Raw genomic sequence first — 144,179 nt, forward strand, 5'->3', positions numbered from 1 at the left:
ATAGGCTGTTTATTACACCCATACATCACACATTTGGAGTTAAGAGTCAAGATGACAAAAATGATTTTGTGCTCTGTTTTCCTCAAATTGTGAAGTGGGGTTATTGCCAAAAGCTTCAGGTAATGCCTGTCCATTTGTTGCTGGACAAAGCCTGTAAAAATTAAATGCAAATTAAACAAAACTGAAACATAAATGTAGACTGTTTCATCTCAAAATCAGACTCAATCACCATTTTGCATGTGGAACATCATTACATGTAACTGAAAGTAATAAAAAAACAGCAGATGTTATACAAGTAGACAACTGAAGTTAGAACTTCAAATTATTAAAGTTTAATATCACCTCAGGAAGCACAAATGACAGCTCAACGTTCTGCACTCATGCCTTCATCGGAAAGTTTAGCAACAACATTGAGTAATGTTCAGCAAGATGCATTTTGGCAATGCTGTAGTATCTGAGGCCTCAGAGCTTACATCGGGGAGAAGCAGGGGTGAAATAACTGGCACATTCTAATTATGTAGATGAATGGATATAATAATGATAATAACTTGAAACCATGGTGATTTTAATTTTGTGCCAGCTTGACTGGAAAAAAAAGAGGTTAAATATGTACTGTTGGGTTGATCGTGTGGAGAAATAACGACTCAAATGAGTCAATATTCTTTGTGTCGTTGAAATTGTTTACTTCAGTGTGCTCAGATGAAGTCGCCTACTGTTTGCAGCCAGAATCTATGTAACAAAACAAAAACAAAACAAAAAACACAAACAAAAAAATTGAATTTATAAATATATGAAATGAATTTTAAATGTGTGCACATGAAATGTGTGTACATGAAATATCATCTATCTATCTATCCATCTATCTACAGTAGGCATACATATAGGCTATTATTGACTATGAATAGAAATATGAATGAAATGAATAAGAGCTTTTCTCAAACTGAAGGTGCTGTATGCTTATGAGCCTGGATTCCTGACAAAGACCCTAAACAGTGTGAGCGTTGTGATCCCAATCACTCTACAGCAGGGCAAAGTTCATTAGGAGGCTGATGCCGTAACCGCCATATAAAATGACCTGTGTTTTCTCTGCCCTTACTGTAGTGTGAAGAAGAGCACAATAATGAGCTATTGATTGGGGGCCGGTTCCGCAGGACTGGGAGAAATCCTCAGGAGTGATTGAAAAGATTGACCTTACCCTTAACCCGAGCCCAGCGCTGCGATCGATAGACATTACACCTTCCACAAACCCTGACACCCCAATCGATGGTGGTGAATATCATCAGCCACGTTTGGGAACACTGATGAGCAGTGTGCTGCATGTGGAGTGGGAAGGGGCCAAATCACTTAGTGTCTTTGTCAGGTGGTAATGAGGTGACTGCAGTGTGTGTGTGTGTGTGTGTGTGTGTGTGTGTGTGTGTGTGTGTGTGTGTGTGTGTGTGGTTGGAAGGAGGGGTTCAGATGTCATCTTATGTTGAGTTACTTTGCTGAAACTTGAAATCCCCTACGACTTCCAAGAAAATGATAAAGTTACCAAGCAGCATCATGCTGCACTTGCCATGACATCTGCATTAACTGTAGATCAGATGTTTTTGGGGGGTGGGTGGGGAACGTGGGGTCAAGTGTGTGTGTGTGTGTGTGTGTGTGTGTGTGTGTGTGTGTGTGAGTGTTAATGACAGCCAGACACTTCTCACAATGACTGAAACGCGTTAATCTGCAGGCAGTTTGGTGCGGAGTCGTGGTCTGTCTTACAGTTTAGGAAGTGGAACCCCTAAGGTGACAAGATGACGGATGAATCCCCCCGTGGTGCGGGCTCACCGACAGCTGGATAGAAACAGAGAAGGCACAATTACAGGGTTATCGCACACGTAACCTCCCTGTTGCCTTATCGCTATAGAAAATAGAGGAAGGCTCACAGACATGATTTCACCCTCCTTTAAATAAAGCGGAAATAATGCTCATTAGTGTGTTTTGCAGGTGGCTTTGTTTACTATAGGTTTACGAATGATAAATTTATGTACCTTATGTATTCTTTTCCTGTGTGTGTGTGTGTGTGTGTGTGTGTGTGTGCGTGCATGCATGTAGAGTAATGTAGAATTGCAATATTCAGTTTATTGTGAAAGTGTGCTGCAGCGCTGGGTGTTCATAATGACCTTTATCATGCAAATGATGATTCGTTTCTGGAATGATGAAGTAAATTTGAATTTGCTTACTTATTCTCCATTTGAGCAGTGTTGAATTATGTAAAACAGTGACTTTTTTTTTTTTTTTTACCTATTATGATGCTGGGTACTCCTGTAAATATTGTTAAAGGTGAATAATTAGTTCCCCCAGCTTTACAGCTTTAAATTTTCATCAAATGCAGACAGAACATCTTCTGCATGTGAGTAAATCAAGGGTGCAAAAAGAAGATCAAATAAATTAAGCAACACCATAACCACATTATAAACTACATAGGATACAGTCGCAAATATGGAAGTGTAATAATTCTCCAACTTAAATTTAGGCTACTCAGTCAATATTATCATTTCAAAGGAGCTGCATTAAAGAAACTTTAACCTCAGGTGTATAATTCCATAGTCTATTGGTATTGCAAAATAAGGCAGGTGTGTAATGTCACAGTATATTAACCCACATAGTCAACCGCAGCTGAATAATAGGCTGCCGTGTGTTTGCACTCCTGCTCCTCCATGCCCTCCAGCTGATGTGTTGTAGCTCTTGTCCACTGTTCAGACACCCCAGCTCTTAAATGGGGGGAGATTTATGGTGATGTCAGCCATGCTCTTGCAGCTTTAGCCTCAGTGAAAAACAGCAGTAAACATTTTTTAAGGAATGCTCTGCTTACTGGATATGTTTAACACGAGATATATGATGTGTCACAGGCAGTTTTTCCACAAGTCCAATGGACAAAAAAATGATGTAGAATATGAATAAACAATTTGGTGGTTTGTTTTCTCCAGGTAGTATTTGTTTCTTGTACCATCGTCTTAGTCAATAACGAGCAATGCTTTCTCCTCACCCTTTCAATCCCATGTTTGTTGCATGCAGTGATGCCTCCTTTATGTTGCCATTGTTGATGTTCTCCGCAGAGCATGCGCGAATGTAACTCCCTGAGTGTTTGCTTGTGTGTCCTACAGCAATATCTCTCTCCCCCGCGGGCGCTGCCTCTGTCCTCAGTGACAAGGCAGTGTGTTTGACTGATGGTGCATTGAGGCGGGACAGACGGACATGAGGTGACAGATTGCTTGTGCCAGGGCCCCGACGCCAACCTATTCAGCCGGTAGGAAATGATAGATGCCCAGGCTAATTTTAAACACTGTGAACTAAATTCCCGTTACCAGAGGCAGCGTTGGGTAACTGGGGCACAGCTGGAGGGTCTAGATAAGACCTGCACTCACCTGTATCTCCACACCTTCCTTGCCCTTTCAGCTGCCACACACACTGCAAACTGTTTAATAATGACGGAATATTAATGATTGATTGGACCGAGTGAAGAGGTAGGCGGAGTTGTTGGTGGTAGGTGCTTGTGATGGGTCAATTTCGGTGGTGTTACAGAAATCACTAGAGTTTGATGTGAAGATACAACAGGAGCAACAGGACACATTGGCAGCGAGAAGCAACTGTCTGAAAAACTTGAACTTCATTTCCCAGAAATCATGTAAGGTGATGTCAGTAAAGTGCACACTGCCCTCTCATGTTTACCAACCTGGCTGGTCTGTGATCGCTTTATACCAAGGATACCAAAGGGCAAAAGAGCTTTCTCTAGACGGACCGCTCACTCACTGCTGTTTAGGTATGTGTATTTCACTCTTAGGTTTTGATTCATCACTTTGTGTTGGCGGAGAAGTGTCCATACCTGACACCAGAATTATATTTGGGCAAATAGGGCGAATCTAGGGGGTCTCAGTTAGAGGAGATGGTACATTCTTCGATATTGCAGCCCTACTTGTTGAATTAGGCTAAGACTGGTGTATTTTTACATAAAAACATCTTGCCTATAGTGAGAGTGGATCTTGAGCGGAATGAGTCCTGGTTCTAGAGTCTGGTTTCTGCCCTACTCACCGCACCACTCGGACCGGACCGCTGGGTGCAGGAATACTCAAGGACCCTGTCACATTTGTCTAATTGGATCAGACACAAACAGAGATCTTTGGGATGGAGAAAGATCTGCCTCACTGCTGCCACCATTGTAGTGGGAATCAGCCAAATGCAGTTTATAGTGCTGACATCGTACTTTGCTCTCGCTTGCACCTTATCTTTTTAGTACTGGTACCACAGAATATCACGCATCCTGAGAGCTGACTTGTGGAATTTAAGGCAATTAACGTTTTTATGTACTGTAATGTAAACTGATCTAATCTCTGTTATGGATGTACACACTATTCTCTGCAGAAAGCTAAAGCTACAGATAGGAGATTGTTAGGATTGTTCACAGCAACTGTTCACAGCAAAACCCTCAGCTTGACTCTCTTTCATCTGTTAGGAAGGAAGGGGGGAATTTTGATTGAGGCGTACAACTGTGATTGTTTATTTAATCACAGCTAGTTTCATTATCTCACAGCATGTACCCCTGCAAAGCAGCGCTAGTCTTAATCATGAAGTATTACAGTTTACACAAAAGGATTTTCTAACTACTGACTGGCATCCCAACAACTTCAGCAAGGCTTCCATTGAGGATGTAACAAATGGACAAAGATATTTGTAAACATGCTTGTTAGCTATAGGTCGAATCAGTAATGCCATATCATTCTGTCAGCATGCATACAATAAAGCTTTTTTTAATTAGGCAGAATTAACTTGTACACTTTTATCCTTTTAAAGCCCCTGTGTGTAGAATATGAACCTCAATATATCATTCTCAAATTAATTTTAATAGCTTAGTATAATGGCTGTAGAAAAATGAGACCATCATAGTGAAAATTGGTTTATGCTGTGTTGCTTTCTATGCGTTTACTCTGTGTGTCCCCAGGTGATTTCCTGTGAATTGTGCAGGACTGACTTACTGCTCAAAGGAGAGGAGGCCTCAACAACAACAGGAAGAGAACAGCCTTGCTTTTTCGTAGGTGAGCAAATACGTAAACAAGTCCAGATGCTGTCCAGTGCCACAGCGCCTAGCTAGGTGTGCAGCATCAACCGTTGCTGTAGTTGAAGTCACTACAGTCCTGGAATAATCAGGAGTGGTGAATGATGTGGTTCATTCACCAATATATTGTTAAGAAGAAGAGATCCACTGTACTATTTTGTACTGTACTATGCTCCGGTAGGTTAGCTGTCATTCAGTATATCATAGTATATCATATCAATATCATAGTAGCCTGTTAGACAAAATGTTTCGTTAGCATTGCCCAAACTTAATAAATTCCTAAGATATACCTAACACTGGTTTAGCAAACATCACTTAAAATGAGGAAAGGTCACACAACTGGCAAGTCATCTTTGACGTAAAATACTCAAGGGGTGGTCAAAGCCATCAAGTTTCAAATTCTACTGGTAGTAGCTCTAAGAAATTATAAAGTTGCAGTTCTTCATCCCAGCTGAGTCTTTAAAGATTGTGCATTGTTACCAGCGTATGAGGTTTTGACTACCATTGATTCCCTTAATACAAGTTTGTGTAATAAAGTTTTTAAGTGCACTGGGTATTGATGCGTTCTGCCTTGGGACCCAGTGGAAACTGGCTATCTGGACTCATTATCAGACAAATCAATGGGCTTGCTGATGTTGATTGGTGTCTTTGACTTTGTAATCTATTGCATGAAAACCCCTATCGACAGCTGGAGCAACAGCGGTAACAGACCATGCATAAGAATCAAAGCTAGAAGAGTAGAATAGTAGAGGGAAGTCCAAATTGTTAACTTTTAACGAGATCTCACTTTACTTTTGCTTTGGTTACGGTGACAGTTACAGATCAGACTCAGGGACACTGACTGTCATACAAAAACTCTCATAAGGAATCAAATCCCTTTATTAGTGTTCTGTGAAAAGAAAAGCATGAAAAGGGATTTGTTATTGTCAAGGCTGTTAGCTACAGAAATTATGGGTTTTGAGGTGACAATGTAGCGTATGTGGAATGATGTTCTTTGCATCTAGTCAATCCCTGCTGTTCAGGAACATAACAGCCTGATGTTGACCTGGAGGAGTAGCTACATGCAACCTTGAGGTGAGGTCAGGCTTGGGGCGATGTTTATTAATTTGGTTCGTTTAGCCCTGGTGACGAAGGGACGGCCCTGCACTACTTTAAACAGATGACCGCAGCTGGGCTGTATGACAAATGCCAAACACAGAATGGAGGCCAGGATTGTTATTATTTTTTGTCTGCTGATTGAGGATGAGTAATATGGATCACAGTCATAACACAGGGACTGAATTGCATTTGAATTGAGAAGACAGAAATAGGTTGTGACCTTGTAAACATTTATTTTACTTTGTGGATGGTCGCACAAAAATGATAATGAGAAATGGAGTTGAGATTTCAATAGCTTCATAGCTTCAATAATATCATACCATTACATTTTTTTTTTCTTACTACATATTTCTACAGTCCTTTTATAGAGTGGGCTCTATAAAAAGCAATCAATATTCTTTTGCAAAATATTGGGATTGAACTGTGTGTGAAGCCAGAGGGACTATAAAGTTATTGATGAATGAATGTGATGTTTCATTCCCATACATTTCATGATCGATGTCACAGGAGTATAGAAAGGGTCTTGCCCTGAGTACGGACATTTTTATTTTGTTATTTTTATATTTGTCCACTCCATTGTATCTAATCTAATCTAACAGAACAGAATAGATAAGAAGCCTCTTACTAAAACTACTGAAACCTAACATCCACTGTCCACTAAAAACCCTCCAGAGAATTGAGCAATCTGCTTTTGCATCCTCTTATTGGGACACAAATCTGTCAGTGGAGGTGAATTACACAGCCCCGACCTAAACTCAAAGAATAAATGCCCTTTCCAGATATAATGAACCAAGAATAACTATCAAACAACAAAACTTAAAGGATCTCTTGAGTATATTTGCTAGCAGTGACAGAAGAAACCGTTTCAAATCAAGCCCCAGGTGTGTCCAATCTGTCATGGTGATGGAGGATTTCTCCCGGCATGTGCTGATAAAAACAGTCCCCCCGTTCATTATGGCACCCCGGTGATCCCCTTCTGTCGAGTTCCTCCCTGTGTCTGATCATCACACCACAACCTCCCTGCTCGCTCGCTCGCCAACAACTGACGGGGTATTTAAGGGAGACGAATGAACACCGACCTTATCAGGTAATAGATATCCCATGGAGGAAGAATGGGTAATTGTGCTGGGTTTTCATTTTGCCCTCTTTCCTGTAGAGCTTTTTTTTTTATGGCAGCAGAGGGGAAAAATCTCCCCCGGCCATCACTTCATACCTGCCCACACCATTGATAAACACAGAGGGAATTTCACAAGGCTTCTCTTCATTTGAGGGAGATAGGGTTGTGTTTATGGTATCAGTGCTCACCGGTTCACAGCATGGTGGTTGCAGTTATGCCATTGCCATCAACCTAAGGTAGGTTTTTGGTGATTGTGATATCTCTGTCAGAAATTCTCATGGAAGCCTATGAATAGTGCATAAGGAATTCTAATTTCAAAACAGAAAGAGTCTTCAGATATAAATCAGTTTTGGCCCATGTCACCTCAGTGAAGAAGGATATACTTTCTTTCATGTGAAGGCTGATTAACTACAAGTTATTTCCGACACTTCAGTAGAAAAAGCGTGAATACCAGGTTTCTGCTTAGAATGCACAAGCATGATTTGGCATTAAATTAAATCAGTCAAACTACAGAGGAGAAATCTCCATGTTGTATTTCTGAGTGTGAGAAATGCATTTTGGCTCAGTACCATGCAACCTTGTGTGTGTCGTAAAAATCATCAAAAACTAGTTGAAGCCAATTTCGAAGACATACAAATAATTAGAATTTACCATAGCAACACCTATAAACGGGTTGTGGGTGGGGAGGCTGCAAGGAGGGATCTGCATCCCACCCATCAGGGTGTAGGAGGCGGCTGCTGGGAGGAAGTTGGGAGGAGGTGGTCATATGTGCCAAAGCAATTTCTCAAGCCAACAGGGAAAGTATAGAGAAAAAGTTAAGGTGGGGGAGAATTGTGTTTTATGGACGCATCCAGAATAAAACTGATTACTGGATTAACACATTATGTGCTGCTGTCACCCCAAAATCTCAGTCAGTGGCTTGGTGAAGGCCCCGCACTGTCTGTTTTGAGACACAGAAATGCTTAGACCTATCATTCTGTAAAGTCAATACACTTGGCGGCATAACCAAGTATTGAAGTGCCTGGCAAATGAGAGTAAACAAACAAATCAAATCTTTACCTGTTAGCAGCAAAAACCCTATGCATCAAATTGTCTCTGTGCATGGAGAACAAATCAGGATTTTGTTACTGGGTAAGAATACCTTAGGGCTGCTAGGGGAGGCTAGAGATTGGTAAATGTCGCCAGACTTGCAGTTCCACTCTGCGTAATCCTGCCTTACCTCGTATTGTGGCTCAACTTCGCAGGCTGTTTACTGGGCAGATCTCATTGTGCCATAGGGAAACACAGTAGATGAGGCATATGAGAGCATGAGGCTTAGATAGACCAAACTCGCAGTTGAGGCTGAGGTGCGAGGCAGGAAAGCCAGGATACATCCACTACTAGATTACCAAGGGAGTCAGTGGCTTTGGCTGATTGGGCCCAAAATATGGAAGTCCATCTCAGATCTTAGACAGGTGTCTTAACATGTCATCTGATTGTACAGCTATGGTAGCAGAACTGGATCGTCATACACCATACACAGCTCTTGACATTCACTTTTTCAGCCACTTGTCTGTCCTATGGATGAGTGCAACTGCAATTGAATGTAGATTACAGACTAGACAACAGACTAAACACAGGCTGACAGAACAGGATACATAAATTAGGGTGATCAGTCCTTGTGCTCTGCATCCTCTTCACTCTCCACTAGAACTTAGCATTAAAATTCAATAAATGTTAATTTGGAACTGTAGTCCATATGTGGAAAACATCAGCAACCCAATACAAAAAAACATAATTATGGAAAAATAAAGAACAAACAGAATAAATAGATCATTTGAGAGAAAAGAAAGCTAAGTTTTCCTAAACATTTAAGAAGGCTATATTACATGCTGCTAATATCAGCAGCATGTAATATAGCCTATTGTGTTTTGCTTTCTTATGTGCTTATTTGTGCTCATTGAGCTTTATTAAAAGTACTTTTTGCTTTTGCTTTTTTTTTGTAATGAAGTAATGCAGGCTAACCTCTAGTAGAATGAAAACTATTTTCTATATCCATTAGCTCAGTATATAAACTTTGCAATGTTGCAAAACATACACCTAGGCCTATTTAACATTATTCATAAACATTTTTAAAAATTTTAGCTTAATAATGCTGTTTAGACAAAAACGCAAACAAAGAGTCAGTTACAAATTGATTAACTGACAGAAGAGAGCAACGTCTGACGTCGTCAGGGCAACACGTGATGCCACAAAGTGTTGTCCCATTCCTCATATACCATTTGGAGCCCCCACAACTTCTCGCACTCACGCACTACAGCTGCACACTCAGGTGACGTCAATTAAGTCTGTGAGGGCTCAGTGCTCTGTCCATAGGGTGGATATTGGGATTGGGCCTGAGTCTGGTGTATTTTGTAGCTTCCTCAAAATCAGGAAGTGACCTTTACAGCAGCAGATAGCTGGGACACGACAACATTGCCTTGAGTCAAAGCTTAGCAGCTAGCTAGATAGCTAACTTTCACTAGCTGTCAGCTGACTGTGTTGTGTGACGATCATATTGGCACACATGCGGATTGCTCATACATATAATGGGAAGTCTTTCCACTTGGTTAGCTACAAGTAATTAACTTACAAGTACAACACTTGCATGTCAACAACCTGAGGGAAATCCTGACACACTGATCAGTACCTTGTTTCTTCACAATCTGCAATGTCACCCCCTGACCCCCTTCCCACACATGCACGCACGCACGCACGCACGCACACACACACACACACACACACACACACACACACACACACACACACACTTCTATGATTAATAATTTGCTCCTTGTCTTATAAATTTCTTTGGTTTTCTATCACTTTTTCTCTTTCTCTCTCGCTCATCTCCTCAGTTGACAAGTTCAAGTTTATTTCTATAGCCCTTCATCACATGCCTGTCTCAAAGGACTTTAGAGAGAATGAGCCTAATTAGGTCTAACTGATCAACAATCAACCATAGAACAGAATGATATTGGACAAACATCAGGAAAAGCACAAGCACGCAAAAGAAGATTTTAGCAAGAGACAACAGCCTACCGACATAGCCTAACCTACCCGGCACCACCACCCTTAGACCCTCGAAGCATACAAGGAAAAACTTCCAAGAAGACCTTATTAGGAAAAAAATCGAAGAAACCTTGGGCGGGCCGAGTCAAAGAGGGATCCCCCGCTGGGCGACTGAGTGTACAATAGGTGCCGGGACAAACAGTTACAATAACATGGACAATGGACACTCTTCAACCATCTTACACAGTGTGATAGCGGTTTCACCCATGCAGTTGTGATGTTTTTACTTGTCCATTCATGCAAATGACAAATACTTGCCATTTGTCTGAATAATTTTTCCACTTGTCCTGGACAATCAGGCAAATGTTAATGCCTTCTGCATGCTGCGATAGGCTCCAGTCCCCTGCGACCCTAAACAGGAATAAGCACGTAAAGAAAATGAATTAATTACTAAATTCAGGAAAAATGTTTTTGTTGGATGTGCAAGCCTTTCAGCATGACCGCTGGCTACTGTGATATTTGAAATTTGTGATCACAATTTTACTTACATCGTAGATGGGCCCATTTGATATTCCCATCCCCATCCACACAAACAAAAGGCCAAGTGTTTGCTCGGGTTATTGGTGGACGGCAGAGATCAACTGCTTGCCCCAACACAGAGGTCTTTCCACCTTATTCGCTGCCATTTCCTACTCATAAAAGTGGCCTTTCCTTCTAAGGTTCCTGGTGATTATCATCCAACCTCTGTGATGCTCTTGTCACTCGGCCCTTTCACTCACATGTGAAAAGGTAATGAAATTGTCCTTTAAAAGGACAGTAAATACAAGTCAAAGCAGACCTCAGATGAGAGCCTCACAGACCTGGAGGTTATGCAACGCACAGTTCTTTATTTCTCAAGCCCTTCTGGAAATGTTAACTGCAAACTAAATGTCTAGCATTTCATGACATACTGTATTGGTAGCACTGGCACTGGAAAATGGCTAAATCCTAATTTGGATTGCAGATTATTCCACTTTAATTATTCTTGTTCAGCAAGGAATTTCAACAAGGTTTCTTTTAATCCATTGTCAATAACAATGTGCTGTATTCCCCTACAATAAGTGCAGTACATACAACTCTGTAATGCTGTTTCTCTTTTGTGAATACAAAGCATCAAAGCATCTAAATTATTATTGATCTATTAACTGTCAACAAACTATCAAGGACCTTGTGACATTTATGCATAAATTCTGCTGTTTATCTTTGCAAAGACTTGAGGTTGTGCACTTTTCTCTGCAGAAGTGAATATCAGTATTTTGGGTGATAACTGAGGTTTCCTCCTATTCCCTGCCTCTAAGATATGATATACTTTGATATACTGTTGTGTCCATTGGCAGTTCATTCAGTTCAGTTACTGTTGCAGTTCATTTGAGCTCAGCTAGGTTCCCACAGGCAGCGCCTTGGTGAATCAGAGGTGTTTGTTCTGTAAATGGCCACTTGAGATGAAATTAGAAAATGACAGTAACCTAAAATAGAGGCTGGTCAAATGGCTTTCTCTTTGTCCCAATTTTCAATTATCTCACCTCAGTATAGGATATGGGTAATCATATTTTTGTGATACACATTGGTGTGTGTGTGTGTGTTGTGTGCTCTTACAGATCCAGCTGTTATTTAGCCCCAAACTGATCCAGCTGTTCACCAATGTGAATCCATAAATAAACCAGCACAAAATCTGCCATGTAAACCCTCATCCAGTTAAAGTGAATGATAAACACTGGGCATGTTGCACAAACCTTTTGCTTCCTTGTCTTCGTTGTCCTTGTCTTTTCTATGTAATCAAAAAGTGACTACGACCTCTTCATCTTCTTTGCAAAGACTGAAATGCATCCATTCAGAGAGGATGTGGGATGATCCAGAGATCCGTGGTATAACCCTTTTCTTTTGTCTTAAAATCAAATACAAGAGGAGAGAGTCCATGCAGCTTTGCACTGTTTTGTTTGAAAAGGCTTATTTTATAGCCAAGGAGAAGCCTAACAAGGGAAAACTAAACATCTATTAAAATTCTCTGGTATTAGAGAGGCTTATATGCTAATGGATGTCAACTTGTATCAAATCAGCCTCGTGGCTCATGACCCTGGGTCAAACTGAAAAGCTTGACAGGAAACACTGTCACTGTGCTTTCACAGCAGCTCTTAAGATTTACTTCCCCACCCCCTAAAAAGAACACACCAGTTTTAACAATCTAAATTGAAAACTGCTGGAGGGGAAAATGATAGTGTGGCGCAGGCAGGGAGGTGTCAGCGGCAGAGGGGGGCGTAAAGAGGGACAGCGACAGGCCGATGTGTTGGCACCCATCAGGGAGAAATGATTACTGCAATTGAATGAGAACACTGAGGAGAGGGGAGGGGAGATTAACACTTACAAACACACACACGCACACGCACACAGCCAAGCACAACACCCAGCCACTCCACCTAATCTGCATGCATACAGGCAGACAGACAGGCATCACACACACACACACACACACACACACCACAACACTACACATATTCATGTTGATCCACTTGTTTTAAATACAGGCACAGTATAGACGACTGCTATCAAGTGTTTTTCTCATAAGTACTCCTATGATCTGTGTTATTGTTCAATGGATGAAAAAATTGATTTTTACCTTCGCCAGCGGAGTTGGACGGGGGTTATGTTTTTCTGTCTGTCTGTCTGTTTGTCTGTTAGCAGGATAACTCCAAAAGTTATGACCCAATTTGCATGAAACTTTGTGGAAAGTTTGGTCATGGGGCAAGGAAGAACTGATTAACTTTTCACACTGATTGGGGGGCATGGCAGTGAGTGTGGCTTCGCATAAAAAGCCACGTAACGTGCGTTAGGAAATTGAAAACAGAAATTGATCTTCAGCTACAAAATTAACCTGAGCTGATTCATGTAACACCATCAAACTTTGTGGCCTATCAGCAGACATAAGAAGAGGCAAACCATCTATTATTGGCCCAATCAAACAACATGGGGGCAGTAGAGAGCATTTCCGGTTTAGACATAACCGTCCTGCCTTTCTACCACTTGGCAGCAGTAGAAGGTAGAAGGCCCTAATGGCCACTGAACAGATATAGAGCTGATTGGCCATGTGGTGCTGTGATAATCGGCTAAAATGCTTAAAAGTGACTAGAATTTGCAGAGGCATATCTCATGTCCCATTACAGGTCCAGTCATGAAAATGTGTGCATCTGCTGATGTGAAACAAGTTGGTAATGCGGCATGGAAGAAATTATTACATTTTGGTGAAAATCTCACATGTGGAACTGGCATATATAGACATTTGCATAGCATTGGAGGTATGAGTGCCATCTAGTTTCTGTTTGCATTCTTACAGTTTTATTGTATAATGAATTTTGTATTGAATTTTGTTGTTTGTACTGTATATTTCAACTTTAAAAATTGTATTTATCTGGGCAGCTGCATCCGTGAACAGCAGAATACACAAGACATTTTTTAAGCAATCTCATCTCATTTAAGGGGAGGATCATTCTGTCAACATTAATCAGCATATCCATCATGGATATATAGACATCTTAACAGTGTCAATTTCAGGCACCATTCGTCAAATGCATTCATCTTGAATATGAAGCAGGGCAGTGCTTAGGAAGAGCATGCCTGCTCAGAATAAAGGTTAAAAGTATAAACAATTCTGAAAGAGCTCTGAACCAAAATACCCCATGGAGTGTTTTCATAGTTACCATTTTTTAATTATTCACAGTGGCGCTCTACATCAAGGTACCATAACAAATTAATGTGTGATACAAAGCTTACAGAAATGAAAGTTCAATAATACACAGGGCACAAGGAAAACATTGAACACTGAAATTTAGTGGTGTCCCCCTTTAATGATTTTTGATAAGGCCTTTGGGTCTAATTGAAGCCATGTCTGTGAAACTGGCTCTTAGTGTTTAACAAGCCCATAGAGTAAGTGGTTACATACTGTCCTCTCATAATTGCTGTATTAAAAGCTTAACTTCTGCTATTCATGGAGCAGAAGCATATAGAAGAGTGGACAGACTTAGGGGTCATTTAGATGAACGGCCTCTCTGTCAGTGCCATGGAGCTCATTGTTCTTCACACAGTGTACTCAGATCCACCGGGCCGCACTCCTGCAGTCAAGTGCTATATCTAGGGGGCTGAGAGCTGGTTTGTGATCAGCTATAAATACAGAAAATTCATTTGTTCTTCTCCAACCACAGAACATCAGTCATACAGGCGGTCCCAGTCCACCAGGAGTGCACCAGCCTCTGGCCAACTTTCATGGTGGTCTCTACTCCATGAAAGGTATAAAAATAATTGCACTCTCCTCCACTTTCCTGTGCTCTGTATGTGTGTGTGTGTGTGTGTGTGTGTGTGCACGTGCGCCTGCATGAATTGCGTTAGGAAATTGAAAACAGAAATTGATCTTCAGCTACAAAATTAACCTGAGTTGAAAGGTAGCAGGTGGGTGTATTCTAGCCTACCCAATACAATATTGGCAATGAAATTGCACTTGATTGTACTTCACAGTATAGCATAACTTCCCAGTTGTTTTTTAATAAAACTTGCCTCAGGTCCAAGTGATTATGACTGCTCTACACTTAAATTCACTCACAGTGTTTATCAAACTGTCATACCTATCTCATGCCTTTATAACAGGCTATTCATACTTTAAGTATTGATGTCAATTGGCTATAACACATTGCTGACATTTATTGACAAATTAACCAGATGAATTGATTCCCAATATGTAACCTTGTCAATAGGGCCATCTCTTCATCCCATTCTCCACACAATCTTTCTTTCTTGCATGTTTCCACAGAGTGATGAAGGACACGTCCATTTCATGGGTCAGTTCATTTTAATTAGCCCTCATGTCAATATCACGGGGGAGAGAAGTTGCATCTGACAGGTTCGGAGAACCCTAATTGAACTCAAAGCTCTTTGACACCCACTCAGGCTAAACCGAAGTCAAGTTTGACAAGACTCATCAAATGAGGTTTGAGCTGACTGAGCATTAAGTGGCGGTGATGGAAGGCACTGTATCTGCCCATGGTGTTGTATTTGTAACTGTATCACTGCCTTTTTTCTGCTATTTGGAATGTTGATAACTATATTACTATCAAGAAGTTATGTTGTTATATCCATTACATTATTATAGTACATTGATGAAAGATGCCATTTACAGCATTTGAATGTTTGCCCTAAAGGAAAACATAACTATCTCTCTTTGAATTTCAAAGCCATAACCTTTCGGCTCCATATTAATTGTGGTGGTGTCTGTTCTGATGCATTCTATAAAAACCCTATTGGATATGGTTATTGAGAAAGGCATTGTGTGTGGATAGTTTCAATATCATGCTGCTCCTTGTGCCAGGAGAAAATTTTAATAATCAAATAATCAAAGATATCTGCAGAAAAATCTCCCTCTGCTAATTTGGTGAATGAAGAAGGAGGAACATCACGGCCAAAAGCCCAACAGAGGCAGGCTTCACTGCACACCTTGTGTTCCAGATCACTGTCCCCTGTCTAACCTCATTATCCCAGCACGCCAGGGTAAAGGTAATTTGGCACTGACTGATTTAGATTAATACCGCGCTCTCTGCACAACAGCTGCACGCAGTGGACCACCGCTTTAGTGGTTCCACTCCCTGCTACCTTGCATTTCAATGAAGGCCACAGAGCTCACTCAATATTCAACAAATGACAGTGTGATTGTTACAGCTGATGGGGACTCATCTCGGTGGCTTATTAATAGGGGCAACAGTGAGCGCCCGAAGCATACGTCTTATGAATAGCTTTTAATTGAAAAGACCAATGTTTTAGTTACTGCTTGCTGGGGGAGGGGTGACCTTACTGCCGAGGTCTTTTCTGCAACACATATATGATCATGCAATGGTTTTGTAAACTAGGAAATTTCAGGGTGAATTATATTTCCAGGACAGTCACTTCACTGTGACAACAATAGCCTTAGACCTTATCTGCCTTCAGACATTGTATCCATCCCTGGCCTTCAGTTTTGTTATTTTTTGTTTAAATGAGAATAAATTGAAAAAGAACATGCAACAAGAATAAGAATAGAACATAGAAGAGAAAAACACATCATGATCACCTCACTTGACTTTATATATTTGTTAGAGGTTAACATTTTTAGACTAAAAAAAGCAAAACAAAAGCATGTGAGTGGAATCACTATGGGTGACTGAGACTGCCAATACTTGTGAATAACTGATTTATGAATCTATGCGCCGATGTTTACCCAAATCTACAAAATGTTTTTCAGATATGAAATAGCTCTTAAATATAAATTCAGTCATAATCATTTCATCATTTCAGTATCTGCAATCAATACAGAAATCCCATAATAGTATAAGGCAGACATATCCAAAATTATTTCTCGATGAACACAGTCCAAATTGATAATCCTTTCTCTCTCTCTCTCTCTCTCTCTCAGATCAGCCTCTCCAGTATAAGTTGCTCTGTGTACAATTTCATTCTCTCCATACTCTCGCTTCCTCCAAACATCGAGGATACCTGATTTAAATTCCTCCTGACTGTACCATTCCATACCCCATGATCCCCAGTTCCACTGGTAATGGCAGCCCAGCCTCCATTAGTGACACTGATTAACCCCGCGGTGTCTGGCCGTTCACCGCTTGATGGGGCCGGACAGGCGCTGGTCTGGGAACAGGCCAGTTGAGGAGAGAGGTAGCCAGAGTGAGCTTGTTAAAATGTATGAGTTTTATCACATCTTATTGAGGCTACTTCATTTGCTGATTGAAACGGAGATGTACAAGAGTGCTGCTGAATGAGATTTGGTATTGGATTTTCACAGAGGTATTGACCGGCCTGCCAATTAACTGTAATTTGAATGGTGCACCTCAAATTTGTTCCCTCTTCAATTGGTAGCCGGCTCAAGTTCTGGATCTGGAAAACACCTGGGAAAGTGAAATGGTTCCTTTGAGGGCTCGTTTCTTGTACTCTCTTTAGATTGTTGAACTACACCTGTGATTGAAAATGAACAATTCCTGCTCATCCCACTACTGACATAGAATGATACAATTCCATGTCTGGTGCTTCAATTTTTGAAGCAAACATTTACAATACACATTCTGGCCATAATACCAATGGATGTAGGTAAAAAAAGGTCAGTTGTAGACCAAAAACATTAGTTCCAAATAGTCACTTTTAATGGGCTGCATTTTGTTACCAGAACATGAACATGAACTTTTAAATGCTTCCCCTGCACAAAAGGAAGAGAGATGAGTATGATGGTTTTCATTTCATTTCCACAGATGGAGTAGACCAGCGGGGCGATGGACCTGTACTTTTCAATCACAAGATAGAATGCTGTGGAGACCCTGGGACAAGGTAGAGTCTGTAATTGAGATGATTTCAGTGGAGAGAGTGGTGGTTTGAGGAGCAGACTCATTCCCCCCATCTTTCACTCTGCCATGCTATTCTGGGTTCTGCCTTTAACTCCCTACAATCTCCGTCCAGTCATTTGTAGTCATTTTCTGTGATTTTAATCCTGTGCAAATCTACCATGTCTGTTATTTGTTAAGTAAAAATTCTGGAGCAAATTACCTACCATATTTTGGTGAAGACAGAGCTCCCTTTATATTACTAATCCATGTGCAAATCGAACTTAATTTCAGACATAATTTGTTTTTGGCGCTCGATTTCTTCTTCTAAACATGTGATTTCTATCTTTCTCCTGCCTTGAATAATGGAGGCAAGAGTGGAATCTATAAGAGAATCTATAGAGGTTTTTAATGCTTTTTCAGCACAAACTTGCAGTTTTGCTTAATTGTAAAATGTTGACCTCATACAATTGCATGAGGTCATGTTCTTTGGTACACCGGTGATTTCAGCAAAGGTTTGGGGGTTATTCATTAATTACATGAGGTCCCCACATCCTGTTAGCCCTGTGCATAGGGCTTTGACTGGAAGAAAAGCATTGGGAGTAGGAAAGACTGGATGATTGAAATGTTTGCATTGTCAGTATGTTGACATTTAGTAATATGGAATGAAAGTGTAGTGGTTTGTGTAGAGCGTGTAATAGATATGAGGAAATCAGATAATCTTCCTCCTGTCACAGATGAACACTCTTCATCTGCTAGAAATACAATCAGTTTAATGTAATTGTATAAATATATATATAATAATTCAGTTCACTTTTGAATTAGTTCAATTTGTGCATTTTTAAGTCAGTATGGTTGTCTATCATTCTGACAACCGTTTAGGGTTGCAGTGGCATTGTGTGGAGAAAGTTTGGAAACCTGAGTGTCAAGGAGCAGAAAAGGTGTAAGGAAAAGCTCACTCATTTGGTAAGAAAATACTACGCCTCACTCAAGATTGCACTTTTGAATTAGTTTGATTGATAGTGCTGCGGGCTATCACCCTATCAGACAAACGACTCAAGGGTTTGTGATTAATGATTGCTAGAATGAATTACACCTGTAATATGTGCAGTAACTCATCCATTAGCAAATAAAGAAATGGATATTTATGACAGTCATCGAACCATCTGTCTTGTTACATCTGTTTGACTTCTAAAGATTCAAAGTTTGAATCTAAAATTTCCCTGCATCCCATTTACACTTCTATCATCGCTCCTACTCCCCCCCCCCCCTCTCTTTGTGAGTGCTCTTTCAAGGTTAAGTGCTCCACGAATCTTCCCGTTTGCATGTTGCGGTTATGGCCTTGCATGACTGATGGCCAGTGACAACCAAAGCAGGTACTGCCAGCCCGTACTCATAAACCTTAGACACGCTTGGAAAAAAAGGATTATCTGCCTGTCTGACAGAACTCGTTGCCTACAACTGCAAATGAGAAAGAGCATTGTCACCATGTTGCCAGGCCAAGTTGAAATAAGACGTAGGTAGGGACGCAATAAAAAAATGTTATTCAGGAGACTGAAAGAGAGGACAAGCAATTTACTCCACAAGACAAAAAGATTTAGTACGCAATATTCAATAACAATATGTATTTTTCTCTTAGTCCGAAAGGCAGCATGTTTCAGTATTGATGTTTAGGTATTTGGAAGTCTAGACACACTTGTTAGGTTATAAATGGCAATTAGAATGAAAGTATTTCAATCTGAACAGCCACAGGCATCAGCAGGTCATAACAAAAAAGAATCACAGTATAATTTTTTGTGACTCCAAAACAAAACTTAAGTGATAAGTGAAACTGAATTAAAATTTTATTCCAAAGCTTTGCATGACCTTCATCCAGTTGATGCTGGCTTTGAATAGACTTAATGTTAAAAGAATAAAAGTTATTTGACATTCATTATTCACTCTGAGGAACACCCGACTCATATCAAATAGGCGGTTTATATGCATTGTGTGACTCTTCATATATTCATCATTATGCAAGACTGATGGTTTAATAATAGCTTAATCATGGTTTTCCAGTCTGTTGGCTCACATAATCAGGCTTTTCAGGAAATAGGATGAGAAATAACTTACGATATGAAGCTAAATTTCATTATTAATATTTAGTAAACAACTTAACCCAATCCACAAATGTTATCTCTACCCTCCAGCCTTCAGATCGGGAAAACTTGGAATCGAACTTTGTTATTGCGTCACATTTGACACTTAGTCTTACAATTGTATATACAATTGCATTTCAAATGAGCCAGAAGGCTAATGACTTTCTCCTGTTGAATAATTTCTGAACTGCATGTCCACTCAGTCGCATGCTAAATCTGTCTGTTACATCTTCAGAAAGAATTTGGGCTGTTTCATGCCAAAACGAATTGCTCATTGCTATTTTGAATTCTGTCAGGGAGTTTTCGGAAAGTGCTCTAATGTGTTTTCAAATGGTTATGATTATGAAAGCCAGATTATGAAATTTGTATCTTTAGTAAAGGTTCTCATGTCTACGGTTCCTCTCTAGTTTCCTTTTTATATTCTTCTCAATTTTTTTTTTAAAACCCAGATTTGTTCTTTTGGAATTTGTTGGATCAAAAGCTTTGATAGAGCTCCAGCTATGATTTGTGGATATGCTGATCATTTTATATTCCCTTGCAGAAGTCTTGCATTATTCAAAAAAGGGCAGCAGAGGTTATGTTCATTTGGGTTTTCTTTAATACACTTGGCCCTTTGCTGCTGTATTTTCTGTGATGCACTAACAGGAATTACATGGTGGGGAATTGAGAGGTGGAAGGTGTTAGCGCTTCCTAATGCCCCGGAGAGCTGGCCTGACTTCTTTTATCTCAAATGAGCAGATCAGAGGGCTGCTGATGGATTGCTGACTGGCTGTGAGAGATTTTCAGCACTGCTGGATTTGCTCTAAGTCATGTTGCAGAGTTGAACTTGCATACAAATAACCCAGTTTCCTTTTTTTGTACGAGGTGCATGCTTGAATGTTCCAAAACTATTCATTCATTGAGTGAATATTTTGAGTAGTATGAGTAGTGTGTCTGATTTCATTATTGTTATGTATTGATGAGAACCTAATTGCTGTATGATGTGTGAAAGCTTTCATACTCAGTATGTATGGGAGACACTGTAGTGGGACATGAATTTTAGACTGTTGGCAAGACCAAGCTCTTTTTAGAGGAGGCTTCGGCTCCTGTTTGAATTTTTTAGGCCCCCTAAAAAATTGTGTCATTATATATTATATTTAATAATAATTCCCAGAATATAGACTGAAGACAACATCACACATTTGACAAAAATCAATAAGACCCAAGCATGATTTTAGAAAGAAAGAAAGAAAGAAAGAAAGAAAGAAAGAAAGAATTACCAAAGGGAGGGAGACAGCTAGAAAGCAGGCGAGAGAGAGAGTGAGAAATAGACAGAGACGTAGGGGATCATCTTCTTTCATTCAGCCCTATTTTCACACTGAACCTGCACTACACTCAGGGATCATTGTCAGCTCTGCTCCACTTTTCTATATTTGAAAAACAAGTCTAAAAGTAATGATTCTAACAAATAAAATGAACACAACTGAGATATATCTTATTTGTGCACAATCTATTTATAGAACGATGTAGTCGATTTGCACATCACTTGCATACGGTCAGCCACATATTGATCAAACTGCATTTGCATTGCCACAGTCTGCTCAGACAACAAGGCTGATATGTAAATCAGAGTACTATTTATAGTTGCCTGAGGAAATCATCCATTAATGCATCACTTCTACAATGTCTACATATACAGTATATATTATAACATCACAGACCAAAATATGACTGTCATGCCATATTGATTATTGATTAGTAACCATTAATCATCATGCCTGCCACAAATTATACATTTTTGACTTTTTTGTGGATTTACGTACAACAACACTGTGCTGTGAAACCGGCCTGTGTTTAGCTACAAGTTAAAACCTAGCCAGTGAAGATGAGTCAGAGTTGACAACTGTAATAATAATTGTTCATAATGTGTACTAAGTATAATATCTGAGACACTCCTACCTGAGGTTAACTGAGCTGATGCTGTTCCAGCTACACCTTGTAGTGCACTGGAGTGGTGACAAGGACCAAAGGGTCTGCAGGGCTGAAGACAAGACAGTTGTGTCACAGTAACCTGAATTTGGAAACAAATCTACTTCATCAGGCCAGTCACTTTTACTTATAATGTTACTGAATTGTCCTGCACCCAAAACAGTCTTTTTCTGTCTGCTTTTCGCCTGGTTGTTATGTATTTACCCCTTAATTGTGCACAGCCAATTTTCCACTTGACCTCCATGATTGATGGTTGCTAGGAGATTTGTGATGCAGCTGCAAAGACCATGTCCACATGACATCAGTTAAAGTTTTGTTGTGTGGGAGTTCTGATCTCTTCATCAACATCAGCAACAACAACCAGAGGGTGAAAGACAGCAGCAGAGGGCTCGAGAGGTAATGCTTGAAGGAGGTTATTTACAGATGTTTTGTTCGCAAAACCGCGGATCTACTGTTACCCTTTCCAGCACCCAACACTGAAAAGACTCACACACAGACACACATTCAGCTGGGCCACTAGATGTGACTACTCAGACAGGTGCGGTTTGCACCACTTTACACCAGCGTTAGTAATTGAAAATAATGAACATCCGCTTTGCTGTCTACCGCTGAACATCTCTGAATGCAGCATAAAGCCAAATGAAAAGCTCTGCCATCAAATACAATATGCCCAACAGGAAAAAACTAAATCTAGTTAACATCGATGGATATCCAAACTGCCAGCAGTAGGCAATTGGAACAGGAGAGTAAAATAATGAAGATATTTTACTGACGAGAATCAATAATGCAAAATAAAATATGGCTTCTTATGAAAATCGTTAGGCAAGAGAGAAGGCCTTGTTTCACCATTGGTTGGTTCACATAAATATATATTATCTATATATAAAATATATATTGTTTGCACTTCAGTCCTTGCAAAACATGAAGCCCTGTTGGCTACCATTGTTTTCACTCACTTCACCTCTGACATTTAAAGCTGCCATTCAACAAAGACCACAGGTCGACCTGTGATTGAAGTCTTTATGTGAGAGAATTTACTGAAGCCCAAGGCACTGAATTAGCTGCTTGGTATGCAGACAGACACACGGTATTCCAATTGAGGCATCACACTGTGATCCACAATCCCTAATCCATGTTGTTCATGGTCACGACTGCACAAGAATGTGCTCTTCATAGCAAACAAGTGATTAGGGATTTTGAAACATCTCGAAATTGTATTCTGTGTCACGGAGAGACAAACTCTCCATTTTAATTACGCTCTCTGACTCACTCCTTTTGTTCCAGTTGTCAAATGCAGGTATGTTATCACTGTGTTGACACTGCTACCATGATTGTGACTATGTCTCCATTCCATTCACTGCTTATCTATCCATTTCTTTTCTGCTAAGTCTACGTCTGCGGGCTGTTGTTCGTTTGATGACAACAGGGCTTTGTGCAAATCCATTTTCTAAAGGGATTACAAAGAGATGCTCTACTTCCTCATAGGAGACAACGTGTATTTCTCTGTAAACCTTGTGTCTACTGTCTGAAAAACTTGGAAGATGATTCCCTGCTCTCAGTGAGAAGAGTGGGAAGTTAAATTTGAGCTCTTGGGATTGGCAAAACGGGACTGACCCAACCATTATATAATATTATAAATAAGCTATTGTCCTAACACTGTGTCAAAAGTAAGCGCACAAAAGAGACTCGGACAGTTTATTGTCGGTACAAAAATTAAAACATCACATATTTCAATTCCATGATGCAGGATATTACATGTAGATGACCATCATTTGCTCTAAAACAAAGAGTGTCAGCAGTTGATCCTATTATAGGAAAGGTTGCTAAGCGCTCTCATTGACGCAGTTCAGCTGAGTGATAAAGTCACTCTCTCTCAGTCAGTCCCTCTCCACTGGCTCTGCTTGCATCCTCTCTCCTTTTCTCTTTCACTTTTCTATTCAACCCTTTTTTATGTTTGCATATTCCAGGTTTTTCTTTAAAAGCTATAAAACATGATTGTGGCAAACAATCCAAATCCCCTATGTGCGATGCAGTGTGAATATACGTATATCAAGCAGACTAAAGCTTTTGCACTGTGGGCGCAGGTGGGAAAGGCACAAAGAGAATGAGTTATGTGATACAGGTGGAAATTTAGAGCCCCTACACTTTTATGAGCAAACCTGTGAAGTGTCACAGCGGATGAAGGCTGGTGGAGCTCCACCCTGCCTGACCTCGCTATAACGTCGCCCACTGGGATTTATGAAACTTTACTTTGTTTAATAGGCCCAGGGCTTTGTCTCATATATCCCTTGACCGATGACACGAAGAAAGGGGGAGACCATTCTGTGAATAGCAGAAAGGTTGGTGGTTATGTAAGGGAATCTATCTATCTATCTATCTATCTATCTATCTGAGTTTTTTTCTGTTGGTATTTTCGTCAGGTCTGCGCGGATCAGTTGAGACAAATCCCTCAGTCAAGTTGCAGCCATCAACAACAAGACTTCAGGTTGGAGTCTATACTTTTTATTTTGCACTGCAGCTTGTGGCTATACTTGTACAAACTCACCCTAAGCCTTGTTCTGCCTGTAATTGCGTATAAGACGAGATTTTCCCTTGCTCGAATCTGGGCTACATTGACATTCTGTCAGCATCGCACCGCATGCCAGTTACTCTGCGGCTTGTCTACACCCTTCAAAAGAACAGTTTCCCCAGTTTGGTATGCATCCTTCATTGAGCCCCACAGTTTGATCGATTTCCTCTCTATTTCTTGTGTTTGTCAATGTTTGCACTCCAGCGCCATTTGTTACCATTGTCTCTCCATCTGCTTTTGTCTCTCAACCCTTTTCTCTTTCTCCACCACCTCATCAATCTCTATTCTGTAGCACTATCTCTATATCTGCTACAGCGCTCTCCCCCTCTTCCTCTGGCCTCTCTCTTCACTTTCACCACAGCTCTCTGGTGTTCCCTGGTGCTCCCTTGAGGAAACCACTTAGATTGATGTTTTATTGCATCTTTCAGCAGACAAGCTTTTACTGCAGTCCCACGGCTGCTGTACACCCTCCTTCCTAACTACAGCTCTGCTTTTAATTGTTTATTTGTTGTTCTATTGATTTGGTTGTGTTTCTGCATCCACACATTTAGAAACATTTAATTTTACAAATAGCAAATTTCTATCGACCAATTTACATTGTATATCTGACATTACAAAACAAATAAGATGTGACATCTCAAGGGGCTTTTTCTACTACTAAATAAAAAAATCAGATAATCATAGATCAAAAATGTACAGGCATGTTCTTATAGAAAAGTAACCACTATATGAATATAATCTTTGAAAGTCACACAAAGTGATATACAGGGTAATTCTGTATTTCAAGGATATTTGCATAATCATTCTGTAATTTATCACAGGCAATCATGTCAAATGATCCAAAGCAAAGTATGTGGTTTCTTACTTTATTGCCCATTGTATTTAATTTATTATAGGTCAGAGGATGAGAATAAGCGCCAGACAGACAGACTGACAAGGTGACAGCCTTACTGACACTGTGAGGTTTCTTTGTATCTGTCATTAAGAAACATCCCATTCATGACCATCACCTAGATCATCAGATGAAGTCTGTATCTTTATAGTATTTCATGAACCGAGAAAGACCAGGATCATCTGATGACAAATGATAAGAGGAAGAATATTGAATTTGGGCAAAATAAATGAAAGTGGCTCAGATCCAGAAAGCACATTGTGCTGACTGGATGGACTGAAGGATTTACATATTTGCATTTGCAACACCATTCAACCACGAACCCGTTAAATCACCTTTGACAGTTGTACTATATTTTCATCCATACGTCTGTAGGTGACTTTTTACCCATGAAGTTGCCTCTGACCTCAGGTCACATGCTGTGCTTGTAAACACAAACTGCCTGGTTCTTTAGCATTCCTGTTGAACTTGAAAGGGCCGTGATCTTGTGTTTAATCTGAACAGAGACATGTTCAGCCTAAACAGAGGTCATCTCTGGGTCGGCGTCTCCACCCTCCTCCCCCGTGGAGATGGTATCAGAGGCAGGGTGAGAGCAATACACTGTAGGATGGATTAGTAGCGGTGGCAGGTCATTACATGCGTGGAAGCTAAAGCTAATCAGAATGTCTGCAGGGCAGCAGGCCCTTGGAATGGATCGCCACTGTTTTACCTCACAACACTCATCTGTACTAATGGTGTTGTCACAGCGCTGGCATTTTTATGGCCACCTATGCCCATTTTCAATGCAAACACTATGAGAGGGTGTCCATAATTCAGGGGTTTTTACGATTCTTGCATAAAAAGGGCATCATTTAACTAGAAGAGGACAGGAAAAGATGGAGCAAATCTTTCAAGAAAAGAGGATTTTGCTTCAGTAGGAGAACTGAGAGGTATATTGCTGAGCCACATAGAAAATTAACTGCTTGAGAATTATTTCTGTATGGACACATGATAGATAATAACATGACAATATAATTCACAGAATTTCCATGTTCCTTGACATAATACCTATAAACCTGTACTCTGAATACACGTCTACATGCCTAGATACATCTGTACATACATATGTAGACTGTTAACATGAATATGAGAACATTTTTGCATGTTTTTGCACATGCTTTCAGGGTTGCCAACCTTGTTCAGCTGGTTGGAGTGAGATTTTCATGTTATGGGCTGTAACTTTTGCGCTTGCATGTCTTCACCATAAATCATTATGGGTTACAAGCATTTCTCAATACCGAGTTCCAGTGTTGTAGTGATATTATTTAGCCAACCCCTCCCCACCCACCCACCCACCCAAAATATAAATAAATTACAGACAGTTATATATTAACAGATGCTACACCTTGGGTACAGTAGGCTACAACAAATATTATGTTGCTGTCTTTCACATTCAAAAAGAAATATCTGGACAATTTGCATCAATGCACAACCGACCAAAACTGTGTAATTAACAAGGCAACACTTGAAAAGCATTAGTGAAGTGTTATAAAGTAATGCGTTTCTGTAATCACATTACGTTTTCCTGTAACAGAGTTGTTCCAGTTTCAGTAATCATATTGCAGTTACTCATCGAACAGATAGGTTGTTACTTGCGTTACATTCTTTGGCCTCTTTGAACTCTTTATTGGTGTAATATCTATGGAAAATTTCCCTCGCCTTAACCTGCCTTCAAGTCATGTCAGAATTATCGGAATTACAGTAGAGCGACATGAACAAGCCAACACAGTGGTCGGAAATAATTTTTGGTTCTTCTGACTCTGACCATTAATGGCCTGGAGGTAGAGAGAGTGGACAACTTTACAACAATCACCTCCTCTCTGAAATGGGACGGCAACTCAGCCTCCATCATCAAAAAAGGCCACCAAAGGCTTTTTTTCCACGCCATCTCAGAACGTTCGATGTGTCCAGGAAGGGGATGCTGCAGTTCTACAGAGCGGTGATAGCAAGTGTGCTAACCTTCTCAATCACCGTGTGGTTTGGCAACTCCACACCTCAGCAGAGGAAGCAACTTGACAGGATTGCGCGTTTAGCCTCAAAAATCATCTAGCGTAAATGACTGAAAACACTCCAAGACTCTGAGCACCCCGCCAACCCCCTCCAATCAAAACCAAAACCACCCGTTTCCTCAACAACCCTTACTGAAAGACTATCCAGCTACTGAATGGCTCCCCAATCATACATCAGCACCTTATGTCAACTGACAATGCACTTAGACAATTGTCTTTTCAGTGCACCCGTCACTTTACCCTATCATTGCACTAGATCTCTTATTATACCTATAAGGTGATCTGCTACTTGGACTTTATTCATGTACTGTGTGGGTTTTCAAGTCTTACATCCAAGGATTTCTGCACTTTTTTATGAGGTGGGGTGGGAGGGGGTGTTATGTAATGCATGATGTCCTTGTTCTGTTTTGACAAATTCCTAGCAATCAAGTTGGTATGACAATAAAGTACTGAATCATGAATCTTGAATTCAAATTCAAATGGGCTTTATTGGAATGAAATACAAAGGTACTTATTGCCAATGCAACATAATATTACTACTGCTACTCTACTGGCTGATAGAACTTGAGTGACATAATTTCACAGATAAGTAACAACAGAATGATGTCCCAATGACTGTATGGAACTCTCTCTCAGTTTCTTCGTGAACACTTGAGCAGTGAACTACAGCTTTCAAAACACACAAACGATTAGAGATTATCAAAATGGAGGCTCAACTCAGAGCCAAAGAGCAAGAGAATATAACATTCAAGAACACCATCAGGAAGATGGAACAGAGAAGAAAAAGTGATTCGGTTTGGTGGGCATCACAGGTGAAGATGAAGGAGGAGAAGCTGGCTGTCCTCAGGAAAGCGCTGACCGAATCAGAGAGCAGAGAAAAAACATCCAATGGAGATGAGGAGAAATTGAGAAGAGTGCAGGAGAGCATAGAGGAGAAGTTGCAGAAGGCCTTGGAGGACAGGGAGGAGATGGTACGAGAGATGATGGAGAGGGACCGCAAGATCCAGGCCCTCAATGAAATCATCAAAACTGTCACTGTGGAGAGACAGAAGATGTCCTCCGCCATCGCTTCTCTTGAGGACCAGTCCTTCTCTTTCTCCTTCTCCCAGCTCTGGGAGAAAGAGAAGGAAGAGATGGAGAGAGAGAAATACGCCATGCAGCAAAGAATGACGCCGATTGAGGAAACCAGCATGGCAAAGGTGACAGAGAAGGACACAGAGATAAAATGTCTCAAAATCACGAGTCTGTCATGAGGAAGAAGGCAGAGATGGCAGCCACCATCGCTAGTCTGCAAGCAGCGCTGCTGGAGAGTTGCAGCAAAGACAGACAGGAGACGGAGATGAGGGTGAGAGAGACTGAGACAAGACTGATGTTGGAGCAGAGAGAGAAAGGGAGAACTTTTAACTCCCTTCTCCTTGCCTTGGACATGCTGACACAAAAACAAGCCATGGAGAGAAACACTGGGATAAGCATGGACCTGGAGGGAGAAAAGACTCTGCTGAGCCAGAGCCAAGCAGCTGAGGAGAAAGAGACACCAGCTGCTCAGGAGACAAACGTCGTGGACCAAGCCACCCAGACTGAACCAGTGAGCAAGGTAGCCCTACTCAATTTTTTCAAGGTTGACTAGTCAGTGTGTTGTCCGAACGTTTAGTCAACTAGCTGGTCTCAAGAATGGACTATATTTAAATTCAGCTGTACTGTGGATAGACTTAAGAATAAGTTTCTTGGCTGTCTTAATGAAAAAGCATGAACTGTGTGTTTTTTTAGTTAGAATGCTTATCAATTTATTAAAAAGGGCAAGGAGAAATGTAAAAGTTCTTTCAGGTAGGACAGATTTAAGACAGCTTTACACAACCTTTATAAAATTGGTGGGATTTGGCAACTTTGGTATCGTCAAAAAAAGCTGAATAGGCTATAGCATGCAGTACGGGTTCAAAATATACTGTAGATCTAGGCCTTTTTGGCTTATATCAAATGAGTAGGCATGAAAACACTAGTGACATAGTGTAAAAAATACTTCATGCTTTGGTCACCAAAATAAACCAACAGTCCATGTCAAGCATGAAAAAAAAAAAATATATATATATATATTCCTAGTCGACTCTTCTGGATCATCACTAGTACTGAAGCATATATTTATGTATATTATGTTTATATTATATTTTTCTTAGCTAAGAGTTTCTGGTAAGCAAAGACAAATTGCTGCACTATATTCTTACTAAATGAATTATTTCTTTCTGTTTCAGAAGCGCAAAGGACTGAAAAGATTTTTCAGCATTTTTAGGAGGAAGAAGAAGAATGACGTTTAATTCTGCAGGGAACTGGGGCTGGTCAGTTTCCCAACAAGCCCAGAGCTGCGTCCAGAATGGTTCACTCACTCACTATCCCCTATGCAGTGTTTGACATACAGTGAACTATATGGGCAACGGCCGAACAAAGTTTCGGGCACTGCATTAAACATCATTGCTTCAAAAAAATGCGCCGGATATACACGCCCAGCATCTCATAAACAAGCCAAGCACTTATTACAGTGGGTTGAAATGTACCCAAGTATCGTTTTTTTTTTGTTTTGAACATTAAATTACAAATAATTTGTTGAAATTTTAATCTTGTGCAAGTGTGGTTTTGTCAACTAAGATGCTGTCTACTAATGCGTTAGCAAGCTTTTAGTTTGGTAAACAATAAGCTGGTGAGCTAATGTTAGCTAGCTCACAAGCGACTAGCTAGCTACTTCTTCTGTAAGATGATTGCATTGCACTGTGGTATACAGGAGAAATTGTAGGGTACATCGTCTGCTCACTACAATTTGTAGTGCATTGTGGGTATTTTGTAGTGAACTAGTGAATCAAATTAACTGTTGAGAATTCGGACACTAATACAAAATGGCGGACACACTATGTAGTGTAGTGGGTTTCAAACAGAGCATAAGACAAACCATCGATAAGTCCGGCAGCCCTCTGCTCCAAAGAGAACTTTGTTGTTCCCTCTTTCAGAAATGTTTGTAGGCTACTGACTGCTCTCATTTACCATGACCAATGTGAGATGTTAAAATGCAGGAGAGAAATGACATTGAGTTGTTTTTCAAAATGAAGACTCTGGGGAAAGTGGTTGTAGCAAGTAATGCGTTACTGTAATCACATTACTTTTTCCTGTAACAGAGTAAAGTAAGGCATTACTGTTACAGTTTCAGTAATCACATTATAGTGACTTATCTAACAGATTAGGCTACATGTCCCAAAATTCAACCAAAACAGCATTTACTGTCATGAGTAGAGCATTTGGTCAGGTGTTACACACTGACCCAGAAAACACTAACTGCAGTGAGCCTTTGTGTTATGTGAATCTTTGGTTGATAGTATAAAATATTTATAGGCCTACTATAGGATAATTTACTTATTTAACTTTTGCTTGTAAAACAGCATGGAACTCAGTATTGACTTGTGATGAAAGGCTTGTAGTAACCAATTGTGATGCCAGATTGTGAGTCCAGCCTGCGTTTCATATTGACTCATTAAGTTGACTCAACATCTTGCTCTTCATTAAGTGATGATTCCATATTATACGGTACGGGTGACAGCCTTAGCACCGTCTAACAGTTGAAATTATTATACCGTATATGCCGGGTAACAGGCTAACTGTGGATGCAGGTTCTTACCTCTAACCACCATCTGGTGAATGCCGTCTGTATTTCAACACATAGCAGTGCTGCGGGAGAGAAGGAGCCAATCCACAGCTATGAGCCAATCTGATTCCATCATATATATTTGAAATGCTTGCTATAGTATAAACTGGCGTGAGATATGACCTGAAAGCGCGAGTGAGATTTGGCAACCCTGTGCTTTAATCCTTCACATATTCTTCACAGTAGGCTATATTGCATATAGCGGGGCTAGTTGTCACATGGGTAAGTTGTCTTAATAATTTGTCTAAATAGTAATTTCTGAAACAAAATATTTTAGAGCCAAAAGTCCAATTACATAATGTTTACTTTCTTAATAAGAGGTTATAATTAGAAATAGCTTTAAATTCATTCTTTTCTGAAAAAATATTATTTTGGTAGTTGAACCCACAAATGTTTGGCTTATTTGACTTGCTACACTGTTGCGTCCACCCTCACATACAACCACAGAGCCACAGAGGCAGATTACTATTATTACTGTTTTACTATTATTACTGATTTCTTTGTTTGACTAAGAAGCCATTTTACATCATAAAACATCAAATTAAATGTGTATATATTATATGTAGTTATTTTATATTATGTGGGTTATTTTACCTGGTGTGTGGTGGTCGATTTCTGAGATGAAGTATGTTGTTTTCAATGCAACAGCCTATTTTTGATGTTATTATAGTATATATACTTCAGACAAAATTGAATTGAGTGCACAAACACACTTGTCTATGTGACAACATACAGTGACATGGTAAGTTGTTACAAGTTGTCAAGTGGTATTTCATCAGTAGTAACGTTTGCCTCCACTAAATTATTCAAAATGTAAAAATTCTGATTTTTTAAAGAAGACCTTAATCTAGCTAGAAAAATAAATATTGTATCTCACTAGAAAGGCACTGCTGAGAAATAAAGTGAGTAATGAGTGTGACAACATGCCCTGGTCTCCCTCTATTGATATTTTGTACAATTTTATAATTACAGTCTTATAATTGTAAATCTCCACTTATTCACAGCTCTCATATCTCACCTTGTCTTATGTCTCAGTGGGTTCTGCTGCTCTGGATAAACAGTTTGAGTATGTTTATATACGGTAATCTAATTTTGCTGCTTGATGATGATAATAATAAAATATGATGATACCCATCATATTTACCAGGACTTACTGATCTTCTGATGACCAGTATATTACCAGTGGACATAGATGATCATTTTTCTAATTCATCCAAACCTCATCTAGACTTCTGGCTCAATGTTTATCTCAGCCTCTCATATGGGAATAGCTTTATTTAATTACTGGGTAAATAGTGAGACTTTGTATCTCTGTATTTCTCCTGGCTGGAACTCCTGCAAGGGTCCTTTGTGTTAAGTAGCTTTGAGGTCTAATTAGCGTGTGCCTGTTGTTCAGGCCTCTGTTAGGCCGTCTCTATACTCGAGGGTTAGCTCTGTGTGTGCTCAAGGATCATGGCGTGTGTGGAGGAGGTGGGGGGGGACTCATATCACCAACCTTCACTGTCTCACACAGAACTGGGAAATGTATCCTTGCCATTGTGTAAGATTCAAGTAAGAGTTGTCTGCTTAGGTAAACACTTTGTTATTCCAGTGTATTAACCTATGGACAAGTATTGTAAGTACACAATATTACTGTGTAGGTAAAAAAAAGGTTGTTTTAAGGCCCTGAAGAAGACCTACAGTGGTTGAAACATGTTGGCTTTTTTAATGATTTAGCCACTACAATAAAGGCTTTTTAAGAATTTTTTCTTCCTTGTGATTATATTTCTATATTTGGAGTGCCTGGATTGTCCTTCGGTTTGTATTACTGTGTAGGTACTTGATGAAAATCTCCCTAATACATAATGTACCTAAGACGGTGTAATAACACAATGTAACTTCAAAGTATAAATGTAATGTAGGCTACTAAACAAAATATTGCAGCACCTACTTTACTGAATTAATGTTATGTTGTGCCTATACCTTAGTGCTCAGCATGGCACGACTCATTAATTCATTAACAATAATTCAGTGAAGAAAAGAGTGGGAAATGGAACAAATCTCAGCACCACTTAGGCAGCTGCAAGTGCTTAGTTTAAAATATTATTCACTCTAAAGTTACATTGTGTTATTAGGTACATTGTGTATTATGGAGATTTTAATCAAGTTCCCACACAGTGATATTGTGTACTTACAATACTTTTTCATAGGTTAATACACAGGTATTGCTGAATGACAACAATAAGACGTTCCTATGTAATCAATGGATATGCCTAATAAGTACCCATGGGCAAAGTTTACTGTTAGACCTCTGGATAAAGAAAGTCTTTTCAAAGTTTTCTAAATGAATTGAATATTTCAAGTCCTAATGGCAAACTATTTTATCCATTCATTTCCTTTTGAGGTCACTCCATAGGTCAGAAATTCAATTTAAATTGCACAAATCCCTGCAAATGAAAATATGAAGGGAAAGGGATTAGACATTATAAAGCAGTATGTTTTTCCCTGTGATTAAATTATGGCAATCCCACAGAAATACCAACAAAAGATTTTCATTGTATGCAACTGTTGAATTTTTACTGCCTGAAATCCTTCTTGCTCACTGGTCTCATTCTGTCTAGTCCCAGTGGTTCTACTTAACACACACTGTGCCATTTATTTCCATCAGACTAGTCTGAGACAGTGGGTAATATTGTACAACCAGCAGCATTTTATTTGTTTTGGCTAAGGTAGACAAAACTTTGGTAATTTCATTCCATTCTCCACACACAATAGCCTTTAGTTTATGAGGCTTTCATCTTCAGATTCACAACATGGCATTTTATTTCAAATTATATACCACCAAACAAATAACAGCTTGAAAAGCTCAATTAGCTTAATTAGCTATAAGCTGCATTTTTTATCATTGCCAACAGCAGAAGTAAACAATGAACAAGATCAGCTTTTTCTTTTGCAAAAATGTTTTTATTCAAAATACAATTTCAAAGTTTATGGACTTTTATTATCAAACATATGCATGAAATGAGCTGAGTGTCCAACAAATCCTGCATCTGACAATGCATAATTCATATCTCCCTAAGGTGTATGTAATCCTGCATGTGTATGATTTCCTGCCCAGTATGAATGAAGCTTAAGCTTTTCCATAAATGCTCTCAGCAGCCTGCTACTTTCATCCTGGAGAGGAGAAGCGTACCCCACAGTACCTCTGAAGGAGCAATTACAGGACCTCAGAAAAGCCAACTGTCATGCTCCTGTTAGGGACAGCAGCCAGATGTGGACAAACTGCCCTATGTGGGCTTACTTACTGCCAACCTGACAACAGAGCACGTATGTGAGCATGGATTTAATAAGAATAGCACACGTGCACACACACACAAACACATGCACACCAACACAAACCCCAAACACAATACAAATTGTATAAAAGGCTGCTGTCCAACTGCATAAATCCCCCTCTCTCCTTCTGATGTCTGCTGCCGTCCAGCTGCTACAATGTGCAGGATGATTTGAAGTCTATGTTAGGCTTAGGATCACAGAGAATATGATGTGAAGGAGAAGGAGGGACATGGGAGTGGGAGGACAGCAGCACAAACAACTAATCTCTCATGTCTCTCTTGAGGACTCTCTTCTGCCCTGGTCACAGTTGCTGTTCATGAGCGCTGGCCACACCCAGCTGACAACACAGACTACTGGGAAATTACTCAGCTATGAATGTGTGTTATCACTGTCCCCAAAATAATAAAAAGCACCACTATATCAGGTATTGTGGCAAAATAGAGAGCAATAATTTCACTTTACCCAGAGTTTATCTAAAAATCCAGGTCTACGAGATAAGAGATTTAGACAAAACTGTCTGTGATAGAAACTTTTTTATAGCCATATTAATATGGTGATGAATGGCAAAATACAGATAAGCATTGTTATTCATGCACAAGCAGCTCAGTCATTATAGTTTCTCATAGAAATTACCAATCCATCAACTTGCAGCCTTGGAACAAAACAGCTTGGCTATCTACAACCCCTGTGCCTATCCTGCTTTTTATCATCACTATAAAGTTGGAACCATACCGATCGCTACTCTGCCCCGCCGTTAAGCTGATTTTTTTTTACAGCTTGGCACACTGCACCAGGGCCCTTGTTGTTCAAAAGACACATGAATCCTCCAGGGGGTTGGTTTGGAGCACATGCCAGTTTATTGGGTGAGCTTGGCACCACTGCACATGAAACTGTAATAAAAACCCATCTGTTAGAAGACTGAAGCTGAGCCAGTCCAATAGAACTGGAGCTTGTGTTTGTGTTTGTGTGTGTGTGTGTGTGTGTGTGCGTGTGTGTGTGTGTGTGTGTGTGTGTGTGTGTGTACACTTGACAATTTGGCTGACAATATCACAGTCCTCTTCTTTTTGAGGCCTTTCTCCTGTTGAAGGGTTGTGATTTTCAGTTATGTTTTTCTGATATCGTTAAGTATGCTGTTTGTGTTTATATAAAGATGTCGATATATAGATAGAAATGCATTTTGGCACTGGCAAAAATAAGAAAGAGAGATCGCAGATTTCATGCAAGACAAAAAAATCCGAGCTACTGAACACATACAAAATTTGATAATAAGCAAAGACATTAGCCGCATTGTCCTGAAACAGCGTAGATCGCTGTATCAGTGTATTTCAGCAACTGTAAATGCTGAATGTCGTGCCTCTCTTATTTCCTTTTGAAGGCAATGGCAATGTATAATACTGTTGTCATGACAACAGGGTATAGCGATGGAAATAAGTAGCTGCACAGACAAGCAAATGCAAAATTGATTGACTCTGCATTCATGCTCTCTGAATCATGGGATCTGCCTTTGGGAATACTAATGAACACGAGACCAGTTTCACCAGCGGAACAACATATGAGTCTACACAATCTACAAATCTCATCACCTTACAAATGAAGTAATGCATTTTTCAGGTGGCCATGGGCAGATGGAGCTCCATCTTTCTTCATCTTTTCCTCATTTTCCTTCTCATTATTACATGCCACGTTTTTCTTTTTTGAGCAGGTAAGATCTCTTGAAATCAGAGCTTTTGAAATATCTTTAACCATTCAAATATATATTTGTTTGATATGTGAACGCAGCAAAATGTGTTACGACTGCAGTATCTGGGCCGATTTTCCCATAATATTCTTAGGGCCTGTTGGGGATAAAAGTGAGGAGGGAGATTGAATGTGGGTGACCTGCAAGAGGCTTTATTGTTAAGTATACTGTACATTCACATGGTTTAAACTGTAAGATTGTGAGATGTGGAGTGGGTAGTAATGAACTCCATATAAATGCATGAGAGAGTCAGGCAGTTCAACAAGCTTGTGTGGCAAAAATGCTATCAAAAGTCTTACATGTCAGTGCGCTCCAGAAGAGTGTAGAGTAGGCAGCTGAGTGGGCCAGCTGAGTAGTAGTACAAGCTCAATTTTACCAGTCTGTTGCACAGTTTTAGTCTTCTTGCAATTTGAAGGAACATTAATGAGTACAAGTGACAGCAGAGCTTTCAGCGCTGTTTCAAATGGGAATAAACTTCATCAAACAAAAATGTATACAGACAATTCTATCGCTAGCAGCCTACTGTAGCAAAACACATAATATATCTCACAACAAGTACTTGTCTTCCAGACAGGTTGCTTTATCAGGTTTTCTCCTAACACGTTTTCCTGAAAGACAGGCCTATGAGGAAATAGCTTGAGAGATATAGTTAGTGCTTGAAGCACATTGTCTATGCTAGGCTGCCATCATAAACATTCATTCATTTACTCTACCTGCTTAAGCCATTTCAGGGTCACGAGGGGTTGGAGCCATAGACAGCAAAAACCGTAAAAAAATAAAATAAAATTAGCTGGAGTCTATGCTACCATTAGCTGTAAGGCAGGGAGACACCCTGGATAGGTCACCAGTCCATCCATTACAGGGCAGATAGACAAACTCATCCTCACTTTCATACTATTGTTAACTTAGAGTCTCCAATCCACCTGACCTGTCTTTGGACTGTGGGAGGAAACTGAAGCACCCGGAGGAAACCCACACCATACCTCACAGAAATCATCGAATTAAGGTTTTATTTCAAAATTCTATATAGATATATACTGTCCTTATCCATTTTGGGGGGAAAATGCAAAATCCACAACTAATTTCAACCTCCAAAATTTTATACATTGTAAGTAAATGCCTCAAGATGACTAATATTATCACCAATACTAAATACTCAGTTTTATTTTCATGCCAGAAGTAATTTTGTCACAGCAGGTGTCACATTTTTAAATGTGGACATCATATTTTAGAATTGTGCTTTTCATATGCCTTGTTAAAGTAGAATCAAAGTATGAAAGATTTGCAGTTCTTCAGTCTTTTGTTATTTCTACTCTTAGCTACATTGGCTAAAACATGTTGTGTTTGAAAAGAAGTAAGTTAAGCATGGCTCCGCACCTGACGCACCTTGACGGCTTAAAATGTCCCACATAGCTACATGGTTTGCCTGGTCAAAATTGCTGTAATTTGGCTGATCAGAAGGCTGGTCACTTCAAATAACCGGCCAGTGGGAGGTTGAAGGGTAGAGAAGTGGACTCAAGAGAACGGGAGCCTGAGGTACTGATGAAAATTGGTAGAAGATTAAAAAGCAGTTTGCTGCAATCTGCACCCACTGGGTTGAAATGCCAAGGGCTGCACAGAGTGGGAGGATAGAAGATTGCATCACCTCCTGTGTAAAAAGCTTGCTCTAATGATGCTGTATTAACTCTGCACTGTTAATAGCCAGAGTAGATCTTTAAGTGCTTGTCCAGCTTGACATAAACTAGCAAGCACTGTAATTCCATAGAGATGGCATTTAAAGTAAGTGATTGCAAAGCTCCATTGATTGCTGAGTCTTTTGGTTATTAAGTGCAATAATCAAGTAAAGGGACAAGGAAACTTCAACACATAATGTTCAACTTCATAAGTAAAGACCACAGTAATGTCCTCACAGTATGAATCGTATTTATCTTTTATTTGTCAATACTTTGTCTCCTTCTTGTCAAGCCTCACTCCATTACTGCAACATCCCATCTTTATGTTGTGTAATAGCAATAGCCAAACTTAAGAGTAATGCAGCAGAATTGTTTATCTTAATTTGACCAAACAAGACCCTAAATGTCTCCAAATTGTACTTGACACAGAATCGAACGTGCTGAAAAATGATCTCTGAATATTCGGCACCATGAGGCCTATACATGTAACGCCCAATCCAATCATCATCACCGCTCCCCGGTCTATCTTTATTCATTGCGTGTTTCTGTCAAGCCACATTAGCCCCAGGAGGAAGGCGCTAAACGGCAGAGAGGGTTAATGTGCCGAACCCGCAGCTGCTGGGTTGCGAGTTGACATCTCCGCTTCTCAGCGGCAGCCAGTTAAAATTGCAGCAGAAATGAACAGCAAAGATTTAGTGGAGCGGGAAGCTGAATCCAGTGAACCAGGAAATGGTGGCGAGGTTTTACCATCATATAATTTTTCCTGAATGGTCAGCGAGATGACAGGTAGAGACAGAGGAGAGAGGCTGGCCGGTGATCTGCCTGACTGGAAATTGATGGGTTTGCTGGAGTGTGAAAAAAACGTTCCTCCTGTTCTGAACTTGTGTGCCATGGTGTAATGTTCATGAGGGGTCATGTGCAGGCAAATGTCATCATATCAGTCAGTGCTACCAAAGATTGGTCGACAGTTTGCAGTCTGGTGTCTCGACAGTTGTAAAGCCGGGATACATTTTCAACCACACTGCAAATTTGATCTCTTATTCCATTTTTAAAATCATCATAAACTTCTTCCAATGTTAGACAGCCTGCACTTTTGAAGCAGACGCGGTGGCGTTGTGTATAAAGTAGTGTGACAGGAGAAGGCTTAGCAGGAGAATGCTTTTATTTAACTGTCAAAATGAAAGCGTATAGCTCCTTTCCTGTGTGGTACTTGCGATGCACTTCTGATGCACTGAGATTGCTGAGGCTCCAGACCCCGAAGAGTTCTGGTCCCGGCCTTACCGAGAAGCTGTATTCTTGCTCCACCACTCTGCTCAAATCAGCTTTCTCCTCCACTTGACCCCCAAGGGGGACACTTTTCTCAGAGTGTAAGCCCTGCACGTCTTCACCTGGGTATAGCAACATTTTCCAACATTTGACTCACAAAATAGCCTTGCTTTTAGAGGTGATACCCACATCATTTACATGCTAAAAAGCTTGGCCATTGCAAAGAGAGAGGGAGAGAGCAGAGGAAGAGAAGCCTTAGGACTTACATGCCGTTGCAGCTAAATCCCTGTGGATCGTGTAAAGGATCCAAAACACTCGCAACGATTGAGCATGCATGCGCCCACATTCTAAGCCCTCACCTTGTGCATTAAAGCAGCGGTTATTTGGTTTCTCTAAAGCTTGGAGCTTGGTTTAATATTCATGAAGCGCTGTACAGCCTGAGATCTCTGCGCACTAAGGAGCCAAAAGGTATTCTGTTATTTGAGCATTAAAATGGTAGATGTGGTAAACAGAGCGCTGGAAAAAAGTAACTACACGACAGAGAGGCCATTTCCAAGACACACTGCCGTTTCCCCGGCCTTTTTAGAATATCAACACATGTATCATAAGCTGAGGCTCACTGGGTACATTACACTTACATAGGGACTATCCACAAAGATTTTGACTGTAAGAAGACTGAAAATTAATCAGAAGGCAAAAGTGTATTTCATTTACCGATGACAGCACAAAAAAGCATCTGTCTAACCCTAATAAATAAGTAATATTTTGACATGATTTGATTTTATTGTTATTTTGAGAACAACTATTGTGTTCTACAGTCCCTGCTGATTGCGTCGATTTGCTCAGAGAGAGAAGTGTGCTCTTGTGCTCTGGTATCTAAAGCAGCAGGTGAAAAAAAATGGCTGAATGTGTCAAAGTGAGCTCGATAAATAATGGATGTCATGAAGCTTCTGTGGAAGCTGTCGGCTTTGAAATCCACTCCCCGGTTGAGTCACACTCCCAGTTCGCTTCCTTCATTTTACATTTAACGGGCCCTGTGCTGTATAACCGTCATCTCCGACACACACACACACACACACACACACGTACACATACCTCATCTCTGGATGGGGCTGTCTGAAGCAGTTAGCATTGGGGAGGTGCTGAGCTCAGAGCTACCAGGCAGGTGTTGTGTCCTTCTCAGGGCCTCGCGTCTGCATACATCAGCTTCAATTTCACCCTCAGTTCCCCCGGCTTGAGCCCGGGGCTGACACCTCTAGGAAGAGAACAGACAGCAACACCAGCCAAGAGGAAAAATAAACGGCTATATGAGCCCCTTTTGGACCTGGCGCACAGTCAGGCTGGTGGAGTTTCTCAAAGACCTCTAAGGTTAACCGGTTTTCTAGCCATGAATTGATTTCTGAACTCATCAAATGCTGCTATGTGTTTCTTGTTTCTATGAGTTGACGGAGCAGGCATTTAGCTTCCGATATCCCAAATGTTTAAGCCTCAAACAGATCATATTCCAGTCTTGCTGACACCAACAGAAAAAAAAAGCAGGTGCCTTGAATTTCAATAACTAATTCAAGCTCTAGCAAACAAACTGATTTTATAGCCCCCGCTTGCGATCTCCATATGACTGTAATACATCTCATATGAACCTGGATAATCATAATAACAGTCTTAATCTACTCATATATTTAAACAAATGTTGACCTTTTTTTTCCGGCAAATCTAAAATGCACGCAGTCAGCTCCACACGTGAGGCTCTTGCACAGATGGATCAAAGTCACCAGGATAAATGGTTCTCTTGCCTTTGATAATAATTAATTACACACTCAAGCAAAAACAAATGAGTATGCAGACTGCATATTAAATGTGGGTGGATTACACCTCTCTTGAAAAACCAGAGATACACACTGGCCTTTTTGCGTCATCATTTGCTTATCACACATTTTAACTTGTTTACCTATTAGCGAAAGAGGAGAGCAGAATGGTCTTGTTAGGTCAGCACAGATGGCCTGTCAGGATCTTGGACTGCATCTTGGCATAAGGTATTATTTTAATATAAAACAGATATATAAAGATATATATTTCCCTGTAACCAACAGCAATTATATGAAAGAGAGAGAATATATGTCAGGGATATTCGATCTCTTGTGCATCAGCTTCTAGTTCATGCTGTACAGTGAGGGATACAGAGAGAGGTATCATATGCTGTGCATTGTGAAGTTATGCTGATTTATGTATTTCTCTGCAGAATACCCACAGATACAACAGAGAATAGTCCTTTTAACCATGTATCTTCAATGCAAGATTTCTACAAACATCTAGTGAATCTTTGGGCTATTGTACTGTGGGAGAAAGAGCATGGGCTAAGGCCACATGTCTTTTCACTGAGCCCAAACATGTTTGTGCAGTGTCAATCTTTGGATGGCTCAACCTTTACTGTGTGACTAACCATAGGCTCACATCAGAAGCAGCTTTGTAGCATGTGAAGGCAAATCTACACAATATATGCAGTGATAGAGGACCTGCAGCTGTGGGCTACTCTTCAGAAATCTTCGCAGCACTTCGCAGCACTGTGGCAATCGACGCCCTGATGAATAACGCGTGTGCTGTTTTATTAATGCTCTACTCAGTTATTCAACCACACCACAAATAAGTAGCCAGCCTTCACAAGGATGACCATTAAAATTCAAGGGCATCATTTCCATCTCGATGCCCATTAGGAGTCTGCAAACTGTCTGCATGCCAATGGGAGGCCCCATAGGAGGCAATGCAACACGTGAGCAAACATCTGGGACAGCCAGACCTAGGTTAATCATTCTGTTATGGTCTTGCTTAATTATGGTGGTAGACAGCAGTTTGGAACTGGTACTGTGGATTTTTCCTGAAGTAACATGCGAGTCTCCCAGCATCCTGCAGGATAAGACTGATGTTTAGTGGATCTAACTGCAGTAGCAAACCTACATGTAGAGCTGGATAGCTCCAGTTTACATCCTCTATGGAAAACATGAGCCAATCGAGTAATCATATCATTCTTAAAATAAATATTACAGTGAATTATGTGGGAGATGTAACAAGTGTGAAAACGATTAAGTTATGGCAATGAAAACGTCGGAAAGCTTTTTCTAATTCACAGCAAACGTTAACTTATCTCCAGAGAGCCATTCATTTCCATTGAATCGAGAATATATTAGAACCAGCTTCATATCACAGACTTTAATAACGGGTCTAAATATTAAAGTTGAAAACACACGAACATCATTATGAGATCCCTCCGCCTAATTGACTCTCCATACAAGCCGCTGCACCTGTCTCCATGCTCGCTCTCCATCCGCCGCCGCTGGCGCATCTCCCGTGCAGAGCCGAGCAGAGGAGCCAGTGGCGCTGAAAGCAGCAAGCCGTCTGTCTCCAGCACCCACTTTATGTCTGTGAGGGCTTGCTCTATTTCTCGGAGACCAACAGACAGCCAGCACGGGTGGGGATATTTATCGATGCTCTCCGCCTAATGTGACATTTTCACACAGCACTCGAAATACCAGCTGAAGCAATGGGAGCGTTTGGAGTGGTGATAGGGATTTTACATTACGCGGGACTTTATATTCAACTTAACGCCGCTTTCAAGACGGTCGGACACGACGAGGTAGACAATCACATCTCTGGAAATGGTAAGTTGTTTTTTTTTTTTTTTAGGCTATTTCTCTGTTTGTTGGCGGTATGCTGGGAAGAAGTAGCCCATATGCTGTGATATTTACTCCAGAATAGGAGTGACTGGGTGGGGTTGACTGGAGCCTTGATGATTCTGGTGGTGCTTTTTATTTTTTTTATTTATCTATTTATTTCTTATGTTACAAACAAGCATTACCCGATAGATACCTGTCGACTCTATCTTGTAGTCCCAGAAGAGCCTATGTGGTCACTTGAGGTTGAGGAATCAACTAACCAGTACGACTGGTCAAAACTTCAGAATATCGCGCTTTTATAATGTTTTTGTTAAACTAATGACTCTGCCTGAAGGTGGTGGGATAGCACGGGGTTGTGTAGCATTTGAATCCCCCAGAGTATGACCGATCAGTTTTAATAACTTATTAATAGCGTGTAATAGCCTATTTTAGACTTTGTGGGCTATAGGCTACACCACAAATTCATAATCGCTTTAGTATATCCTACGCTGAAATTAATTATGAATTGGCTTCAGAATGACCCATTTTTTAATAAAATAAGCTACAGCGAATGGGGCTTTTTTTTTTATTTTATTTTTTTGTTAAAGCTGTTTGTGTTTCAGCATAAAACACGGGCACTGCAATATTTCAAGCGGCTGGTTGAACCAGATGAAATAGCCTGATCAAGATGTCTTCAAGGCTGCTAGGCTGAATTGTTTTCAGAGGACTGCAAAGGGAACTGTAGTGATACTATGATACATTTTAAAAGGACAGGAATAACAGTAAAATAAAAAAGGGTCCTAGTGATACCATATGAGACAGATCGTCTGGTCACTCTAAACTCACTATAGGCATCACAAACACGCTATAACTCTCCCTATGCATTAGGCCTATTGGTGATTTTTCGTTAGGGTTAGGACCGACCCGCTGCATCACAACGCTCAAAATAGGAAGAGATTTGAAAATGTACTGGCCTACCTGTATGAGTTTAATGATGCCATTCTGCAGGCTGTATGCTTTGTGAAGGCTCTGGCCAGTCTGTCCTGGCCTGCTTGGCGCCCACCCAAGACAATTTAAAAGTGAATCTTTTTTTGTTCTAACCTTAATTTATCCAGGGAATATCAACTGAGCACTCATGAGTGAGCACTCTTTTTCAGTAGCGCACTGCTTCACATACTGTATAGTTATGCAAATTCACACCTGCAGGCTGCCCAGTCTTCTGCTGTTGGCCACTGTCACGTGCTTTGCTGACAGATTCCCCAGCCGGTCCGTCCGGGGATTCAAACCCGCGACCTTCCGGTCACAAATCCACTTCAGCGACCTCAAGGCTACCGCCCCCAGTAACTAACCTAGTTAACATTGAAGATAAAGGCTTATCGCCCTTAAACCCAGCATAGCCGGAGTAAATACTTACTATCTTGTCTACTAAGACGGACATTTATTTTTTGGAGTCACTTTTTAAATGGAGAGCACAAACATTATCTTTGAACACTGTAGGATACTTTAAATGATCCATCCATAAGCATATAGCCTACGCAAAACAATGTCTTGGATATTGACAAAACGCAAATTATGTTAAGCCTACTCACAAGTGAGTAGGCTTAATATGAATGTAGAATCCTATGCAAACTCATACCAATTCAGCTCAAGTTAGGCCATAACGGTTAGGAAGCACACAGCCTATAGTCTTGGCTGAAGTTAGCTATGTGGACATTAAAGTCATTATTACTAATTGAAAAGGGGATAATTAGGCTCATTAACTCATAAAATAGCTGACAACCAAGGTGAAAAAAAAAGTGCTTATGTGCCTGTAATGTTTCTTGAGACAAATTATAGCTGGGCTGTGAGTGGCAGGTAGACAAGTAACAAAATGTGGATACTGATGGAGTCTGTTTAGGTTCTAAAACAGAGTTTAGGTTCTAAACAAAAATTGAAATGGTAAAAAAAGTTAAAAAACAAACAAACAAACAAACAAATAATAATTAAAAAAAAAAAAAAAACACTTGCCCTGCTGTTACATCATCAGACCACACAAAGGCCATATAGATTGAACCCCCCACCCCTCCATCCCTACAGAGAGCTCTTGAGAGCACCCAGAGGAGAGAGGGGATCTGTGCTGCCCTAGGTGCCTTTATTTGGGGGTGGGTGAAGGCTCTGGATGCCCTGTTCGCACCTTTACCTTCACCCTGCTGTGAAAATATATTCACACCCAGGTGCCACTTGAGAGAGAGCGAGAGGGTGAATTCTTCGGTGCCCTTTGCCAGTTGGTACCGCTAATTTTGTTCTGTTGACCGCCACTTTCTCTGACTAGTTGGCTGTGGCAAAATAGAGGGTTAAACCGATATTGGCCTTTTATTAAATCGGCCAGTCAGTGTTGTCCATTGATATGATGGAGATTCATCCCTCACTGCAGCTACATAAAATCATTTAATTGTTCAATTATGATTTTTTGTGAATTAATTCTTGATTGAATAGGTGCAGTGGGTCACCCTGCTTTAAGGAGCTGCTAACCCACCTAAAATAGTTTCATTAGTACTGGATTCAGTGGAGAGTTTAGTGTCCCATGATGGCCTAAATGCTGTCAGAGGCTTTTCCACCCTATTCCTCCCCTTTTGGGAAACTCTGTATACTTAATAATTTTTGGCATGAAAATGGTCCAATTGAAAGATACTGAATAACAGCACAAAATATCTGCTGTTGGCGACTTCACTCCAAAAATATTGGTATAGTAAAATGATATATAAAGCAAAATTCCCAATGTATCGCTGTCTAATTTTAAGACAAGAAGAAAAAGAAAAATCAATATTCATATTTTTGAGCCATAAATTACTACTACTGTCATGGTTTAAGTTAGTTTGAATGAATACACCGTCACGGTCTAGAGACACAAACAGCCAACCTTTCTGATAAATCTGTCTGGCATCTGCATTACTTATTCCATAACACGGAGAGCTGGTAGCAGCTGTGGGGGATGAAGCTTAGAGAGGAAGATCTCGGTGTTTGTGGATGGAGACAGTCTGTGCAGCCTCAACAAGTAGAATAGCGATAGGGGGTAATATCCTGATAAGATAAGTGAAGGGGTGTGTAATGGAAACAGCAGGAGGATTCAGACCCAGTTACACAATGGTAAAGATTAGTTTGTTGTTCTGATACTTTGATCTAATGGAAATGTCAATCCTGGACTTTGGCTTGGCAGCTATGAATATGTAATTATGGTTCTCAGACTTGGAACTGAATTACTTGAACAGTCACCCTTATTATGGTACAAATTGGTCTTCTCTTTTTTGCTGTAACCAATTTTTAAATATCCTAAACAATGGCATCCAGTAATCTGTTTTGGAATATATTGATACCTGATATTGATTTAAAAGGCACAGATGACTGCGACCTCAAATATGTTACCGTTTTGTAAGTAAAGGTTTTAAGACAGCTGCTGAAATAACTTCATTACTATTCCATGAAGAGTCTTATTTTCAGCCGGGATTAATTTTAACACAGTGTCAGCTTTTTCAAATGTTGGATACCTCGTTTTGGAATGAAACTCTTTCATATATCCCAGCATCAAGCCAGTATTTCAGTTTGGCATAGGCTTTCTAATGGGTTTTGTGGTGTAGCTTTTTTCAGATAATTGCCGTTTCACATAACACAGCCCAGCAATTTCACCTTTCTACAGTAGGTCCAAACATAGATTTACTGTTATTTAATTGTGTGTGATAACCACTTCATCATTGTGTCTCACCAGCCGTCCCTTGAGCCTTCTCTGCTTAGCAAGTTAGCTTTAGCTCAATCACTATAAATGAGTGTGGTATATAGCGGTTGCAAATGGATTAACTATCTTGGACAGGTTAGAAAATCAATTAGCATGCATTACTCCCAAAGGGAGTTAATTAAAATCGGCTTTAAAAGCTGTGTTCCCTTTCCCAGTCCATGTCTCATACTAGCCATGAAGAAGAATGCCTCGGGGCATGGAGTCTAACAAGAATGAAAACTCATCTGGAAATGGGACTGTAGAGATTTTTAAATCCAGATCCAAAAGACAATCTTCATCTAAAAAAAGCCCTTTGTTTTCACTTTTGGAAGACAGTGGCTCTAGCACCAGAAATGAGAGCAGCGGTATCCTTTGAGGTTAAGTAATCCCCCAGGGAGTTTTTTTTTTTATTTTTTTTTTTTTTTTTTATCAGGCCAGACACTGGTGGGTTGATAAATTTCCCAGGCAGAGGGGAGCTGAGCCTTCATGTAGAACAGACAGGCTAGATGCGGCGTTCCGGAGAGCGCCTGTTAGATTCAGCCCTGACTCATTTGTTTCAGATAAGTGCATTTGGCTGCGGCCCGGTTGGCCCCCTGCACCCCTGCACCCCTGCTCCCCCCCGGCTGATGTGTAGATCGAACGCCTGGGAGGTTAGACGTCAAAATATATGTTCCTGCGTGATGACAAAGTGCCCGGGTTAGGTAGAACAGCACCTTCGCCTCGCTGCGTGCCACATGTGTCCGAGTGTGCCTCTCACCTGTCAGGCTCGCGCGGGTCAGGTCTCACAAGGTTACATTCATACAGCCGGTGAAGACGGGAGGAAGACCTAGCTATGACTGAGTATTGTGTGTGGATGTGTGGGCTTGTGAGCTTGTGTCCTTGGCGGCAGAATAAGACAAAATGATGATGCCTCACAGTGTTTTATCATCAATTCTGAGCCCTTTATTTCCAGTACAAGCCAACGCAATGTTCCTGCTCTTTGGCAGTGTTCATCCTGTTATCCGTGTGTATACCACTTTCACAGTGTGGGGGCGTGTACCAATTCATTAGGCTTCCAAAGTGTCTGGGATCCTCTGCCAGTCCTCTGCTTGGTGTCCCCTTAATGAGGACGGCCAGCCCAGGCAGTTTGCATTGGCTTTCAATTTAATGGAGCTCTGACTGTGCGGGCGGGGGCAACAGATTGTACACTCATGCTGTCACAGTGGAGGCCACTGGCGGAGGCTCGACAGGAGCGAGCAGGAGAATGACAGGATGGTTGAGACGACGCACAGCGGTGCGCTCCCACAACGAGAGGATACAGGAGGAACGGGTGGATTTTAACATGTCGAAACTTGAGGGGACAACTGCTTCCTCTGTGGAAGCAGTATGTAGGCTAATGTCTGGTGTGAAGTAGTTACACTTGTCATGACCTACAGCTGAATAAATATTACTGAGTCAGTCTGGCATCAATATTATGTTGACAACACTGACGTTTTAAAGATTGAATTAATTCTAGAGATTTTGGAGAGCAAGTGATGCTCTTTCAATTCTGGGTATCTCAAAATCTGGGCCAAATTGTGTATTTAAAGTTGTTTATTGTTGATTAAGTCCAGTCTTTGAAACAGCTGCTTTCATTTGAGGTGTATCCAATTGTAAATAGAAACAAAACGCTCATTTGAAAGAGCCAGATGCTTACCCTGGACTCACTGCTAAATGAAAGCAGCATAACAACAAAAAGATCAGCACTTGAAAATTGCACTGAAGTACTAGAGAGGGAAAAAAAAATCAAAAGAGACACATCATGGCTTTGATCACAGGAGAAAGGTCTTAGGGAATTGAAATCACAGGCACTGGAAAAGGCAGTGAGGGATAGGTCCACAGGATGTGACACTTAGCGGTGAGCCTGGGGAGTTTAGCTTTGTGTGGGTCCTTATCTCTTCACATGCAGTACGCCATGGACAGAGAGCTTCAGCAGGATAACCTGTGGCTGAGACGGTCAGGACTGCGCAAAATTGGGTATTTCGATGTCCAGACGTGGTGAATTACTTACTCTGACACTGATTTTATAATCCAGAGGATGGAGAATATGTAAGTTTGTACCTTTGATGTATGATGAGGTGCTGGTTGTATACACTCACTGGGGATGTCAGCATGTGTAATCACTGGACCAACCCTAGCTTGAAATTAGCATTAGGCTGACTGACCTGAATTGAAATACATTACATATTTACATTTCTGAATGGCAGATTTCATCCTAATTCAACTTCAATTCAACTTCAAATTTAGTTTGACACGGATCACTGCATGTTGATCTAAATTTGCAGAATGCTCTAAGTGCCGTGGTCCATCAGTGAAGCAAAGCCGTTCTTGCACTCCACTGTCCCGGCTCATGAAAGCGTGCACACCATCACAAAAAGGCTCTCAAGGGCAACATGCTTGGAAGGAACCTAATTTTAGCTTTCATCCCTGGGGAGTCCAGATGGAGTACAGTGAGGAGTCTCGCCGATGGCTCCAAGCTCCATGTGGTGTCAACACCAACTTGTTACATTGTGTTGCGACACACTGGGAGGAAAGGCGGAAATAGCCTGTGAGTCTTCTGTCCCAAGGGCTATGAAAAATTCACTCCGGAGGCCTGGAGTATCAGCTGCAACAGGCAGACAGCTGCTCGCTTGATTACCGGCTCCATTCTTATTTCATTATTTTACCTTCCACCTTGAATGGAGGCTGAAGGTCTCGCAGCAAGCGATTATTTCCCCAAGGAGACTCCTGTCGGCTCGCCCCACCGCTGACTCTGAACTAAATAGAGCATTACTGACTTTGTGGCAAATTCCCAGACTACATATTTTTGTTTATCAGCATTATGTGTTTTTCACATTTGGTTATAAGCTGTCGACAACATTAACTGTGCTGTACAGAAATCCCTTGGCACAGTAAGACGGGATGATAGTAGGATTCACACAACTGTTCAGGCATAACATATTGGTCTTTGTCTGTAAATGGAGTTGTAGCAACATTATGTGAACATGTTACTATTAATGAGGAAATTGCAGTTAAAAAGTAAACCGACTGGATTTGGTTGCTAAATAATGACATGTTGTTACAGCACTGGCATTGGGTGATAACAGTTTTCTCCTGAAGAGCATGAAACATGTTTTTCTTTCAGTAACAATACAAAGCGCTGTAACAAAGCACTGTAACCCCCAAAGGTGTTTGCCGTATTCGGTACCCAGATGTAACTTCCACTAGTTAGTTATCTACATTAAAGCTTTTTAGGATCAAGATAAATATCTGCAGTGGGTCTCTTCATTACAGGAGCTTCTTGTTGTTTCATCCACTGTTCCCTTGGGGCTTCCCTGATTATTAAAGCCATTCATCAAATTAGTGAAATACCTCCTCCCACAGGGATTCTGTTCACAGGCTATTTACATTCACCTTGGTGGAAGTATCTACAGTATACAGTATACAGTATCTACTTGTTTTTGTTCTCAGTGAAATCATTTGCTTTGTTTAACACCCTCTGGATGTGACTCAAATGGAAGCAATGAGTTAATGACCCTTTGCTTTTACTAGCTCTCCCCTTAGGGTGGCACCTTTTCAGTTGAAAAATGTTTGTACTTAACCTAGAGACGGATTTCCATGATGCTTCCAGCTACCTTACACTTGTGCATCGCTTCAACGCCTCTGTGTATCTTAGATAATGCTGTTCTTACACCACTTTTTACATGACTGCAAGGTATTTGTTAAGATTCATTGATTTCATGCATAGTAATACATGCGTGTGTTGTCTGCATTCTTCCATTATCTGTATTCTCTTTTAGACAGTCAGCAGCATCCAGCTGGACACAAAAAGGCAAAAAGATTATTACAAATTAGTTACCACAATGCCCATTCTCAGTGAGAAGAGAGCACGAGCTTAATGGTCTGACAAAGAGAACGGGAAGCTTGCAGTGTAAGCGATAAGCTGACGATTCTCCAAGGAGGAAAGGAACAGCGAAGAGTTAAAGAGAATAACTTGTCTTTATGCTTTTCAGTCTGATTTGTCGGGGTAGTCCCATCAGGCCTCAGACTCTTGTCTTGAAGTCATGTACCTGCATGCGTGCACACACACACAAAACACACTCTCTTTGTCTCACATACATGCACAAGCAAAGATATGGGTGTCACACTTGCTTCAAGCCCATGCTAATTATCCCTCAGTAATTTAGTCACTCACACAGCAGCACAGGCTCCCTCTTGTAGGAGAAAGAGAGAGAGAGAGCGACAGATCGATGGATTGACCCCACACTGGCACTCAGCCTGGATTTATCCATCTCATTTTGCCCGGGACTCACCTGAAGTGAGAAAACGTAGAAGAGTGGTCTCCTCTGAGATTGAGCTGTATATATTCATTTGTTTATATATTTATGTCCTTCACAGCCTTGCTTTATTTCATTATTTTCCCCCCTTTTAATTTTTAATGAGTCTTGGGTGGATAGCGAGCAGCCGCTCCTGTGTTGTCATGGCCACACTTCTATCATTGCTCTCTGAGCAATACAGTGAAAAATGCCAAGGAGGACCATTTTAAAAATGCATGTACTTGCATCTTCAAACAAGCATCCCCTGCCATTGCCAGAAGATGATTATGACAGTACTGCCTTTATGAAAATCTATACTTAGAAAAGGCCAAGCCAAGCAAACTCATCCTGTTCCAGCTAAATAGCATTATATATGAGACAAGCCAGCGTTGCTGCAGATTTCTCTGTGGAAGTCAATACTCACTCCAAGAGTGCATGTTTTCACTCTTTCCCATGCCAGTTTTCAGCCATAAAAATATACCAGTGGCGCCAGCTATTGTGTTGATTTAGCATTCGGCCAAGGTTATGGGATTGATTTCTGGTGACTCTAATTTGATTAAAGTCAGGAAACAGTTGGTTGTCTGCTGAGCAGGCTTGTCAGGGCCTGGCGTCGGCACAGTGCTCACTGGGAGACAGCCTGTTTGTCAACAAGTCGTGTTTCACTGGCGGGTTGAAGAGGGCGCCTGCATTGCCAGCTGAAAGGCAATTTGACAACTGTCAGATCGATAAAGCAAAGGGGAGAAGAGGGAGGGAGGGCAAGAGAGGCAGGGAGGCGGAGCGCTTGTCCAGCCATAGCATGATTTGATGGTAATAACTTGGGATGTATTCATACAGCTATAGGTATAGGCTATAGGTATGTCATGGAGGAGAGAGAGAGAGAGAGAGAGAGAGAGAGAGAGTGAGTGTGTGTGTGTGTGTGTGTGTGTGTGTGTGTTCGCTTGTGGGCACATTTTTGATTTGTGACTTTTGTGATTTTGTTGGATTATGATATGTTTGTGAGTTTATTATAAAAAAAACCTTTCTGCATACAGCATAGAATATTGTATTTCAAGGAAAACAACATTTAATTACAAACCATCTGTCCTTTTCCTTACCATGTTTATCACAATAATTGATCAAATCAACTAATGGGACAGTTATTACAGTATGTTGATTTGAAGTAAAAAAATACAGAGATTCCACAACAGCTAATGTATAAAATGTTTGTGTACTGTATGGGTGAGATAGATTGTTTCTGCCACTTCTAAAAATCCAGACCAGACCTAAATAACTTGTATTAGAAAGGAAGCAGTACCCACTTCAAGGATAATATCAGAACTGCAGAGCGTTATCCTTCCTTATCTTATCCTTCCAATTTCAAATAAAGGATTCCAAGCCCAGAAACAAGCAGAGACCCAATAAACAGGGAGATGAAATCCTAGGCAGAGACCATTGTTTTAATTCAGCCCCATGCTGACCAGCACACTAATTATTAATCTTCATAAATTAAATATGGAATAAACTTGAGATGGAAAAGAAGATGGTAGATGCTATACATGCAGCTAAGTTATATGCTAATATCTAATATGACTAATCATTTATTCACAAATTTTATGGGAAATGTTTGGGACATCGATTTCACTCCAGATATAATATTTATTGATAATGTATGGATTTTCAGATTGGAGGTGTGGAGGAGTTGATTTGATGACAGCCGTCCAATGGAACCTTTTCAATAAAGATTGCTGAACAAATAATATTTTTCTTTTATTCCTGCCACTTAATATTAACCATAATAGGCTGTATCATGTTTTCAGGGCAAAAAAAACTATATCACACAAAAAAAACAACTTGTAAATATATAACATTATCATTGTCTTTGATGGATGAAAAGCTTTTTCCTCTTCATCAAAACAAAATTTCAGTGGTAAAATAGTTTGGTTTCTTCTACACTAGCCGTTCGTTGTGCGTGGTGATGACAACTCAACTCACTTACTGCCTGCTTAGTCGTGTGCAATATGGTTTATTGGCCTGTATGATATGACTCATGCGTAATGTGATCTGCCTGCCTTGGAGGAGCGAGTGTCCCTTCACTCAACTGCGCTCAAGTCGTGCATTGTTTGAAATGTGTCCTTGTCTTGTTATTACCTCTGTCATTGCTGTTAGGTTTATTCAGGCCTTTATCTTCTGGTTGAAGCCTGTACATTTATCCTCATGCTTTTCTTCTTCTAACTTGGTTGCTGAAATTATCTCAGCTTGTGAGTTTTGTGCTGCATCTATGATTCTCTGTTAGACCCAGGGCTGTGGCTTGCGAGACAATACGCTTTCAGACGGTGATGTGGGCATGTAAGTGTATTTGCATATGTCGCAGTATGATATGATCTAATAATAGGCTACATTTTATGTAATTATTGAGCCATTTTTAGTATTGCTTACATAACCTATCTGGCAGGGCGGGCACTTGACAGGATGGGTTGACGGAGCAGCATAGGTGGGATAATCCGGGCATGCTAATGAAACCATCATACATTATTTCTGCTTTTTATTCATTTCATTTGCATGCTCTCAAGTCAGAAACCAAACTGACTGCAAGGTTTGATATGGTTCTTTGTTCAGTGACAATTGATAAAACATTTACATGCAGCATTTATCAAAAGTAAAGTCAAAATTTGTAAAAATTTAAAAAATAAAAAGGCCGTCAATTAAACAATCCATGGTCTACTAACGAGCAAGACTTTAATCGTGGCATTGAGTTTGACATTAAATCATGAAAAGCAGACTGTGATCCTCTTCTACTCAGTGACAGTGTATTTCATAACTACTCAAGAGGATAATGCTTCGTTTCAAAGAATATCTTGTGCTGATAGCACTGAAGAAAATCAAGCCGTTATAATCTTTATTCCGGTGTATCTCAAGGCCTGCTGCATGGGCGAGTTAGTGAAAAGTTCTTTTCCCAAGTTGCGGAAAGTGACAATAGCTCTGATGCACATTATTAGAGATAGAAACTCTGACAGAAAGTTTCACAGTCGATACGCCAAAGTTCCATGAAAGTGCTCTAATGGGGCTCTTGACAGACAAGTGTAGAAACCATTTGCATTAGTGAAGAGCCAAATTTAAGGAGTGGAAAGAAGTATATTGTAACTCAGCTACAAATGCAGAAACTGACAGGCTATAGGCTTACTGTATATAGCGTATAACATAGGGGAGGATATAGGGGATTTTTCTTGGTAGCCTAAGTACGATTGCACATGCTGTCTCATGTATTTTTCCCATGGCACAGTCACCAGGGTGCCATGAGCATCAAAAGGCAAATTCAGGTCAGTCAGTCGGGTGTCAGACACTTCTCCATACCTGTGTGCTATCAAAGCTTATCGTGCACATAGGCTGCTACAGCACTAGAGGAAGTCAGTTTCTACACATTTTGTCTATTCATTACTTTTATTGATTATTGAGTAACGTTATACTATTGGGATGAATCTTCACACTTCAGCTGTTATTTTTCACACAACTCCCACAATCCTCCTCTTGTATTCAGAAAGAACAACTTCATCTGCTCTATCTTTGACTTCATGTGAACATCTGAGGAAAAATCTCCTTTGGTTTTTTTGAATGTATACTATTGGAAATACATTTCTTATCTACAAAAAGTAGGACTTCTGGTCACAATTTACAATCCCTCCTGACATGGATTATGGCTGATATTTGCACGTTTACAGTGTGTTTTGAAGTTGTTTTCAGCACTTGCAAAATGCAGATGCATGTGTGAACACACACAAGCAAATCATCAACATACAAAACACCAAACAACAAACAACAACAAATTAAGTCATTTTAGATCAACGCTTACAATTTGGTAGTTTGGGTTGTCAGTTATATATTTAAATATATATATATATATGTATTACAAATATATAAGTCTCCAGCCTGTATGCATGTATAATGTGTGTTGTTGTATACAGTATCTCCAATATGTCTTTTGCCATTTCTGTTTTTGTGTCTCTACATTTTACCTTTTATTCCCTGTCCTGATAATGAGGCTGCTTGCAAACAACAAATAAATAAACAAACTTAATGGTGTAATGGATTCAAACAGTATAGTAACAATTACATTTTGTCTTTTGTTCACTGAAAAGAAACAAAACACAATTAACTGAGAGGCAGAGTTTGTAAAACGGCAAATTTATTATTTTTTAACGCTGCCAACACATGATGTTGGCAATCTCCCTTCAATTTATTTTTCTTGCTTATTGTTCATTCTGTCCTTCTCCATCTGTTGGGGATCAGAAGAAGAGTTCTTATTTTCTCCTTTGATCTTTTGAATTGCTATGATTCCCTGCACTTGGAGAAATGTTGCTATCCCCCTTGGTTGTGTGTTTGGAGGAGATCGCTGTGTGTGTGTGTTTGTGTGTGTGTGTGTGTGTGTGTAGGCATTACATTGGTGTGCATGTGTATGAAAGCAGAGGTGTTTTGAAGAAAGCATGTTGCAGGATTATTGGAGAAGCAGTCAGTGGGGTCAGGGAGACGATCCTCTGCTTGTAAACTGGCTGGGCCAAGGCTGTGCAATATTAAAGGAAATATTAAAATTGCAACTGCACAATCATACAGAAACAAATTCTTAAAGAGGCATTCAGTCATCTATGACTTTCAGCAACCTCTATCACATTTTCTCAATAGAGAAGTTAGCGAAGTCATCGCTGAGTCATTGATATTGATCAACAACCCTATTATTATTTAACTTTTATTTAACCAGGGAAGTCAATTAAGGACAAATTCTTGTTTGCAATGACGGCCTTTTAATGGGGAATTTGGGGAAAGGGGACAAAATAAAACAGGGAGACAAGACCAGAAGAAAACAATCAAAACAGTAATGTTACAAGAGCAAAGAGACAGTAAAGCAGCACAGGCATAAGCTGGACGGACACACATAAGGACTTGCAGACAGCAAACAGCATAACAAATAACAGCAACAACAATTATAAAACATGCAACATAAACATACAGCAGCACCGCTATGGTCATTTTCTAACAGCAAAATGCACCTTTGACATGTATTATACACACACAGCTACATTATTTACATCACATCTACATGAATTACTTTACATGCACACACAAACACAAGCTACAATGCAGCACACGCACACACATGCACAGGATAAGTCTCCCAGGATGTTGAACACCTGCCAGAGCCAGTGGGAAAGGCTCCAGGAGATGTAGTGAGCTACTTGGAGAGTGTTGGAAGCATCTCTTTATGCCAGACACCAGAGACCCAACGGGCACAGACTGCCCACTCAGCGAGGGGGGGGGGGGGGGGGGGCTGGGGGGGGGGGGGGGGTGAAGAGAGGTAAGTGAAGAAAGAAGTGGAAGGAAGCTCTAATAGGTAGAGAGTAACAATGAAAAGGCAATAGAAAAAAAGGAGAGAGAGAAGAGAGAGAAAATAGAGTAAGAGGGTAGGAAGAGAGGTAAGTGAAGAAAGAAGTGGAAGGAAGCTCTAATAGGTAGAGAGTAACAATGAAAAGGCAATAGAAAAAAAGGAGAGAGAGAAGAGAGAGAAAATAGAGTAAATTTTCAACATGAGTGGGAGATTTGTGGGAGATGTTACTTGGGCTGAGAGGGAGAGAGAGAGAGAAATAGAGAGAGAGAGAGAGGATAGGACCAAGAAAGGATTCAAGACAGAGAGAGAGAGAGAGAAAGCGGTGGAAAATTGAGAAAAAGCTTGAGTTTGCAGAATCTGGGTCTTATTGGCTGGCTAGGGAAATGGAAAAGCACAGGAATTACCTTGCAGCTGTAAGGCTGTCCTGCTGTAGCCCCGGACTCCCAGAGTCTTTGAGGACTCCCCATGCAGCTCTGTCCTTGGCTTGACTTTCACTTCACACACACTGTAGTTTCATGGCTGCTCAGTCTGAGCTAGGTTCATTAATTCTCCACTGTTGTCTTCCTTTATATAATGGTTGTAGGTAGCAGATAAGGACCGCTTTGCATATTTGAAAAGGCAGTATGCGTTGATTGCAGCGGAGGAATCTTGCAAGCAGCCAAAAAAAACTCAGTACCCCATTATACTATAGTTACGCTCCAAACCTTTAAGATTGTGTTTTTCCAGACATCTCTTCATTTGTGCTCAGTCTTTTTCGTGTCCTCGACAGTCTGTTCCATACACTTCTTTTTTTGGCTGTGGGCAGAACACAGCCTGTTCAAAGTGACAGATGTTGCTGTCAGTACTCTGCCACTAGCGCTGTTGATACTGTATCTTGAGGACAAATGCATTTCATGAAGTGTTTCATTAAACAACTTTTTGAAAAAAAAGTGCCAGCACCTACATCGAAGAGCGAGAAGACTCTAATGATAGAAGTGCCATCCCCTGTTGTTTTGCTCATATATTTTATGCACAGTGAAGTTCTGTTCTATTCCGGCTCGTCTTGCGATGTGCTCTGTGGGTGAATTGACGGCGCTGACACCATATGCTCAAAACACATTGTACAAGACATTCTGATCAGTTTTGTCAAACCCTGTGTGCTGCTGTTTATCAGACATCTCAGAGTAGGAATGTCAGTCTTGGGTAATAATAACATTAAGACTTATAAAAAGAAGAAGAAGAAGAAGAAGTGGAAGAAGGACCTTATTCATACAGCACCTTTCAAAACATTCTTGCAAAGTGTTTTTTTTTTTCAAACTGTGAATCCTTACTAAATAATAAAGAAAAAGATGAATGCCAGACACGAAACCAGTATGAAAAGGTAAAAACATTATATAACAGCCTTTCTGCAAAAATGTGCTTCCAGACTCAAAGGCACAAATTCCACATTTTACCTCGTGCTTGCTGACCCGTGTTTCTCCGTCCCTGAAACCACTCTAATTGTCGTTAAAAGTCTAATTATTCCCTCTTTGCTCCATTAGAAGGTATAAGGAATGGTATGGCAATCGGTTGCTTGAGAGACATTTGTGTTTTGTGTTACCAAATATTGATTTTGTTTTACTGTGTAACATTCAAGCAAGACTAGTCTGAAGTGGCTGCTGCAGTGGTGATGCAGCAGTAGATACTTCTAAAATGCCGAACCGCTCCCTCAGATGCCATTTCTGAATCCGCTGTACTTGCTCAGTTGAGGTTGTTATATGACTAAGACCATTATTGTACTGTTGAAGCCTCTGTGTAGGCACTTGTGCATTGAAGATATCCTGAAACATTTTATGACAATCAGGAAAGAAATGCATCATCGGCTGAAAGTGTCTCTTTGTGTCATAGTGTCATAGTTTACCTCGCCATCTGAGGGAGAGTTAGAGCTACAGTAAGTTGTCCCAGGAAATGCATCCCGCACTGGTACAGAATCACCAGAAATCACAGTGGAAGCACTTATTGATTGTTTCCTTTTGATCTGCACGGAAAAAAATGTTCCGAAAATAATTTGCCCATCTAAAAATCGTACACAGAAAAAGACATTTATCTGTCTGTCTGTCTGTCTGTCTGTCTGTTTATCTATCTATCTGTCTATCTATCTAATGAAATTATCCTGACAATTGAAAATGAGGACATTTAATATTTAACATGCCCAGTTTCCATTAGTTTCCATTTGTTTCACTTGGTTACATTTTGTTTCACATTAGGTGAATCAAAGAGTGCGCAGGCAATCCTAGTCTCCATTGTTTTTTCTACCCAGACAATTTAATTCACGTATAATAACTGACTGTATAATTAGGTCTGCATTTCTCCTCCCGCATTATTTGTTACATGATGAAACTAGGTGGGCTTCCATCACTCTCGCCCTCCATTTTTCCCTGTGCGGTACATAGATCTGCAAGAAAAATCCCATATATCCTTCCTCCTCCTGTCTGTCCTTAGGGAATCAACTTTCTGACAGAACTGCCGGGGTTAAAATAACACCTGTTGTTACACCAAAAGAGCTTTCAGCTCGATCACAGTGATTCCCCAAGGCGGACAGAGAGGAAACATCATACATGGCATTCTTACATAGCTCCAAGACACGTACTGTATGGCACATCTCTCACGACCTGTTTGTAGCTGATAGGTCTGTGAAAACAGCATGCTGTCTGTATTCTACACAGGAGAGAAGCCTCTTGATGTGAGCCTCAGAAATCACACGAGGAAAGTGTTCTTTGCCCTTGTATCTGCCAATCGCTTAATAAGAATCCATACTGTAGATGAAGAAGGAGCCGGAGCGGAGAGGTAGATTGAGTTTGCTGAAATGTATCCTTATCTAGCTGGTTATATTTCAACCTCTTCAGGAGAATTTGCATAATGGAGGAGAGATAGAGAGAGATGACTTACTGTCGAGTAGCTACAGTGTATTTTTAACAAGCCCTTCTGTCTTTTATTGTTAAGTACAGTACTGTACGCTGGACTCGCATGCTCTCAGGACAAAGACACGCACAAAGATTTAGTACCTTACGTAGTCAGGAAAAAGATTCCTAGGCGTTTAATGCTAAACATGGAGACAGCTTGTATTGCCTGTATAATGGAGACAGCTTGTTTGGAACGTGGCACTCAGCTGAGGAATTTGAACGTTTCTGGTACAAACACACTTCTGTGAAAACTGCGGTTATGGCTGACAATAAGTGACTCAGCAGCTTGTCAGGAATGTAAAGGGAATGGTGTGTTGATTTGTACTTTGTGTTGGTCTTAACTGTGATCTCTGAATATAGCTGCATCCATCAGAGGAGCCAACACTTAAGTATTGGTATTGGTTTGAACATTATCAGTGTTGAGTTATTGTGCATACCTTTCTATCTCTAATTCCTTTTCCAAGCCTTACTTCTTTCTTGTCATTGATCTCATGGATTTAGTTTCTCTCTGCTCAGCTCTTTGTTCTCCCTCACTTGCTTCACTTCACCTCTGCCCTTGTCCTCCTTTCCTCTCCCATATCCTTTCCCTCTCTTCCCTCTTCCACTCCCTTCTTGGCCTCTGTACCTCCTCATCCCTGCGTCTCCCTCTCACAAATGAGGCCACTGCCTGGCCGCGAGCGGTGGTGCATCAAGGGCTCGACTCCCGGGGACCCAGTCAGTCAAACGACACCAAAGCCCTCTCCACTCTTCCTCCCTTCTCACCCACCGTCCTTGCATCTTTCCAATCTGCCCCATGATCAGTTTTTGCTCTCTGTGTCACAGATGCGCAAGGCCGAGTGAACGTCAATTACAGATACTTACTTCTCTCCTCTTTGCTCACCTGGCCTAAAGATTCTCATCGGCAGGGTCTGTCTGAAAGAGAGACTATCCTGTGGATGGGATGTGGAATACAGCCTACCTTAGAGCAGCCACAGTTTATTCTCTAATCACTTGTAATGTACCAAGGTGGGCTGTTAAAGCGCCCTTTTCGCTATTTCACACCAACGTTTATCTGACATTTTACATCTCTAGGTTGAGGTAGGTAATGTGTTGAGTCATTATTCCTGTAGAGATGTTCTTCCATATTCCTTTGTGATGTTGAGTCTATCATCATATCATGTAATGAATTTCTTTGTGCTGTATAATATGTTGGATGCTTAACTTTCAGTGTGAATGCATTAGACAAGATACTTTGTGGGCTTTTTAGAAGTTGCAGATATGTTTCAGGGCTTTTTCAAGGCTGCAGAAAGCAATACAATGATTTAATGGGTTAATACAAATTCACAATGAAAACATTTATGTTTTATGCAATACTGAACCACAGACTATTTAGATATTAAGCTGAGTATACAGTAGGTTGTCAACAATATTATTGGTGAAGCTTGAAAATGTATTTTGTTATCAGAGAAGGGTCATGGATTTTGCTCCTTGCTAAATGAGCAAATGTAATAGTTTGAGGCTGTATTACTGTATATACAATATACAGTAATTACTGTTTCAAGTAGTTGACATTTTCCTTGAAAATTGATTTATACATCCATAATGACAATACAAAAGTTTAATTGCAGGTTAAAGGCATAATGATTCTATGCATTAGCCTGTGCCGGCTTTGATAGAGCATTCCGGTGAAATCTGGGCGATTTTTGACATGTACTGAGCCATTTGTAGCCCCTTGTGCTACCCAGTGTTAGCTAAGGGTCAGCACACTAACTACTCAGCAGTAAGAAAAATCCAATCTGTCAGCGAGAGGTCAAAGTTTCCTTATTTGGTTGAGGTGTTTAATGTGTTTGTTTATTGAGGGCTCTCAGCTAATTGTAATTGGTTTAATGAAGCAACTCTTTGACCACTGCAAATGCACAGAAGATGACATCCAAACAGTGACATGTAGTTTTGGAGCTCTTGTTAGGAATGCCTTATAAAACAAGAATGAAATAAATGTTCCAAAAATCTAATTTAAAAGGTAAGTGCTGCAAGATCGCTGTTCTTATCTCTCCTTTTTAGCTATAGGCCAGATGCCCACAGCAGCACTTCGTCTTGAGGCAATAAAACAAACGGAAACCCATTTGTTCAGCAGTCCACTTACTCCAATAATATTTCATTAACATGCTCATATAAAATCAATACAGTCCGTGAGTAGCAGAGAGGGAGAGGAAACGCAACTGTACGGGGGGGGGGGGGGGGGGGGGGGGGATGGTGTAAATGCAAGGCTCAATGGTGTGTGATGCATTTACAACCAATCATGACTTGGAGCGGAGCTGTTACACCGTGTGGACCAGCTCAGATAGCCTGAACATGCATACACTTTCACTATACATTAACCACATTAATTAGCATGCTGCAGTGAATTGAGGTGGTATGAAATAAGCAGCAGAGTGCTGCCTGCATGACACTGAACTGACCGTAATGATATTACATTTCATGCAAATGAACAAAGGTTGCGTGTGGTTGTGTGTGAAGTGTTTTTTTATTCAATTTTATACGTGGTTTCCAAAGGTGAATGCAATGCTGGATTTTTAAGGCCAGTGGGTTTCAAATTATGTATCTTTTTTACGTTTCTACTCTTGCTTTATATAGCAGTATCTAAAGGTTATCATAATGTAAATCTATCATATTAATTTATTGCATATTCATTTGCTGCAATCCTCAGAGTAAAGTCACAGTTGTCACATCTCATACATTCATCCACCAGAACACCTGAACAATGTTTTATGCAGAGATTCTTTTCTCGGCAGTAAACTCCAAGTTGTAAGTGTCCTTCAACTTAATTATAGTATCATCCATAACAACTTGATCCGTTTTAATTTTTATTTTGTCACGATCACCAGATGGTGCATCATAGACAGCCACAGTATTATCTCTCTCAGAGTTGCTCACAGAGCCAAGCTCCAGTCTCTGTGGTGGGGAGTAGAAGTGGATTAACAATGAATTTCTGTGTGTTTTAAGAGAGCCAGTTAAGAGGATTGAGCTGTGGGTTTTAATGGCTGGATGTGTGGTTACAGATAGGGGAGCATTTGGGGAGTTGATGTCTCCATTTTGTCCGGACTTCTATAAACTAGAGGGATTAGAAAGTGTCCCCCCACACACACTCGATGCTGAGTCAGAGAATATGCACAGTGGCCTGGAGGAAGAAAGAGAATGGGAAAGTGGGAGAGTTTGTCAGTTTGCCTGCCAATGCACTGTTATGATGAATTATTGACCATTACAGAAAGCCAATCCAGAGGAAATTATGTTCAGTGTGTAGGTGGTTGGTCTTGGGTGCAGGATTGAAGTGCAATGACAGTTCCAAATTAGTATCCCTAAAATTTTCAGCAAGGGCTGCTATACTGTTGACAGCAGGATTGCATAATGTCCTTGCACTTTTTGAAAGTTTGCATTGCAAGTTTAGACTACTCTTGAGACCAAGAAAAAGATTATGTCAACTGTAACAGGCCTACTTTTTGGACAAAATGAGATGAGGAGAAAAGGCCAAGAGAATGAATAGTGCAGAGCTCAAATGCATCTGATTTCACTCATTGCAGGATTGTATACCCATCCAGGCAGGTCAAATTCTTGAGAGTCTGACTGATTGGACCATGTGACATTTGGACTTTTTTTCTGAAATCATCCATGTAAATGTATGCATATATGTGTAATGGCGATAATTCACCAATTGTTGATGGATCATATGAGCCTGTTAAAAATGTGAAATGCAAACCCCATACCCAAAAATGCTTACCAAGTAGCATGGGCAACAATTCTATCTGACAAGTACCAAGGCAGTGGTTTGACTGGCAAGTCAATACCTTCTCTCTGAATTTCTCATTGCTACATTCACTTGGCTACCAACACGTTTTACTTCTGTGATTCACACTGTTTTTCTCTTGCTGAAAAGAAAGTGTGTTGCAGCAAAGTCACCAGTGAAATGTTTAAGTTTATGTTTATCAGGATCCCCATTAGCTGTTCCAATTGCAACAGCTGTTGTCATTTAGCTGTCTGGTGGATGTACAGTATATTTCTGCCATCTTAGGCACATCTTTCCTTCAGACCATCAGTCTCTTCAGCTTTCTTCTGTCGTTCTCTCTTCCAGCTCTCTTTACCGAGGTGCCACACGACATCACGACGCGGAGCGGCGAGGACGTAGAGATGGCCTGTTCCTTCCGTGGGGCGGGCTCTCCCTCCTACTCCCTGGAGATCCAGTGGTGGTACATTAAGAACCACAGAAACTGGCAAGAGAAGACTTCCTGGATCAACAATCAGGTAAGCCACCAGGGAGAACATGTTGGAGAGGGGGGTGGGGGTCTGAATATATCATCACCACTAGTCAGGTGCTTCACACGTACAGTAATTGATCAAGATTACATGGGCTTAATCCTATCTTGACATAAAGCCTTATGACAGAGCTGTTTTGTCAAACATGGTATAGGCAATAGCTCTTATTTCATATTGGTGATACTTTTACTACTCAAACTTTTACTTTTCTTCCAAGGTGAAACGTTTCTTTTTTTATCTGTAGAATTACAAAGTCCATTTTCAGTTTCAGTTTTTCAGTTTTTCCAGTTTCATATTGTGGACAGAATTGCTTGGACTGAACCTAAAGCTTACTGTACATCAGGCAGATGGAAATACAATATTAGCCACGGCAGAAACCCTCTGGCACGGAAACGAATGGATAATTGCTGATTAGCATTTGCCAGCATTGGGGGAACAGGTTGACTCTCTCCCATCGTTGGGGAACTCAGGCTCCCCTGTTGTGCCTCTAGACACTATAATTGGCACTGAGGAAGAAATAGATTTTCAAAATCTCTGTCTGCTCCATGCATAATTCATACCTATGCCCAAAAGAATACCTCGCTGCCTTCACATACACACACTCTCCTTCTCAGAGGCCTGCGTGCTTGGTAGAGTGTATGTACGTACACACACATACATACACTAATATAAGCATGCACACAGTCATGCACGCGTGTATACACACACAAACACACACACACATAAACACACACACACAACGCACGTAGCTCAGCCGCCAGGATGTTACCAGCTGTACAGAGAAAACAGGAACTACAACAGATCAGCAATCCAAGGCATTACAACTAAGCTTTGTTATAGAAACGATGTTGAAAACATGAAACATGTCTGTCCGCCATAATGCTTTGCTGCTGTAAGCCAATGAGATGAGACGTTCCTATAGCGATGAGATGTGTTTGGAAAGCGCAGCCCAGATCAACCTTGTGTTACTAATGCATCATCCTTATCTCCGTGCAGGTGGTGCCTCTGGAGGAGACGTCCAAAGATGCCACCAAAATTAGTGTGAGTTTGATCTGGCATCAGCTGTCAACTACCACCAAAGAAAGCCAATATGAAAGAAAACTAGCCAACTTTCATGTTACAGTGACTATGAAAGCAAATGAACCCAAGCAGCTTCTGCAAGATTCATTTCCATTAATGGATAGATGCTTAGTTAACTCTGAATACATTTCTCATGAATTTTCTTGCTGGTGAGAGTGATGCAGACTTTTAAATAATTAATATGTTTTTCAATTTATAGTATAGTATGCACAACTCACACGGGTATGGCTTGGAATAAGAATGCATCATCTTTTTCCCGTTAGGTGGTGAAAGTGGCCGGCAGCAACATCTCCCACAAGCTCCGCCTGTCCAGCGTCAAGCCGTCGGACGAGGGCACGTACGAGTGCCGCGTCATCGACTTCAGCGGCAGCGTGGCGCAGCACCACCGCGTCCGCGCCTACCTCCAGGTGGAGGCCGAGAGGCTGGAAGGCGCCCAGCCGCAGCAACCCGGGCGCCGGGCGCAGGGGAGCCCGGCCCAGCCCCACCCCCACCCCCACCCCCACCACCAGACAGAGGGCAGGGAGCTGAAGAGGAGATCGGCCGATAGCGCCACTGACTGCAATGAGAGCTGTGCGCTGTAGAGCGGGCGGTCCGTCCGTCTGCAGACACGGCGGCGTGCGTGTGCAGAAATGGGGGGGGAAGAGGAGTGCATGTTCCTGATTTATCTCTTAAGAGGCAAGGTCATTAAGTTACACGTCATCACAGAGGGGAGGCGTGGACCATAACTGGACCCTTTGTGTTCCAGCTACATGTTTATTGATCAACTCAGTTTGTTTGTCTATCTTTAATATGGTTGTTTGGATGCCAATGCTGTTGAATGCCAATGAAGGGCATGATTATATTGTCAATACACATGGTTATGTTCACTTTGTTGCTATGTTATTTGTCTCTGTATTTTTTCCCGTTGCATTGAGTTGATGTTTATGTGACCATGAGGCTGTAATGAGAAGAACAGGATTTTGTCTGAGCAGGTCTCCTTCAGTGGCGTAGAAATAACTAGCACCCAGATTTTTTCCCCTGGTTACGTGTTAGCAGAAAGTCATAATTGTCATGGAGAACATAACAAATAAGAGGTGCACAGTCATGGTTCACTGATACAGCTACAGCTATATCAAAATTGCTCTGAAAACAGACACTATGCTTTCAAATGCCTCAGTTATCTGCTGTCTTTTACGAAAACATATGCCAAAAGCTGCAGTATTTCAATGTAAATGCTTTCTAAGGAATGAAGAATGAATGACACTTTTTCATTTATCTAAACAACTTTTTCACAAGTGATTTTATCGTTTATGTAAACTTTGTTTGAACATTTTGAAAGAAAACTATCTGTATTTTAAAGGTGTAGCTTTCTAAACCACGACTAGAATGTTTGTCGGAATACAAATGTATGCCTTCATCATGTCAAGATGATTTGTATATTCCTGTGTATATTCACTGACGCTGTACACTTTTATTGTTATCACTAAAATACAGTTTATTCTGTGCTACTTAACCAAATGATTCAAGAAACACAAGTATGTTAATCTCTCCAAACTTTTGTCATCGTTTTCTCAACTACAGTATAACTTTTTGTCTACATTTTTACATGGAAGACTGTCAAGTTTTTCATCTCTGTATCACGTTTCTCTTCTTGACTGTGTTTGTTCTAAGTGCTGCTGTTTGATATTTATTCTGTTAAATACATTCATTTTAACAGAGAGAAATAATGTCTTTGGTCTTTTTTGCTGTGATTTTGCTATTTTGTCCTGGTCTGTAATGCGTTTATGATTAAATGAAGTTACAGACATGTAAAGGGTTGCAAGCTGATTGTTGTTGACAGCTGAAGAAAGATATGAAACAAAGAGAAATGCACAAAGGAGCCACAGAGTTGATGTCTCAATCTAGCACAGAGTTTGCTGTGATTATTCACTTAAAAACTCAAATATCTTAAGGTGTTTTTCCACCTTAAAAGTATTGGGATTAACTCATATTGGAGGCTCACAGTGCATGTGTGTGTGTTGGGGATGGGAATGTCATTGCTACATATTTCAGCTTTCAGTATACAAAACACTCAGCAAAACAGTGAGCTTGCACTGAATAGTAAGCATTTTGTCAGCGCATTCATGTTACCACTGAATCACATTTAGACGCAGGGAAACTGTGATAAGGTAACGGTGTTAATATGTAACATAATAGCCCAATGCTCTTTGTTTGAACTACTTCTCATATCTGACACAAGGGTCCTTTTACCTCTAATATACTGTATTCTTGTAGGTGGAAAGCAGAACAAAGGTTAGAGAGAGTGGAGGGGGAACCATTTTCAGCACACAGACTAATTCATTTGCGGCTCTTTTGGTGACTGTTCATTTGATCTCTATGATATATCTACTTGTTATGGTATTCAAGGTAATAATGCATATTGTAGATGGGAGGATGAGAGCCATTTTCTGCCCATCTGCCATGAGGCGATCAAAGTGGAAATTATCTTTTATCTACTATTGAATAATAAAAGGGGAGATACAGCAATTATCATTCTGAACATCTACAGTATTGACATGCACAATACAATCCCACAATACACTGTACACATGCATAATGTTCCTTTCACTCCATTATACCTTCTGCTAACCGGTGCTTGCTGCTGCACAGTTGTGTGTTGCTGCCAGCTACTGTTCAGTACAAGCAATGCTCTCTAGCTCCAGCCTTCAGTTTGTTATATTGCACTTGCTGCCTGTGACCAGTAGAGAGCAGCTCTTCCTCAAACCTGAAGAACAATCACACACAAATGCACCAAGGCTTGTGACCATGCACACACATATAAACTACTTTTATACTCCTACTATTCAGCCAATAACAAATAAAATACAACATATAAACTTCCCTCTCTAAGCACTGCAGTCTCCTTTAAAAACATTGTCAAGGAAGGACCATATGTCCAAACCAGAAATCGAGGGCTTGGAGCCTAAGGGGCGTAAGTGCGTTATAGTAGATTTTACAGGAGAGCCAAAACAAATTTTGATCAAACTTGGATCAGCTGCCGTTACCACTAAGTAACTAACTAACTTTTTGTGTTATCAGATTACTATAAAAACAATACTGCTACAGTTTAAGTTGAATTATATTTGTTAACTTTTTTAAAAATGGCAAAAGAGTGAAATACGCCTTTTTGGCACAAACATTGTCCCAATACAGCCATGCAGAATATGGGCTTATTAATATTAATTTTAATACAAATCTAGCAATTACACTTCAATCAACACTGAAATATAAAACAAGATCAGAATGAATATCTTTATCTTGAAGTAATGCTCAGCAACTTTCACCAAGGCCTTTAATTGTAGGCTACATGGAACATATCAAATTGATTGATACATTTTTTCTGTTAAAAACTTTTAATAAACCTTTTTAATAAACCTCTATAGACATAAGAAACTACTTTTGATTCTAAACTACTACTTTTTTTTCTTTTGCTAGTATAATACATTTTTGTATGTGTCCCAGGACACATCACTTATTGATGTGTCCCAGGACACATTCAAAGACCTGTAAAACTCCTCATAACACTGAGGGATAACTTCAGCTACCAGCAGTCTTACTACCAGAGCTCATCTTGACCAGTTCACACTCCTAACATTACAAAATAACATTTTGAATCTATAGGCCTAAGTATTTCATGGGAATATTAACATATTTACATTCATCTAATATTGACCTAGAATATAAATTAGGATATGAATAGGATACTAAAAATGATGTGATCATGCTGCCATGCTAGCATTACTTACGTCAGCATGCATTTTGAGCTGACCTAAGTGCTGTTAGAATCCTCTACCCACAATGCTTGTTCAGTGTCAAAAGTGAGGTTTTGCTTGGTGTCAAAAGGGCGTAAGTGCAGTTACGCCCTTTTGGCAGCAAACAAAACCCTATTTTTACTGTTATGGCTTTCAATTTTTTTTTTAAATTAAAACTTATGGGTCATGATTTCAGTTGTGTCCTTTTGGCACTGAAAAGATCTCACTGAGACCTTTCAATTGATATATAATACTCATATTCGCCCAAAATCGCACTTGGAGGACATTGCACTTGAATCGCACATGCAGTATTTCGAGGGCTCCAAGCCCTCGAAATACTGCATGTGTTTGTCCAACAGTATGGACTGAGAGATGCATCTGAAACCTGGTTAATAATGTCTTCATGTCTTCACTGCACATGGAACAAATTCAAGCCTAATGTCAACTATCACAGGCCTATGTTATCGTTTACATGTAATACATGCCATTCGTGATAAAGCAATGAAGTCAATTCAAATTTATTTATAAAAAGCGACATGTTATAAATTTGAAGATTATGGACCCAGAGCTTGTGTGCATATAAATGCTCCGTGTTTATATTGAGATACAGGAGCTGGGTGTTCTATGTCTATTTGAAGACAGAGGTAAGATATATATATATATTTAATAGCAAAGGATATAGATATCGATACAGAGAGGCTTAATATATTCTATCTTAGGTTCAGTGTTTTATAAATTTATACTGCACTGCAAGGGCAGTACATTTTCTTGTGACATTAGGCGGCATTCAGCTAATTAGTTGTGGTTTAGTTTGACCAGTACAAGTCAAGAGAACAAGAAGCACTTGGAAAGGTCAATAATACTGAGAGATGGTGCATATAATATTACCATACAATGTCTCAAATACAACTTCATCACACTTCACCCCCAAGGCTTGTTTTAGTTTAGAAATGTTTGAAATTTTATGTTGATTTTTATGCTATTTCACCACTATGCCACCAGTGACATGACAGCTGCACATATGAACACTGTATGAAAGCTGGCATGAAGCTTGAATCCATGCTATCAGAATTCTTGAATGTGAGCTGTGATGAAGCTCTTCTTCAGCCATTATTAACCAGATTTAAAGTAAATAGTTAACACAGGCTACAGCATAGAGTGTTCTGCTTAAGTATGCAACTTACAGGATGTGCAACTTACAGGATGTGCAACTTACAGGATGTGCAACTATGCTGACTCAGCGTTAAGTAGCTCACTACTGACCTTTAATCATAGTTCATCCAAAAAAGGCAGGTGAGAAAACAACAAAGAAAAGGTCTTAACATTCATCTATATGCATTAGTTGGGCTTAGTTTTATGATATTTAACAACCTCATTTTGCCAAATGGTGTTCAATTATTCCTTACTCTGATAAAGGTCCATTGACCAAAAGCTTAGCTGAATAACAAATACTTCTGCATCTGACAGTTCAATTACTCTTACAATGGCAATATCATTAGGAAAATTGCAGTACATTAAATGTTCAGTGCCAAGGCAGCGAATAGTAAGAAATTACTTTGCATGGTATATTGTATTAACTCTATTGGATCTAGTGCATTTTCTTCCAGGGAATGTCGATATTTAATTGCTGTAGTTTTTCTAGAGGAAACTTCTTAGAAGAGGTTAGAAATGGGGGGGCAATGGTAATCCTCATCCTCAAAGCTTCAAGCTTGGGAAGGCATATGGATCAGCAGAGTTATCAAGTCAGTCTCCACCACATACATTTTTTATAGCCTTTTGCTGTTAATGTGTATATGTGCTTCCTCCACCCTGCAGCTCATCCTCCCGTGCAATCAAACAATGATGCCCTGGTTTCATTAAGGATCATTGCAGCTACACTACATGTGCTTTGTCTCATCTCAAGTGACAGGTTCATCAGTTCCTATCAAGGATGTTATTTAAATCATCGACAGTCTGTGTCAAAAAATAGAAATTATTCTTTCCTTTACTCTTTGAAAATTGTTAACCTAATTAATTTAGATTTTTGAAAGCTCCAAAATTTCAACATGATCTCATGCAAATATATATATATTTTTCCATTTGTTAACTAGATCACACAAACACTACTAACATGGGTAAAAGCTCTTTTAATTTTAGCACTTACAAAGTATAAAAATAGTACATGGTACTTAAAATACTATTCATCACTTCAGACTTTGAGAAGAATCCATGTCACATGTTCCATTTAAAAGTTCTGCATGCATAGGTTTGGTTAGCTTTTATGAGCACAAAGTTTACCAGTTGCTCAGGTCACATTAAAATACTTGTGGCTCTGATAATAAAAACATGTTCAGGTATCCCAATCAGCAATAAACAGTGAACAGCAAAGCATTTTTATATATCGAAATACTGTGCAAAAAGATATCCCAAAAGTTGGTGCATTTACTAATCTGAAGATGACTTAACAGTTATAAACAATTTCAAATAAAGATCTGTTTGCACAATTTGTAAAATAGAGGCTGCATCCTCCTGCTATCTATTGGAGGGTAAAGGTAAGGGTTGGGACGCTCTATTTGCCAATAATGACATTTCTGTAGCCCTTGACGTGACACAGCTTGTTGCTGTCGAAGTCGACCACCAGTTTTCGGAGCCCAGAGTGGGTGGGTGTGAAGTAGATTTTCACCTTGGCATCTTCCCCAGGTTTCACTGCTGAGCCCAGCCTAAGGGTAAATATTTAAATATCACATTAGTGACACACACCATGAGCACTTGATCACACTCTGCATAAATATTTATGCTATTGATTACTGCTTAATTGGGGTTACATGACAGTTATGACTATTTATGGAGATGATGGAGATGGAGCTGCAGTGTTTGAACTGTTCAGCAGCAGAGTGAAGGCAAGAAAGAAAGAAGTTTTAATGACAATTTCACTCCTTTTTGATGTAGCTTTGGCCAAACACTAGTATTACTGACTGTGAAAATATATGCTGACTGTCAAATGAAAGCTGCATTTGTTCATCATCTCATCATCATTCATGCAGTCAGAAATGTAAAGCTGTGTTTTTATCTAGCCATGGATTGGCTGCTCACAACTTTACTCACTGAAGGAGACAAAGTATTTCCTCACTGGCCACCGTTATTGAATTGACACCAAAAAATCTCTTTTATTGGGTCATGCAGAGGAAGGACAACTATTCGTTTCAGCAATAACAAGCCACCTCACTAGTTATTCATCCACCTCATACTCCTCTGAACCCCTGTGTATTGCTTTGCCAGTAGACTCTTAGCCTGGTTGAATAACAATATGTCCAGCCAGACATCTGGTGCTGCATCATTTGTGCAACAAATCTTAAACCAATATCATGCACATCTCAGAGCTTGGAGATCAAAAGGGGATGAGACATTTCCTTTGCACAAAATTAATGATTGTAAAGAAGCCTAATTTTCTTTTCCCGTTTGGATTCATTTCGACAGCTCAGCCAATATATTGTCAATGTCAGACAGATTTAGTGAGTTGGCTTGGTGAGATAGCTCCCGTTGCTCCAGGTCCTATCAAGTATTTTGACAGTTTCCTCAGGCTTTATCTTAAACAAAACTGTTTAAATGAATTAATGAATGGATGGGTAGATAGCTAGATAGGTAGGTAGGAATGTCATTCTCCCTCATGTTTGCCAAAGGTTTGCCAGCATATTTGCTCTGTTCACAATTACTTGCTTTGCAGAAACACATAGCAGAAACACATATCAGAAACAGAAACACATGTCTGTTTGGTCCAAGTGCAAAACATGTCAGTCTATAGAGAAGAATGTTGAAATTGTCTGAGGTTATAGCGGTTAGTCTGATTTATGATTGGGCAGTTGGTGCTCTCTGTGAGTGTGTGTTGGTGCTCTGTGTGTAAATCTGAGTGAAGGATGGATTGAAAGCTGGTTTCTAGTTGGGTAATTAAGCATCATCTCACCTCTCAGTGAGTACGTGTCCCCCAGTGAGGTTGGCCCCCTCGATGCTGAAGCAGCAGTTCTCCAGCGGGTCTGGCAGAGGGTTCTGGAGGGTGATCTCTGCAGCCAGCTTTCGATTCTCCTTTGGTTCACCGAGGATCTGCAGAACACAGCCATGTCTAGATGTTAGCTGGCACAAGCCTTACAGTAAGTACAACACTCTTTGGCTTAGGCCTAACTCTTTTGATGCCTTATGAAAGCCAGTGGTATTGGGTTTCATAGAAGCATGCCTTGCTGTTTCGTGTGATACTGTAGATCTTCAAAAGAATGTCAGTATATGACATTCTTTTGAAGATCTACAGTATCAGACTGAATCAGATAACTGTAGGCCACAGTAGCAGTACAGTAGCGCTTTTCTTCAAATGTTTACTTCTTAGAGCCATCAGATTCCATCACTCCATAATGTAAAAAGTATCTCACTGGAAATGGCCCATGGAGGAGCTTTTCAGATCAGCACCAGACTGGAAGAAAAACCTGTTCCCTGGCATGGCTTTAGTGGTCCACTAACCTTATTTTTTCACTTTCAACATTTCTAATCCATTTTGAAGGCTTGTTTTTGTTGGCATTAAGGTTTCCGCTATCTGGCTGATTAAAACTTCCAATCTCAACTTCAACTTTAACTTTGCATAGGCCTATATCATTATTAAACTGGACATCATATCATTATATACGTAATTGTTTGCCATCATTAATGGCCATTAATGACCCGTCTTCTTTTCCTAGAATTACAAGATGGTCAGACTGGGTCTTAGAGATTGTCTTCTTGCCTTGTTACATCTCCATGTGACATTGCAGGTCATTGTACTCACTCTGACTTTGATCTCAGGGTTCTCCAGTACGATGTTTCTCACTGCCAGTGTGGCGTCTCTGGTGGCGTAGTCGACCAGCAGAGCTGCCAGGCGGATCAGGTTGTCCTCAGTCAGTGCACCACCATACTTGGAGTAGTTCATCCTTAGTGGAACCCGCCTCTCTGGAAGAACACATAAAGTATTAGGAATTCGATAAAACACTCACACTGAAAAGCCAAGTGTATAAAGCTTGCTTATGCGAATAACACATGGTGACTTGGCCTGAGCTCACCTGCTCCTGGTTGGAGTTCAACGTTGAGCAGGTCTTTAAAGCCGCAATTCTCTCCCAGTATTCCATTGTAGGACACGGATGTGGACCCAAACACCAGGCGGCACTTCTTCTCAATGGGCGTGTTGTTAGTAACCACAGCAAACACATCAAAGTCGCAGCCCTTCCTCATGTCTGATGTAACCTTGATAGTGAGGTGCAGGCCTTGGTTCTCCTGCTGCTGCAGCAGCTTGTTTTGGTGGTTGGCCTTCTTGAAAGTCTCCCTTTCTTCATCAGAGCCTGGTAATAAGGATGATACTGAATCACTTATTAAGGCAAACATTTTGTTATCATAAATTAGAATGGAACTATTAGAGAGCTTAAATAGGAGAATACTAAACAACAGAAATGTCAAATTTGACAACTTCAGGCTTTGTCATCCCAAACAAGCAATTTGTACAGAACAACTTGAATCAACATTTATAATGTTGATTCAACATTATTCTGTTCTGTGTCTTATTCAACCTCCTTTCTTTGCCTTTCTCAGCTTGATCCTCAAAAAGGAATGAATGGTCTGAGCCTGTTGATGTCCCTGAGTTTCAAACTGTGGTTTGGTTTGCATCATATTCCTGTTTTTGACTGAGCTGTTAAAGTTTGTCTACTGCAGCGGTGCTCTCTACCTTCACGGTACTTGTACAGATGAGTGATGTCCTCTCTGGTGTCCTTGCCAACACTCTTTGTGCTGATCTTCTGGCCGACCAGTGTGGAGGTGGTGACTCTTCCTGTGCTGCCGTCTTTATTCCTCATGAAGGTGATGATGTCAGCATTGACCTCGGCAAAGACGAACGGGGCATCATACTTGAACATGAGCTCTCCCTCCTTGATGGCCCTGACAGGGATGGGGCCGCAGCAGTACACTCCTGAGCGAAGGGTGAGATGCAAAAACAAAGATGTTGGATCCTCCTTGGTCAAGACCTCCCTCAATCAAAAAGGTTTCATTGGTATACACTGTTAGTTACCTTCACTTTTCTCCTGAGGAGTGGGGTCACTGGCCTGCCAGCCATTGAAATCTGATTTGAGGTCAGGCCTGGTCATCCAGCTCTCCACCCAGCAGTGATAGTTCCTGCAGACACACGCACCATCAGCTGAATGAATTCATGCATCTCTGATCTGGTGCTGTGATGAAGCTTAACTCTTCCCAATTTGCTATTTGGCAGCAAAACTGGATTTTCTCTGAGCATTATTACCATATTACCAAAACTGCAGTACACTGATTTATTGCAGCTGAGTAATACTTGCACCTCTACAAGACTAGTTGTGTAAATCTAAACTACTAGGGTTAGGTGAATTACTTTAAAAATATATTCCATTACAGTTCCTAGTTGCCTCATCAAATTGTAATCAGTAATGTAATCCTGGTATATCTGATTAAATATACTCTCTTATATATCTAATCCCTAAGTAATGTATTCAGATTACTTTAATTTACTTTCAGATCACTTTACCATATTTGAGGTATAAAGAGTACAGATAAGAAAAAGTGAAAAATTACAAAGTTCAGGAAATGCATTTCGGGTTTGCATAAAAACACACGTAAAACAGCTGCCACTTTTTAAATGGCCTCCTTTCTTGCTTTCACTTTAAACTATTCCAAGTAAGTAATCCTCAAATTTTTCAGAAATATCTATAGTCAGAATATATTATTTTTTAGGTAATGTAACAGAATACAGTTCTATTGTTTTTTGTATTTAGAGTACCTAATGTATTCTGTTACTACTCCCCCTGTCTTCTCCTGTCGGATTACATAAGTGTTACATAAGAGTTCTAACCAGATCATCTCTCTGGATCCCTGCATGGGCTGTCCATCCTGATCGATGTACCGCTCAATCACCAGGTTGCTGTTGGTGTCGTGGGCTGACAGATAGTTGGTGACGACTCGGCAGGGGATGCCAAGGGCTCTGGAAACTAACGGGGCAGAAAAAAACAATTTACATGATCATTGAGGCACTCGCTGGAGGAACAAAACCTATCTCTCAACTTTCTGTTAAAATATTTGGTGTTGCGTTGTGCCTGTTAGAGACAAACCAAGTGTGTTTTGTCGTGACAAGCTACCAATTTCCATTCTGTTCTGTGTTACCTGAGCAGGCCACTGCAGCAAACACCCAGCACTGTCCGTAACGTACAGGTTTACAGGCATTAGTGTCCCAGTTCTGCAGGATCTCCACACTGCCCTTCCAGGACATGGGGCTCACACCTCCATCATAGTCATTTGTCCATCTTCCATACAACACCCCGTTGTCGTCGTCATTGCAATTCACCTAAAAGGTAAACAGGATCTATCTATCTCACAGGTGCAATCCAAGATTTTGACATTCAGTTTGAAGTTGCCATTTAAAACTAAAAATTGTATTTATGCAAATAAAAAAATAAAAAATGTTTGAAGTAGTAGCCTACAACTACAAGTGTCTCTTCCATATAGAACGGTGCATGGAAATGTATAAAATCAGTGTGACCATACCATGGCACTCAGCACTCTGGACACATAGATTGGATTCCTTCTTCCTGAGCAGTCTTTACCGGGATTACGCCGATATTTAGGATTCATATCCAGGATCCTCAGACAGGCATCCAGGATTCCAGTTTCAAACTGGAAGACAAAACCACAAAAAACGGCAGACAACATTTACTTATGATGTGTTAGTAAGTGTTAACACAAAGAGGTGGAAAAAAGATTAGATTAAGCAAAAGATCAAACGTTTATTTTTTGAAATTCCTCTCTGCAAACAACAGGTGCAAACACACAACTAATTTGGCCTTCTGTAATGTTGTGCATGATCAGTAGCTACTAATGCACCAGTAATGACAGGCTAATCAGACTGTATCACATATCAAAGAAAAGGCATTCTGGTTGGAGATGTGAACACCTCTGTCACTTTATCAGAACCTGGCAGTCCACTGTGAAATATAAATACCACAATCTTAATTTCATTGACCATTGCTGAATTAATACTGTGTGTTTGCAATAATGTAACACAACATAAATCACTTGATAAGGGGACATTTCTCCCTTATCAGAATAAGCTTCGTCCAAACTGCATGTCTTTATCATTGTGTGGCACAATGCTGGCTCTCATGTGGGAACATGTGTGTATTCAGTGAGGCTGATAGCATCACTGTTGGTGTTGGTACCTGGCCAAAGTTCCATGGTGTAGGTATGAGATGTTTGTAACTTCCTCGAAAGATGATTCCATCCTGAGACAACACATACTCCCTCAGACTCTCCTCATTGTCCATATATACCACATCCCCTGTTGCCAAGAGACATTACAAAACAATACAATAATGAAACACCTCCTAAATGGAACAAGGCTGGCACAGTATAGGTCTTTATTGTCTGGATGCTATCAAGAAACACATACATTTTCATTCACAGTATAATGTTCTGAAAGTCCTGGAGTCTATTCATAACATCTGAGTGAAACATGAACTTTTACTGAAGCATATCTATACCCTTCCACCCACCCACTCACTCACCACTGCTGCTGATACGACACCCCTACTCCTATTTCTCAAGATCTCGACTTTGGTATGAAACCTAACCATCCAAGCATTCCATAGCCTAAGGTTGCTACACAAGATCCACAGCCTGACAGCTTGACATATGGTGTGTTTACCCACCTGGACACCAAGGGTTAAAGAGCAGGATAAACTCGAACCGGCCCGATCGCCCCAGAGTCAGGGTGTAGCGGCCTATAGGCGCATCTGGGGGAGAGCAGATGGACAGGGCCACCGTGTTCCCGGGGGGACTGCTGACGGCTGCGCTCCAGCAAGAAGTGTCAATGTTGGCAGACAGATCAAAGGAGGCCCTGGTGCCATACTGGTCAGAGGGATGAGGACCTACAGTACATGTAGCAGTCAATATGGTTAGAACACTGAGACTGCACTTGGGAAGAAGCCAAGAGACTTCAATGATGTATTTGTGTCTTTCAGTGAAAATTAAATGGGAAATGGAAAGTTAGATGATACATTCCCACAGTATTCCCAAACCCCCCCCCCCCCCCTTCATTTAGTTCAAACATCTCTGGAATCTCTTCTCATGCATGGACAGCAAAACTGTATAATGGCACATAATTATGACCAAAGGCGATTGGAACTCAAGTCTCCCTTAGTGGCCTCAGTTCAGATTTGAGTTCTGGCAAATACCATGAACTCAAGTTCCCCTATGTTCACTCCAGGCATCGGTCCAAAGAGTCAAGCCCTTCAAGTCTTCCACACAGTGCAACCAACCAAACCATGGGTAGGCTGTTTCCTCATCTGCTTCTCACTTGGATAGTACTAAGGGTCCTAGGCCAATCTATAAAAAAATACTTTAATGTTGATACTGTTATCTCTGATAGCGCACATGCTTTCCCGTTGGCGGCCACACTTCCTGTTAAACAGTTGGATTTGAAGTCAAGCAACAGTTGTGTTATCATACAAGTTCGTCCAAATGTTAACTGAGGAGAAGAGACAGATAGTTTTTCATGTTGTTCCAGGGTTTTTTCAAAGGCCCTGAAGTGAATATCTGAGGCTCCCAACAATAACAGAGACGTCAATTAACACCCACAGAGCAAAGAAGGAAGAGTTGTGGATAACAATGAAAAAAACAACAGAATAAGACCTTACAGCTACTGTAAGGGCACTCGCTTTTAAAAGCCAGTAGCAGTTTCAGTGGCAACATAAGTAGGTAAAAATGACTTCCTTTTCCTTAAAAAAAAGGCCAGACCTCAACGTGACCGGTCTTTATTCTCTATCATCTTTGAAAGGCACTAGGCACTAGGGAAAATAAACATGGCCTAGCGCCAATAGAAACACACAATTACAGTAGGTGTTTCCATTGTTCCCCTGACATCCTGAATGACAGGACACAATTACAATGCTTTTTCCCTCTTCCTCTCCTCATGAACCGTTACTGTATGCCACACATTTTTCAATTTTTATTGAGAGTTTGAACACAAACTCAAATATTTGAAAGCATCTTACAGAAACTCTAATATTTGAAAGTGTCTACACGCATACACCTGTAAAAGACAAAGGTTTTTATAAGAAATGTATTATGAGACGACTTCTAATAAACCCTAGATACATATAATAAAACAATTTCTGATGGAGAAACGGAGGTAACAACCCAGTGCTGTACCTGTTTCTACGATGCAGGCAAGAGAGCTGGCTCCTGGTTGATACTCTCCTGAGCGCAGCTGCAGGTTGACTGTGAACGGCTGGCCTCTCCTCACGATGAGACGATTCACACCATTGAGATCGGTACGATGGTCTGTGTTATTGAACTCACACTCCAGGTCCCAGCGAGCAATGTCCAATGCTTAGAAGGAGAGAGGACAGAAAGAAATAAAGAATCTATTTTTAATATACAGAAGAGGATCAACCCTGTTAAAGTGTTTTTTTCATCTTGTGAACCAAGGACTTACATGACCTGCTATACACAAAGTGTTACAGAGTATTTTTAAATGGGTGGATTTTGATTTTGTGAGAAAATTCTTACAATTATCTAGAATTGTTGGATCAATGCTGAAGAATTAGTTCACCATGTCAGCATAGCAATTGAAGTCATTCAGTATAATTATTTCAAAAGTTGTAAAATATTTACTCCTGTTTTTAGCACTCCAGTCATGTCTTGGTCTATAATCCTTACTGCCTGTTTTACAGGAGGATAATGCATATGTTTAATTGTGCACTTAAATACCGCAACAAAGTCTTCATAACGAGCAAGGAGTAAAACTTAGAGGTGGGTATAGGATAAGGAGTATTTAAATGAATTTCCAAGGTTGTAAAGTTATTTGTCCAATGACAAATAACTTTTTATGGCATAACTGTGGTGAATTCTCCAGAAAACTGTGGTTACCTATAGTCTGCATTTCTTGCCAGACATTTTGCGGTTCCGCATGGGGCTTATCTTTAGCCTACTAGAAGCTAATTGCTTTCTTTGCTGGTATAACAAATTCACTTCTATAATGAATGTATTTTCCAGTCCCTGAGTGATCATTTTATGATCTTCAAAGCCTTTACAAATTCTGTGGACCTCAAAATGTAGGCGTCTATCAGATCAGCTTCGAGCAGGACACTTGCTCATTTACAGTAAGATATTTTTGTTTTGCAGGGCTTTCTGAAGGGATTTAACAAGAGGTAAACACAGACAGGCTGAATTAGTTTGCCTTCAGTCGCTCCCTATTAAGTGTGTAAACACAGAGCCCCGCCTTCTCTCCAGGGTGCGACGTGACTAAGAGAATCCCACCCTCTGATTTCCTGTTTGTAGGAAGAGTTCAAGTCCTCTTGCTGCCTCACTACTGGCTGGGCTACTCCTTGACTTGTCAGGAGGTTAATATCTCCCTATACATTAAGCCTTGGTGTTAAGGAAAGCCCTGGAAACAAGCGTGAGGTGGTAATGTCAAGGCTATAGGGTTAGGCTTGAATAAACAAAGACTAAGCTGCAAGTGCTTCCTGCTGTTTTACATGACGTCCAGAGGGGATCATACTTTAACATTCCTCATGGCTCAGATCTTTTACTGATCTTGACCTTAGCACAGTTCCTACTTGCAGACATGTCAGTGTAACTAATTGGAGCAAATGCCTTAAAGATGACAAAGCTATGTCTTTTGGGACAGCTGTTCAATAGGATTGTTGTTTAAGCTATTTGGCCAAACTTTTACAGAGACTACTTTTATTGGTTTGGAAAAATATTAGGCTTTTGCTGTGAGCATTTCTAATACCATCCAGTCATTTAGCTGACAGTTGATCAGTGCTAAGGTCAACTAAAAATGAGCATTGCAATGCCAAGCATAATCTATAACACATCATATTTTACAGTTAATTGAGGAACCATCTGGACAAAGCAATACCTCACTTGCGTCCAAGAAATTGTGCAATTTTTTTGCCCATTCTCTGTAAAGAAAAGCTTCTGGGAAAGTGGGGCATTAGCTCATCTTTCTGGAGGAAAGAGCACGGCAGAGCCCCATTTTGTGTAACAGTAAAGCCGATGGGGGTTTGCTCTTACACACCTAGAGGCAACACAGCCCAGTAAAAGTGATCTATGGCTTACAGAATGTGTAGACAATTAAGCAGATTGATAACATGTGGAAGACTGTGACCCAAAACCTTTAAGTAACCGAGACTAAACAACCCATGTTAACGCTCTAGTGGTGCAACAGCACAGTGTTGTCATTCTGAGTTAGTGGTGTGCTTCATTGTGGCTGCATAAGTAGATATCTAAGAAAACACATTTTCATTCACTTCCACACAGCAGAGCAAGAATGTGTGGTCTGAAGTCAAACAGTTGTGGCATGACAAATGATTCATGTGGTGTAAACCCAAACTGAATAGATTTTATTGGCACACAGTGCAGGGTTATATAACATGAAGCAATATAGCATGGCTAGAGATTTAACTGCGTGGGTCTGCCCAGTTCCTCCTTGAACCTGCCTTTTTCACTCAGTATGTTGTTCTGTGGATACCCTGCAGTCTACCAACCATGAGCAACACCACAGAAGGACTGTCTTAGACTGAGCAGCACTGAGGCCAGCATTTAAGCCTAATAAGGAAACTAAAAACAAAATCTAGCTGGGGTGTAGCGGGCAGCAGCGGGTACAGTAAACACCATTTAAATCCTGGAAAAATAAATATGTAGACTCCCGTCTGAAGTAAAATAACTTTTACTCTTTCCGTCCACTGTGAATGAACAATGCAGTGGCACAAAACCCCACTTTCTGCTGAAAATGAGGTATCTTGTTTTTTTCCATCCGTGCTGACTTCAGAGCTGCATACTGCAGCAATCACAGGCGTTTAGTTCTAACTGAGCGCTTTGTGCATGTGCGCCTACACATGGCAAACAGGTGACACCAATTCCCCATTACTCTGTTTATTCTAAATACAAATGCTGCAGTGGTGTAAGGATGAAGGCATTGCATCCTACAACTTTCTGCTCACAGGGTGGAGAGAGGATTTAGATAAAGCAGTCTGACATTCCATATTTTGTACTTGCTTGTGGTTTTCAGCTGCTTCAGTAGGCCTATGTTAAGGAATACTCATATACTGTGCCTATGAATTTTAAATTGTATATTGAATGGGAAAACGCACACTTTCCTTTTTTGATTGTAGACAAGCCATTTAGACAAGACATCTCCCTGTTACCAGACTATAGTTCCAGTTATCAAAGATTCTCTGTTGAATATAATTACTATAATATAACTATAAACTGTGTGCATATTCTAGTTTCTAATATCCCTCCTCTGATACTTTTGGTGTTCTACACATTTTGCTTGCACAGACAGGTCAACAACAACTGTAACCTCTAGAGGTGATTTATAGCAAACCTTGAAGATTGAAGCATGGTCTTCAGCAACAGTTTTGAATGGGTTGAAGGGGCTTTGAGCAACCTATTTCTAGGATGTTGTGCCTGTAAAGTTAGCTGCAGTTAACTGGTAGAGGCTCCAGCTGCTCTCAACTGCTATTAAAAGCGTAAAGGTCCCAGTGCAACAATCATCTCCACCTCGAACATGTGGGTGAAACATTTTTAGAATGCACTGGTCTGCAGATCTTGACTGAATGGTTCCTGCAGCATCAAACCAGCCACACAGAGCGTGATGATGTGTGCAGTTTGTGATAACTTAACAATTGTCACCTTTGTTATTTTTAGACATCATGCCTTCAGTGTGTTCAATGGCAACATTGTCCTTGGTGTTTATTGAAAGGATGCCGTTCCTTCACACTGTGCTGCAAATAGATAGCTTAACAGTCAATTGTAGCACTGAAAATAGTACACCATCAAAATCAATGCTGGATTGTATTTTCATCAGCTAGTAAAACGCTGAAGGTGCTCTATGTGACTTCAAAGTTACATCAGTTCCCAAATATCCCAAAAAACAAAAAACATCCATATTAGGAAATGGTGGGAAGAAAATATCAAAGCCTGATGCTTGGCATCTGTGGGGAATTGGATAGTTGTGGAAAAAAAAGTTGATGTCACTTCAAATGGCAATAGTTATGTGTCCCATTTCAATGTGTAGCCCTTAAGCTGTTATAAACGGATACCTGGTTGTTATAAAGGGCAAACAGACATTCATTTAATATTTACAAACCAAAGGCAATTTACAAGAGGCTACTAATAGAAACAGCGGTAAAACCTACCTTGAGCCATGGTTGCAGCTGTGTTCGTTGACAAAAGCAAAAGTGTGTTTTGAGAGGATTTTCAGCTCAGTAGGCAGTGTGTGTCTCCGTGCTGTTATCCCGACGGTCGGGGTCTTATTTGTAGCCCTCTTGCGCGTCACCAGAATTCCTGCGAATACAGAGACACCGGTAGTGGGCGTGACGTACGCACGCGCGCGCGCACACACACTCACACACACACACAGACGCGCACGCTTTGAACCCGCGGACCCTTATTTCATGATAGACAGTGTGGTGCAAGAAAAGAAAACCGTAGCCTGAAGATGTACTACTAATATTTTAGTCATCATCTGTTTTTTTCCAGTGAATGGGCAGACCCAACCCATGTCAACCAGTGATCACTGCAAAAGTGTAGACTGTAATAGGACTTCTGTATCCAGATCCCTAATGTCACACATTTCCTACCAATATGGTGCTTTACCATACAGTACACAGCTCATTGGCTGTGGCTGTTATTTGATATAATCGCCTGTTAATTTATAGCAATCACCTGTTATTTTCCTACCAAGATGGCCTTGTGGTGATGTAACAGAATACTATAAATATACCTATTTTAATCAAGCTATTCTAATTGTTAGACTACACTTCATACAGCTTCATACAGAACAGCCGCATCAAAATGAAATCCCTATTAACATTTACACTGGTGATGAAAGGTGAAGAGGGGGGAATTTACAGTTCCAAGTGCATAAGAAGTACAAATACAAACCAAAACAATGGCAGCATTCAAAGTGAGAAGTCACTCAGTCTCTAAGGTTTCTCCTTTGGTGCCTGTGAAAAAAAGGCTCGCCTCAAGATGATCGTTCTTCAGTGCATAATTATGGCAATAATGACTGACACATCAATAAAAACTTGATCAGTATCTGTCCCTACAATAAAATGTGTTAATATAAGCTACATTTACCAATTACATCACTGCAAAAAACGACAGTAACATTATTGTCATTATGTCATTATGAGTAGAGGAACTAGCCAACCATATGGTCTGAAGCACACTGGGCAGACAGTTTTAATCACAAACATGAGTCTTGGCTGCAGAACTAGGTATTACATCAAGGAAGAGAATTTAGTGATTTAGGTTTACAGAAGGCTAACCTAAGCCAGGCCTCTGTCCTGACTCTCACATTATTCAGTTAGTGAACATTATGAAGCAATAGCCTATGCAAGGTCTTGAGATTAAGATTCTGAGACTAAACCAATAAAGTCAGAACCCAGAATTCGGAGTTTTCTCTCAGAATTCTGACTTTAATCACAGAAAACTCAGAACTCATATACATTTTTCACATGGCCCTAATCCTCTTCCGTATGTTAGTGATGGGAATTTAAAGTAAAAAACTTTTTTTCCTTAGCTCTTTCCAGGGTTGACTGTTAAAGGGTTATAAAAGTCCACATATTTCAAAGTCAAAATTTATGGAATTGAGCTTGACCTAATTTGCAGTCTGATTAATTTGTTTATTTTGCAACAATTTTCATACAATTCATATTTGTGACAAAATTAACTGATACAGATTTTTTTTATGAGCAAAGAAACACATTTTTCATGCATCACCTACTGAGACTTAAGGAAAAAGTTAAGGGAAAAAAACTGGATGACAAGACGTTTGGATGGCTCATTTCCTTTCATTTAGGCAGGAAAGTGCACTGCTTCTATTCTATATTATTTGATACCCCAATTGATAATTTAGATAAAGAATAATAATCAACAAGCACTGAAAATATTGGTTTTCTGGTGATTTTCTGATGATAACATGTCATTATTTTCATGATAACACTAGTACATTAATGTAGTAAGTTGTGCAATCATTACTGTAGAATTACTGCACAATACTTTCTAAACATTTGCTTACTCGTCCTTTCCTTTCCTTCTCTCGTAAATGAAACTTCCATGTTCAGATGACTGAAAAGGTTGTTACAGTATTATTACTCAATACCTAATATGACCATGGGAACTGTACTGCCAAGTCAGGCACAACTTACTACATTAATGTAGTACTGTACTGGTAATATTGCTGTAATTACAGTTATTACCTTGTCATTTGTGTACCGTGACGTAAAGTACTTTCAAAATATCTGTAGATAGGTGTGAATGGAAATATTATGCCAAAGCAAAATATAGGCCTCAATCACCACTACTGGAGTTCAGATATATCAGTCAGGCTGTATGTGGTTTTAAGTTTACTGTAAGATAATAGGCCTTTGGAGTAATTATAGCAAATAAACACACACACACTGAAACAAACATATGCATTATCAATGCAAATATTCTGTATTTCAAATAGAAAACCATACAACTGCAGATAGATCAATATCTTTATACTAGTAACATATTAGTTCATACAAAACTGTTAATAAAAAGACAAGGCGAAAATGTTTTACTTTCAGAGAGAATCTGTTATTGTACAGCACTACCTCGGTATGCCATAGCACTGCAATAAACATGTACAAAACACAATGAAATTAATGACAAAAGATGGCACAGTGTCTTTTTGATACAATTCTTCACAGATTTTAACAAGATTTTATTAAACGCCTATGAGAGCTTTATGAAGGATGCTGATGAAAGTCTACAGAATGATTTAACCAGTATGATTTAGCCACATACTTAATCTACAGTATAGTTTAGCATTATGTTATGAATAACCAGTAAGCTCACAAACTATTTTGATATTTTAACATACCACATCTATGATCCTTTGCATAAGCTATGACACTACATTGATTTACAGCACACAAAGCAAAGCCATGTCAGACATGCATTTCAAAATCGATCACTGTATATGTTCAAAATACAGTACATGTAGACACTTTTCCTGACCTGTTGTTTTAGTGGCAAGATACAAAATATAGAGTGGTAATGGCTTACAGTAACAGCCAGTATAAAACAAGGAGATAAAGTCTGTTACAATAGTCTTCTTTACACAGTAACTCTTCTTTCTCTTGACTCCTCTTGGGTTATTTCCAAATCTGTAGAAAATAAATTGCAAACATGATATGAAATTGATTGTTATTAGAATATTCTGTGTAATAGAATGAATTGTCATTAATTCTATTACACAGAATACTGTATATTACTCATTAGGGAACACATCAAATCACTCCAAAAATAGTAGTATTCTTCACTGGTTTGATTAAAGATGGGTGTCTATGATTGCCAAACTAACAAACTTACCACGTATCTCACAGGTCAAACCTCAGTGGATTTTCCAACAATAGTGTTCTGAACCTGACAGATTCAAGAAGCCATAATTAATTAAATATTAATTACAACATAATAATGACCATAACCATATGAAAATACCACTTGCAAGGAGACATAATATAAAAAAAGTATTTGGCTATATGAACAATTACTCATGAGTGTGAATCACTGGTCATTGACCGTGAGACTTGTATCACCCCGCACCTTGCCGCAGGGTGGATCGCTGGTCTGGTACGGTGGTTTGGGTTTGGGCTTGGGTGCAACTGGTGGTGGGGTTTTCTCTGGAGCCCCAGCTGGACTGTTTGGTTTAGGGAAGTCTGGGTAGGCTCTAGCTGGATGGGCTGCTGCTGCCTCCTTTATGGTGCTTGTGGAAGTGCAGACCGAAGAGGCGTCCTCCGCCTCTCCTCCAATAGCAGAGTGGAAGCTGTGACCTGAACTGCTGAAGCCACTCACACTCTCTCCTGACGACTCAGAGCTGTCCACTGGAACAGAGGAGAGGAGACTTGATGATGCACATGATGGATGAATGAATGAATGAATGAATGAATGAATGAAAGAAAGAAATGATGAATGAATGAATGAATGAATGAATGAATGAATGAATGAATGAATTTATAGTCAGTGTATTTACTTATGCAACCATCTCGCCAAACTTGAATTACGTAACATGCACATTGCATTCCAGTCAATCTAAACTCAGTTCCTCTTTGCTGTTGCATTTCAGTGTGTCTCTTAGGGTGGGATGACAGCAATGGAACACCAGTCAGTCAGTAGATTATTTGTGGGACCTGAGCCCTCTCCCAACTAGAGGGCCCAGGGCACCCTGACCTCTGACCTCTGACCTCCGTGGTGGGGGGCGACTTAATTTCTCTATGGGGATCAATAAAGCATCATTATGATCTGTGGGATCACCACTATGATCACCATTTCTAAAAAAAGATATACCAATTTTGTGGTAAATTCAAATGTATGATGGTCTGAATCCCCAGACCAGCTGGGATAATCAGGGCAGAGGAAGGAGAAATGCCCTTTGCCCCGTTAACAACTGCTATTAAAGTGCCCTCAAGCTAAGCACTTAATACCCAATACCTAGTGAGGTTGCTTGGGGGCAACCAATAATGGATGGTTCGTTCCACTTTCTCTCCCACTGCAACCCATTGCAATAAATCTTAACCAACATTCTGGTCATGTAGTCAGTAGTTCAAAACATATTTACTGCAGTGCTACACATCAAATGAAATCACCCACATCCACATACTATCCACAGAGACACTACCAGCACCAGTCCACTCACACAGTAGGTTCTGACTCCCACTCTCATGATCCAGGTCATCCTCCTCCAGGACTCCAGGGGGCGCTACATATCCTCCAAGGCCCCCCGCCAGCACCCTCCGCTTTGGCCCACACAGGTATCCCACAGGGGACAGGGACCCCCTTCCAGAGGAGGAAGAGGAATGGCTGCCAGAGGAAGACGAACTGCTCCCTGAACCAATAGAGTTTGGCCGCCCGACAGGAAGCCCGGCCTGCGACCCGCACGCTCCCACGGAGGCCAGCACCTTGCCTTCTGAGGAGACCAAGGGAGAAGAAGCTGTATGAGATGGAGCGCGAGAAGCTGGGAAATGCCAAAGAGGGCGATTAAAGAAAAGATTAAAGATTTAAGCAAACTATCACAAAGACTACTGAACACAGTGACTGAAACCAAACTGATGAATCACTGAATACACTGGAAAATATTTGCTCAGTACTGCAAGGAATGTGATAAAGAATACTTTACAAGCAGTTGCTTGTCTTTGAAGAACTCCGTCTTACCTCTGCCCATCAGTACATAGTTGACGGCTCTGTCGTTGATCGCTGCATCACTAGGCTGGATATCCATGAAGGGCTTATTTCCTATACCCATGAACACTCTCTCCTGCATACGCACCTCTAGTATAAGCATGAGAAACAATACTATTACTTACTACTCAAATCTAAGAACATGTTGAGCACTACTTCAGGCACAACATCACTGTAACTCCTAATTAAGTGATTTGCAACAACTGTCTTTGGTGCATCAAAGTTTTTGTGCAGCAGATTGTTGCCACCATGCTGCATCCAATCTGATTGGATGTTTGCCTGACCATCTGTGTGTAGAATGATCAATGACAATTACTACTCTCATTATCTTTGGATGGCCATGTTTGATGTGTATATAGATATAGATAAATGTGAGTGTATTATGAACATGCAAGACTTGATCAAATACATTTCTATAAGTTAAATACAAGTGAGCTGAGAGACCGTTGAGGAGCCTGAAATATAATGGTGCTGTGTAAGATAGTGTCATGTACAGTATGTGTATTACGTGTGTGTGTGTGTGTGTGTGTGTGTGTGTGTGTGTGTTGGTACCTCTGTTATGTACAGCCTGCTCCCAGAGGATCCGCTCCAGGTCCTTGGTCCAGGCCTCCTTCACCTCCCGGCTAACTGCCTGTAGTGTGTACGTGTCCTGGCTCTTCCTCCTCCTGAACCAGATCTCGAAACACTGGCCGCTGTCTCCGCTGTTGTGGGTCATCCCGATGTCTGACGTCTAAATAAATGCACAGAGAAAGATGCATCTCCAGAGGAAGTTGATTGATCATGTGAGATGGCAGCTTCAAATATGGCGGGCAGTTTGACAAGTCCGTCAAACACAGATTCAATATACAGTAGCTGAGGTGAACAGCGCTCTACTGGCCTGACTACAATTACAGGAGGTGCACTAATGTAGTTGGGCCTGTGGACTATGGGCATACATATGTCAGTACTAAACCTCTGGAAAAGACCTTCCTTCAGTAGATGGTGATGATTGATGAATGATGATGATGGCGAAAGAGAGAGTGTAGAAAATTGAGAAATGTTAAATTTCCATGTAACTGATGAGCAAACAGTGCAGGGCAAAATTGCTTTCATGACATACGTAGGAAGCAACCTTGTGCTGAAAGAGGAAGTAGTGGTAATACTTATGCCCTTTATTATTGCCCACAGCACAGTGAGTAATGCTTTCATTTCATTTCACATTTTTAACAATAATTCCTTTCAGAAACGTCAATCGCTGGTCATATGAAGTAGTATGAGTCCAAGTACGGGCCTATGAAGCCAATGTGGCTTCATTTAAACGAGACACAAATGTGTGTGTGTGTGTGTGTGTGTGTGTAAGTGTGTAAGTGAGTGTACCTTGAATGACTGTTTGTAGATATATGTGTCGTTCCCTACGTCCGTCTTCCTGGTCTTGCTGAAGAGGACGAGCTCTTGGAAGAGGAAAATGTGGCGGAAACATTTTTTCTTCCTGAATGTCACCAGGAACTCATCCTGGCGAATCAGCTGCCCCTGCTCCTTCAGATTAACCTGCAGTATAGGAAAGAGGAACTTACTGAAGATCATCTTCTGTCAAGTTGTGGTCATGTAGTCAGCAAAAACACACCGCAATTCTCAAAAAAACAACACTTTTTTAAGGTTTTTTTTGTCATTATTGCCTTTATTAGATAGTCTAGTGAAGAGAGACAGTAAAGATTGAGCAGAGAGGGGGAGTTATGCAACAAAGGTCCAAGGCCAGATTCAAACCAAGGACATCGCAATTACATGGCATACGCCTTAGACTACTAAACCACCAGGACGCCCCAAAACATTTTTAATAAGCAAAAAATGAAAATCCAGCAGTTTCCCAAAACATTTTTCCAGAACTACCTCAGCTGTCTCTGCAATTTCTAAATTCAGTTTTAAATATAAAAATATTAAACATAACTAATAATGGCAGATATGCTATGATTAATTATTCAGACATCAAGAAAAAATAATAGACTGATAGTAACTAAATGGCGTCCTTATCATTTCTAAAAGTACAGCAGAGAATGCAACGTTAATGGAATAACCAACAGAATTCCTATGAAGACCATCTGAATCCAACTCCATTCCTTCAGTCTCGTAAGTTATAATGCTTTCCAGCTACTGGAACTCAAGACCAACATCCCACACACAGCTCACACCACACCTTTATATTGCACGGAAAATTCTTTATCATGTATTTTCCTGTACTTACTTCATCCATCCCATTACATCCCAGCCTGGATTAATCAAAAGTATTGCATAAATGGCCAGATGGGAATCATAGTTGTTTATCTTAAGACTTATATGTCAGTTAGCAGATGACAAAAACCACCACCCCTTATCCAAATACTACTGAAGAAACTGCTGCCCTACTCTCCTTTCCTCATCACAGTAAAAATTCTAATGATGTTGCACAATGATGGACGAGAACATGATAAGTCAGTCGTATCACAACTAGTCAACATCCCTCTATCTTATACTTTATATCTAAGCTGCAAATGCTTTATCGTTACCGCATAATTTATAAATAATGTGATTCTCTGTCTTTCCTGAGAGAAAAATTCAGTTGAAAAAGTCGGTATGGAATCCTTCTTCTATCAATCTTGTCAAACAGTGAAACAATAAAAAGGTAAAAATATAGCCGCAAGTGGCCATTAGTGAGGTCCAAGCACATGGGGCAAATGATTTGACCGTGAGAATAAAAGCTTCATCATTTTGGAAAAGTTCTACATCTCAAAGTTAGAACATTTTGATGAAAGTGCTGCAACTGCAGGTGAAATGGAAAATTGGCAATTTTGGTATGGTAAATATAGAGTGCAAACAAATGTGGTCTGACCCACTTTCAAGCCCTTTGCAAACATTTATATTAAATTTGGTTGCTCAAACATGTAGGCTTTAAGAGATTATGCATCCCTTCCTGTTTGCTTGTCTTCTCCATCAACTTCTTTGTGTGTCACAGCCAAACTGTTCAAATCAAAATTCTGTGATACAAAGATGATGTAGGCTGTTGAAATTTGCTGTGTGTAAAATTCGGTAGAGATTAAGGAATCTGTAGGAAAAAACCCCAAAATGGTGCTATTGCAAGGTTGGCCTGATTGTGGCGCTATGGAGCATGACCAAATGTGGTGTGACACCCTTCTGGGCCCGTCCCAAACATGTATGTGAAATTTATTTATTTTATTTTTTTTAGCATCAAGCGTTTACCAATTATGTCTCACTTCCTGTTTGCACATCTTCACTGTCAACTTCATTTGTGCACCACGGCCAAACAGTTTGGATATTCAAAAATAGCCATAATCTAGGAAGTGCATTTATGCTGTGTGCAAAATTTCAGATTGGATGAAATTTAAAATTCAAAATGGCGGAAAGACTATCATGGCCGAAATGAAAAGCAGTATGTGCAATGGATTCGTCTTTAGCCAAAGAATATGAGTTGAACATTTTGACTCTACGTCTTGGTCTAGATCTATGCTTCAGCAGTTATTCAGGAGTTAAAAGAAAGTTGCTTGCTATAGTGCCACCATCTGGCTGATTTTTGCTGCAGTAGTGGGGGTCTCTGGAGAGACCCCCACTACTGGAGGAGGAGAAGAAGAAGAGAGTCCTAACAAAAAACAATGCGGTTCCAGCACCTGTGGTGCCTGGACTCCTAAAAATAAAACTGTCAAGGCCCTTACATCGCAGTGATGGATATCATCCATGGCCAGCAGATTGTTGCCGTGGCGGAGCTGGAAGTGGACGACCTCCAGAGCGGCCTGGACTTCAGCCATCTCTCTGGTCTGTGCTGGACCACACTCCCTCATCATGTCCTGGAGCAGCAGGCTGTACTTACTGATCCGCTGCACAGGCTTCAGTAGGTACGACCACAGGTCCATCTTATCCCCCAGCTTCAGCTGCTTTTGCTGGTATAGCAGGTGAGGAGACAGAGTGGTCATTGAAACTGCAGCAGTCCTAGATGAGTGCTGATGAACTGATGAAGCTATAAGGACTATGCTGAAGCTGGAGAGGAACAGGCATGCTGATATGTAAGGGGCAGCTCAGGTCTGAAACAGTGTGTATAAATGACGTAGATTTTAAATTAGAAAGAAACATTGATTAAAACAAAATTATTTGACTGAATGTCATTATGTATTATGTTCACAATACACCATTCTCTCTACTCTCTTTCATGAAAGATCAAGATGTGCTTTTTTCACAGTGATGGAGTAAAAGGTAGAGAGGGGGAATGGGGAGCAAAGGGAGGTTGGCAGTTGTTCTCACCTTGAAGAAGGTCTGTCCATGATTGATGAGTAGACTATCAGACTGCGGTTTGTTCTTGCTGTACAGGGCATACAAAGCAAAGCTCTCTCTCTAAAACAAAAGGAATGAATACAGACTATTAGACACCATGCTTGTCACTTTGGTTTCATTTACTGCATTATTTGTTTACTGTTGACCTGAGAAATATGCACCAACAAATGAATGTACCTATTACTGAAATAATTTCTATTGCTTTTTTCAATTTCTATTTTCAGTTTAGATATCATAGCTTGTATTATTATAAAAGCATGTACAGTAGACTCATCACACAGACACACTGTTCAAAATGCAACAGTAATAATAAGTGTGTGCAAAATTTGCTGTATGGTTTACATTGTGATACTTGCACATAATGTGAATGTGCATATGTAACAATGTAAAATGCATACTGGACACAGTGGACCATAGGAGCTCACAGCTGCATGGGCTGATTAATTCACATTGGGATTCCTGAGCTAAAGCCTAGCATTGGTCCATGGCCAGAACACATCTGGAAAGGCTTTTTTTTCAGCAGTAGATTATGTTGAATCATGGTTTTGGTTCAGAACAGGAAACCACTACTTCATCTGCTTCGGCAATAAAAGATTGGCCAAATCTGGTTGTGTCATGGAAAAAAAAGAAGATTTGAAGATTTGAAGATATCACAATCAAAATCAAAATTTAGTCAGTGTTTGAACTTTTTGAAAATTTGGATTTTTTAAAAACAAAAATAGCAAGGTGAAATTAGTGCCACGCTTTCAGAACAATTGACCAAACTGTAATTTCTAACCAGTACTTCTGTGTACTAAATGATGTGTTGCGTGGGACCCACGTGTCGCAGGAAGCAGCGGCCCACTCTGAAGGGCTCTTTCACGGAGCTCTCCAACTCCTTCAGGAAATGATGTCGGTGGAAGTCATGGAGCTTCTCTAAGTTGCCGAAGATGCTCCCCCTCTGGCCCCTGAGGTCCTGGGGAACATCAGCCCTCTCCAGCTCGGGGAAGTAGTGCTCTCGAACGTATCCCAGTGCCCTCACGTACTCTCTCTCTGTGGACAGCAGCTCCTCCATGATCCTCTGCAGTTTCCTGCTCCAAATAGGAAATGAAAAATGTAAGAGTTGGGAACTTAAGTTGTTGATTTTATTTTAGGTCAAAACCAAAGCCAGCAGAGTTCGAGACCAAGGCCAGTGTTCCATACGAGAAGACCATTACTCAATTCACGCTTTATTTATGGGTTAATAGCAAAGCATTTCTCTGTATGACGTAATACAAAGCTATTGTTTTATGGCTAGACTACTGACAAATGATTCATCAATACAACATACATATTCATTTTGCAATATCCCGGACAGCATCACCATGTTTGTTTTTGGGTCTGATAAACACTGGACTTTAGATAACTGCGGAGGCGGGGGCATTACTTACAAAACATTGCTGTAATTTTGTTCTGTTGGTGTGTCGGTGAGTAATGACGCCTCTCCTAAATCTTTAGGGCTCTGGGCGGGGGCTGAACATCCCTTGGTGGGACCTCCCTGCTCTGAGTTACTGTCTATATTTGACTCACAGCTCAAGTGTCCTGAACAGAAACTCTCATTTCGAGAAATGGGCAAATTTGGGATGGGCTGCAGACTTTGTCCCGGTGGGTGTGTCCTGCTCTGGCAGCGGCTGTGTCTTGCACTCAAAGGTGAGGAGCCAGAGATGGATGTCAGACGGGAGCTCACACACGACCCCTCACTGAGGGACCGGCCCACGGCTTGGTGCCATGGAAACTCCTCACCCCCATCGATAGATTCGACCCTCCTCAGATCCGCCTCGCTGCGGTGCTCTCTTGGCCTCCATTTGGTTTCTGGATGGCAGTCACCATTTTGTGGCAAAACAGGAGTCATTTTGCCATCTTTCCCTTGTGTTTCAGGTAACTGCGGTGTTTTGGTTTCTCCCCTCTCGCTCCCTTTCAAGTCAGGGTTCAAATGGAGGTTAAAACATGTAACGTCTGTGCTTTCCTTAGCACCACTGTCCCTGCTCTCCTCCAGGACCCTCTGACTGACCAGCTGTTTAGGAGAAGGTGACTCCTGGCTCAGGGGGGAACCAGCTTCCACCACTTCACTCCTCTCCTTGTCCATCTCCAACACTCCCACTTTCCCTTGAGAGGCTGCAGCTGTGGCCTGCTGGTTCTGGTTCTTATCTACGCCTTTCTTCTTCTGCGTCTCCTCCAGACGCGGCCTGACTTCTTGGCACTGGACCCAGGCTGCATTCCACATCCTCATTAGCCCCGAGGCCCCTGATCCCACGGCACAGGCCTTAGCTTTCACAGCCTGGAAGTGTGGGGTTGAGAATTCGCCACTCAATCTCTCTTCATACATCTTGAGTGTGCTTAGACCGGCCTTAGCTGGGTAACACCCCTTCTCTACCTGCTCCAGATAATGACTGCATTCCTTGGCCAGTGCAGAGGCCTAGAGGGAGGAAGGGAGGGAGAGAAAGAAAAGTTAAATCATTCTAAATGCTAAATGTCATTCAAGTTTTCCAAGTTCTTAACAGTGGATGAGAGATTGATATCTGTTAATGCGAGGGGTTAATGGGCACATTCCACACTGTTCACAAAAAAGGACTACTGTGTTGATCGGGAAAGTTTAATATAGGGAGAAAGTGCAAGTGAAGGAAGTGAGAGAGGAATTAAATCTGTCAAATGGGGGGAAAAGCACTGAACAACAGTTTGACAGAACAAAATTGGGTTTATACACAAACCTGTTCACAGAAGCGGTACAAATGCACCAATGTGTCCAGTTCTTTGTACCTCTGTTCTGCCCGCAACAGAAAGTCATCCATATTGGATTTGAAAGTGCTGACCACAGTCCGAAAAACATCAGTTGTAGGACTGGAGTCACTGGTGCCCATCATCCTCTCTGCCTCCATCACTAGGGTCAAGGCGTGCTGTTGTTTCTCCTATGATCAATGATAAGATGTCAACTCAAGCTTATTTCCTCCCCCTGCATATAAGTTCTGAGTCTAGATATACTGTTATGGGTGCAGTAATTTACGGATTTTCAACTTTGGGTAACGGAAAACGGTAATGCTTCATTTTCCAGGTCCGCAACTTCCTCTATTTTCTCTATAATTAGTACATAATGTCACGGTTCTTTCCAGGAAACCACCTAAGAAATTGACAGTTCCTGTTTGGGAAATTATTAGGAAATGATTAGGAAATTGCGGATCCGGAAAATGAAGCGTTACTGAGAAAACTGGTACTCAGTTTCAGGTGAAGATAAACAAAGATAGTGAAATTGTTTGGTTCTAGTTTTGTTCAGTCAAATTCAACAGCCAAATAAGCGTGACTTGTTCCATTGGTCCAGTACCTTAGCCTGCGTGAGAAAGGGGTCAAAGTGCTGCAAGGCCTTTTCAGTGCACTTCAGGGTATCATCTGTTGTGTGAGAGTCCTTCAGTCTCTGCTCGCCCTCTGTATTGAACCATGTCCCAATCTGCAAGACGCAGTGGAGAATTATAAAAGGTTTGCTTTACATTTCATATTTTTCAAAATGGTCACGTTGATGCAAATGGCAAAAGAGGAAACCAACTTTCTTCGGTGTATGAGTCCGAGACAAGACATGAATGAACTTCAGATGTTTCAGCACATATTGTATTGCACATTTGAATGATGTGACCAGGATCTCCTAGGCAAAAGAAAGCTAATATAATTGACAGAAGCGATGCTGTACCGTGCTGATTTTGCCCTCCATCTCTCTGAGTCTGAAGAGGAATTCCAGCTGCTGCAGTGACTCATTGGATCTCATCACCAGAGTGTGGAGCTTCTCCTCCACTTGGTTATACAGACCGGTCACTGACTCCAGAGCATCTCTGGAGGGAAGGTGAGACAAGCATTAACAAATATTAAGGCCAACAGATAACACTCAACTTGAAGTGCATTGTGAGGTGTCATGAGTGCAATTTAAGTGTATTTTAAGTGTATATGCACTGTCCTTACATTGGTGTCACATCAGAAAATGTATTATGTGGCCATAAATCTGGCATGACTGTTATGAGATTGTTATTAGCCATACAGTTTCCTCAATTATTGAACAACTAGAGTTTTTGCAAATATTGTATGTTATTTAAGCAATAAGCCAAACGAGGGCATGTTTTACATCATTTTTTACAACAGCCTATGGGCATTGTTAGGTGAACCGGTGGAGTGGCTAAAAACCTCTTAGCTGTTCTAAAATCATTCTAAAACGTGAGTGGCTTGTTGTCTTTCTAAAATTAGAGTAACATACCATTGCAATAAGAAAAAAAAAAAAGAAAATTGAGAGTAATTAAATGTATTTTTCCACCAAGCAATATAGTTCTAGTACCACTTTGACTGGTGAGTTTTGGTTGCCGCATTAATATTCAAATTGTAGTTATTGCTGTGCGTTTATCCGGTACGACTTCCAGTGTGACTCAAAAAATTAGAACTGTGGACCAGAACTATCTGTTCTGTGGAGTATTTTCTGTTCTGATTATAATGATTATAATGCATAATGTGTTTACAATATTTTTATAACGGCTTATAAAGTCTTCAAGTCAAATGCAATGTAATAAATGTGTTGAGAATGCGGTTGATCAAGGTGAGTGTTAGACTATGCAGATGCAATGAGCTTCTGAAACTGTACATTCTGTGAATTAACACCATTTTCATAGCCATCATGATTGTGATGAATGTCTTGCAGTATGTCCATCATGTTATGTTCTGATATGTTCTGATACCTGTAGTCCTCTGACTGCGGGAACCGAAACTCCTCTCTCCTCATCCTGGCCAGTACGGCCCCCCCTTCTCTTTGTAGAGTGACCAGTCGGGCGTCTTCCAGCACCTGTTTCATTGAAGCCCTCTGCTCCTGAATGCATAGCTGCACATCCTACAGCAAACACAACACAAGCAAAGTCAACATGTGTCACGCCATCCAAAATGTGCAGCACACTAATTACATTCCATTACAGTATGAACTTGGAAATTACCTGAGCAGTGTCCATCTTTTTACTGCCATCCACTTTCTTGATGGCCTTCTGCAGCAAACTGTCTGCCCCTCGCAGGTCGGTCATGAAAGAAACCAGTCTCTGAAATAAATAAAGTTCAAGACTCAATGGAGGCAAACAAAGGGATGATGTATTGTTAGGGACACTATATTTCCACCGTCTGGTGCCTACTGGGAGCACTACAGGCAGCGCCAACCTGAGGCCACATACAGATACAGTGAGTTGACCAGAGCCACAGGCGGCTGCCCTGTGTGTGGCCGGCAGGAGAAAACCTCATGGATACTGGACACTGGCATTACTGGCATAACCCATATCACTGTGAGTTTGTTGTTCTGCCTGGTGAACTGGATTCAGATAAAAACCAAATAATTTGATATGCAGAAGCTCCTAAGAAAACCAGGCTTTTTGGATTATTTTATGCTCAGTTTTTATTCTGTTCATGATACAGTAGCAGCCCCTGACCATTGGTCAATGTGGAACTACAGCTCTTAACATTTACTCATTCCCATTAAAGTATGTTGAAATATACAGTATGTAATTTACGTCATGTAAATGATGACATGACACATTAGCTTCCCAGTCATTTTTGGATTAACAAAGTGAATGTAGCAAGTGTGGATGTAAGAAGTACATGGTGGAGGACCTGAGCCAATGACAGTTTGTCTTGATCAGCGTTTCATTACCAATAATATCTACCCCCATTCCTCAGTGATTTATAGCATAATGAATCATCTAATATCCATCCTACAGAAAGGACAGGATTTTCCTCCTGTGATCCTATCCTACCTCCACCCAATTACCAATGCTCATCGTGGTATTGCAAACAACAGAGATGATTAATCTTATGTGTAAGGATGGGTGGGTAAAGTCATCCCCAGTGGGCGACCTGTGGTTAAACAGCTGTCTCCACCCTCCGCATGGGAAACTCCAAGGTTAATCAAACTGAGTGTGGGACCAATGAGAAAAACAACATACTAATGCAAATCTAGAATCTAAAATGATCTAAAATATCATCAAGAATCTAAAATAGTTTCAGAGATGTTTTCTAACTAATCATTTACAGAGATGTGGTACCGCAGACGCAGCAGTATTGTGAATTCAGAGTGAATATTCAGTACCTGATGGAATTGCATCCAGTCAGTATGGCTGTAAGTGAAGGTCCCGCCCAGGTCAGAGGTCAGCTGGAGTCCCTCCACCGTCTTGTTCAGGGCTTTCAGAGAGGTCACCATGTCCATCTTATACATAGAGATAAAGACTGCGTCAGGAGTGAAGGAAAAGCAGCACACACTCTGTAGCCTCAAACTGAATCAGACTAAAGTCACAAAGAGCAAAGGTGGACATAAAAAGTTGTTGTGTTCTGTATTTCTGACCTGCAACCCAGGCTGTTTCTCAGGGCGAGGACAGGTGTCTTTATCCACCAGCATCAGGATACTGTGGACAGCATGCAGAGCTTGTTCCTATAGTGGGCAGTCAATAAGTAAAAGATTTTTTTTTTTTTCAGGGCAGTCCTCCGTGATATGCTTTGATTCAATATAGATAACACTGTTCACTGTTTTACTGGAATTGAGGCATTAGATGTGATAGATGACTGTCATAATGAAACATATCAAATGCATTGTGTTTGTTTGTATTGTGTGCAATTACCTGTCACCTTCCTTGCCAATCTCTAATAGAACCTACAGTACAGTACAGTATGTATTGTATGAGTCAACTTTAAAACCTGACAAAAATGAGAATGGCTCCCCCTGGTGTATTTCTTTATCTCTAGCAATCCAGCAACTTGGACAAACTTGAACTGAACTTGCACGCTATGTTGGTGATTTGCATTTCCAGACACTAGACATGCATTGACTAATCCTGGCATCCACTCAGTTTCTTTATCTGTGAATCTGGGTAAGGTATCTGACAGTTTGACATCTGTTGATAGCATGATGCTTGGTGTGTGTGTGTGTGTGTGTGCGTGTGTGTGTGTGAGTGTGTGTGTGTGTGTGTGTGTATACAAGGTGTGTTGTTCTAACCTGTGCCATCAGCAGAGCTTTGTACAGGAGGAGGGGAGGAGGCTTCTTCCTGGCATCGATTACCAAAGTCATTCCCAAATCTCGGACTTCTCTCCTAAATGTTGAATCATGTTGGAGCGCATTAGGACATGTTCATTTCATCACAGTAGTCTTTATCTGATCAAGTAGCATTCAAGAGCTTTTACGCTTCACCTCTCTCACCTTTCAAATCCATATCTATCTTTTTATCTCGCTCCCTCACACACACACACACACACACACACACACACACACACAAACATACTTGCTACCCTTCACACATCTCATTCCACACCCTCGACGCCTTCACACAGCCCTCTTAATGGCCTCTTCTTGGGTTACCAGTGTGTGAGTCTATATCAGACATGGCTGCCAATTCTAGGAAGGCGCTGCATACCAGACAGTTGGCAGCCGGCCTGGCTACAGGCTGCGTTGTTGTTATTGTGGTTAGAGTGGCTCTTTACTGGGGGCAAAGGAAGGCCAAGCTGTTCAGTTGAATGGCACCTTGAACTTCAAAGTCTTGTCCATTAAAACCAGTGTAAACACAGAAGAGGGTAAAAGTGTTCAGTAGTGGACCTTTGATGTTCATCAATGAAATCGCTCTGGGAAAAGGTCAGTATGGGTCAATGTTAATTACAGTTACTGCCAGCTGATCTATATGAGGAGGCAGAATTTTTAATAAGGTTGTGATTCCAAAGAGAATTTAGTGCAATCACTGTTTTAAAGTAGTAAGACATATTGAGGTAACCATGTAAAGGGACAACACATCACGGATTATTAAGTCTTGAGGTAAGAGCATGCTTCATAATATTCAAAAAATCTGCTGAGACCGCAGGATGAAATACAATTTAAAATGATATTCTAGTGTCACCTAGTGGCCAAAATACATATTACAGACATGCACCTTTTATTAATTGTATGGGCACATATTCACTTTTTCCACCAATGCCTTCCTTCACTTTTGTAGTATTCACTGACACACAACCACATATGGGAGCTGTCCAGTAGGCCAACAACAACATCTTATGTTGTTGGTTGATGTCATGGGGTCACAGCCTCTGATAAGGCAAGGCACATTTAACTTGTGATTTTCCCTATACAGAGGTCACCAATCACTAGTTAGTACATACCAGTATACTAATGTACACCAATGTTCTAGAACATTACCTACCTACCAACAGTGCCTAGTTAGCTTATTTAACATAATATGCAGCTAAGGGATGCAGTTTATCTATTTCAAGGTCTATTACCAACCAGAAACAATTTTGTCTGCGGGTACAATGTTTAAGGGCCATTTTCATACACAGAAAACAAAAACACAAGAGACATTTGTTTTCTTTACTAAAATTGTAAATATGCAGTATTCTTAATACACGCACACATGCTCAAGGACAGTTATTGTGGTATGCATTTCTAATTCACTTCCCCCACCCAGATTAAAAGCCTCTCATGCATTCAGTCTTTATTAATCCAGATACTAAAGCATTGGTCCCAGTACCTAGGTATGGAGTGCAGGTAGAGCAGTAGCTCACAGACATCCTGGGCTGATACAAGAGGGCACGTCCACTCCTTCCTGTCACCATGGACCTCCACCACTGCCCTGCCTGTCTTGTCCCTGCCGCCTAGGGATGGGCAAAGAAAGGAGGAGAGGTTAGACCAATACTACAATATGATTGTTCTGCAGGAAGATGCAAAGATTAGTCATTACACCACTAGGATGACGTGCTTTGACAAAAAATGAAATTGTCATGAACATGCAGAATGATTTTTTCCTTCCGGTGAAGACTAAATGTAGAACTGCTGATGTCAGACACATTGGTGCAAAGTACCTGGTAAACAGATAATGCCCAGTTGAAGCAGACCACTGATGCTTCTGAAGCTGGATTCTTTACTTTGCACAGAAAGAGGAGTGTCAGAAATGGGAGAAGCCAGTTGAACTTGAGGAGAGGATTGTTTGTCTGTCTTTGAGTTCTGCAGTTTGGCGTCTGGTCCATCTGTGGCGGAGGGAATTTCACTCTTGCTTGACTGGGAGTCTGCATGTCAGCAAAAGACACAAACATATTGTTTCACCACAAAAACCAATGAAAGTATAATAAATCAAAATCCCAATGAAGCATTGCAAGAGAGAAATAAGTGTAGACTTTTTTTTGTTTCTCATAAGACTGTATGGTATGATTTGTGTGAAGTTATTTTAATCCATCAGACAATATGTTTCATTTATTCTTAATGGCATTCTTCTATGAAAGAGCTCAACTTTCCCATAAAGATTTGTTCTTGAATTGATGTTACTGGACAGTGTAAACGCCAGTTTGTATATTCTGTCCAGCAACCTTTGCCCTCTTAATACCGGCAGTAATTCTGCATGAGAGTTCTTCAGCCATAACTCTCAATAGCCCTCTTTCAACATGGTCCTACCCTCCACAGCTGCACAACTGTATACAGACAGCCTTCAAACATTGGACATGGTCGCTGTAACAAAACACTGCGGTGGCCTGGCTACTAAGCTTGGCTTTGATTTCAGACATCCTAATTGGCCTCTCTTAAAAGCCAACAAAGCCTTGCCTGTGTCCCCTCTCCTTGCTACTTTAATAGTCCATGACAAGCATGTCTTCAGTCAAGATCTCAACATGCCCTTCTGAGGGTGCATGCCAACGGGTGCAGGGGACACAGCAACCTCCTTCTTGTCTGTTATTCTGTCTCCCTACATTAGAGGAATGTTACGCTCTTTCCTTTCACCCAATGGGCACAGGCCCTCCCTTACAATGGGGGGCAGCATGCTATTTCCGTTCTCTCCCTTGGTAATGGGAATGATGTGAATGTGACCGTTCTGCTCAGGAACCCAGACAGCAGAGGGAGAATCCCCTTGAGGAACGTCATACTCAAGCCTGACCTATGCCCTGTGACCCTCAATGGAGCACGTTCCCCAAAGCACAAGAGGCCACGGTCGAGTTTCAATCAGTCTTTTTGGAGTGAATGGGTTCAGTGGCCCGTTGAGCAGTACATCATAACAAATGGCTATGTGTGCAATAATAATAATGTACAAACTTTGTATGTGGGGGGGGGTTTAAAAAGAAGCCTGCAGGGAATGAAAGACTGAATCAAAAAATCAAAGCTTTTAATGTTCAGCATAATCTTGTCACAGAGGCTATCAAATACATCCACTCATTGCTTACCTTTTTTAGGGGACTGCCGTCTTCCCAGCTTTGGAGATACCTGACTAAACACTGTGCCTTTCTTACATTGCATTATGCTGGGAATCATTTCAGGACAAATGTCGCTGTAGCTCCTGTTGTTGGGTTTATGGAGAAGTGGACTCCCTTTGGGCGTCTCTGACACTGTGGATAGAGACCTAAGCTTGGATTTGTGTTTCCCTGATGGTTTCACCACCTCCACCGTCTGATGTGGTTTCATGTTGCCTTCACAGGTATCCAAGACTGGAGGAGGTGCATCTGGTATTGGATGCACCTTAGCATCATGTCCTAATTGGCGGGAAATAAGATTTGTCTGCACTTCCTGGCTATGGCTCACCCCAGGGGTCAATTTAAAAACCATGGGTAATTCCTTCATAAGGTTCCCTGATTCAAAACTTGTGGGAGGTTCTTTGAGGTGAGACACAAAGTTCGCTGGTGTTGTTTCACAGCATTGTCCGTATTGCCGTGGCTCATGATTTATCATAGGTTTATTACAGTGGTTACAAGAGGTTCCTAGGTCATCCCCTTGAGCTACAATTGTACCCTTGGATCCAAACTCCCCCCCTTCACAAAGCCCCACCTCCTCTAGGGCAGCCAGCAGATCTACACTCCCCTTCTCAAAAGTGACTGGGTTTCGCAACGCTGCCATGTAAGAATCTCTGTACCTACACTTCAACTCTTGATCAGTGGGCTCATGCCCTAGCTTTCTCTGGCTGCATGGTGTACAGGGCACTTCTGCATACCGAAGAGTGCATCCACAGGGGGCACTGTTCCCTACCGGTACAGGTGGAGGTGGCCTGACTGGTTTGAACAAAATTGGCGTGGGTGGATTTGGATGGCTGTCAAGTTTATCTGAGGCCTCCTTCCCTTTGGCAAAATCAACCAGGTCTACATAATCGCCCTCTATCTCCCGATAGTTTCGACTGTCCCAGGTATTAGGCGAAACCCAACCCACAGGTTTGATTAAGGGTTTGGAGCGGGATTTGGGGGTAGGTTTGTTATGTTCCATTTTGACAAGTTTGGAAGAACTATCCACAGGTCTCAAAGACACTGACATCCGGTCCCTTGCGGGAAAAATCATGTTCTCCATCGGGAGGGTGGAAGAGTTAAAATGGGAAGGAACTGACGGCCGCTTTGGCTCAAGAGGAGCTTCACGAATGACAGAGGAAGAAGTGGGCATGATCTTAGGTCTGTCCAAAAACTCTGGAATAGCTATTTTAGCCCAGGGCAACTTTATTACTCCTTGGTCTGTAGAGAGCAAGCAACGTGAGAGAGGAGTTCCATGGCGTCCTTCATTGACCTCCTGCAGCCAGTCTTCAGTGAAGATGCAGGGGTAGGAAGTCTCGGGGATGGGGGTCTCCTCCACTTCTCGACATCCCTCTTCCAGAAGGCTTTTGAGGACAATACGTGCTGCTTGGTCCCCAAACGGTTCCACCTGTAGATAGAAGTCCCCAGGACGCAGCAGCAGAGGGTTCAGAGGTGCTAACTGGATGACAGTTTTGTCATGGAGACACAGCGGCCAGCCCTCACAGCGGAAAAGCACGTCAGAGTATGCAGCCTGGGAATAGATATGAGGAGTACAATTTCAGTGTGATGTTGTTGTAATTGGCTTTTTTGCATAGGACATACAGTGTACATTACCTTCAGTGCTCCAATAATTATAATGAATCTATTTTGCCCCATTTCTATATAGCATTGTAGTTTCCGTTTATAATGCAAGACATCTAGATCCCAGATTCTTGCCAAAAAATGTTTTTATCCTTAAGACCACTTTAAGTAAATCACTGTTCACTTGTCAAGGACATTAAATAAATATATGAACTGTGTTACCTCACTTGCATGCCTGGCTAAGAGCCACTACAAATAATTGGAATTCATACAGCAAGCAGCATCTTGAATATATCCGCCATTCCTGCAGACAAGTAATCTCTTTGTTTACCTTTCTTTTTTTTTTATTTATGTGTGTGTATACACACTAGTATACTGGTATGTACTAACTAAGTTCTAGCTTATAACATTATAATGGTTTTATATATAAAGAATAGAGAATAGTATAGACATGCTGTTTGTATTGATACATGTTATGATAGAGTGTGTGAGTGCATGTGTATGTACTTAAATGCATCTATACTCACACATGCTGCCTGTTGCACACTCTCCAGCAGGTGTTTGGAGGGGATGAGAAAGTCCAGCAGGCAGTGAAGCGCGTCGCCGTAGTAACGTTCCTCAATGGTGCGAAACAACTGGCTGAGAACAACAGACGCTGTGGCCTCAAAGGGTGGGAACAGGGCCGAGAGGGCACTCTGGATGGACGAGTCCAGGGATTCTGGGTTCTGGAGGACAGGAGGAGAGGGAGATCATGTAGTCTTGGTGGGTAACGTTACCTTGTTAAGAGCAGTGAAACTTATTGCTAGAAACAGATTATTACAAGCTTACAGTTTACATTACATCCCCCTGAAAACCCGGATGCAAGATTTAGCCAAAGAGGTTACGCAGAGACATAGGTTTAGTGGCATAGAGTTAAAAAAAATATAACCCAGGATAAGCAACTTTTGTTTTAGTAACTCAACCCCTCAGATCAAAAAAACAAAATGCTTCCTAAAATACCCCTTTTACCTAAACAGTATGACGAGACAATGAAGAAACACAGCCACATTTTAACCTGCGACCCACAATTTTCATTCATATTCAAGGACACCTTAGATAGAATACCAACACCTACTCAAGCACATGGTTGTCAGATCAGACTTCAACCATTACAAAGGCAATACATTCATGGAAACTACAGATGTAGATGGTACACAGTGCAATTTTACTTAAAAATGTTGTTTAATCACCATAGTGGAAAATAAATCAAATCCAAGGTCTGAGTACATGCTCAAGCAAAAATATCATCTATCTTATCAATTGCCCTTGTGGCAAATTCACTGTAAAGTAATCCACTGACACCAAAACCAGGACTGCAGAGATCAAATGATCACAAAATATTAGAACAAATGATGGCAAAAATCCTGTTGCCATGCATTTCTAAAAGGCTCAATACAACATCAGTACATTAAGATACAACTGGGACTGAACGCAGAGGAGGTACTGATCAATATTTTGAGAATTGTACTGGCTTTTCAACCTAGGCACACAACAAAAATCATTAATACAATCAAAGTAACTCTTCCTATAGTAAGTGTTTTATTTCCTCATGTATTATTTTGAACCAACTGCTGTCAAACTGAAAACTTGGTATTGCATTAATTTAGTGTTGGACATGCTGTTTAAATCCCTTATTGAACAGCCTATTTCCATATGACTTGTAGTCACAATGAACAATCACAATGAACAGCTAAAGTGCAGCAAGTAAGAGTGCAGGTTTGGACAAGTGGATAAAATCCCCACAATACGGGGTCACACCAGACTAGCCTCTCCTCTTAATTCAATTAAATTAGATGCTTAAAAATGGCAGAATGCCCCATCATGCCCTGTTTATGTTTATGTCATGTTTAATACCCTATTCAACTTTTCTTCATTTTGGGCAAATCTCTGTAAACATGAAATTGAATGTTTGAAAATGTATGAAATTGAACATGAAAACAACAAACATGGCTGATAATGAAACGAACTGCTGGCCTACGTCTTTTCAGAGCAACTTCTGGAATGCATGGGATTCTAAAAGCCCTGCGCATTTAGGAGTCACATGCACGTGAAAATGAGTACCCTGTCTGAGTAACGTGGACAGTGAATTTCAAAGGTAAGTGTCTATTTGGACTTGAATTGTTATTGACAGCACTGCTTTGTTTGAAGAATGTCCACATGGCGGAGGCACGTCCAGAAAGGATGCTCTGCAAACATAAAAGGACGGGACAGATATTTTTCTTGGCCTCTTACCGCTCGCTGTGCTGGTTTGGAATGCTTCAAAGTGATGTCGGCTTTAGACTCAGGAACAAAAAACAAACGATGATATATCTTTAATGATATAGCTTTCTGCACGAGTCCACTTTTGGATCCACTGACTACAATGAAGTCTTAGCCTACCTGTATCTTTACAGGTAATATGATCTCTAACAATTTGAAAGCTGCAACATAAGATCAAACTCACCAAAATCCAAACAGGATGAACAATCATTGTGCTCGATCTACTCAACATAAGACTATGAGGTAAATTAAAAACTGCCATATTTGCAGGATCAAGAGGAGGATGTTTGAGCGAGCCTAATCAAAAGCCCTTCAACATGATCTGGATATGATTACATCTGTCCTGCCTCAGTATGTGGAGCTTGTTTCATGTCCGGCCAGGACACACCTCATTTAAGCTGGTACACTTCTATCAGGCAACGGTCCGGTTCTGATCTTATTCAAAGGGACAAGTAGAGGAGAACAAACCAAAAAACGTATGGTCCCCATCCTGAATCCCCAGAAAGTGTAAAAGGACACCGTTTTCTGTTAGGAGTCACGCATGATGCTAGTGTTTACTACACATACAAGTCTGCTTCAGATAACCATGCTTATAAGAACCAGTATACTGAGCGCCTGGGCCTTGGCTAAGCTACTAGCACCAGCTGTGCCATGGGTGAAGTCCAAGCAAAACACACGGAAGCAATTCAGAGGAAAAGATTGAGGCCATCTTTTGTGCAGTTTTCAAAGGTGAACCAACACAATTGTAGAGCGCAGAATGAAATATGGTTTGGAGGTGGCAATGCTTGAAGATGTGGGGATTGTTAACATTGATTCAGGATCCTTCACACTTGCTGTAAAATAGCCAAATACATTTCTGACTACTTGTTGAACATTGCTGCATACTGTCAATTTGATTGCGCAATACGCCAGATGAAAAGATTCAAGTCGAGGCATGACTGTGAGTTGTATGTTAAATATTTTTATTTTGAGGCATGGAGAGAAATTTCACCTTCCCCCAACAAAGTGGAACATCCTGAGGAAGGTGCAATGCTTATATGGATCAGTGTTTTTAATCTCTCCATGCCCTCTAAATAAAGCTATTTAATATACAACTCACAGTCATGACTTGACTTTAACAGCTTAGAGGTAAGCTTTCCCTTTATTATTTTTTACTTTAGTTTTTCCCAACTCATAAGCACCTGTGAAATCCTCCCTAGATCTACAAGTTATTGTTCCCTTGAATATGTACAGTATAATCAAATAAGGCTCTCTCATAAATTAAAAAAGCATAATATTAATGTCGAGTTGACAGCTGAAAAATAGCAAGGACTTCACACTTATTTTGGATCTGGACAGGTCTTAGCACCAGGCCGCAGTAGGCATGCTATTCATACAATCAGTTCACAGTTCCCTGCTGTGTTGGTCTCCCCGCCCCTCAGAGGAGTCTGTTTTTAGCCCCTTCCTCATTTAGCTTGACAGCCTAACCAGGACCAGACACTGGCCCAGGGTAAACACAACTGCAATAGCTTCAAACACCTCACTTTGGCTAGCACTGAGGCTACGCTGACCTATGTTTTGCTAACTGGTGCTAATGTGGCCAACTGGGATTTAATTGGGATCATCTGTACAAATAAAAGCCATGAAAAGCTGGGAGCAAAGGTCATCAAGTTTTAACTGTTGTTCATGATTCACTGAATAAATATACTGAGCTATATTCATGCTGAGATATTCTGCAATTCAATTTGAATCATTGCATTCAAGGTCATCCAAGACTTAGTTGTTGTACATTTGCTTACTGTGATCCAAGGTGGATTTGTCCACAATGTCTGTGAGACGAGTCAGCTTTTATCAAGTTATGTAGGATGTAAATACGGCCATCACATTTGACTCACTATTAATATTTGACCAGTTATACTAAGTCTTTGTATCTCTTGGCGAAATTACATGGCCTCAGTAGAAAAGAATGCTTCCTTTTTCTGATTGTGCACATCTGCCACAATAGATTAAGCACTGTGGAACAGAATACCTTTGAGGCTGACTCTTGCATGGTAATGCATCACAGCTGTTAAGGACTGACTAGAGCCATTCAACTATAAGTTCTACTGTATGTCTCAAAGCTAACGGTAGACATGAGGCCATATCTAATAAAGCACAGTGCCCTGAAGTTACTAGGCTGAGACAATCCATTTCCCAGTGAGCAAGTTTTATTTAAACCAGTGTGCAGCATGGCGTCTGCGCTGTAACAGACATAACATCATTTCATTCATGATTCCAGAGAACAAAGTCCTGTCTCACAAGAACTTATCGGAGCATGTAGCGTTGTCAGCTTGAAATCAAAGCTTCATAGCATTTCAAACTTAAATTGGAATTTGAGTAACCATTGCCATCATTGCCAAAACATGACTCCAAAACCATTTGCAGTACCCTTGAATTGAGACGCAAACCTCTTTTTTAGTAACCTTACTCCTGGTTGAGATGACAACGTCTATTGCCTGGATAAAATTTTCCTTTAAAACAAAGGAGGTTAAACTCGAGAGACATTTCCCCCTGACCGTGACTCTTCACTATGGGTGGCTTGGCTAGTGATATTCATATGAGTAAGACCCCCTTGAGATTCAGTAAACATAGCTCAGCTGGACCCAGTTCAGACAGGCTGGCTCGCCAAGTGAACTGAGAGGAAGAAGGGTGGCTGCCGGTGTTTTGAGTTCTTTTGTATCTCATTACATCTGACAAACTGCCAGACAACAGGCCAAACAGGCCTGAGCTCTGCACAGTTCAGCATGACTTCTTCCAAGATAAAAACTAATTTGTGGCAGACGGGTTTCTATTACGCATAAAAAATTGAGTTCTAAAGAAAGAATCTGATAGCAACCCTTTTGGCCTCTGAGCATCAGTAAGCTGGCTAAGAGATGCTTCAGCCAGAATGTTGCACAAATCATTGGTCTGAAGTTTAGTGGTAAGAGCAGCAACCGAGAAAAAAGCAAGCAAATCCTTTTGACTGCAGTGTCCCATAAAACACTGACACTACAGATAAGTCTATCTTCTGTTTTGTCTGCAGCAAAGCAGTTGCTATTGTATTTGCAACCTCCCACTAAAAGAGCTCCCGGCTTACAGCAATTTGTTCAATCCCATTAACACCCAGACACACAATCACTAGCCTACATCATTATGATAACACATTATGAGGCAACTTTATATCAATGTACAGTATCTAGCTCTCATTTCCTTTTTGTTAAAAGACACAGAGTTGTTACTTCTCCTCCAAAAGCATTTTACTCCCACAGATGGCCAGTGGGGAGCGTTCAATCAAGCTTAAATCCCGAACTTTTATCTTGGTCTGCAGAGACACTGGGGTTTGATCTATGTCCAGCTGACTACCACATTCCTCGGCCGCCCCCTCCACACACTCAAGCAAGCCTGCTATGTAGTCGAGACAGGGGGTTTCCCTCTGCCCGCTATTGTCCAGTGGAGCCTGCGGTTTAACTCTTTTCAGCTAGCACTGGCTTCTTGAAGAGCTTCAGTCTCCGACAAAGGTCATTGTTTGACATGGACTGACATGCTAGTGTTGACTAGATAGAGGCATCTGTTATGAAGGTTCGCTCTCTCTTTGTCTTGCCTACCAAAGAGGCCCCCTGGGCATCTTTTCCTGTGCTGAGCATTAAGGAGTTAATTATAGGTTTCTCTCTCCCTCTCTCTCAAGATATTGCCTTGGGCTTTGGTCAAAGAAAGTCAGGACCCAGATTTGAGCCACAGTATAAACAAGCTGTCAAGGTGTGTGTCGCACGATGTGTGCGTTGGCATTTAAAGCTGTGTCATCAGCAACAAAAGGTCGAAAGCTTAAAGTAGGTAAGCTGACCACAATGTGATTATCATTAGGATTAACTTCAACTAAATGGCCACAGCTCTTTGTGTGACATGTTGCTGGGATTTGTTGATGTCTCTTTCTAGACTAATCATCACATTTTTGTTAAATCCTGGTAAGGGATGGACTGTCACATCACCTCCAGGGGAAGAAAACCATAAGCCCAGGAAAGTAATTCTCCAGGTATCTCACCAGATTAGAAGTGACAGCTCGGGGGTTGAGGCGGGGTTGCGCTGACCTGCCAGTAAACCCATTGATTCCTGCGTGTCTCGCCACGCAGACACTTCCAAGAGCCACAGACAGCACACCACCAACCCAGCCATAACAACAGCAGATTACATTATGTCTGAGTGGACACAGGGTGCTGATGGGACATGACATCTAACCATGTTTTCTTCCCAAAACAGACAGTGACTGAAATAACCACAAGAGATATTATCAGGGAAAGGACAATTAAGGTTCAAGAAGGGGGACAGATCTTTGTTGAGTCTTGCCCATGGGTAGATCTCATCCGTCTTTCATTACTTTCATTTCATTTAGAGTTTGAAATAAAAAAAACGAAACTGAAAGGCATATGTAGAAAATGTATTTACAATGTATTCACAACTCATCACTGAATTCAGTCCTCACACAAAACCAAAAAGTCACAAAATCTTGTAGCAACAATAATAATAACGATAATAATAACAGCAATAACAACAACAATAATGATAATAATAATAATAATCATATTAAAAATAATAATAAGCATGTAGCCAGTTTTTCCCAGTTACAAGCAACTCCCCCCTCACATTCTCCCCTTTCTTTCTTTCTTTCTGCCCAGAGTCGGCATCTCGTCTGTTGGTTGGTGAGACAGTGCTGTCTTTGTGTGTGATCCACTCTTGTAAAACTCGGCCCAGGGCTTTGGCAGAGGGGCACACCATTCAACTAAGCCATCTTAAATCCTTTTAACACTGCTCGTCCAATAAAAAGGCCCCTACAAGACAAGACTCCTACATCAATTCATCTAGTAGCTGCTGCCATGAGCACACTGTTGCACGGTGTGCGTTCGCTAACAGCCCGTTGATCTGGCAGGGCCTGTGTCCCATTCACTATGCACTGCTGAACAACTCAGAGTCAGTTAGTGAAGTTAAGAGGCCACATAAATAGTGTGTCAGGTTTCTGGTGTTGCCTTTGTCCTCACATCTCACAAGGAAAACAGGTCAGTTTCTGTGCGGTCGAGCTGAGATTCAAGTTCACAATTGAAGACTGGGTGTGACGCAATGCTGAATTCCACATTTCATTTGATTTTCATCTCATGAATGGAACCTGAATCTGTAAATATTGGAAAAAAATCGTATATATTCTACCGTGAACTTGTGTTTAAAGTGTTTAAATTCAAATAATTTTAACCACCAGGTATCAAAGTAAAAATTACACAAAGAAAGCACACAATCAAGTCTCTATCTGTACAGGAACGAATTAAAGACTAAAGGCCAAATGCAAATACACTGCTGTAGACATTTGTCATGCTGAAAATATGTCTGTCTTTTAATGTCTTGTGGGACAATGAACTGAGTGTATTTGAATCCCAAAATGAGGCATTGTTGTCACCACTGTAGAAATTAACAACATTGACACATAGCTGCAGTTCATGGCAACAACCACATGTTATGAAATGTAAATGAAAAAAGCAGTTCTAAATTGATGCTTGTATCCCTCACTCCTGTCTCACCTGAGGTTATAACTGTCTGGATGTTTTGAATGATGAAAGCTCTCCAGAAAGACCGACTTTCTCTCCTATCATGCCAGATCAGTTTTTGGTGAGAGAAGGGAGACAGGAAGGAGAATTCAGCATATTTCTGAATGATCCCACAGGATCAATCAAGCTTTATTCAATATTGCCCACGGTGCCTGGTGAAGCAGTTGCCAGGAAGCAGTGCAGGGTTTGCACTGGGCTCACAACAAGTTTGGCATGCAAACCCAATTTATCAAAAACTGGAAGGCCATCCCACATGCTGAAAGATCCTAATGTACAGGAAGATCAAAAGCAGACATGCAACATTTCGGAAAAACATGTTTTTGTGGGTGACATTTATTCATTTTTTCCTCTCTTTCCTTGGGATGTCTCCAACAACTGATTCCTAATGAACCACTCCCACTTAACATGACAAAACAAGGCTCTCAGCTCTTGTTTCCCAAAGCTTGCTTTTTGGCAAAATATCAGAAAGAACATTCAAAATACTTTCTCTTTGGAGAGTCCAAAACACCATAATGGCTCCCATAGTTCAACTCTCAAGTTTAAATAGGCCATGAAATTGGGAACGATGCATGATACAAGTAAAGGTGAACCTTACACAATCCATTAAGCTCTGACAGTAAATATATGTCAGCTGGTTCTGTGTGTTTGTTGGTAAGTGGATTGAGTGTGTTTATGGGGTGTATGACATTGGCATTTGCTGCTCTTCATTCTTGAACCATGCCAAGAGTCTTTGGAGGCCAAACAAGTGCAAACAGTGGTGGAGCCTACATGGTGTCTTCTACACTGACGGATCACAAGACACAGCATAACACTAACAAAGTTGCACTGGAGACATTTAGGACCATTTATCAATTTGATTTAGAATTTTAAGGTTCAATGCTTCAGTGACTGTAGTCTTATCTAACAAGGTGCCACCATGCTCTGCTGCACAGATGCAGTTAAAGTTGTCCGGCTGGTTTTACATTCAAGCAAGGAGAAATCTATTGTTGTGGCCACAGAATGTTGTGTCATGACCACCGAACGAGCTACAATGCAATCATTGTCTTCCTGAAAAGGCAGCAAAAGATGCCACAACAACATCTTTGAAACTCAGTCTGGGATGGAAATGACAATGTTGCAGTAACTCTGTATCACAATGAAACCTAACTCATACAGATCCTATAGCTGCTCAGACATTTCTGCTGAAGACTTGGCAATAGCTGTCTTTTGAAAATACACTGCACAGTCTCTCTTGAGTTTGACCCACTTTGGTGATGCAGAGATAATAAACACACTGAAAATATAATTCACAGCTCCATGACAACTCTCAGAGCCTTGGCTTGCTGACTGAACCAAAATAGAAATAATTCGGCTCATCCAGTTCCCTGAGACAGATGTTTGCAATTACATTTTTTCTTTCTACAAATCACATCAGAATTTACTGTATAGATTTTCCTTGTCTCTGCTGCTGCAAGAATTTGGCTAAATCACAGCGAGTGGAGCAGTGGGCAGGAATTGTTATTTGTCTGCCAAAGGGAGCACAGACGATAGTATTGTAGAGATGTGATGACTTGTCACTGGCACGGGAGGGAGCTACTGACGACTCTCGTGTGGCTGTTCAGAGAGAGACACAGCTGTGACCCCAGCTCAGCCGGGCCAACATGTCTACTGCGGCCAGTCAACATCCGGATACTCTCACACAGTGTGTCCACACTGTTTAGGATAGTTGAGTATGGTATACATACACTGTGCTGTATCACGTTGCTGTAGCTGCACTGTAAAAAAAACATGCACTGTATATGACTGATCAGTATATCTGACTGACTTGCAAAGCTGACTGATGAGATGCAGTAGGTGTGTAATCTCTGTAAGAGTCAGGTGACTGTTGTCAATTATCTACAGACTAAATAAGATACCTTTGCTATGAATTAAGAAAAGCATAATCTAAAATGACTGTTTTGCCTTCCAAAAGGTTGACAGTGAGGTAAGGTAAACTATGATCAGTGATCCATGGTGAAACTAGATCATTTACCTGTACTCCTTAATGTAATGGAAAGTAAACTTTACACATCATAGCTTTCATTTTCACCATTTTAGGTGCAGAGCAGACAGACCTACTCAGCTGAATCCAAACATGTTTTGGCAAGGCACAGAGCATATCCAAAACCCAAGAGCAGCACTCACACAAGGTTTGGTCATTTGCATTTGCTTTGAATAAACTTTGAATCCTGCAACAGACACTCGCATTGCAACTCACATCTGTGCTGCAAGACCGCCAGTTTACAGTGAGTGAAAAACACATGCTGTTTTTGATAAGTCCTTGAGTAGAACGTGCTTGACTTTGGTAGTGAATGAGTGACTCTTGGCTGTCCTTGTCATACAGTAACTAAATGCAAATACAGTGCACACCAGCAAGCACAGGCTCAGGTTTACGTGTATCATTACTGTGTGTTTACCTTAGATAGAAAATCCAGCTCATGCACAGTGCAGTAATCTAATAATTTTGATTTGAGAGACTTTACCTTGGAGGGGTTGTCACAGAAGACTGTCAGTCATGCATTAACAATTCAACATGTAGGGAGACAGTTGGAGCTGTAAAACCTGGTTAAGCAACTGCTGCAGTAGATGTGAAAGGAAGGACAAAGTACAGTAGTGGCCATGATGAGCTGCCAAGTCTGGACTTCTTTAAACATCCTTCCTTCCTGCTCTCTTTATAGCTATCACTGATTTGGCTCAGATATACTTTATGGGTCTGACTAGCCTCCCATACATGGAGAGTGGAATACAGTGGACATTCAATGAATATATTTAGTTTAAATAAAAAGTTGTGCTAAAAGCAGCCTTAGGAAGTGCACGATGCTCACTGGAAGCTGAATTATACATCATCCTCATCTCAGGTCCACAATTATGTGCATTTATTTGTCCATTTGCGTAACAGCAAAAGCACACAATAAAAGTTCAAAGAAGCCACATCCTTCCAGAATACCATCGTTGAGTCTAACATGTTCTCTTCTTGTGGCTCAATCACTGTCATTAATTAGACTCTATTGTGACCAGGATAAGGCTAGTCCCCTAAACCCATAAAAGCCCTGTGGTTTTGGGGATGAACTTTTTAAAGGGCAGACCACTGAGTTGGAGAATCACTGTATATGTACATGCAAAGCATTCAACTAATATATACTGCAAAATACTCTCGGCTTACTCAAGTATGTGTGCCATCCGCATCAATTAAATCCTAATCAAAGGACTTAAGTATTGCCAAAGAAACAAAACAAAAGACTATGCGCCTCTCTCTCTCCCTCTCTCTCTCTCTCTCTTTGTCAGTGTGGGCATACTTAAGAAGCTTGAAATGCTGTATTCATGTGAAAGAGTCCCACCAACCGTGCTTAGGACAACAAAAAGGTTTGGAGACTGCAATGACATTAGCTTTGTACTGACTTATAAATAGGTAATGTGGGCAGTAAGTATTTGAGTATCATGATACAGAAAAAAAATGGCACTACTTCTAAACAACACGTGAAACACATTTCTTGTCTTTTTTTTTTGGGCTCTCTGTGTAAACTAGGCTTACAGGACACAACTTGCAAAACTTCAGTCACGCATGACTGGAAAAGCCACAGAAATAAACTGACAACAAAGTCACTTGTCCCTCTGTCATTTACTGGGTCAGTGGAGCACTTTAACATGTAAACCAGCAAGAAACGGCTGACAGGAAGAACACACAGGAGTAAAACCCAGAAAGTGTGGTTACTCTACCATCTTAGCAGGAGTATCTCTTCCAGCCGGCAGAAAGTTTGTTCATTTTTGATCCTGATAATCCTCTCCAGAGAACTTCCCTGGGGTCTGGGCTGACAGACGTGCCATGTTTAGTGTATCAACAACTGAAGTGCTGCCATCGGTTGTGGTCTGCCCACATGACAGTCCGTTGTCTCGATGGAAGAGTAAGTAAAGTAATTTCCATTCTTCATAGACTTTCCACAAGTCTTGAGTGTGTTGCACAGAAAGCAGCAAAGTTTCAAGCTGCCTGTTGCTCCTCTAGATCCTCTTTCGCTTCTCTGGCTCCACCGAGTGTTTAGAGCAAGTGGGGGCGAGAGAGAGAGAGAGAGAGAGAGAGAGAGAGAGAGAGAGAGGGAAGCAGGGAAGGAGAGTGTCTGAGAGGGGGAGGAGAAAAGCTTTCCCTTTCAGAGGAAATCCCCCTCGAGGCTTTTCAGACTTTCGTCTATCTCACACACACACACACACAAACACACACAGAGCTCGGGCAGGTCTCTCACACACACCCAAGCACACCCACAGACACAATATGGCACAAATGGACACACACAGCATGCACACACAGGTCCTTATTGGAATTTGAGATAATGTGTGTCTGAAATTCCTCTGCATGTAATGTATGAACACTCATTTGAATACAATGACCCCACCTGCTTCGTCATGCATCTAAACACACACGTGTGCTTACACACACACACACACACACACACACACACACACACACACACACACACACACACACATACACATACACACTCACAGTCCCTCAGCCCAGCATCAGAGAGCTGCAGCAATCCAGCCCCTCCTTTGTGGCCCCTTTCTTTCTATTTTAATCATTGGGGGCTTTGAGAAGGCTAGTTAAGTCAGTCTTTCTCCTCTCTCCTATCCCTCGGAGCCTTCCACTGTCTGCTCCAGGCTTTCTCATTTCCTTTCTTCGGCCATTCTCCTCCAGCAGACAGCCCAGTGTTTGACTCATATCAAAGGGAGAGACAGCAGAAGGGGCTTCCCTGCAGAAGACCAAGAGCGCTGCTACTTCCACATTAGGCCAGAGGAATGTAGGGTTACACCCTCTGGACTGCAGAATACATCTGGGGCTGGAAGATCTGTAGAGTACGAAACCCAAGACCTGCAGCGAGAAGCTAGCTTCATCACTGAGAAATTCCTTAGAAGGAAAAGATTGACAGGCCACTGTTTATTTCCCTCAGCTGAAAGTCAAAATGAGCATGGGTGAGGTGGTTTGGACGGAGAGCTCACAGTTGGCCTCTACCTCTGTCTGTTTGTTCACTCAAAATCCAGACCTCACGTGAGAGTCCGTGAATATTTTCATCATGAAGAGAAAGGATAAAACGTATTTATTTTGATCAGAAGCAAAAACAATGACTATTTCCACAGGTTGCAGAGCTGTAAAATATGGAATGTGACTAATCTCTCTGAGTATCTGTGGTTTCCCATACTGCAAAAGCAGCAGTCTCTTGAACATTCCTCAAATGTTTTTCTTTCAGAGAAAGAAAACCATGCTAATTTGTCTTCCGCCCCAAACCACAAAAATATGTAGGTGACATTCTTGAAATGTAGTATACTTCTGCTCTCTCCCTCTTTCTCTTTCTTTCTCTCCTCCTCCTTTCTTTCTTTCTTTCTTTCCTTCTTTCTTTCTCTCTCTCTCTCCACCATGTCAAAGGGCTAGACCCTGCTTGCCCGAGGTTTTGGCAGATGTGTGTCACTGAGGAGAAGAGTGTCTTTAAAGTGGACAGATGTTTTGGCAGGGGATTAAGAAGACGGGTAGAGAAACAGCAGGTACTCCACCTCTCTGCTCTTTTCTTATCTCCTTTACTCCACTCTGCCTTTACCTTTATTATTTCACAGAGGCACCCGAAGCGTTTCGTGCTATTTTGTCCGAACTCACTTTTCTCTCGCTGTCTTGTTTTCTCGCCAGTCCAGGCTGCCTCTCCACCAGAAACATGATGGTGAATCCGAGGGCGGGCAGGATGAAAGAGGCCACAGCGGGCTGACACTCAATTCTGATCCCTCCTTCATGAAAACCAGATGGGCTGTCCATCTCCACCAACAGAGAGAGAGAGACAGAGAGGGGAGGGCTGCTTTGTGTGTGCCGTGAGTCAGAGTGTGAGAACTTTGATAGGGTATGTGTTCTTAAAAACACAGACGAAAACACGCATACGTAGACTCACAGAACCAGACTAAACTAGACAGGGAAACGTACACAGACAAGAGGGAGAGAGATACTGAGATATTGCCAAAGACAGGAAGTCATGAGCACCCGCCCACACAAGTTCATTAAACAAACATGTAAACACTTCTCGGATATACACATGAACACACACTCACACACAGCAGGATAAGACCCTGAGCTCCCCCTCTTCCCTTCCTGCCTCCTCGTCTAATTCCTTCCAAGTGAGTGGGAGACCCCTAAGGCAGGAGAGGACGACCTCTTCTGTGATTTACTTCAGACCGACACCCCCCTATAACCTTCCATGTACACTTAGACACAGCAGCCTACGGTCTGACTGTCTGGTTGGGTCTATTAAGTATGACTCAAGGTGAGTGTACACAGTAATATCGTCATTATGGAGCGGGTAAATACCCCCAGATCTACCCCCTGCATCAGTTCTGGGATCAATTATCTATTTGCTCTCCAAGCCGAAATTCATTAACTCATTCATTAATTGTGTGTTTTCATTTAAATGCAAGCAGAGACCAGCTATTTCAACATAGATGGTACACTGACTGTATCGCAAAATCCCCCAGCCTGCTCTTGGCGTGGACCCAAACACTTTCGACAGATCTCGGTGACATTATTATGAAGTGCACTAGCTGTCTCGGCGACGAATCTCTGAGTAGCATTTTGCCGTAATCAGCCCTGTCTTGACGGGGGCAAGATGAAAGGAGGAAGCCGAAGACAATGGGCTTATCTGTCTCTCCCTCGTTTCACTTTCCCAGAGAGAGAGCGACCTTATCAGTGTCTGGAGATCTGCTGCTGCGTCTGTGACATCATTTCCTGTCCGACCCGGGCCCGTCAAGATTAGGGGGCCCCGGGTTGCTATTTAGACGCTCGGTCGTTCGACGCTCTTTCAACAAACAGAGGGGGGGATAGCCGTCCAGGCCTCTTCCCAGCCGATATCTGTCTACACCGCAGATGTGTTTTTGTGCGAGGTATTCCTGAGTCTTTTAAGAGAGGATTTAAGGCATGTTTTGACTGCTGGTGTGTCACTCTGTGTGATGCCGAAGGAAAAATAAGGGTCATCTTGAGAAAGCTGTGCATTGTGGGGCATTCCAACAGGTTGAGAGGGACTTGGACCGTGTGTGTGTGTATCTGTGTGTCTGAGTGTGAGGTGTGGGCTTGTCGTTCATTGTTCATTCAGGTGCCGTAGAATGTCAACTATCTGGAAAGCAGACTTGAGTGATATGACAGGACATTAAAGTTTCCCAAATGCACGTTTCCCCTGTAATTGTAAATCCATCAATCTATCAAGTTCCACAAATCACGCTCCATTTTTATGGCTAATAAAAGACAGGACAGAGACTTTTCCAACACTCTAAATTGCTTTCCATCTGGCCCACTTTAACTGCTTTTTTCCCACTGAGATTTTATAATAAGACATCACATTTTAATACTGCAACAGGGTCTCTTTGGGATACAGACACATCCTTTGTCGGCGTAGCCAGCTCTCACCTTTCTCAAAGATTTCTTGCTTCACGAAAAAGTTTTCTCATTGTTTGAGCCTAAGAGATATGTTGCTTTTAAATCTAAGAGAAAATCTTCATATAATGTATGAAATCCAACTTTTCAATAAAGCAATAACTCATTTATTGCACTAAAATAATGGACAGTATAATTAACAAATGAGAAAATGGCGCCAACAATGGACAGTAATTTGTATGTATAGCAAGGTCCAATGTAATCCTTTTGCTTGCATGCACACTCTGCATATCATATCAGTCTGTTGTTGATGCCTGTAGTGCAGCAGCTCAGATATCCCCTTGGTCACGCACTCCACATCCCAGATAATACTGTCTTCATGTCATTATATTACTAAATCCTGTTTACAGCACATCCACAATATGAACTTCAATCCCTTTTGGAAAACAATGCCCTATTCCAGTGATTCCTACTCAGCTGCGTTCTAGGATATAGTCTATCTGTGTGAGAGCTTAACGGATTGGATACTGAGATTAATGGGCCTTGCACGCTCTGCAGGAGAGGAATGATACATTAAAGACTTTTCACAAACTGGAAACATCTTTACCATAGCTGGAAAAGACAGGATGGATTTTTTCCCCCCCTTTTTTCCATATGGACACTTTGTGTAAGCTTCTAATGGGTGTTGAAGTGGCCGATTGCATGTGAAGTGTTTGTGGTTTAGTGATATCACATCAATTTATAGTTACTGAGGACTGCACTATGAGCATGTGCAGAGTAACGGAGATTACTTTCAATCAAATCAGTTACTGCGCCCTGAAAGTTTCTCATTTCTATGGAATAAATGCAAGCTTTTGGTCAAGAGAATGAAATAAGGATTTAGATGCAACATTGATTATTGTCATATGTGAATGTAGGGCAGATTCCTTTAGAGATCATGCCCACTGAGCATTTCCACATGTTTTGGTTGTTCCCCTCTGTCCTGATGTGTTTTCCTGAGAGTCACGGTGCTGGGAGGCCTTAACCTCAGCTGACCACTGCTGGGTCCTGGTCCAGTGTTGGAAGCAGGTGTTAAATTCACAACAGCAGACAAGCCTGAGAAAGAAGGGCTGCAAGCTGAGGCAGAAGAATGTGGGGAGCTTTAGGCTTTGGCTCGAGGTGGCTGTTTTGTTTTTGTTTTGTTTTCTCTCTCTAGAAACGGATTCAGAAGAAAATGTGAACATACTTAGCAGACAGTTTGATACCATTGCCAAGTCAAAAAGAAACCATTTGCACACCACACACACAGCACCACACTCCCACTGCCTGCGCATATGCTAAGCAACATCTCCTTCTAATAATCCTGTAAGCTTTCAAACCAGTCTTTCACAATGAAATAAAGCCTTTTGGGAAGTCACTGGACTGGAGCAGTCATCAGAACACCCAAGAAGACTACACCAAGACATTATTTAAAGGTGGGCCAGGCTAACTCCGCAACTCCACTTGCCTGTGTAAGCAAAGCTGTCGACACAATGGTGTTTTGGGAGCGCAGTATATGAAAACAAGGCCTGCTGCTGGGCCATGGGAAACAGGGAGGCCCAAACATGCAGCTGAGTCAGAGATAGACAGACGGACGGGCAGAGATGTTGTTTCAGGTTAGGTGGAGGACAACAGGTGCGAGTGTGTGAGAAAAGAGTGGCGTGGAGGAGCTGTGCCTATGCTTTTCTCATCCTCCTAGAACAAAATGACCAGTCAAGACCAAACACAGCAGACAGTAGACTGAGATTGTCATGTTTGGTTATCACTAGACCCATCAATAAACAGAGGAAATTAGCCTGCGGGAGACAGCCAAAAACTTTATTTGAAAGTTTTATTAGGTGAAGGCTTCTTTTCACATGAAGTGGAATGTGCAGTGCCCAGCATCAGCAAGAGACTTATGATGAAATGTGATTCACACCAAGGTTGATATGAGTAAACAGGAGTGTTCATTTTCTTGGGAAAGCCCAACACAATAAGCCAGTATTATGTGAGCTCTATTAAAATACCACTGAGTCACCACAAGTCGGCCCAGACATCTGTAAATCAGCCCTGTCAACTATCCCCACCCCTCCATTTTTCTCTCTGTTTCTCAATCTCTCCTCATGTGTATCTCCGACTGTCTCCTCACTGCCTCCCTCCATCCTTTCTCTCCCGGACCCGCTCTAACTGCTTTGCCCTTTTTGACTTCGATCTCTCAACCCTCTTCTCTGTCAGCTCTTCCATCTTGTTTTTCTCCATCTTGTCTAACTTCCCCTAAACCTCTCTTGTCCTCTTTCAGTCATTCCTTCGATCTTCTTTCCTCCACTCACTCCTCTCCTCTCACCCTGACTCTCGCTTTCCCTCCCTCCATGTCTCTCACCCCACTTCCTTTCAATCTCACCCCCTTCGTTCCTCCCACCGTATCAAACTCTTTCGTCCCCTCCCTTCCTCCGTCTTGCAGGGTGTTAAGTGGGCAGTCCGGCAGCAGCTGGTGGGAGATGGCTGCCTCAGACTGGGGCTAATCTGTCTGATTTAACAATTTCTAACTGGAACTTGAACTGGACGAAGCTGATAATCCTTTACTGAGAAAAACTCTTGCTGTGTTGATCATTTCCTTTCTCCCTCTGTCAGTCTGTGTTTGTGTGTGTTTCTCTCTCTCTTTCTCTGCCCCGCTCTCTCTTTCCTGTCTTTTCCACTCTATTTGCAGTCTCAAATCGTTTATTTCCCTGGGTTAGACACACACCGTCTTTCATTTTTCCCTTCCTGTTTTCTTCTTTCACACCCATTCAGCTTCCACTAGGGGTGTCTGCTTACGTAAAGCTGTGTTTGGTTGCGTTCATTTTCTCAAAGCCTCAGCACTGGCCTGCTTCCCTCTCTTTCTCTGGCTTGCGGTTATGGATGCAGCAGATGTTTGGCTGGCCATAAAGACACTCCACACAGTGGTGGGATGACAGTCTGAAGGACCAACCCAACAAACAACAAGAGCAAGATTTACTGCTCCCATGACAGGGATCGAAAAACACCAATGGTAGAAAGAGGGTGAGAAAGAGAAAGACAGAAAGAGAAAGAGAGACAGACAGAAAGTTAATTCACACTAAATGTAGATTTTTAACAAAGAATACACTTAAAATACACACATGCACGCGCACACACACACACACACACACACACACACACACACACACACACACACACACACACACACATACATACACAGTAACTGTAAACTTGTTCTCTTGCCTAAAGCTTTCCTTCACCAACTGAACTTGCACTGTGCACATTACACCACTAGGTGGCATATTTTATCAACTATCACAATTGGTAATGGCGTTGCTGCTATAATTTGGGTACAACAATTGTGTGATTCTGCCTTTGCCAAACACCACAAAATAAAGAATGTGGTAAATTCTCACAATTGACCTTCAAACCATCCTTGCTTGTATTCCAAGCATCTGAAACAAAAGGGAAACAAGACCTGACTTAAAGTCCAAGAGCAGAATCTCCTAAAAAGGACAAGATGTTTCACTGAAAGAGCCTGACAGAAACAAGGACTAATGTTAAGTGGTTCCTCCCTAGTGCCAGGTGAAAGCAGTCATCTCCATTGTCAGGATAAATTGATCCAGATGGCATGTGGACTCATAGCATTCATAGCATACTGACCCTCTCCTCACCTGCCTCCTTATAAGGTATTATTTGAAGACTGTCTGATATAGGGCCCATTCACACAAGCACAATCAAGGTTTTTCACATCTGTCTTTGTCTAGTAGCATGATAAGGTGCAGTCTGGCTTTAAATCCGGCTTTAGCCCCTCTCCTCTGTTGGTAGCAGACCAAAGTGAAATTCAAAGGCCAGATTGTGCATGTTTACAGTGTTGAAATATCTCAAGGGTTGAGCACTTGTTAAAGTCAAATATGAAAAGACAGCTTTTCTGTAATATACACAGGGCCATAAAGAGAAGCAAGCATTCTTTAGTTGGTATATACCAGATGCACCTGAAAAAATGCAGCTGATGTACACAAGTACACAAGTGTGGTAAAGTTATTCTGAGCTTCACAAATTGTGTCAGATGTCATTACCAAGATCAAACAGCTGCAGGTCTGTAGATATTATAGAAACACCACACACAAGTTGTCTAGCATAGGGTGTGTCTGATGCATTGTGCACAATAATCCCTCACCTGTGTGCATGTGTGTGTGTGTGTGTGTGTGTGTGTGTGTGTGTGTGTGTGCGTGCATGCGTGCGTGCGTGCGTGCATGTGTGTGTGCACGTCTGCACCTGTGTAAGCAAGAGATCTGACAGGGACATTAGTTGCAAAGACCTTAGTGTTTAGAGTGTTTACCTATGCACACACACATACACACACATGCACACACACTATAACTGAGTCTTCAAGCAACATAGCTTGCAGACTCTGCAGTCTGCAAGTCATTTCTGTTATGCAGCATAGATCCCCCATCCACATAATGTTATGATTAAAAGTTAAATTCAAAATATGTCAGAAACCACCAGCTACTGGATGCTTGGAATTCTATGTCACAACTAGAAATATAAGTTGTTATTAAATGAATCACATTGTTACCTACCTAATCATTCTTATTATCTTTATGGGTTGCAAAAGGCTACATGTCTAAAATATATTCTTATAAGCTGTGAAATGAACAGATATAGTCTCAAACAAGTGTGTGTGTGTGTGCGTGTGTGTGCATGTGTGTAGGGTTTACTGACACACCTGTCTGCCCTTGCCTGTGTTTGTCCAGGGTTTTAAGGCTTTCCGTCCCAGGAAACTTTAAAAGCCTTTATGCAGGAAATGTGACTTTGCATCTGCTGGAATTGTGAAAACCAGCAACAGACAAGCCTGCAGTAATCTAGTCAGCAGAGAAACAGAGCAAAGTGCATGCTGTAAGATTTTTGGGGATTACATCTATCTAAGGGCAAGGCACAGTTCTACATTTTAGATTTTTTATGTATTTGTCTCGTTGTTTTATCTATCCATATCCTTTCATGATCCATAAAGCAACATTACAAGCAGTTTAGTAATAAATTTGTCTTGACAACATTTCAAAAGTGTAGTAAAATATCTCACTCCAAAGCGTAGTCACAGAAGAAAAGGAATTGTTTGCAAAGGGAATTATATGTATCTGAAAGTTTAAAAAGCTAATAATACTCAAGTGTAGTTGGGACTAAATCGGGGACATGGAGAAGTGAAAGCTCAGTTACAAAAGCGACACTTTTCAAAGCTTATTGCTTAACTGGTAAGATCCCAGTGACAGCTCAACCTTTTGCATTAGTGCTAAAATAAAGACCCAGGCGTCTTCGTTCATGACAGGCAGCTGAGCCACAGACAGGCCGCTGATGTGACCCCAGCACATGAAGCCAAGGGGGCGTGACCTTTTGTCTCCAGGACCTGACAGATCCCACAAGTCCAGAAAGAAAACAACGGACAAATGTGTTACACACACACACACACACACACACACACACACATACACACACACACACACACACACACACACACACACACACACGCACATACCTATGACAGTAGCTAACAGGTGGGATGCCATGATGGAAGACAAATTCCTAAACAGGGAAGTCAGTGACACCGCTGTCCTTGTGTAGGATGACAGGCCTACAGGTAGGAAATGTGATCTCTAGAGAGAAATGAATGGCTTTTACCTTGGAAAATGCATTGACCTACTTTGTTCGATTGTCTTTTGTCTAAAAGTCCAACAGAAACGGCTTCACGTTCTATCTCACCGCTGCGCCTCTAAAAAGATAGCTTGTATCAACTTTCTACCCCATTATTTTTGACAAAATATTTTTAAGCTGTATCTAAAGTATTCACCTATCCATTTTTCTCTGAGGATGTGAAAAGTTTTTCTTGCCTTTCAAAGATCCAACCACACCAAAAGAAACTGCTTGCTGTAATTTCCCCAAGGGACACTGAAAAGATCTGAAACCAGTGCAGACAACTGAGTTGAGACAGGCTTCAAAGCAAAGTATTGGAAAGTGCAATTCTCCCACAGAACAAGCCTTAACTACAGCCAGAGAAGCTGCTCTAATTGGCTTCCCAAATATAAAAAGTATCTATGTGAAAATGTGAGGTAACAATCACATCTTAACTATAAGTTTGATTCAAGGTACGCCGATCTGAAATGTTGCCTTGTTTGTTGTCTTGTTTATATGATGATGGCAATTTACATTTGTATCACAGATCACAGTACTTTTTACCGCCCATCCTACCCTGCCACTGAAAACAGACAAAACTGGCTTTAAGGCTGATCCACTCTTAGAAACCCCGTGAAGGCTTTGAGGAGATTTAGTACCAAAAGATGCTTAAAAGTTCTGGGGTCAAGCACACAGGCAGAAAAACAACACTGCAGTAACACAGACTTCACTGGAGCAATACAGTCTCCTACACAAGGAATAGATTATGTTTTCACGGTTTCACATTCAAATTCCAGATAGATTATTATTATGTGATTATATTAAAATTTGAATATAGACAATGTGCATTTAAAACTCAGAAAAAGCAAATGATCAGCTATAATGAATGAACTAATGAACTTTACTCTTGGTTCTGTGGGGCAGTTTTTGATAAAAGCCCCATATAGCTGTTGTGTTTTCACTCACTTTTCAAGTACATGGTCTTCGAAGGGTTGAGGAAATTCACCGACCTCTTGGGCTTATGAAAGCCTTTCAAAATCCACTGGGTAATGTCAAATATGCATTGTCATCAAGCTAAAATGAGGCTGTTTCTTAGGAAAATTGCACAGTGAGGCTATGCAATAATTGAAATATTTTTTTCATTTTTAGAATTTACCTCCTCAATGGCTTGGGTGTTCGACAATCTGAACATAATATTCAGTATCCACTCATGAGACTTGAATATGACTATTCATGCACAATCTAAATTATGATCACTACCAGGTCAGTTGGAGGAGTGAGATAGCTGAGAGGTACTTGTGAATTTTGTTCAATATCATAATGGACACAATTGGTGTTTCTACTGTAGCTGTCAGAGATCTAGTAAATAGTGAGCATTGTTTCTCAAATCAAAGCATTTTTTACTGATAATATTTATTCAAATACATTTCAACCTCTACAGCGAGCACGTCCATCAACTCTCTCTCTCTCTCCTTCCCTCTAATTAACTTTATTTGACTTTACTTTGGCGATTTGCTTTAAATTGCCACCACAATGGGCTGATTATCTTGTTAACTTGTAACAAATACTCATCTTGGATACTATTTGTGCTGTTTTCAGATCTGTGTATCTGTTTGCTGATAGCGAAATTGCTAATTAATTGTAACCTTGAAAACACGGCACTACTGAGATGTGTATTAAATATTAACACTCTAGACCCAAACCGCAGGAAAGTGTGAGCTTCATTGGGGCAGACAGGGCCTGAGGCAGAGTGTTTCACACTATAGTGCGAGTGGGTGTATTTCATCCTCTCCCACATTCTTCCTTTACACACCTGGAGGCCCAAATGAACTTCTCCCAGTTGATTTAAAGGAATAGTTCACCCAAAAATGAAAATTCAGTCATTATCTACTCACCCCCATGCCGATGGAAAGTCCTGGACCTGTCTTAAAACGTAAAAAACCAACCGAAAAAAAAACATAAAATGGCTCCATACAGCTCGTCCGGCGTAATCCAAGTCTTCGGAAGCCCAGAGATCCCAAGTTGACTTGAAAAGATGTAATTTACACCCTTTTTTTAGCCGAAATCTTCACTTTAGCCGCTGAGCTCAAAGCTGCGTTCACGTTAGCGCGCACTCCGTCTGAAGTGGGTGCACGAGCTCGAAGGCGCGTACATGCGCCGCTAGACGAGATCAACGAGAACTCGCAATCTCTCCATACCTCCGTGTTTACACTGCTACCCAGAAGCTAGCGTCGCACACAACAGAGAGAGCTCTGCTGAAGTTGCAGCAACAAGTGCCTCTGTCGGATCTAACGTTACATTTTCAGTCTTTGATCTGTTACCTAACCGTTGTAGCTTCTTTCAATAGCGGCTTCTGGGTAGCAGTGTAAACACGGAGGTATGGAAAGATTGCGAGTTCTCGTTGATCTCATCTAGTGGCGCATGTACGCACCTTTGAGCTCGTACACCCACTTCAGACGGAGTGCGCGCTAACGTGAACGCAGCTTTGAGCTCAGCGGCTACAGTGAAGATTCCGGCTAAAAAAAGGGTATAAATTACATCTTTTCAAGTCAACTTGGGATCTCGGGGCTTCTGGAGACTTGGATTACGCTGGATGAGCTGTATGGAGCCATTTTATGTTTTTTTGGGGTTGTTTTTTTATGTTTTAAGACAGGTCCCCAGCAGCTTCGGTTGTTTAGGAGAATGCTGCAACGCTGTTTTGCTGTGAAGCTCCAGGACTGTTTTCTGGACTAAGAAACTTCACCCGAGTTTCCATCGGCATGGGGGCGAGTAGATAATGACTGAATTTTCATTTTTGGGTGAACTATTCCTTTAAACTAGTTTGAACTGATGAAACCCCAAATTACCACCTTCTCACTTCTTCCCTAATTTGAATACTGTAGCTACAACAAAAAAGCTTGATTATACTGAGTCACAGAATTCAAAATAACATAGGGCAAAAAGCATTTGTGTATGCAGTATTAATTTAAAACAACAAACTGAAGAAAAGTGACACAATGCCTGTCACTGCATCAAATAGTCCAATCTTTGTATCTATCCAACACTATGTATGATTTAGTCTAAAAGTTGTTTGAACTTACCTTGTAATGACGCTCGACAGTTTTCCACCTATATCCAATAGTCAAATGTTAGGAAATTCACTCTTCTGTCTTGTAAAATCTGCTCATTTTTAGGCAGAAGATTGAGGAACAAGCTGCAACAGCATGCCATGTCCCATGTAACAGGTGTAGCCTTGGAGGCAGGGTGGAGGAACAGAAAGAAGGAGGGCTGAAGTGAATTTGGGGCGGAGACAATGCATGAGCTTACTTTAGAGAACATGTGGTCATGCTACAGCAAGCCTACCTTTCATGAACCTTCATTCTCTCTCTCTCTCTCTCTCTCTCTCTCTCTCTCTCTCTCTCTCTCTCTCAAATTCACAATTGGAGTGTAGATGTTTAACAAGAACTTTAAGTTTAACAATTAATGGCATTACAATTAGAAGAAAAAAATTCATACATATATAAAGAAGAACACAAAAGTGACAAAAAAGGTGCCCCTCCCTCTCTCTCTCTCTCTCTCTCTCTCTCTCTCTCTCTCTGTTGTTGTCACAGTTGTTGTCACTAGAGGGTAGTATAAAAGCCATGGTCCCAAAAAGCACTGCGCCCTATAATTCACAATGGAAGCATTTAGAGACAATTTATGGGGCACATTTCATACAGTGCTTTCATTTTGGAAAATTAGTGCTCTGAATTTGAATTGTGTTGCATCTGTCAGGAAGGACAGTCAGAACCTGCTGGATGAGTTAGTCAGATGCTCAGGTCTGCAGCATGGCCTATAACCTTTTGTGCTGACCTGAGGGTGCAGATGCAGATGCAGATTGCAGAAGACGGCTCTGGATTCCATTTCCATCTGGAAATGGCTGTCTCTTAAACAGCAGTTCCAACAACCCCGTCTGTTTTCAAGTCTTTTTTTAAGTGTTCTCTGCCAAAATTATCATATTGAATGTGAAAAGATTCCTGTGGTATGATGGAATAAAGAGAAATGTTAAAACAAACTTTAATCTCTGTAACGCTTAGATGCAAAGTAACCATGCCCTCATTGAAGACTCCGCAGAGAACACATCGGCCTTCATAAGAGAAGATCAGCTGGCGACAGAAGTTGCTGGAGGTAACCTCTTTTGAATAAATATAGCTGTGCACTATCTCATGCTCAGCCCGACCCTATTCTGGTTGTGCCCAGTGTGCCTGCCTTCCACCTGTCACACAAAAAGGAGCTCTGAATTTGGGTCAAGCAGCCCCAGGAGTTACGAGACAGAGGCTTGTTCAGACTGCAGCATCATCGCATGCATTACAGTATGTGTACCACAACATTTATCTGTGGTGCAGACTCAGTCTATAAGCTACTGTGTATCTGCCAGGATAACAAAAATATACCTTACCTCTATATTCATATTTGCACATAATGGACGTCTAATAGAAAAGCAGCATATTATGAACAGCTGGGTGTTTTCATTTCTCAACCTGTTCAAATGCAGTTTGCCCTTGTAATCTTCCTCCAGTGAAAATGTTGTTGTCTCAGGAACAGATGACATGTTTTTAGACGATGAGGAATGTGGATGTACCGACTGCTTTATGCTGACTGCATCTTGGTCCGTGTGCTTGCCTCCGCCGCTAACCCATATATGCAGTGCCTCCCACTTTTCAGACTCTCTCAGCATGGCTATGCCTCCTCCTATACAGAAGATGTTATCACAAGCCCCCTGCTGTATTGATCATGCTGAGATGTAGGTCAGTTAAGTCTACACTAATCCTTCACTCTTAAAGTCTTTAATGATTGGCTGTGGTTCAGAGAGCGGCCACAGACCCCCTGTCCTTTTACCCCACTGGCAGTGCCTTGGCTGGGCTGAAGACTGCAGTAGCAAGCCCCTACAGCTGGATCATAGCCACACAGCTGTCATGCTAATGGCTAGTTACCCCATGTAGACACAGACCTGGCTGGCTACATAGTGACAGCTTAATGCAATGAAGCACTGCTAGTTGATGAATCTTGGACATTGTTTGGAAGCAGTGTTATGCATAAGGAGCCTGACCTACAACATGAAACACCCTTGCACACTTACTGTAATATTGCAGCAAACATTACCAGTATACATTACCAGTAACCTTGAAAACACAGCACTACATGGCAGATACATTACTAGTATATGGAATATTGAACAGAAAGTTATGATAGAGAGAAAGAAGAAAAGAAGAAAAATATTTGGTGGCTGGTGGTGATCAGCACATGGGCGAGTTTCAACACCATACAGGTCTATTAAGATCACTCTCACTCCTCAGTAGTGTTCGTCTGTTTGTCAACCTTTAAGTTAAAGAGAGCCGTAAACAACCATACGTCACAATGCTGACACTGGATGGTATACAACCAGGAGGCAGTGTGAAAATAGGGGCCAGTTCAGTTTTGGTAGTTCACTAAACTACATGGCCCAAACATCAGACAGAGGGCACCATAGTAAAAACTAGCTGTCACACTTTCTTCCACCTACTTTACTATTCATATGTAGTTGCTGTGTGTTTCACAACAATAGGTTCTCTCCTCCAGTTTAATGACAAGAGGTTTAAGAATCCCTGAAATACCTTTTTTGTAAACCCACTGTATGTATTTTTTGTTGTTGTTGTTTTGAAACCCTGTAAAATCTGACAATTTCCTGTAAAATGACAAAGCACTTTAAAAACAATGCCAAGCAGTTGGGATGTTATCACAATCCATTTGACAATACAGTGTTTGGAGCAAAATTGACCCTTTTTACCCTTAAGTTCCATATAGAAGAAGTTGCTCCAGGCATTCAGATATTTCCAACAAAGCAAAATATCATCTGCTAATGAAAGCACTTTATATGCAGGGCAGAAACTAAGCATGCTGGTTCAAAACCCGGTGCAACACAAACAGAAACAGTAATGAGCTGAGTTTTGATCTGGCGCAGGAAATGTAGGTCTAAGACCGAAGCAAAGCATTAGGAAGTCAGCATCTGTTTGTGTTGCCATTCAGTTCTTATTGATGAGATTTGCGGTGTATACTTACCATTACCTCTGTAGACATACTACTTGTCCTCAGGCTAACTTTAGACTTCAAAGGTATGTATTTTCGGCAAATATGACTCATTTCCCTCTATCCATAAACATAAAAGGCGTACATTGAGAGCGGCATCTTGTTTGATGCAGAGTGAAAAATATACTGTGTGAATGAAAAATGAATCCCGCACACTATACAGTTGCAGAGGAAAAGCAATTAATGATGATTGTTCTATATACTGTAAAAGCATACACCCAATGAGGTAATGTTACGTTATTAATATTTTATTTTGTTTGCATGGATTGAAAATAACTAGAAAGGATTATTTAGTAATATCACATTTAAATCACGTCAAGACCACGTAGAATTTGTGACTTAAATGATGTTATCAACTGACCACAATACTATAGCAAAACCTTGTGGTGCATGGAAAAAGCCTAGCCTCTGTAGGATGTTAGAGCCTGTCTGCATCCCCTCAGGTTGACCTTTGTTCAGCGTCGCAGGAGAGCTACTGTTTGCATGAAGTCTGACTTCCCCAGCCTCCTCCTTAGATGTTATTAAAAGCCTCACCACAGGCCCAATCAATGAAGACAATCCTGCTGTGTATTGTGGCACTATGGAGGGTAATATCTAGAGCATACTGAGAGCAAGGTAATCAATCAATTCATTAAATATACTCAGGCATTCAGTGTTCTCACTATTCCAAACACACATGTCCTTGAAATTGTCCAAGAGAAAGTATCTTAGCAGTAACTAGATGCCTGCCAACTGTGAGCATCTTGGCAGATGAAAATATTTCAGTGAAAAGTTACATTAAATCAGCATTAATGGCTGACAACAACTTAATAACTAACGTTGCAGCTAACATACACTCAGCGAGGCCTTCTAATGTTACATCCTCAACAAAGGATTAAGCCCACTTACAACAAAGAAGACATGGCAGTTCAACAAGGACCTAATGGAAAATACTACAGTCTCTTAGCTACAACAGCACATGTGTGCTTGCTTGCTTAATGGCAAAAAAATGAGTTATTCATACAGTATTCATACACATCCTCTTATAAAGTGATTGCTGGTATGAAAGTAAAGCACATTATTGATTACTGTTACATTTGAAGTTATGTTTTTGAGGATCGAATCATCTTTGCTTTTAAAAATTAATCTAGCATCTTTTAGATATATGTTATTCTATAAGCTGATATTTTGCTCTATGGAGTGAGAAAAGTTCAATGCTCAGTTTCGCATAAAGTACTGCAAATGGAAATCTTTTGATTCCAAGCTTCCAAAACACACACACACACACACTCATAAATACGACTCTTCCCCACGCACTCCCTGATGCTTCCTTGAAAGATCCCTTATTAACTGTCTGTCTTTGTATCCCCTCATTACCATATCCATAACAACCCCCTCTGCCTTGTATGTCAGTGTGTGAGAGAACAGGGCCAGAAAGCTCATTAATCCAAGGACACTGGTTCATCTGGCATACCCAGGGCTCGTTACCCCCCCCACACACACACACACACACACACACACCCATCCCTACAACAATCACACCTAATAGGAGGTCCAGGTCAAACCAGCGTTGAGGAAGACAGGAGGGGTTTGGCATTATTGATAGGGTAACCTTGCAATCTGCTACAGGTTTCTACTGAGGATGAATTACGCATCTTGGAAGTGAGACTGACTTCTGTCCAGCCTTAGCAAAGCTCCTAGCTCTTCAAATTTTCATTGATTTTAACAGTAACTTGTAAATTGAAAGCGGTATTTGTCAAGCAGCATAAGGCTGGCTGGAAGATAGTCACATTAGCTAAACACTGCATGCTACTGTGGAAAAAGCCACCTCCTTCAAAAAGTTTTGAAATGCTTTCAAACAGGAGGGACATCAGACTTACATAATTGTGATGGAGGAAAGTGGGCCATTACAACCTGCACAGGCGACACAAAAGTGCTCAGTAAAAGGCAAAGTGGATGCTATGAAAGTGTAATAGGACACTGGAAAGGTGCGTAATACATGTGCAATAGCAACCTCTGGTGGATCACAGGCTCTGGGTGGATGGGTGGAAACATCGTAAAGGGGCAAATGTGGTGACTGTGTGTGTGTGTGTGTGTGTGTGTGTGAGTGAGTGAGTGAGTGAGTGAGTGAGTGAGTGAGTGAGTGAGAGAGAGAGAGAGAGAGAGAGAGAGAGAAAGAGAGAGCGAGTATGGAGGCGTTCAGACATCAATTTTATTGTGAAGTCTGTATGTATTATAAAAGTGTGGGTGTGTGCCTGCAGAGCTCACAAAGTTGTACAACACATAATATGTGTGTGTGTGTGTGTGTGTGTGTGTGTGTGTGTGTGTGGGTGTGTGTGTATTTGTGCCTGTGTTGCGTTGTCTTCATGTGTCTCTGCACCAAGATACATGCTATACAAAGTATTTCCTGAGAGGCAAGCCACAATGCATATATTTTGACTTTGAATGTATTTTATTTGCATGCACACTCATCAAAAAGAGGATATAGTTGCTTGACCGATAACATCCTAGAGAGCCAGTCCCTTGAAGACCTAGCTATAGCATCAGACCTGTAATACTTAACAAAACCACCAAGATTACGCCAAGAATTTACACAGTTTTACAATGGAGATTCAGGTGTAAGACACATGTAGTGTAAGTGTAACGCTGGCATAATGTCTTTCATTTAGGTGTAGTGTCCATGAGGCGTTCAGATTTATTCTGTACACGTTCATGCATTTATGTTGAAGGATATTGCCACTTCGATAGTTATTTCCATAGAAAAAGTCTGCATGTGTAAATGGCTGCCTTCAAAAATAGCCTAACCCCAGGGTCAATAACAGAATAGTCAAACACAATCAAGAAGGGTTCACCGAGCTTGGCAAGACCCTAAAGGAAAGTTTCAGATGTCCAAGCCGAGACTCTCCATTTGTGCAAGGCCTTTGGAGCAGACGCAGCGTAAAGTGCTGTCCATGTCTTGTCGGTAGGCATTTACACATGCAGACATCAGACATTTATAAGGAGATGACTATCCAACTGGATATGATCATGAACGCATGTCATGTGTAGCGCCGATGCTCCAGGTCGGTGTTGCAGGTACTGGTTCTCAAAGATAACGGCAGAAACCCAGGTTCATAGATACACACACATACACACACGTGCACAGAGAGAAATACACACACTTCAGTGTCAGTGCCAGAGGGTTGTGTGTATGTGTGTAAGTGTGTGTGTACGCAGTATGTTTGCTCATTATACCTAGAGATTAGAGATTTTTCTTCCCATCAGATCTGTGCTCGCTCTAGAAATAAGAACAGTAGATTGACTATCTCTGGGCACAGGTTGCCATTTGTAAGCCCCAGACAATCTGGGAGAAGGTCTGGGCAGGGGAAATGAGCCAGACACGCTCTCCCCTCCCTCAGAAAGAAGGGCCAGCGTTCAGTGAACTTAGCAGTTCTCAGGTGTGAATATGTGTATGAACGTAATGCTTTATTCTCTTGCAACTATTCCCTCATTAAGACAATGTAGCCAGCCTGCCCAGTTAAAAATAAATATGGACAAGGGCTGAGGTTTATATAAATTGGCTTCAAAATAAATAAGTGTTGTGACTTTGTTGAGTAGAGTCAGGTAGATACAATCTAAATTGCTTCACACCTGTTGCAGTAAACCTATATTTCTAACACAACACAGAAAAACAGGTACACTCAAGATACGTTTTATGTTTGCTGCTCATGGATTCTTGACATTGCATTCTGAGCTTAAAAATGATATATTACTATACATAACAAGGGTCAATAAATGATGTTATAATGGGTTTTTGGTAAAGCCTTATTGAGAAATGCCAGTTCTCTCTGATCAAATGGAAAGAACACTTAGATTTATCGTGCAGCATGTGATTCCACTTGGGTATTACCGCCCATATTTCTTTCTAAAATGAAGAACTTGAAGATGACCTAATGAGAAGAAAAAGATAGACAGAATGACAGATAGAATGACATGAAAAACCGAATCCCTGGGTAGCAGGGTGCTAAATACAGACACCAACTTATTGGTATCTGGTTCTCTTTTAATTAGGGTCTGGCAGAGATGATCACAAAGCTAATTGTCAGCAGTGATCTTCACAGTGACTCCCAGTTACCTGTATCTCGAGACCTTCTGTGTAAAAATGAAAAGTTTCTATAATGAGGCAGCAGATTTTTTTGGTTTGTTTTATGCAAATAGATGTGTCACATCACCCTGGATTATTTAAGCCTCACCAAAATCTGTCTTGCCTTTATTTATTCAGACACACACCCAAGGCCATGCACTCACACACACGCACACAAACACACACACACACACACACACACACACAAAATAAATCAGACAGATGAGTGTTTCAAGATATTCTTAGATGCTTGTAAATCTCCTGTCCTCTTGTCAATGCTAGGTGACAGTGTAAAATCCTGATTATGCACATCCTGAAGAGGGAGAATCATGAGTTATCACACCATACTGTGCAAGTTTTCCATGAACGTCACTTGGGTTAACATGACAGAAAAGGACACACTGCAAAGACAGGGGATTTGTTGTTGTTTAAAGGACCATAACGGTGTTTTTGCATGTTTTAGCCCATTTACTACAATTCACCTACACTTTACATTACTGCCGACCATTTTCCAAAGCATATAATACTTTTTTAGATGATTGAATGCATTTTTCTTACCTTCCAGGCAGCCATTCATTTCCATTCATTTCTGTACAATACGAAAATCACCTTGAAACTTGCTTGAGATAGGTAATTCATCACAGTGAACGGACAGTGAAGTATTTTTGTTAAAGTTAATTCATTGTTGTGTGGTAATTCAGCTGAATGTGCACATTGATTTGAATAGTCTACACGTCTTCTGGTGCGTTCATGTGCTGGTGGGACACTCTGACATCCAGGACTTCAAGTCGGCTGCCAAACAGCATTGCATTCATGTGCTATTTGGTCAGAAAATCAAACCCAGAAGACCAAAAGGCAAACAATAAAGCAAACATGGATGTCATGAAAATGATGATATGGCTTTGGCTTCTTGCTTCAAAAAAGTTATGATAGTTAGTCTGGCTAACTACCAAGTAAGGGATCATTTTTCCAATTTATCGGATAGCACAATGCACCATTCCTGTTGAACTTGAAATGCTTTCCATGCAGATCACCCACACAATGGAATGTACATCTCTGCTAGAAAATAGTCCCTGAAGAAAAGATTGTTTTACAAACTAAATTCAAATGTCCATGACTTCTAAACCCAGGCATGAATATTTATCATCTGAACGTTTGAATTCTAAAAAAAAAAAAAAATAGGGAACTTGAGTAAATACTCAAACATTTAAAAAGTATATATGGTATGCTTTGGAGAATGGACGGTAGTAATGAAAGGTATGCGTGCAGTGTAGTAAATGGGCTGAAAAAAAACACCGGTATGGTCATATAAGTCTTCAGATAAACAATAAAAAATGCACATGAGGAGGTTTTGTGAGAAAATTGTCTGGCAAGCAGAGCAAACCTGTAACTTGAATTATTGACTCATGTTAAGATCATCCAGCCACACTTCATCAACAACTTTAAAACTATTCGAATACAGTTAAAAAAAATTGAATTGATTGTTGAAGCCTTCACTGGGTTACAACAAGCAGGGAGCTAATGCTAAGTTAATGGCAATAGCACTTTTTGTAAAATCAAAACAAATGAGAAGCATAAACAGCAGACTGCTCTCGTTACAAACAACTGCCAACCGACTGATCCCTTGTGATACAGTGCACATGGGCCTGTTCAGAACTAGATAGAAAATAATTAAGACACATATTCAGGTACTTAGGAAGATAGTTACAAAACACAATTTGACTTGTACCCTGCACATTGACAGTTCATGAAGGAGGGCCACAGAACGACACTGATTTATTGATGCATGATGTGAGAGAAAGGAGAGAGACCCGCTAAACTAGATAGAATTTTAAGGGAATATGACATTTTCAAATCCAAAAGACGAATGTTGGCCTGTATTTTGTACAGCAGTCGATATTCACATTAATTTATGTTATTTTTTCAGTTATTCAATTGTTAGACCATAAAGCAACAGAGGTAATTGTGTCTTTAGAACCTGCATTTTTACTGTTAATGCTGTTATCACACTTTAACTGGATTTGGCTCATTTGCATTAGATGCACAGTTGGGACTCCCTTAGGGAACCAGCTGTTTCCAACATGTAAGGACAGAGGAAGGGATGCCTGAGGAGAGATGGAAAGATAGAGAAACAAGGAGCTGCACATGTGTGCACACACACACACACACACACATACACACAACCACACACACACACGCGCACATAAACACCCATGCAAATACTTATCAAGGTCTCACAGATTCTCTATCTACCTCACACTCACATTAAAGGACACACACACTGGCTCAAACATGAAAGGCACAAAAGAAATCTCTGAACACAATCAAAGACAGACATGCTTCATAATCCAGCATGTATAAACCTTCTCTTAGGGTTCCACGCACGCATAAAAACAAAAACAAACAGGCTTACATATCAGTGATAGATGCCAGCAACTGAACCATATTCGTATGCAATTTCAGGAATATTATGACATTCTGATCGACAAGTCTTTGATATCATGGGAAAGCTCAGCTTCTTATCTTTCATTTGCCTTCTTCCATGTGAGTCACACGCAGACAGAGATCACTGGAGCTCTTGGAAGTGATTGTGTCCCCAGTTCCTTGCTTCTCATATTTATGCCAGTTCGCACCTCTTCTGTATGTTCCTTCTGCGACTTGTCTGACTAATAGGAACCTCACAGACAAAAAAAGTGGCAACTGACGGATACACCTAGGACCAAAATGTTTTACAGCAGGTTTTAAAGTGCCATGTAGCCTGATGTTAGGTATTTTGTTACTTTTTGTGATTGATTTACCCATGTATGCCATAAACAACATTTGGTTGTGCTACACATGGACTCACACCTCAGTAATTAAACATTACCGCTTTCCTTATCTACTTCTGCGTGTGTGTGTGTGTGTGTGTGTGTGTGTGTGTGTGTGTGTTGCATCATTGAGCATGCTATCTGTGTGCAATGTGTGTCCAAGCAGACAAAACTCATTAACACATGCATACACATTGATGGATGTGACAGGAGCGTTTGTTCATGCATCTCACTTAAATGGCAATCGTCAAGTCACGTGTCATGCCTTTACACCGGTATAGGTGTAGCACCATTGTTAGCATATTCATTAACTGTGTGAAGGCCTACATTAGCACCGTCTTCTGTGCTACTATATTACAGCAAAGAGCCATTAGGAATATACAATCAGAATCACTGGCTCAGAAACAACCTCCAGAGTGTCACAGTAGGCTAAATACTGGCACACATGGGAGGAAAACACCTCACATAATGTGCAGTATCATCCATACCTGTATATTCTGTATACCTGTACATGAAACATTCAACACTGTCACTCCTCCTATATGTTCTGTGCTACTAGATGAGACATACATGTCCACAATGTGTTAATTCACTGTAGTACTTCCATGTAGGCATAGTAATATTGTGCGTGAATGCATCAAGGATTAGCAATTCCTTGTAGGCCTATATAATGTATTAATGCACTAGTGCAGAACAGATGCATAGTAGCCTGTGTATTCATAATACATAACAGACAAATAGTTCAGAAGACACACTGGCAGCTGGTGCTGGTTTTCCCAGCAGAATCATGAATCAGTATCATCACATTCAGTGTGGATTTTCTTTCATTTTAAATCAGAAGACTGTAATATTGTATATTTTGTGTTAAAATGCGAGTTTTACTCCAAAGTAGTTGTCAGGCTCTTTGATAGTCTGGTATTGCGATGGTTTGATCACCTTTTTGCTATCCACACACTATAACTGAAAAGCATTCCCAGTGGTTTTTGTCTGAAGGTCAACTACTGTGTTCCCCTGGTCAGACCAGAATTTTCACTACATACACACACACACACACACACACACACACACACACACACACACACACAGGCACGCACACAACCACCACGTCGACACTTAGACCCATGCTGGAGACTTGAAATTTTGCTCACTAATGATCTTCAGTGTGAGATATGCCATCGCCACAATTAGTTAATGGCCACCAGGCTGCTGACAGAATTGTCCTCATCTGGTCAAAATCCTCTCACTAATCTTCTCTCAAACCACGGCTAATCCTGCATTTGCCTGGCTGACATCTACCAACAATGATGACAGTTGTCAACATTGTTAAAGAAGAGAAAGGAGTTGTCTGTCACTTTCTTTTTGAAGGTCAGATAAAAGCAGTGAGGCATTGTTAGCTTTGCACTTTAGCACTCATGCTAATCCCTCTGTGTCTACCTCTGTACCAAAGCTGCTTCTGTCCCCGTTTGGTCGCTTCAGTTCAGTTTTTTTTTTTTTTCTTCCCCTGCCTGTGAATGTCCATGCTAGCATTAAGGAACCATCTGTGGCTGTGTTTCATTGGCCACTGGCTCAAGGCTCTGCTGCTGGTTTTTAAATAGATGCATTGGTTAGCCCCAAATGGAGCGTGGTCAAGCTCTGGAAATGTGTATCAGTGCGTGTGTTTCTATGTCTATGTGTGTGTGAGAGACCATGCATGCATGAGTGTGTTATAGCATAGTCATTTTTCAAATAGATAAACAGACATTGGCAAAAGAGATCCAAGAAGAGGGAAGCCATGGCGTAGCTCCTGTGTCTGGGTGTGAGTGGCCTGGATGTTTGCAGCCCAGCGAGGGAGAGAAAGTAGCAGCGGTCCTGAAATACTTAAGAGCTCAACGCTGTTGTCAGCGGACCAGCCAACCGTGAAAGGCTGTGACGCAAACCAAATGAGCTGCGTTCACAAGCCTTCACTCTGGACTCACATCCACACCAGCAACAACATCTATACAGCTATATCTGCGCAACCTTTCAGCACACCGGTCAACACAGATTTCTCCTGCTGTGCAATAAGTCAAAAAATAAAAAAAGGCGATTGCCATGGCAATGCAAAAACAACCTTCCACCCTCATCTCCTTTGCTCTTGTCTTCCCTGTCAACTACGTAGCAGTAGTTGTCACTCTTTCTCTAAATCCCCCCCTCCCCTTCATTTTTACACAGTGGCAAAACACGAGTGAAGTCATAGAGAAAGCACAATGATGACAGAAGATGAAAAAATATGTAAATTTGTGTAAGCAAGATGGGGAAAACAAGGGGCACGAAAAACTTTAAAAGAAACAAAAGAAAAACAAATCTTGGTTTAGATACAACTGAATTGGACAAAAGAAACCATATCACAACAAGGAGGAAATGGTATAACAACAGCAAAATGTACAAACGTCACATTGACGAATAAAATAACTTATGCTCTATATATCTCTGAAGAAACAATATCATAGGGGAAATGAGACTGTGCTCATTAGTGGGAGGGTATGTGTGTGGGTGTGTGTGTGTGTGTGTGTGTGTGTGTGTGTGTGTGTGTGCATGTGTGTGTGTGCGTGCATGCTCAAAGAGAGAGGGAGCAAGAATATCAAGTCAAGTCTATTTCTATAGCCCTTTATCACAAAGCATGTCTCAAAGGACTTTCAAGAGCAAAATAAAGCATAAGGAAATGAAACAAGGCACAAGATCATTGTCCTGCATTTTTGATATTTAATTTAGTAACCATGTGTTTACAGCTAGTCGGTTATTACATTCACCAGGACCAATTTTATTTGTAATCACAGTCAAGACACTAACTTTAAAAATACTGATATTGTCTGAAATATGATTTGTAAATGGGAGCATGCTTGATCAACAAAGCAGCAGGGATAAAGCTAAATCAACAGCTAGCTTGCTGCCAGCAGAAAGACAATTCTGCTGCCTCTTACTAAAAATAACACACGCCTGCAAGAAGTATGCTGGGGAAATAAATGGAACATGAAGTGGCTAGCAAATGGCTAACAAACTGGCACCATTATTAATTAATTGATTAACAGTGAAACAGGAGGTGAATAGAAAGGCATGGCCACCATTAAAATGAAAAATTTCTAAGTAGGCTACAGCATATATTCACATGCCACACAGTGACAGATCTGTCTCCTCCATCTGTCATAGACCCCCCCACCCACCCCACCCCATCCTCCACCACCCCCTCCTCCCAACAACCCCAACACTAACCCTTCCTCCCACAGGGTTTCATGAAGACAGTTGTGTTTCACCCAGGCACGCTCAATCTTATGAACAGTATTCTGTGCCCCTGGTGGTACATCACCAGAGGGTCCTCAAAGTGTCATTGCATGCAATGTTTATGCCACCAGGGCCGGAGCGCAAGCATGCAAGCGTGGAAGAGAAAGGGTGATACTGGAGTATGGCCTCTTGGGTTTACAGTTTCTTACGATTGCTTTGGCTTCATTTCATGGAGTTTCAATCTGCAAAACAGTGCAAAAAGCCAGACTGGCTCACCTTAATCTCACTTTAATAATGAGGTAAATTAATAAATCACAAGCTCATTTCTCAGAATACAGCCTCTATATATTAGCAGCTTATTACTACACATGCAGTTCAGTCATGTCTCGTTACTTCCAATGGCATTGCCCATGTTAGTTGCACTGCAACATAATTACTTATTGCTTAACAACTACACTGCTTTCAGCATAGAAACCAAAATACCTAATGGTTTGGTGTCTTGTCTGAAAACTTTACAGTAAGTTTGATGCAGAGCAGAGAAAATACAGTAAATTGATGCCATAAGGTACATTCACTGAATGTGTTTAATGTCATTGTGCATCTAGTTTGTGATTTGGACACATGCAGCCTTCTTTTCTGCATCATGATGGACACCATTAAATGTATTTTGCCAATATGTGCCAGTGTACAGGATTTTAATCCAAAAATCTGTCTCTCTATATATGTGGACAGACGTAAATAAATTACAACCTCTTGCTCATTGCTATTTGGATATTCTACATATTAGGAAATGACAATTGTATAGTTTGTTTGATGAGAATTATCTTTTTCTTGGTGGTGTGATTTGATAACTAAAATTCAACAAGGAACATATCCAGTGTTCTGATGCCATAAACCTTTTTCATGATGCATTACCTTATTTGATAGTTATTGCTGCTGACAGTTATTGATGCTGTATGTGATTTTGAGCCCAAAATTAGGAGTATTGGTGTCTGTGTTTGTATGTATGTTTGTGCATTTTTGTGTATGTATACTGTATGTGTTGTGTGTATATACGTGTGTATGTGCATGTGCATGGGGGTGTGTGTGTTTGTCTTTGTCAGTGTGTGTTTCTGAGTCTGTGAGTGTCTATTTGTGTGTGTTTGTGCCGGCGTGTGTGTGTGTGTGTGTGTGTGTTTGTGTGAAGGCTATATATGTGCCAGTGTATGCATGTGTCAGTGTCTGTCGTGCTTGAGTCACAGATCATGTGACGGGGCCGATGTTGACATGGTTAGTCTGCAGATGGGAATAGAAAAAGAGGCACAAGCTTGAGAACCAAAAAGAGACATGAACCGGCAAGGCTGAGTGAGAGGTGGCACATTTTTTCGACATTTGTTGTGGTGACATTTCCAGTCTGACTGAGAGAGAAAAAGAATACTAAGAGAAAGAAATATATTAAAAACAAAACAATCCAAGCATTCGGCCCCGTCTCATGATGGACTTCGATTGTTGTTCTTCCTTTGCTCGGCTTCCATACAGGAAATAATTGGTGTGACCTCTGGGAGTCTCACATAGATCAATTATCTGTGTTTTTGTGTCAGCACCATCTTGTTACAGCCTGACTGAGGCAAAGGTCACTGTCAGAGAGGCGGTTGATTATGGAGGTTGAATCCACCGGGTGGGAGATGGTGTAGGTAAGGTGGTGCGTCTGAGCGGCAGGTGAAAGGAAAAGGGGAATACAATTTGGCTTGTTTCTTATGTGTTCAGAATTGGATAATAACATGGTCTCTGCAACTGTGACACTTCTTCTTTGGTTTCATTTCTAAAGGAATAGGAAATGTGCTGGTTGTGGTGGCACTGAAAGCAATTTACCGATGTGCAGATACTGTTGAAAGATGAATTGTGCAATATATTGTTGTGACAAATAGTATGGGGTGTTAGAAGTGACAGTGTAGATAGGCAACATTATGCTGGTGTGGAATTTTCTCATTTATGTTGCCCCAAATTAAATTGAGTTGGCACAGTCAAAAGCTAAAAAATAAAAATAACAAATAGTATCAATGATCTGTTTCTTGCTCCCATTTGTTCTAATTCAGAGGAAAGTAACTCACAGGGCTATAGTATAGAGAGTGAGAGATTAATTCAGATTATGCTTAATCTCTATGGGCTAAAGAATGTAAATCCCAATTCATTATAATGATATATCATTAGCATTATATTGATAATAATATAGGGAATATATATAGGAAATAAATATATAGGAAATCCTACACATTACCTTGAGAATGTATAATCTAATAATGGCAGAGCACTTTCACCTGATTACATGAAGATGAAAGATCTCCTTTCAGTGACATATAAAATTCCTGCAATACAAAGCAGCTCTGACTGCTGGCCAAGGCCTTGTTTTTCCTGAGACAGTAACCTCCACTGGGCATCATCAACCAATTGCCAGTGGTTTCTGCCAGCAGCCCATAAACTCCTCTGTGTTCCTGTCATCAGTTTCAACTCTAAATTGGAGGCATTCACTCCAGGCACCAGAGTCATGAATAGGAGCCCCGCTAAAACCAGGATGAGGAACTGCACAGTCCTGCTGCGACCTCCTCCCAGAGCCACAGCTCTGAACTGCTCAACCCATCTGACCCACTGAGGAGCTTGGAAAAAACTGGCCAAGTCAGCACTTACATTTGCAATAGGAGGAAGCAGAAATACGTTTTGTGTATAATTATTCATTTAATTAATGTATAATGTATCTGCTCTAATGTTACTCATCTGTTTGCTGTACAAACTGGCCTTCATGTTACTGGATATATTTGAATCTCTCTCATAGCACAATCAGTTTTGCCATTGATCTGCAGCCCTTGTTATTAGTATAGGAGGTAAATACCCGATTCTCCAAAGTTACAACACTGATCACATGAATAGCCACAAAGAATTTGATTCCTTTGGATGCTGTTCATGATTTCACTTGTCCTGTATCCTCAATTAGTCCTTAATCACATTGTTGTAACTCATCTTTTTTGCAGAAACCTGTGTGCATAATTCAGTGGAACTACTTGTTTTTTGTTGGGATTTTTTTTAATATCATGGATAATTTCTCTAGAATTTGACCAAAATAAAATCCTCACAATGACTTAGTTTGTCTGTGATCTCTGTGATTCTAAAGAAATAACAACAGTACAATTAAAGATAAAGTTAGAAAATATGTGTCAACTAATCATCAATAGGCTGCATAAAGAAGCACAAAAAGGAATTATGAAAAACTTTTAAAAGCTTTTATTTTTAATTATGATAGCACTATTTAACTAAAAGGTTAAATAGTGCTATCATAATGCTATTTTATTTTACTAAAAGGTAAAAGACATTTGGGCAACACTTTGCAATCGCCTTATTCCAGTATATTAATCTACAGTATGCCTTAACTAAGCTAAGCTTACTGTACAATATAGAAATTATACTGTATTCAATATTGTATACGCACACACACCACCCACACCCACACCCAC

The 144,179-nt window shown here is 41.0% G+C and overlaps 3 protein-coding genes across 3 annotated transcripts; 1 reads left to right on the plus strand and 2 right to left on the minus strand.

The window, feature by feature from the left end:
- Positions 1 to 42,525: 42,525 nt before the first annotated feature.
- On the plus strand, positions 42,526 to 65,096 carry vstm2lb (V-set and transmembrane domain containing 2 like b). Its single transcript, XM_071894518.2, has 4 exons — positions 42,526 to 42,643; positions 63,078 to 63,247; positions 64,256 to 64,300; positions 64,603 to 65,096. Exons 1-4 carry the CDS (start codon positions 42,526 to 42,528, stop codon positions 64,918 to 64,920), a joined length of 651 nt encoding a protein of 216 aa, XP_071750619.1. The 3' UTR covers positions 64,921 to 65,096.
- Positions 65,097 to 70,218: 5,122 nt separating this feature from the next.
- tgm2b (transglutaminase 2b) lies at positions 70,219 to 82,423 on the minus strand. Its single transcript, XM_071894434.2, has 13 exons — positions 82,320 to 82,423; positions 78,322 to 78,501; positions 76,821 to 77,039; positions 76,332 to 76,450; positions 75,661 to 75,789; positions 75,280 to 75,460; positions 74,972 to 75,107; positions 74,162 to 74,265; positions 73,823 to 74,062; positions 73,167 to 73,442; positions 72,896 to 73,056; positions 72,050 to 72,186; positions 70,219 to 70,808 (listed from the first exon to the last, which is right to left on the minus strand). Exons 1-13 carry the CDS (start codon positions 82,327 to 82,329, stop codon positions 70,658 to 70,660), a joined length of 2,043 nt encoding a protein of 680 aa, XP_071750535.2. The 5' UTR covers positions 82,330 to 82,423; the 3' UTR covers positions 70,219 to 70,657.
- A 2,178-nt stretch (positions 82,424 to 84,601) lies between these two features.
- On the minus strand, positions 84,602 to 115,409 carry quob (quattro b). The gene is made up of 24 exons (XM_071894433.2): positions 115,128 to 115,409; positions 104,037 to 104,234; positions 101,884 to 103,459; positions 100,540 to 100,743; positions 100,209 to 100,332; positions 98,693 to 98,786; positions 98,045 to 98,131; positions 97,793 to 97,909; positions 96,657 to 96,755; positions 96,408 to 96,556; positions 95,381 to 95,519; positions 95,021 to 95,143; positions 94,413 to 94,610; positions 93,096 to 94,120; positions 92,507 to 92,756; positions 91,657 to 91,746; positions 91,074 to 91,298; positions 88,750 to 88,920; positions 87,946 to 88,123; positions 87,367 to 87,483; positions 86,852 to 87,121; positions 85,762 to 86,039; positions 85,528 to 85,581; positions 84,602 to 85,322 (listed from the first exon to the last, which is right to left on the minus strand). Exons 1-23 carry the CDS (start codon positions 115,128 to 115,130, stop codon positions 85,543 to 85,545), a joined length of 5,754 nt encoding a protein of 1,917 aa, XP_071750534.2. The 5' UTR covers positions 115,131 to 115,409; the 3' UTR covers positions 84,602 to 85,322; positions 85,528 to 85,542.
- Between the last annotated feature and the right edge of the window lie 28,770 nt (positions 115,410 to 144,179).

Source organism: Centroberyx gerrardi, chromosome 5 (genome assembly GCF_048128805.1).
Source record: "Centroberyx gerrardi isolate f3 chromosome 5, fCenGer3.hap1.cur.20231027, whole genome shotgun sequence".
NCBI classification, from domain to species: domain Eukaryota; kingdom Metazoa; phylum Chordata; class Actinopteri; order Beryciformes; family Berycidae; genus Centroberyx; species Centroberyx gerrardi.

Coding starts and splice junctions, on each gene's coding strand:
- vstm2lb (XM_071894518.2), top strand. CDS start 42,526: ATGGGAGCGTTTGGAGTGGTGATAGGGATTTTACATTACGCGGGACTT. Junction 42,644..63,077: donor CAATCACATCTCTGGAAATG/GTAAGTTGTTTT, acceptor TCTCTCTTCCAG/CTCTCTTTACCGAGGTGCCA. Junction 63,248..64,255: donor CTTCCTGGATCAACAATCAG/GTAAGCCACCAG, acceptor ATCTCCGTGCAG/GTGGTGCCTCTGGAGGAGAC.
- tgm2b (XM_071894434.2), bottom strand. Junction 75,108..75,279: donor TGCTGCAGTGGCCTGCTCAG/GTAACACAGAAC, acceptor CTGCCCCGTTAG/TTTCCAGAGCCCTTGGCATC. Junction 74,063..74,161: donor TCCTCAGGAGAAAAGTGAAG/GTAACTAACAGT, acceptor CCCTTCGCTCAG/GAGTGTACTGCTGCGGCCCC.
- quob (XM_071894433.2), bottom strand. Junction 94,611..95,020: donor CCTTTCTCACGCAGGCTAAG/GTACTGGACCAA, acceptor CATTGATCATAG/GAGAAACAACAGCACGCCTT. Junction 88,124..88,749: donor TCTACAAACAGTCATTCAAG/GTACACTCACTT, acceptor GCATTTATTTAG/ACGTCAGACATCGGGATGAC.